Below are 144,179 nucleotides of genomic sequence, written 5' to 3'. Positions count from 1 at the left end.
CTAATACCTTGCATTGTTGTGAAACAATTGTTACAAATTTTATAAAAGCATAGTCAAAACATTACTACTAACTATAGGAAGGCATATGAGTTTTATTAAAAACTTCTTTTTTGAAATTTTTATATGCAAATATTCATTGCATTTAATTTGATTATTTTCTAACCATTTAGAATAACAAGGTCATGATGACATGGGTGAATTTGTTTTTTAAACTCTGATTTTGCTTCTGAAAAATCTTATTCATTTCTATACTATACCCAAGAGCAAGGAATACACATATTTACCACTGAGGATAAATTATGAAAACTATGGTATATAGAATATAGATATATAAAGCATCTATCTATCTATTTATCTATCTATCTATCTATCTATCTATCTATCTATCTATCTATCTATCTATCTATGTGCAGAGAGAGAGAGAGTAAATCCAATAAGGGAATAAAATAAAAATTACACTTTTCCAGGCAACCTTAAAAGAATTGTGTGAAAGTCTATAATAATAAAAAGAAGGCAAGTCTTGACGAAGATGATTTTGATAACTGTAGAGTTAAAATTATTTTTCCAAAGTTTGTTTGTAGCAAATACTGGAACATCTCAATGGTAGCAAAAGTCTCTCTGTCTTAATTACTCCTTTAACTCTACTCCAAATACTAAACAAAATACTCAGAAAAAAATATTTGAGAGCTAATTAAAATTTTAATATCTTGTTTTATTTTAGAACTTAATGAACTTAAAACTTCTGCCCTTATAAGTACTCTTAATTATTTATTGTCTTGGAAATATTTCATATTTGACCTCATTCTCTCTCTTATTCTCTCTCCCTTTCTTTCTCTCTCTCTCTCCCCTTCTTCCTCCTCCTTCTTTGTGGGTTTTTAATTTGGGGATGAATATGGGTCCCTTTAAGAATCTAATGGAGGTTTTTGACTGTCGACCTAGAAAAAAATTACTGCAAATGATTTAATGTCTTTAATCCCATTCATGGTGACATTAAGAACCCTTATTTTCCTCTCTCTCTCTTCTTTCTCATCCATATACCTAGAATCATATTAGAAGTCAAAATAGTATCAACTAGAGGGTGAAGGGGCAAGATGATCATGTTCAGTGGAACTGACCTGAAACTATGCTTTTAGTTTAAGGGGTTGTGTATTACAGTCCTGGACTGTGTCTTGCATGTATAATGTATTCACAATCACAGAATACTTATTATTTTGGAGCAAAGAATAAGGAAAGGGAAAGGGGATTTCCCTTTTCTTTTAAATTATTATTTATTATAGGAATATTCATGAAGCATTTTAGTAAAACAATGTTTTGTAAATCCATAGGCCAATAGAAATAAAATAAATGGATAAATGCTATGAGAAAGGACACTATCTTTATTCACCATTGTTTGCATCTCTTACACAATGCTTTGAACAGAATACGTACTGGGTATATATTTGTTGAATTAATGAATGGACTAACGAGAACATGATTGCAAAACCAGGCATGATATTGTAGATTGCCTCTGAAGTCTATTAGAGCAGTTCCCAGTACCGTCCAGTTGCATTCCTGCATACAACCCTCCACCCTTGCAAGAAAGCAGAACGGGTATTTGAAATACCCATAATAACTTTCACAAAACTCTATAACCAGAGCCAAAAATTTACTGTCTAAGAGAGGCCAATGTGCCTTAAGGCATATTTTTTCTTTTTAACACAATTATAGAATGCTTATAATCTTCAAGCCAAATCATATTTTTTAAAATTGCACATAGATAGATTGTAATTTGAAGACATAGCAATAACAAGAGAAACCATAACTAACAACATATTATGAAGGCCTGCAGCACTCAGACTAAGAAGCAGATCTAAAGTAACAGAATTCACACTGATTAGCACACCTATAAGGCAGCATGCAAATTATGTTTGTGATCATCGAGTTTTAAAATTTAAGGTATTTAATAAATTATTTAAATACATCATTTATCTTAAATAATTGAAATTATGTTAGAGTTTATAAAAATTTGGACTCACGTAAATCATTATTATATTGGCCACATAATATTAAGATAGAAAGAGATATGAAATAATTTTTCAAGATATTTTGAGTAGAACTTTCATATGTAAATATTAATTCATGCATACTTTAATTCAATATATTGTGCTTTTTTTTTTTAGACATTAGAGACTCGGGTGAATAAAACAGTATAGTAGAGAAAAATGATATCAGAATTACTATTATTTTATTTATTTCTCTCCCCTTCCCACCTCACCCCCAACATTTGTCTGCTCTCTGTGTCCATTCACTGTGTGTTCTTCTGTGACTGCTTCTATCCTTATCAGTGGCACCAGGAATCTGTGTTTCTTTTTTTTGTTGTGTCATTTTGCTGTGTCAGCTCTCCGTGTGTGTGGCACCCTTCCTGGGCAGGCTGCACTTTCTTTCGCGCTGGGTGGCTCTCCTTACAGGGCGCACTCCTTGCACATGGGGCTCCCCTACACGGGGTACACCCCTGCATGGCATGGCACTCCTTGTGCACATCAGCACCACGTATGGGCCAGCTCCACATGGGTCAGGGAGGCCTGGGGTTTGAACCACAGACCTCCCATATGGTAGGTAGACGCCCTATCCATTGGGTTAAGTCCACTTCCCCAGAATTATTTTTATGGTATGTAACCATTGGTATCTTTTTTTAAAAATTTATTTTATTCCCCCACCCCCACCCCATGTCTGCTCTCTGTCCATTTGCTGTGTGTTCTTTTGTGTCTGCTTGCATTCTTGTCATGCAGCACTGGGAACTTGTGCTTTGTTGTTGTTGTTGTTGCATCATCTTGCTGCATAAGCTCTCCATGTGTGTGGGCTACTCCTGGGCAGGCTGTGCTTTTTTCATGCAGGGCAGCTCTCCTTGTGGGTGCACTGCTTGCACGTGGGGCACCCCTATGCAGGGGACACCCCTGCATGGCACAGCACTCCTTGCACATGGGAGCACTGCGCATGGGCCAGCTCACCACACGGGTCAGGAAGTCCTGGGTATCGAACCCTGGACCCTCCATATGGTAGGCAGACACTCTATCAGTTGAGCCACATCTGCTTCCCACCACTGGTATCTTTAATCACTGTTTGAACAGTGATTTGAGAGAAGAAAACCTGCTATATGTTAGGAAATGTCATGGACAAGATGTATTTGAAGTGGTGCTGAATGGTGACAAGGAAATCGTCAAGAGGAGAAAATGGAGTAAGGTATTCCTGGCACAATGTTATGAATGTATACGATGTGTTCAGGGAATGGGAATAAGTTCAGTGTGTCTGGCACAAAACCATGGAGAAGGAAAGAAAAGGAATAAGAGAGAAGTGGGTAAAGAAATAAGTTGTGGCTTGGTTACAAAGGGTCTAACATTCTGTGCTAAAGATTTTAAAACTTTATAAGTAAAGGGAAAGCACAGGTCTTAGAAAAGTGTAATGATCTGATCTGATCTAGGTAAAGTATATTAAATGTTGGGAGCAGCATGTAGATGATTACCTGGAAAGGGGAGAGATTGGAGGAAAAGAAGCCAGATGGGACTGGAAAACAATGCTCAAAATGAAAGACTTTAAGGAACTGAACCAAAGCAGTGGAGGAAGACAGAAGAAAGATATTCCTGAAACATTCATTGGAATATAGAATACTGGGAAAGATTAGACTGAAAATGGTAGTCTAGTTATGTAAATGCCAGTTGACAGAATGCTTGAGAATAATCTGGGAAATGGATAGCACAGTAAACCAAGAGGTGGGTGAGAATTGTGGTTGATGGTACAGATGCAAGAATGTCCTTTGTTAGGTAGAACAAATGTATATCACTACCGCAGAGTGTTGGGAATGTGGAGAAACATGGGAAATATACAGCTGGTGTGACCTATGGACTGTGGTTAGTAGTAATAATATAATATCCTTGCATCTATGCAAAAGATGTACTGTGTTACTCCTGAGGCAGTATGGAAAATGTGAGCCAAATGTACGCTATGGACATGGCAATAATCAGATGATACTATTTTATCTATTGCAAATGACACACCATATTGTGGTGTGTTGATGGAGGGGTGTTGTTTGGGAATTCTGCACATATGCGTGATTGTTTTATAAGTTTACAACTTCTGTCACAAAAAATATGTTTAAAAGATAATAATAGGGTGGGTTGGAGGAAAAACACAACAAATGTAAGATAAGAACTGTGATTAGTAGTAAGATTTTGACAGTATTCTTTCATAGTTTGTAGCAGACGTCTCATGACAATGCAAGGTGTTGGTGGAGGGTTGATGTATGGGATGCCTGTATGATGTTATGCATGTTTGCTTTGTAAGTTCACAACTTTTACAATACATTTAATTGTTTATGTATGTTCATATATAAATGATATAAAGATAATAATAATCATATTGGTTAGGGGAAAATACTTTGTTTAGTAGTAATATTTTGACAATGCTCTTTAATTATTAGTTAAAAAGGTTTAAAAACAATGCAAGTTGGTGGTAGGGTGAGATGTTATATATGTTTGTTAGATGTTATATATGTTTGTTTTGTAAGTTCACAACTATTATACATTTATTGTTTATGTATGTTTATGTATGAGCGATGTATTTTAATAAATTTTTAAAAAAGAATTAATAGGGAAGGTAAATAGACCTATTTCAGACATATTGATGTGAAAAGATAATGGGAAATTGACTTGATATTTCCAATAGCCAATTCTCACTCTCTCCCTTTCTCCTTTTCTCCCTCCCTCCCTCTCTTCTCTCTTTCTGTTTCTTTAATATAAATGCAATAGGATAGATGAAATGCAATAAGATGTATGATCCTAATCAGGATCATACAGAGGGAGTGAATATGATTGGAGAAAGTGATCAAAGACATCCAGTAAATAATTTGCATTTAAGTGCTGGTTAAAAGAAGACTAGTCAGTATAGGTGACAGAAAGAATGATCATAAAAGCTGGGGGAAAACAAAAATCAGTGATGTCTTAGAAGTTAAGGAGGAGAGGTTGAAGGAGTCTTAGTCTTCCAACTTCACAAATGCTGCATACTGAAAAGCAAGAGGACAATGGTGGCTTTGGCAAGAACAGTAAATATGAAAGATTTTAATGATCTTTTCATGCATGTATTCAATAAATATTTTTCAAAGGTCTCCTATGTACTTGGACTTGGGACTCGAAATCTACAATATCACAATGTGCAACATTGTGCAACAGTGAAATAAGGACTTGAGGTGGAGAAAATTGTAAAACTACTCTATCAATAATTTTGCCAACAAAATAGGCCCTTACAGGTGGGCCATCTTGGCTACATTTGGACGTTGCAGACCAACTCCATAGCAAAGAATAACATTTCTACCAAATGATGCATTTTAGTATGTGGCACCTTTATCATCAAAAGCATTATCATTCATTGGTCCATCACTCCTTTTTTAATAGGACAGAGACATGGACCACATAGAGATTTCTGTTAAAGGGTTACTAAAATGTTTGGGTTACTTGAAATGACAATTCTATTGAAAACTCTGCCAATCACCAAACTTCCTGACACACACCCATTATCAGTATCCATACATCATTACTAAAATTGCTGGATAAATGGGAATTGTAAAAAATGAAAATTTTAATTTGTCAATTAAAAATAAAAACACCCCCCTGCATATATTGTCTAGTGATCCTTAAAATCAAATGATACATCCAACTGTAATCAGTATAAAAGACTGGCCACAGGTAAAATCGTTTATGTTTTCATTTATGGCTACATAACTTTAGGCAAATGACTTAACTCTTTTCATTTCCAAAATAGATAAACTGGGAATTATAATACATGTCTCATAGAGTTATGAACAAGGAGTAAGTGAATTAATATATGTGAAAGAGCTAAGAAAAAGTTTGGCACTTAAAATTTCGATAAATAGTAATGATTGCTAAAACAGAAATTATCTAGAAAAATATGTAACACATAGTAGCTGTTTAATAAGCCTAATTATAAAACTATTCATTGCCATGGACTTCATTTCTTAGTATCCCATTAGGCATTATAAACATCTTCACTAATTTAATTCTTTAAGAAATTCTGAATTTTGTTATTTTTGCACCCTTGTTCGGGACAAAGGAAAAAAGACTCACATAGTTAAGCAACTGGGCTAAAGTAGAAAATGACAAAACTAAAGTTTGCACACTGGCCTTGCTAAATTGGAAGTCTGAGTACCTAAGCATGACAGGGTCCAGGCTGTTTCTCTATCACCTTTCCTCACCCTTCCTCCTTCCTCCACCTTCTGATTTATTTTCTTTTCTTGTATTTTGCATTTCCTGTAAATTAGAACCGGGCATCCAAGAAGAATAACTGGGTTTTTTGAAACTTCTTAATGTGTGCTTGCTCCCCAAATCAGCTACTTGGGAAGCTTCAGCTTTTCATTTCACATAGGAATATCATGGCATAAAATCCTTTCAGGACTGGGAAGTTAACGTGGCTCAACTGATAGCGCATCTGCCTACCATATGGAGGGTCTAGGGTTCAATACCCAGGGCCTCATGACCCATGTGGTAAGCTGGCCCATGCACAGTACTGCCGTGCACAAGGAGTGCTGTACAACATAGGGGAGCCCCACACACAGGAGTGTGCCCTGCAAGGAAAGCCACCCAGCGTGAAAAAAGCGCAGCCCGCCAAGAAGTGGTGCTGCACACACAGAGAGCTGACACAGCAAGATGGCACAACAAAAAAGAGGCACAGTCTCCTGGTGCTGCCTGACAATGCAAGTGGATGCAGAAGAACACACAGCAAATGGACACAGAGAGCAGACAATGGGGTGGGGGGGGGGAATAAATTTTTAAAAAAGAACTTAAAAACAATCTTTTCAGGGCTATCAATGATGTTTACTAGATTTGAAAAATTTGATCAATTTAAAAGTTCAAAATATTTTCACTAAGACTAAAATTTTCTCTCTTTTTGACAAATTCACAGAGTTTTCTTTTTATTTAACTGAAAGTAATCATCTTAAAAAGTCGATACCATTATGGGAAGAAGTTAATTAAAGCAATAGTTAGCATTATAAGTTCCAGAGCTATACTTTTCTATTACCTTAATGTTAACTATTTAATAAAAAGTGTAAATTTCCCCCTTTACATGTGAAAAATCAGGACAATTCTGAGCTCAACATCAATTTCTAAAACATAGAAATTTTGGGTGGAATTGACAGTTTAACAACATTTAGTCTTCCAATCCATGAACATGCAATATTTTTACATTTATTTAGGTCTTGTTTGAGTTCTTTTATCAATGTTTTGTAGTTTTCCATGTATAATTCCTTTATACCCATGATTAAATTTATTCTTAGATAATTGATTCCTTTAGTTGCTATTGTAGACTGATGCTTTTTCTTGAATTTCTTCTCAGATTGTTCATTATTAGTGTATAGAACCACTACTGATTTTTGCATGTTAATCTTACACCCCATCACTTTGCTGAATTCACTTAATAGTCTAATAGCTTTATTGTGGATTTTTCAGAATTTTCATTATATAGGATCATATCATCTGCAAAAAGGGCAAGTTTTACTTCTTACTTTCTAATCTGGATGGATTTTATTTCTTTTTTTTTCTTTTTTTTCTAATTTCTCTGGCCAGATCATCTATACAATGTTGAATAACAGTGGTGACAGTCAGCATCTAAATCCTGTTCTCATCTTAGAGGGAAAGGATTCAGTCTTTCACCATTGAGTATGTTAGCGGCTGGATTTTCCAATAGGCACTTTATCATGTTGAGGAAGTTTCCTTCTTTTCCCAGTGTTTAAAGTGTTTTTATCAAGAAGTGTGCTCAATTTTGTCAAATGCCTTTTCTGCATAAATTAAGATGGTCATTTTTTGGCCTTCATCTTATTAATGTGATGCATTTCATTATTTGATTTTCTTGTGTTGAACCACCCTCACATACCAGGGATAAATCCCGTGGTATACAATACATTCAATATGCTGTTGGGTTCAGTTTGCTAGTATTTTGTTGAGAATTTTTGCATCTATATTCATAAAGGACTTTGGTCTGTAATTTTCGTTTCTTATGGTTTCTTTCTATGGCTTTGATATTAGAATAATGTGGCCTCATAGCATGAGTTAGAAAGTGTTCTCTTCAAATTTTGAAATAGTTTTAATAGGATTGGTATTCATTTTTCTTGGAATATTTCATAAAATTCAACAGTAAAGCCATCTTTTCTAGGCTTTTCTTTATTAGGAAAGTTTTGATTATTGATTCAATCTCTTTACTTATTATTAGTCTGTTAAACAACAGAAGAAATCTACTTCTTGAGTCAGTGTAGCTAGTTTGTGTGTTTCTAGGAATTTGTCCATTTCATCGATGTTACCTAACTAGTTAGTGTAAACCTGTTCATAGTGTCCTCATAATCCTTTTTACTGGTAGTAATGTCCCCTCTTTCATTTCTGATTTAGTTATTTGCCTCTTCTCTCTTTTCTTTGTCCATCTAGTGAAATGTTTGTCAATTTTATTTATCCTTTCAAAGAAAATACTTTTGGTTTCATTGATTCTTTACATTGTCTTTATCCTCTCTCTTATTTATTTCCTCTCTAATCTTTGTTATTTCCTTCTTTCTGCTTGCTTTGGGTTTAGTTTGCTCTTCTTTTTCTAGATCCTTCAATTTGGAGGTTCAGTCTCAGATTTGAAATCTTTCTTCTTTTTTAGTGTAAGCATTTAGAGCTTATATTTCCCTCTCAGCAATGCTTTTGCTGCATCCCATAAATTTTGGCATTTTCACTTCTGTTTGCCTCAATATATTTCCTGATTTCCCTTGTGATTTCTTCTTTGACACATTGGTTGTTAAGAATACATTGTGGGAAACGGACTTTGGCCCAGTGGTTAGGGCGTCCGTCTACCACATGGGAGGTCCGCGGTTCAAGCCCCGGGCCTCCTTGACCCGTGTGGAGCTGGCCATGCGCAGTGCTGATGCGCGCAAGGAGTGCCCTGCTACACAGGGGTGTCCCCCGCGTAGGGGAGCCCCACGCGCAAGGAGTGCACCCATAAGGAGAGCCGCCCAGCGCGAAGGAGGGAGCAGCCTGCCCAGGAATGGCGCCGCCCACACTTCCCGTGCCGCTGACGACAACAGAAGCGGACAAAGAAACAAGACGCAGCAAAAAGATACAGAAAACAGACAACCGGGGGAGGGGAGGGGAATTAAATAAATAAAAAATAAATAAATAAATCTTTAAAAAAAAAAAAAAAAAAAAAGAATACATTGTTTAATTTCCACATATTTGTGAATTTTACATTTCTCCCACTGGAATTGATTTCTAGCTTCATTATATTGTGGCCAGAGGAGATACATTGTATGATTTCAATGTTTTTTTTAATTCATCGAGACTTGTTCTGTGGCCTAAGATATGGTCTATCCTGGAGAAAGACCCATGTACACTAGAGAATAATGTATATTCTGCTGTTGTTGGGTGAATTGATTTATATATATCTGTTAGGTTTGTGGTATTGTTCAAATCTTCTATTTTCTCAATGATCTTCTGTCTAGATCATCCAATCATTATTGAAAGCAGAGTATTCAAGTCTCCTACTATTAGTGTAGAACTATTTCTCCCTTGAAATCTATCAATATTTGTTTCATATATTTTGGGGATTTGCTTTTTTAGGTGCATTTATATTCATAACTGCTATATCTTCTTGGTGAGTTGACCCTTTTATGGGATTATAATGACCTTCTTGTCCCTCGTAAGAGTTCTTGAGTTAAAATCTCTCTTACCTGATATTAGCATAGCTCTTCTATGATCATCACTTGCAAAGTACATTTTTTCTATCCTTTCACTTTGAACCTACTTATGTCTTTGAACATGACATACAGTTGGGTCATGCTTTTTTATCCATTTTGCCAATCTCTGCATTTTGACTAGATTGTTTAACCCATTTACATTTAAAGTAACTACTAATAATGTAGGACTTTCTCCTGCTATTTTTTGTTTTGTTTTTTTTAAGATGTATGCCTTTTGTGACCCTCAAATCTTCTGTTAATGCCTGTTTTTATATATATTTGCTTTATTGTAGGGTGCCATTTTTGTTCCTTCTCATTTCCCTCTGTATATTTTTTCAGATATTTTCTTTGTAGTTACTGTGGAGCTTAATATTAATATCTTAAATCTATATCAATATTGTTTGTTTTGATATCAAGGTAGTGACAAGAGCATATGCAAATACTGTTCCTATATGCCTCTACTCCCCCATCAGTATATACTGATGATGCCTTGATTTGGACATTAATATATCAATACCTATTCATCAATATATATTGATATATATTGATGATGCCTTATTTGGACATTTTCTCCACCTCAAAACCATAAGTGAATAAATTCCTATTGTTAAGCCAACACATTTCATGGTATTTGCTTTTCACAGTCTAGGAAACTAAAGCATATTTTGGCACCAGGAAAGTGGGGTACTGCTGTTGCAAATAAAAAAAATGTGGAAATGGCTTTGGAATTGTGTAATGAGTAGAGGCTGGAAGAATTGTGAGGTGCTTGATAGAAAAGGCCTAGATTGCTTTGAAGAGACTGTTAGTAAAAAAAAAAAAGAAAGAAAGAAAGAAAGATGCTAGAGGTACTTCCAATGAGGCTTTTGAAGAAAATGATGACTGCATTGTTGGAAACTGGAGGAAAGGCAATCCTTATTTTAAAGTGGCAGAAACTTAGTGAAACTGAGTTCTGATATTAGGAGGAAGGCAGAACTTGAAAGTGATAAGCTTTGATTTTTAGCTGAGGAGATTTCCAAGGTAAGCATGGAAAGTGCAGCCTGGTTTTACCTTGCAGCTTGCAATGAAATACTAGAGGAAAGGGGTACACTGAGAACAGTTCTTCTGGGCACAAAGAAATGAGAAATTGATGGGTTAGAAAATTCTCAGTTTCTGAAAAGCAAATCTCCAGAGAACAGTGCTCCATGTGAGGGATTAACTGAACATGGATTCAGTCAATCATTTCAATGCAAGTCAGAATTGAAGGTGCAATTATCCAGGAAGTATCTGTGGAAATCCTATTGTTTGATGGTTTGGACTCCTGTGTACTGTATGGAAAACAGACAAGATTTTTGCAAGATCTGTGTGAATGGAACCACTGCCAGCCTGAATCAAAAGGGACAGAAAAGAAACAGATTGAAGGAAAAATCACTTCAAGGGCAGACCATGGAAGTGGAGATCTGGACTGAAGATATCTCAGGCCAAGAGAACAGGCCCACCCATGTGTGTGAAAAGGGTGAGTCTGCCCTGGTGTTCAGAGAGGAGGGACCTTCCACCCCGTTTTTCAGGAAGAATTCTGCCACTGCAGTGTTCTCAGAGAGTAAAGCCTGGGGATTGCAGAGAGTCTAGCCACTGCCTCAGTGCTTGCCAGGGCAGAGCCTTCACTCCAGTGTTCAGGGAGCGCATGGGCACTGCACAAGCAAATGGAAGGGGTGGTGCTGCCATTCCTTCAGGCCCAGAGGACAAAACATTGTTCCATAGATGACTTTCACAAAATGAAATCTAATGGCATAATCACAGCAGGGTTTCAGAATTATTTGGGATGCATGATCCTGGTTTTCTTTCCAGTTTCTCCCTATGGGAATGGGAATGTTTATCCTACCCCTGTCCCTCCATTGTGTACCAGAAGCAGATAACTTTTTCTCTCGGTTGCACAGGTCCACAGACAGGGGGTAATTGTGCCCCAGGACATACCACACCTATAAAATATTTTGATGAGACTTTGTACTAAGCATCATTTCTGATATGCTTTAAGACTTTTAGGATATTGTGATGGAATTAATGTATTTTGTGTAGAAAGAACATGACTTTTTGGGGTCCAGAGGGTGGAGTGCAGTGGTTTGAAGCTGTATGTACCCCAGGAAAACATTCTTCAATCTAATCCCTTCCCGTGGGTGTAGTGTAAGTAGGACATTTGGTGAGGTTACTTCAGTTAAGGTGTGGCCCACCTCAATCAGGATGGGTCTTAATCCTATTAATGGAGTCTTTTATAAATGGAGTGAAATTCAAACAGAGATAGACAGTCACAGAAGCAAGAGGTTAAAATCAACAAAACGCTGAAGAGAAGGGAGAAACCAGCAGAGGCTACCATGGTCCTTGCCATGTGACAGAGGAGTCATGGATCATTGATAGCCAGTCTTTGGGAAGAAAGTATTTCCTTAATGATGCCTTGATTTGGACATTTTCTTGGCATCAATACTGTGAGCAAACATATTCCCGTTTTAACCCATCTCGCTTCATGGTATTAGCTCTGGGCAGTCTACGAAAGAAAAACAGCATCCCTTGTGAATCTTTACCACTTGATTTGTGTATTAATTGAGAGCCTGCAATCCTTTAGAAAGAACCACATAGACACAGCAAATTTTTACCTCCTTTCTTCATGTTGTCTCTGTTATCCCCATTTGAGGAAATGTATATTCAAAGACCACATAAAAAGCTCAAGGTCATGTAGCACAATTCAGGGCCAGGTCTCCCACTCAGTTCTGTATATCTTTTTCTATATTCTTGTCTGGTTGGCCATGGCTGCAGAGAAGCAGAGAATCATTGCGACCTGACCACCATTTGAGAAAGTTTAGTGGTGATATCGGTTGGATGAAAATGATTTTTAAAAAGGGGGATTCTTTCCATTTTAGTCACTGCTGACAAGACTCCTCAAATAGGAAATAATCAGAGTAAAAAGGATGAATCTACTTTCATCATGAGATAAAAAAACTGTCAGAAAAGGAACATGCCTATATTTTATAGATAGGACATTGTATAGTAGGAATTTTTGCCAATTACTTCTTTTAAAAGTCCAGATTCTTCTCCAAAATGCTGGCTATTCCAAGTGCAAGAAAAATTTACTTTGGAGGCTTTCTTATCAAATATTTTCTTCAATTTTTTTCTTGTTGATATGAAGAGTTTGATAACCTGAAAGGAATACTCATTTCTAGTCTTAAGTTTACAATGTGTACCATTGGTAAATGTATATCCTTGACTTAAATTTTCAAAGGCTATGTTTCATTATTCATCAGATGGGGATTACATCTGTCCTACAGACTTCAAACATATTTTTAAATAGATGTGAGACCAGGAGCAAATATTTATTGAGTGTCTACTATGTGCCAAGCTTTAAGGAGAGGAAGCAGTGTAATACAGGACAAAAAGTAGGTTAACAGGGATCATCACCAGGTGAGGTAGAATAAAGGCAAGTGAGCCACTGCACATGTTATAGCCCTTCCAGGAGTAAGATGTCAACAGCAAGAAGGTACAGGACAATGAGACTACTGCTAGGCAGAATCCGTGAACACCTTGGGGGGGAGGAGGGAGTGTCTGCAAAAATCAGTAGTAGCAGAATAAACCAAAGTGTTGGGCTATCCAGAGCAATGAGTTTTCCCCTCTTTTTGTCAGGGATGTAAAAATTCCTGCAAGCAGCTGCCAATGGAAACTTTTTGAAAGATGGAAGTCAGAACAAATCTATCTAATGCAGACCAGAATTGACTGCAATTTTACAGGGGATAAAGGGGGAAAACAATGTTTTCTATTAGCTTCTGTTTATCACACCTGAAGTCTAAATTTGGAGACTTGAACAAAGGCAGAGAAGATAACTTACACACTTTTTGGGTGGAAGGGGAGGAGACTTTGTGGGATAGGCCTCCTCATGAGAACCAGTGCCTCCTGAGAAAGGACAACAGCCCCACGATGCTGATGCCTAATCCAATGTGTAAGAAATGCAGTGGATATGTATTATTATTTTAATGCCAGGAAATAAAGGATTTGAAGTGAGCTTTAGAATAGTAGTGAAGCTGGAATTTAAAAAAAGATATCAATATAACAAGCTTACAACTTCTGGAGGAACTCCATTGCAATCCCACTCAGCAAATCAAAACTAAAGATTGCTAGTTACTTTCAGGTGTGATTTTTGCTTCACAGCACCATTAAGGTATAATTCTTAATTACAGAGTTATTAAATAACAGTAGTAAAATCTTAGCTGTTTTCATAGTTATTGCTAAGAATTATTAAGTTTGGATGAAAGTAGCAAATAAATGTGGGATTTTGTATGCATAATAAAGCATGAAATAGATCTATGGCCAAAAAAAAAAAGAAGAAAAGCTTAACCTTTTCATATGTGCTTTTTAAAAATAGAGGAAAGGGAAGAATTAGTTAGAAAATGAATGAGGAAACATAATTTATTATCAAAACCAGGGTACTTTTATCTAGGATAAACGCTCAGGCCCTCCCCTAATATCTATGAGGCCAGAGGCAAGGGTACAAATGGAAGTTTATATATTGAAATGTTTATTTAAAGTATAAAAGAAAAGCAAACAAACTGCAAAAAATATTATGTTCTATTTTTCTAACTTTACAAATAAATATTCATGACAATGAAGAAGATTAGTTTTAAATTTAGAATTCTCAGAATCTTTGGCGTTTTATGCAGAACCATGGTGGTACATTGTGAGCTGGCCTCTGGGCACCAGATGTCCAGTTTCTTCCATCCTCAGCTCCTCCTTGCTCTGGTGTGGTCTCACATGTGCATGTAAGTGCAAACTCCTGTCTGCACATCTGAGCTCAGTCTGCTTCCTGGAGTGAACAGCCATCCCAGCGATTCCTTGTGACTTGAGGTAGACACAGACCATCATCGAGAAAGAGAACCCAGCACAAAGACCCCATGCAATTCATGGATATAAGCATAACCCATGTGGGTAGTAGGCTCTGGGCTCCCAGGTGTCCAGGCATTGTTAGAAGGTAAGGCTCAGCAACAGGTGAATGTTTCCTTGGCCTTGATAACTCTTCAACCCATAGAGAGAGGTCCTGCTAGAGCAAGTCCAGAGTTGTGAGTCTTTAAAGGGCAGGCAGGGCACAGGACAGGGTTTTTTTTTTCCCTCCTAGATCTGTGGCCAGTACTGTCTGTGCTAAACAGGAAGGGATGGCAAGACGGTAGGCATAATCTTTGCTGTCTTGAAAAATCCCTGAATTTATGGAACACATGGCAGAGTAAGAAGTGCAGCCCAGGAAGCTGTTCTAGGTGGGCAGACCAAGATCAAACAGGTCTTTCTGTAAAAAAGAACTTGCGTATCAACCCAGATTTAAAGTTCATTCTTATACAAGCTTGTATAAGAGTTAGTAACAGTAAAAACTGGAGGCAGATATAGGAGGATGAGCTTCCTGGGCACAGAAACAAAAGAAAAAAAAAAACGGTTGGCCGCATTTGTTACATGAACATGAAGAAATAAACATTTAAAGCAACCAAAATGGACTTTTAAGAGGGAGAATTTGTGAAGAAATTGTATGTCCTATGAAGAAAGAGAAGATCAAGAAAAAGGCCATCAGCAACTACCCAGAAATACACTTAAGGCAGAAGATAAATTTTTACAGAAAAGTATATAACACATTTCAGAATAGGGAATTGGAGGAATGATGATTTACTGGAAGAATGAAATTTTTAGTTTTTGTTTTGTTTCATTTTGCTTTGTTATGAGGTAATGTATAATTATACAGAGAACTTCTAAATGAAATAATTGAAGAAAGGATTTTTTTAAAAAGAAGATTGGGAAATGAATATTGAATTGTGTTTCCAGAAAATTTCAGATAATGGTCTCAAAGATAACATATAACCTGAGATAAAATGCAGAGAAAGAAAAGTCAAAAGAAAGTTTAAAGGATATTGTGAAGGACAAGTTGAATAGCAAAATATTTAACAACTTAAAATAAAATTATATGATGAATATAGGTAAGATTTTAGAAAGCAAAAAACATGGATTTCAGCTAGGGTCTGAGAGACAAGGATGTAGGTAGAATTTTGAGATATCAGGATGTCCACCAAACAGGGGACTTTGCTGAAAATGTGGGCTAAAGTTTTATATTTTGGGATCTAAGGACTCCTAGGTCACTGGCAGATGTACTCTGGAGTCCAATAATCAATGAAATCACTGAAATTATATGCGAAGTTTTGTTTGCTTATAAATAGCTTGAAGAAACAAATGTCTTTCCACACACAAATTAGAGAGGAGGATGCTTCTTTTGTACAGATGTCCACACTTAACAGATGACAATTTCAAAAAATTTGCATTAGAGCCAAGAGAGCAACCATTAGTTTTGAGAATTGTTAATAAACCCAAGTCTTACTCCTGGTTCTCCAGATGTAGCACAATTTTAAAGACAGAGTGAGAAAGTAAAATGTTAACAGTTATCTGGGTGACATGTAATTCCACTTCCCCCTCCAGTTACCTCCATTTCTGCTCCCTTTTACAGCAAAATAATTCTAAAGAGTGGTATGTACATTTCCTCTACTGCTATTCTGCTTTGGCCATACCACTGAAATTGCTCTTGTCAAGAAGGCCACTGATGACCAACAGATTATCAAATAAATGATGACTTCTGTTATCATCAAAATCTGGCACAACATTTGGCACTGTTCATCTCTCCTTCCTTGAAACAGTAGCATCACCTAGTCTGTGGGATACCATTGTCACATGCAGCCCCAGGTTCTTCATCACTCCTTTTCAGCGGCTAACCTCTCCACACTTCTGATATCTACTTGTTCCCGTATTGCTACCTCCCAGTTCTTGAAACCTTTTCTTCCCTATTTGCATTTCCTCTCTAGGTGATCTCATTTAGTGTCATGGCTTGAATTGCCATAAATATGCCAACTTCTCGCATATTTGTATCTGTACCTACCTTTCCCTTAAACTTCAGACTCAGATATCTAACAGTTAATTATCAGTTCCACCAAGGTGTTAAATAGATTTTGAAAACTTGGCATGTCCCAGACTTAACTCCTGGTCCTCCCTTCTGAAACTGACACTTCCTCCGTCTTTTCCATTTCAGTGTACAAAGTCCTTTCTATTTGGGGCTTATACCAAAGAATCTGGAGTCATCATAAATTCCTCTTGTTCTCTCAAACACTACAAACAATATGTAAGAAAACCCTGTTGGTTCTACCTTCAAAGGATAGATAGAGTCAGATCAATTCTCATTGCCTCCAACACAGCAAAACTGGCCCAAACAATCTTTATCTTATACATGTTTATTATATCCTAGTTTCTTCTCTTTTTCTCCTACATTTAATTTTCCACACAGCAGCCAGAGAGACAATTCTCCTCACAAAATCCCTCCACTATTCTTTTCAAGTGATCTTACTGCTGCTACACTGATCTTGTTCCCAAGCACATTTCCACCTCAGAACATCTTTATTTCCTTACTTGAATTACATTATTTATATCCTTTGCCCATTTTTCTATTGGGTTGTTGACCTTTTCTCACTGCTTGGTAACTCATTACTATAAAGGTTAATCCTTTTGTCTGTGATATAAGTTGTTAATATTTCTTCTTTTTTTTTTTGTCTTTTTACTTTTTGTATAGGGCCTTTTGTCATAAATAAGGTTTTTTTTTTCAAATGTGTTCTTATTTATCAAGGTTATTCTACAGTTTCAGAATTTTAAGTCATAATTTGATAGGTTTTCCCAAATTCAAAATTATAGATAATTCATGCATATTTTCTTTCAATATAGTTTAGTTTCTTATTTTACATTTAAATCTTTAATACATTTGGATTTCTTCTAGTGCAAAGTAGGAGGTATGGATCGAACATTAATGCTGTTTTTTTAAAATGAAAACTCAAATTTCCAAAATATCTTTTATTTCATAGTCCATCTTTTGCCACCGATTTAAGGTAACATCTTTACCATAAAATTTAATTTTATGACAGTGTTTGGTCTATTTTGGCACTTTCTATTTTATTTCATTTGTCTGCCTTTCTATTCATGTACCATTACCACACAGTTTTAATCTGATAGGCCTCATCTCTATGCCTTCACCCCATCTTGCTTTGGTGTTTGTTATTTTTTCTACAACTTTTATGATTATTTATATTTATTTCCCATATAAAATTTAGAATCAGTTACTCCTTTTTCAAAATAATTACCTATTGGCATTTTTTTTAAGTATGTTTAAATTATAATTTATACTAGGGAAAATTGACATCTTTGTGATGTTGAACCTTCCTATTCAAGAACATACTGTATCTTTCCATGAATTGATGTCTTAGTTATGTCCCTTACTGTTTTAAAATGTATTTCATGTAGTTTTCATTCATTTCCTTTTTAATTTGTTGCTATATATTTTAGTTTCTTTTGGTGGCATTATAAACTTGGTCCTTTTTCTCATTGTATCTTCTAACTGGTTTTATACATATATGAAAAATATTGATTTATACATATTTATTTTGTGTATTACTGTATTTCTGAATTCTCTTTCTAAGATTAGGCATACTCAATTCTGTCAGCAAATATTGATAGTTTTCCTTTCTAAATGTTGTACCTCTATTTGTTTTATTTAGTTTTGTTTTGCATTGTCTAATTGCACTAGCTAAATCATCTAGTTGGACATTAACTAATAATAGTGATATGTGAGCATTTACCTCCTGGTCCTGACTCCAGGGACAATGCTTCCAATATTTCTCCACTGCAATGCTGACCTTGTACCTGAGGTATCTTCTATCATGCCGTTGAAGTGACTATATATTCCCAATTTAAATAAAAATAAAAATAATTTAAAAATAAAATAATTTTAAAAATTATTTTAATTAAGGTTCTTACTGGATTTAGTCAAAGGCTTCTATGACCTCTTGTTTTTTTTTCCCTTTACATCTATTAATGTGATGTATCAAGGTGATAGAGTTCTAAAATATTGATTCATTCTTGCATTATGAAAATAAACCTTACTTGGCTTATGAAATATTATAATTTACACTGGATTCTGTTTCCTAATATTTTATTTAGGTCTTTCTGATATTCATAAAAATATAAATCTGCTCTTTGTGTTTTGGTGTAATCAGGGTTTGATTCTGATGATATTCTCATTTCATAAAAGTAATTTGGAAGTTTCCCTTTGTTTCTCTTTGCTAGAATAGTTAAAATAGAACTGGAATTGCTCTCTCTTTAAAGATTTGGTAGAATTTTCTTGTAAATTATTTGAAGACATGTGGACTCTTAGCCCCCTTTCAATATAGAGGTGGAGTGGACATAACCATCCCAGGGTCCACAGGATGGAGAAATAGAGTATAGATTAGAGTGGACTTACTGATATTCTACTCATGAACTATTGTGATTAGTAATGGAAGAAATTGTAGCACTGATGTGGAGAAAGTGGCCACAGTAGCTCCTGAGGATAGGAAAAGGGAAGAAGAGATATGATGTGGGGGCATTTTCAGGACTTTAGTTGTCCTGGGTGGTGCTGCAGGGACAGATGCTGGACATTGTGTGCCCTGCCATGGCCCACTGCGTGGACTGGGGGAGAGTGTAGACTACAATGTAAACCACTATCCATGTGGTGCAGCAGTGCTCCAAAATGTATTCACCAAATGCAATGAAGGTCCCACAATGAAGAAAGAGGTTGTTGATGTGGGACGAGTGGCATAAGGGGTTTGGGGGATATATGGGGACTGCTTATATTTTTTGAATGTAACATTTTTAAAAATTGAGAGAGAAAAAAATAAAAATAAAAATAAATTATTTGAAGAGGCTGCTGCCTTTAGGGATACTAGGTTTTATAAAACTAACTTTCTTTATGAAAATCTGTCTTGGATTTTCTATTTCTAGATAGTAATAGTTTTGGTAAGTAATATTTCTTTTTAAAAATATATTTGGGCAGCAGACTTGGCCCAGTGGTTAGGGCGTCCGTCTACCATATGGGAGGTCCGTGGTTCAAACCCCAGGCCTCCTTGACCCGTGTGGAGCTGGCCCATGCGCAGTGCTGATGCGCACAGCCATGCCACACAGGGAAGAGCTGCCCAGTGTGAAAGAAAGTGCAGCCTGCCCAGAAATGGTGCCGCACACACGGAGAGCTGACAACAAGATGAAGTAATGAAAAGAAACACAAATTCCTGTGCCGCTGACAACAGAAGCGGACAAAGAAGACACAGCAAATAGACACAGAGAACAGACAACTGGGGTGGGGGGGAAGAGGGGAAAGGGAGAGAAAATAAATAAATAAATAAATCTTACTTTAAAAAGTGTATTTGTAGGGGAAGCGACTGTGGCTCAATCAGTTGGGCTTCTGTCTAACATATGGGAGGCCCTGGGTTCACGTCCCGGGGCCTCCTTGTGAAGGCAGGCTTGTCCACATGCTGCAGAGAGCCACCTGGCCTACAAGTGCCATAGAGCGCCAACCAGCCCACAAGCGCTGCGGAGTGCTGCCCAGCTTGCAAGCACCACAGAGAGCCAACTCAGCAAGGTGACCCAACAAAAAAAGGGAGACAAGCAAAAACACAAAAGAGTGTGCAGCATATGGACACAGAGAGCAGATAGCAAGCAAGCCACCGAGGCCTGGGGGAAGTAAAATAAATAAATACAGACACAGAAGAACACACAGCGAATGGACACAGAGAGCAGACAGCACGCAAAAAGTCACAAGGGGGGGATATAAAAAAAAGTATATTTCTAGGGAAGCAGATGTGGCTTAAGTTATAGAGTTTCTATCTACCATATGGGATGACTTGGGTTCAATGCTTGGGGCCTCCTAGTGAAAAGGAAGAGAAAGCATGTCTGTGCGGTGAGCCAGTGCCAGCTCAAGTACCCGCATAGTGAACCAGCACCTGCGCAAGTGCCTGAATGGTGAGCACGAGTGTCTGTGCAGTGATCCAGTGCCCACGCAAACGAGTCATGAAGTAAGATGATGATGCAACAAAAGAAAAACAGGGGAAGAGTCAAGGTGCAGCACAGCAAAAACCAGGAATGGAGGTGGCGCAATTGACAGGGAACCTCTCTCCATATCAGGAGTCTCCAGAATGGAATCCCGGTGAATTCTAGAGGAGAGAAAATGAGAAGCGAAAACAACACAGACAGAAAAAACTGCATGGCATGAGGAGGAGAAGGGGAAAAAAGAAAGAAAGAAAGAAATCTTTGGAAAAAAAGTATATATGTATTCTATCTGGTGTTTCAAATTCATTTTGAGTTGAGTAAATTAGTGCAATATGATCGATTTTAATATCATTTTACTTTGGGTGTGGATTTTTTTTACCCTCTATGTTTATAATTTCTGTATTTTCCTTTTTCTCTTTTTTTCTTGAGTACCTAGTAGTTACCTAGTAGTTTATCTGTTCTATTAATTTATTTAGAACTAGCTTTTGAATTTATTTATTAATCTAATGATTTCCTTTTTTCTAATTCATTAATTTTTTATCTAAAATTTCATCTTTATGATTTTATTCCATCTATACTTTTTCATTTGTTTATTTATTTATTATTTAATTATAATGTGGATAATGCATTAATTTCTTTTCTTTCTTTCTTTTGGCTTTTCTTGTTGTTGTTATCGTGAGAACTTAAGACCATGAGTTTTTCTCTGAGTACTACTTTTGCTATATTTCATAGTTTTTTTATGTGATATGTTTTTATTACCATTTTCTAGAAATACCACAGATTAAATTTGTATTTTTCTAATAACTTAAGAGCTATTTAAAAATACAGTTTTTTAAAATAAAAAAATTCTAATTTAAGTTTCTTTTTATTTTCTGATCTTATTAATTCTGGAGTATACTCCTGTACTTTTGCTAATTTTTGTAATTTATCCATTTTTGTTTATGCTCTTAAATATTTTCATTTTCATGATTGCTCAATGGGCTTTTGAAAAGAAAGTTATACTCTATAGCTTCAAATTTCATGAGACTTAATGTGTGTGTGTGTAAGATTTACTTTTCTAACTCTGTTACTTATATATTTTGTTTCTTTTCTTGTATTTTCCACTTTATCATTTTGAGAGATATAAATTAAAGTCTCCTATTTGTGTGTTTTTGCATATTTTTCCTTATAGCTCCTATAATTTATGCTATGTATTTATAACTGCACAGATATTCATTAGTGTTATGCATTCTTTGGGAATGGTACCCATTAGCATTATAAGGGTTGTTCTTTTTCTCAGTTAATGCTTTTTAAATCTTAATTCCCTCTTGTCTGAAATTAAGATCAAGATCAGTACTTTTTTGTGTGTTTGGACTTGCTTGGTATATTACCCCATAAATCCTTTTATTTTCAAAGCTTTTGAATCACTTTGTAAAGTTTGTCTTTTGTATACCTCAAAGAGATGGCTGCTGTTCTGTGATCCAATCTGAAAATCTTTTGTTGTGTGTTAGTAATTAATAATAAATATTTACTGAATAATTGAATGAATCTCTAGGTGGATCTGGGGTTTATTCAGGGGTATATGTCTGTTGCCCCACTACACATGGAACGCAAGACTAAAAATGAAAGAAAAACTGTCAATAAAATCCCTGGTGTTTGAGTTGAAATAAGTTGCTTGTATAGTAGGTGTATCCTGCTTTTTTTGTGTAGTATGGGTGTACGACCAAAAATATGGAGTTTGAGAAGCTCTTGGAAGTGGGTGGAGATTTTTTTCCTGTGTTAGAGCTGTAGTGTTCTGGCAACATACCTTGTAAGAGGAGCACATGCTCTATGTGTAGACAAAATGGCAGGCAACTTTCTGCCATCCTATTTGTTCTATTTGCATGATGTTAGCTATGATAAATGTTCCAAGATATTTAGTATGTTTATAGTAGTTTTCTAGTATAACATGAGGGATTTTGATCGAAGGGAGAGGTTATCTCTGGATCCAACCATGTGTTTTTTTATATAGCCTCCAGTTGGAACATAGAAATTTCATTTTGCATTTGGGAACAAAGTTTCCAGATCTAATTCAACTCTCTAATAACTACATCTGCTTTTGTGAGCTAAATTGTAAAATTATTTGTGTAGTTTGAATTGTAGCTCTCCTAAATTCAAAACAAAATTTTATTATGCAAAGGGTTTAGTTTAGAAATGTCAGTTTGAAAGTAGGCTGAAATGTATTAGATTGTAAAAAGAAAATCTCTGTGAAGGAACTATATATCATATAGTAACATGCCTAGTATAGTGCTTTTGAAATAGTAGATGCTCAATACATTTTAGTTGATTTAAATTTACTTAATCTCTTCATTTTATGACAATATCATGAGCTTTATGTTGTGAATTCAATGAAATTTGTCCATTGCTAATATATGTCACACAGTGAATTTTTACCAAATGACATCCTGTCAGAGTTGATATTTAGTGAGCATACAGTGGGTGGCATCAGTTGTATCTGGTTGTTACCTACATAATGCGACTAGTTAAATATTTTTACTTTCACAACTGAGTGACTTTCAAGAGTGATTTTTTCACTATTACCAAGTTGAAATCTTTTGCATTATTTTTGTTATCTTTTCATGTCAATATTAGTGTGAAATTTTAATGTTGTTTGTTGTTTGTCTCAGAAAGTTTATGCCTAATTATAATTACATTTAATTGCTAGTTTACCTTTATAGAAATGTATATTTGATTTCCAGTCTTGAAGACAGTACATACCAAATTTTTTTGATCACATTGATATAACATTATGTTAACCTTAAATATAAATCTCTATACTCTCAACTTTGTGGATCATTATAATGCTCATATCTTTTATGCTGTACTTGGACTTAGTTAATATTTAAGTTGGCATCTTTTCAGACTGATTTATTAAATATACAATATTATGATTATAAAGTTTCCTTTATGGAGCAAACTATATGATGGGGTATTTTAGAACTTTTTTTGGAAAATAATACCAGTCATGTATATGTCAGATTTTATTATCTGATGTACACATGAAAAAAGATCCCTATAGCTTATCACCTTGGGCAATTGTCTTAAGTCTTTGAGCCAGTTTCCTTACCTTGAAAAGAGAATAATATTAAAATAAGCTTAAACTAAGTCATCTACATAGTAATATTCAATATATTGTGGCTATAACATAAAATATCTCAAAATGACATTTAAAACTTATAATGGTAAAATAAATCTCATAGAAATGTTTTTCTTAGACTAACTGTGGTATTTTAGATTTATTTAAACACTAGGATATAAAGCATTTCTGTATTATACAGCTTCAATAACTATTAATACATGAAAATCAATTGGCAAATTAGGGAGAGTGGGAAAAATAAAATTGCAAATCAAAGAGATGTGTTGCATGTTGCAGATAAACACTATCATACTGCATATACCTGGAGTTAAAGATAATAGCTAAATAATGAAGAGTTACTTTTAATTATTAATTATTAAGAGTTGTTTAACAAATCCTGGCCCTTGCTATATACAACTGAGCTTCACATCCCACATTATTCCTTTTCCTCTCCACAAATACTTAAGTGAGGAAAAATTGTGGAAGAATTTAAAATGGTGCAAATACAACAGACTAGACTATCAATTCTAGTGCAACTTCTGAGTTATCTCTGTTTTTCATTTCTTTCTGAGCCATTTTTACAACTATGTAAGTTGTAAAATTAGATAATGCAAGTGATTTTTTTTCTATAGAAATGTCAATTCCTTATGTCCATTGGAATACAACTGATCATTACCCTTAGATTATTTGTTTTCATTTATTTGCGAATTCATCTCAGCATCCCTTATTGGCTCTAAATGCATGTGGTGTTTGGAGTTCCTCCATAACATTTTACTTGTTCCCTCATTAATTAATAAGTTAAACAAAATCTTTGACTTGTTCATTCCATATTTTCATGAGAACCATATTTATACCCTCTGTGTAGAAACTACCTTTTAAAAATTTGGAGGTTTTCCTATAAGTTGTTTAATGAATTCATTTTATAGAATCAGATAATCTACTTTGCCAGAGAAGGTTATCACATGGTTTGCCAGAGAAGGTTATGGCAACTGCGATTTCATGTCTGATCACTTAGTTATCACTGTTAATCGATTAATAGATTAGAGAGATGTATTCTCGGGTGCGAGAAAAAGAGATTCATGTTTGTTAGTCCTTTTTGTTTTTTATCTAGTTGTCTATTTTAAGCTCAGATTAATTAAGAATTTTTGACCATCTAGAGAGAGAACACCTCTTTGAGTGAGTTTTTTTGTTTCTCTGTTTCTTACATCTTATGACCTGTGGCAAAAAGTTGTAACTGAAGATATACGCTATTTATGTGTCTGTGTCTGTAACCCATAACAGCCTTTATCTCTCATTATGTGAGTGTATGTCACCTGTCTTTGGAGGTCAATAATAAATGAAATCCTAAAGTCTTTTAAATTAAAGAGCTCTATCCTGATTGTTTCAGAAAGACAAAAAGAGTTGTTTACATAAACTGAATATCTTAGAAAATAAGGAAATTTCCAAGAAAATAAGGAAATTTTATTTCTAATACTCATAATACATTAAAAGCACTATACTTAATATATACCAATGTTTTTGCATATGGACATATATCTGACCTATATGTCAGAAAAGCTTTAAGAACTCAAGGTCATATGATTAAAGTAGGTAAATTTTGGCATATTAAAATAGTTTTAGTTCAATAAACACAGCTGTGTCTTTTCTCTCACTTACTAGTATTATTGATAATGTAAACACAAATTGTATTTACTTGAGTTTGTTTTTCAAAACTTATCCACTGTAGCAAAATTACTCCTAAATAATGTTTAAGATTATGAAAAATGTATATTTATCCTTATTCATTTTTTTTATTTTAACAGTAGTTCTTTTGTAGTGTGTCAGCTTGAAGGTAATTTCCTAGAACTTAAATAATTTAAAATCTTGGACTAGTATTAGATTGAGTTAATTAATGGATAATCATTGGCTACATGGACTATTTCTAAGTAAGAAAATAAGTCTTTACTAATTGTTTTAGTTTGCTAAAGGCTTCTAATGCAATATATCAGAAATGTGTTAGCTTATTCAATGGGTTTTATTAGGTTAAAAAGCTTAAGAGTTCTGAGGCTAGGAAAAGTGTACAGATCAAGGCTTCAGGCAAAGATCTTTCCCCTGAGGTTCAGTTGCAGGGCACAACGGCAGCTCTGCTGGTCTCTGTCTTCTTCTCCAGACTCACTTTCTCCCTGAGCTCAGCTGGCGGAGGTCAGGCACATGGCTCCCAGAGCCTTCTCTCAGCTTCTGTGTTCTTCTCTATCTTTGCAGCTTTTGTCTATGTCTGCAGCTCTTTGTCCTCTGTGTACAAAGGACTCCAAAAGAGAATTAAGACTCACCTAGGGCTAACCCTTCTGGAATAATTAATTCAAATGGTCCTTGTTGTCACCACTTTTGTTCTCCGGTTTGGATGGACTTCAGAATGAAGAAAAGCGACCTTAATACAATCAAATTTTATTTAACCATAGCTCAATATTAAACTTGAACCCGGTCAGGGCGATTATAGAAACACCCCCTGGTGTTGCTGCATAAGCCTAGTCGAGGCACAAGCCTGGCTGAGGCACAGGCTTGGCCTAAGTCACTAGTGGAAGTCCCTTCAATGTTATTGCTCAACCTGGGCACAGGCACAAGCCTGGCCGAGGTAGTGGTAGAAGGGCACAGCTCAGCACTGCAGCTCAATTTGCTGCTCAGTGTTTATTGTTGCAGCTTGGCTTGTTATGCTCAGGTCAGTTTTGTGTCTTGCACTTTGGCATTTGTAGTCGTAGCTTGGACTGGCATGCTCAGCCCTTCTTGGCGGTTTGGCTCTGTTTGGCTTGCAACTTGGTGTTCCGCATGGCTCAGTGTTCACGGCTCAATGTTCCCCTGGCCAGGGCAAAGATGGAATGTGTGCTCTGGGCTTTGGAGCCACTCTTGATATAGTCCAGCTGTGTCACCACCCCTGGGGGTGGAGCCCCAGTTGCAATGTTCTGATTGAGCAAGCACTGATTCTGAGCAAGGGCATTGGTTAGGGTTTGAAAACCAGATTAGCATATTATATAAACAGGGTATCCTAACTGGAAGATTCTGATTGGCTGACTATGACAGGTACTGATTGGCTGTGAGAGGTCCTGATTGGCTATTAATTAAGGCAATGGATTCTATTGATTGAAAACTCTCTTACCCTATTGGTTAACTCAGGATCCCTCTTCCTATTGGTTAGTTCAGGATCCCTCTGCCTAGGAGTCCCAGGCTCAGTTACCTGCTGGCTCCTTCAGCCTCAACTAATCTAACCAAAGGTTCACAATAGGCTCAATTTAAGAATGTAATTTTCTGAGGTCCACAAAAGACTCAAACCAACACATTAAGTATAATTTTAACTTCATATTTCTTTCCTTTTTATATTATATGCCACTTAAACACTCTATCTTTGGGTAATGTTCATTTTTGCCATTTCATAAAAGTTAAAGAGAGACATGTATGGTTATAGAAACTTTTTAAACTTGTGTTCATGAGCTTTGCTTATTGTCTAAAATGTTTTGATATACAAACAACTCTCAATTACCCATCCACCAGATTTTTTAAAAAATTGAAGTTAGTTACTCTAGTTAAAAGTTATAATTAAGAAGAATGGTTGGGACTGTACTTAGGAATAATAGTGAGAGAGAAATACAATTGTGTGTGTGCTTTTGTTTTTCCAGGACAAAGTAGTTTTGTTCTAGGAGACCTGGTTCTAAGATTTTTGATTGGTTGGTTGGTTTGATCTCTGGACCCATTTCCAATTTTAGGATGTACTGAGGATGCAAAACAGCTTTTCTTTGTAGGTTATATTTATTGGTACTTACTGCATTTGAAATTGAAGGTGAGAATTTTTAAAAATATATATTTTTTTATCAATTTGAAGATTGTAATAAGGAACTAATTACATGTTAACCTAACTAGCATAGCATTAATATAATTTTTTTTCACCTCACAAACCCCCTGAGATCCATTTTAAAGTGTTAGTTTATTCAGACATAAAAAAACGTAATGAAGGACAAATTTGTAAAGTGAGTTTTATTTCCCTTGGCCTATAATACCTGAGCTTGAAAAGAAGCTATGAATATGTTAAAATTTTAGTAGGGTTTGTTCAGTCTTGATTGGGCCCAGGCTAGGTTCCTCAGTTTACTAATTGATATCTTTACTACAATATATTCATTATTTTCTGTGTCACTTGCCTCAATAGCAAAGATTTAATGTCTTGCCCAATCAATTTTCTGTGCTTTGTGTTGACTTTGCTTATGTCTTTCAACAAAAAAGTGAAACAAAACAAGAAACCAACAGAAAACTCTAAACAAAAAACTGAGAACATTCTGTACTTAAAGTTCTTTGCAATGTGTTGCCATATATTTTTATTTTTAAATGTATGTTGTCACTTTGATTAAATAGGTAAGCAAGTACTTTAATCCAGGTACTTTTTCTTGATTTTTGCCTTTCTAAAAATCAGATTCTAAATATAGGAAAATAATTTTCATGACATAGTTTATACCTAAAACTACCACTGAAATTTCCCATGAGGCCCTGAATAGCTCAAAGATTTACTCTTTTGCTTTTCTTAAACTGAGGGTTTATTTGCAATGATACTATGATAAGAGGTATATGCCAAACAGTTGTCAAATCAGAAGAGACTCCTATTCTTCCTCAGTTAAATTTCTATAGATAAAATATTAGAAAGTAAATTTCAGAAATTGTATATTTTATGGAAAGTCCCTGGAGTTTGCTAATGCCTTCACTTTCCATAATATGTTTTAATTTGGAATAAACACTGATCAAAAATCTGCCTAGTTTCTATACAAGTTTCGTGGTAGGGCTTTGACTAATGACATTAGACAACAACAGTAAAGTGCTGTCAGTCATTTCCGTAATTATTTAAAATGTTGACTGACCATAGCATTACTTCTTTAATTTGTGAATCTAGCATTTTCTAGCCTGATTCTCTACTGAGGATGCACATTAGACTTACCCATGAAGTTTTATAAAAATACAGGTCCTTATGCCATACTTACTGAGTCTTTGCTTGATATTCTTGATATAAAAAATGTCTCAGGATTTTTGTATGCATTTATTTGTATTTTAGATGTATTACATTTGTCTAATTTTTTTGGAATTGCTTTATTATTCTTTTTGGATGCCACAAAAGCAACCAAGTTTCCTTGTCAGTTGCATTATTCTTATTATAAACCCTCATCACAATTTCAGTTTTTGAAAATTAGCACTAATAAGTTAACCACAGCCATTTAAGTCTCTATCATATGCCATATTTTCTTTGTGTGTTTTGTTTTACTCTGGTACTTGCCTCAACATTCTTCTTAAGTTATAGACCAGAGTTTGTGTCTTCAATACGGAAGGACAATCTCACTAACTATTGGAAAAGAAATGTACTAGGTACTTCAAACTATTGGCATTTCAAATAATAGATGTTTGGATACATATTTAAATGTTCAGACTTTGCCAGTGGAATGAACCAGAGTTTTGAGAACATGTTTCTGTTTGCACAGGAGATAGTTTCATGAGATTGCTAATCTGAGATACAGCAGAACAAGAATTAATTTCATAGGACGGAAAGAACTGATGAGGGAAATTTTATTGTGCTGATTTTGTGGAATACTGTCAATTAACCAAAAAAAAATTCTATCTGCCAGAAATTAAGTAACCCTTTTCTGTTTCATTTTAGGATTTCCAACCCACAACAATTTTATAACCATTGCCTTTTAAACTAGAATAAAATTTTAAAATCTTTGAAACCTAAAATAGTATTAGGTTTTCAGTGATTCACAGGAATTTAGGAAAAAACTTGTCTTCTTACTTTTTCTGGTAATACAGAGGTTTGTGTGGATTAGGTAAGAATGTATCCTCCCTCCTACCAATATATAACTGGACAAATGGACTGTGCATGGAAGAATTTCCTGAGAGGTTTGAGATTGGTGGCCATCAAATGATTGTCATTGTGGGGGACAAAGTTTGGCTGTTCCTATTAGGCCAATGTCTACAAAGCCCTCCCAGGAAAACTGGCCTGGTGCATGGCTTACAGGTTCCACATTATAGATAAGGAAGATGAATTCCTGATGTCAGGGATCACATCAAATTTTGGAGACCTTGACAAAAAATGAATTCTGCCGAAATTATAGTTAGGTAGATAAATCCAGTAGACAGACTGTCTTTGGCATGTTCCTAGCCTCATGATAGCAAATAATAGAAGATAATAAAAGCCCAATCCCAGGATTCTTTATTACAATATCCAGGCAGAAGTGAGGTTTGTAGCCTTAGTGATCATTCAATACTCCAGATTTTCAAAACAAGCTTCAGGAGGTCTGTATCATAAATTAATGCTCTTCATGCACCGAAGTAAATATCTGGTCAAATGTAGCAAAACCAGACATACTTTTGATCAAGAATATTTGTTCTTTGAGATTATTATGATCATAAAGAGGGGAGACAGTAAGGAAAAATTCCAAAAGCCTTTGAAATGAAATAAAACACTATATATATTAGAGTATTATATATGTACACATATATTTTTAAATATGTAAAGTATATTACTGTCCTCTCTCTATATAAATTATTGTATATAAATATATGTTAGAGATGTTAGAGTGTCCTTTTTAGTGCTGCTTCTATTGAGCGACTTAACTATGTTAGTTGCAAAAACTGACAATAATGTACTTGATGAAAATTACTTATGTTTAGTAAAATGCATCTGATAATTGCCCTAAGGATAGAGCTTTTTGTATCTATTTGTAAATTCATTTCAGCATTTCTTATATTCTTATATATGAGTGATACTTTGATTTCTCTGTTTGCGCCCATTGTAACATCTTACTGGTTCCTTCATTAATTAATGAGTTAAAATTTTTGGCATGCTCATTTTATATTTTAATGAGATCCATAATATTGCCGTCTTTTTAAAAATTATCTTCAATACTTTTTCTTCTTTATCTTTCTGCCATTCTGTACAAAACTACACAGTGTGATCCATAATGAAAAAAGGAGAGGAATTCCTGTACATTTTCATATTCTGGTCATCCTTTCCTTTCTTTTGGTGAAAGGAGTTTGCATATATGGTGGTTTCTTTGAATTTTTCCATCTTGGAAAACAAATTGATAGCTTTTTCTTAATTAATTTATTGAATTGATTTACTGGGTTATTGAATACTCTTAAGAGGGTAAAAAAGATATATTCACAGATTTTAAGAAGTGTTCCACTCATTGCTATAAAACATTGTTTATAAATTAGATTATTCAACATTCTAATATACATGGCTGAAATTCAATTTTAACTTTAATATTTGCATACAGTCAAAAAAGAAAGATATAGTTTATGTAGGTATAACATGAGTTTTAATTGATCAGAATATATTGAGTATGTCTTACAGATTAAAGAAATAGTGGTTTCTATTAGCAGATTAAAACCAAAAGAAAATTAAAATAAATTCACATTTAAAATTTTTTTATAAGCGATAAATACAGCACTGCTGTTCCCATCAGTTCTATGTACATTGGATTACATTTGAACAGACACTAAATTCCATATGGATATCTTATGAATAAAAGCACTGGAAGACAACTTTAGAAAAAAAAGTTTTTAACTGACATATTTTTAGATATTAAATGTGGTTTTCACAAGTAATTGCATAAAAATAGAAGATCTATATATTAAAAGTAAGAAATTACCAAATTAGTTTTTAGGCAGATACCAAAGACATTTTGCTTTTTAAAAAGTACCAAATATTAGTTTTTCTTCATGAGTAAGATACAAAGATCTTAGTTAGCAATTCAGCTCTAGGGAAATCTAACATTTAAAAATATTACTTCTAAAAAAGTATGAGTACAGTACTAACACAGTAATCATGGACTGCCTACACCTGAAAACTCTAAAACAAATGAACTCTGACCATAAAGGAAATCTGATTTAAACTTTAAAAAATGCACATTAAAAAAAAACTTGAAAATTACAGTATCATTTTAATATAATGCTCTCTGATAATTCAAAATTTTCTACTGCATACATGGTTGTGACTTGGCAGTTTTGTTGGAATAATGCTGAAATATGTGAAAACTGTTAGCTGAAGATTTGAATATGCATTTTTGAATAATAAATAGCTAAAAGCAAGTTTATTTATAAGGATTTTTGTATAATTTAGACAATAGTAAGTCCAGAACAGCCCCGTTCCTTTTTATGACAACTACTAGGAAATCTATAAATTTGAAATTTAAATTTGAATAGGAAAATTGTATTATAAATTGGCCATGTCATTTAAAAATATGTTAATTCTGACTAATTTAGAAAATTTTCCTGGATAATTACAAATAACTTCTGAACACACAATCTATTAAAGGCTTTAGAAACAACCTATGATGACTAATTCATTAATTTAATCCATTTCAAACATATTGGCACCCTTCAAAAATACATATACAGACTTCTCTCAAAATTGACTTTTACTAATGATGAGCAATTTGGTTCTTTAAAGATTTGAGGGAAAATTAATCTTAAGGAAACTGAATTTCACTTTAGTTCATTAGCAAGGCCTTCTTCCAGCTTAATTTAATTATTCCATAAATGTTCTGACAACAGTTCTTTCTCAATAATACATTCAAGTCTTTCACTGATTTGTATTAGCATATAAATTAATTATACTAAAATATTCCCTTTTTTCCCCCCAGGAAATCCAAACATGTAAAATTATATATATTGTGTTTACTAGGTTTTTAAAAATAAATGAACATTTCCAAAACCATATTTCTTCATATATTAAAAGTAAAATAATATTTTTAATGGGGTAAAATATTATGAGTAGTAAATTGGCATTTATTACAGCAGGAGATATTTAACTTTTCTGGATTAGAATACAAGTTCATCGTCAAAAGAAGAAATATTCTAGCATATATATTATTAAAGTATGAGTTGCAAAAACTAATATATTCAGTAAAGTAATGGTCTTGAGGATTTTCAATAAATATTTTATATCTCATGTAGATGTTTCTGTTCTCTTATTTCTCAAACTTTTGATCCTGGTATCTGGTTGTCTTTAAAATATTTAACAAATATAGAATTCCAGACTCTATTTTCTTATAAAATCAGCCCAGACACTGTATCAGGCATTAACATGCATGCATTGTTGCATTATATATTTGTTTTTTAAAAATTAGGTTGAATGAATTGATACAAGACTATAAAACAGAATAATTACAAGCTCATTTTCACAAAATTTTACACGTTCCAAAGAAAATAAGAAATCCTTCATTAATTTCCTTCATATAAAATGACTGTTAATTTGTCCACACAGTAGCAATGGAAGGGAAAAAGTTTCTATTTACTGATACAAGGAAACTGACACCTTCCCACCTGTGTAGTAAGGCAGATGGTAAAGAAACCCCAAGGTGTTTTGTAGTATCAACCAAGATGTGACCCTAATGATGCAGAAGTATGATTGCATCTTATTACATCCTGCTCACCAAGCCTCAAAAAAAGATATAACACAAGGTTTAACTGTGACCTATCAGCAAATGAGAAGCCCATAGTACTTCTTCGCAGCTGATTTTCTTGGGGAGAAGAGCACAGGCTAGCATAAGAATAATTAATCCTTTATCTGGTCCATCTGAGAGGGTAATTTACAAAAATGGTTATTCCTCATTCTGAGCAAAAATGTCAACTGCACCAAGAAATACGGGGTAAAAATTTAAAAAATAAAATAAAAAGCCAACCTAATTTTCCTTCCATGTCTACAGGCCTTAGGTCTCTTTAGGCAATAAGAGTAGAATCATGTCCTATATGTATATAAAATTTTATGGCCTTATTTATTTGTTAATTCTTGTAGTGGTGTGCTGGACCCAGCCCATACCAGTTTGCAAGAGTTGATTGTGCTCATCTCTTCCCAATTCCCTGTTCAGTAAGATCAAGTTGGTAGCTTAAAATCAGCTATACCAGGAGTAACTACACAACAAAAATTGGAAAATGCTAGGAATTAGCTGCCACACACCCCCACCCCCATTCCCCAGAGCTCACTGTGAAATATTTATCAGCACACTACTGAAGTCATGTGAGGATTTCCTTTGTGGCATTCAAGAAATTCAGGAGTGGTACAAAACAGTTAAGCAGTGATCCCTGTATTATCATACATATAAATTTTCTGAATTTAACACAACATTTTCAATATCATGGATGCTTTTTCCATTTAAGTGTTCACTAGGGTAGTCATGACTGGAACCGTGATCACTGATTGTTGATACTGTGTAAGATGCGCTACGGAGAGCATCTGAAGGGGAAAAGCTATTTCCAAATTGAATTTTATATTGATTCCAGTTTCTTCTCAAAATTGCTTGAACCTATTAATCATAAAGAAGCAGAAAGAACAAGAGTAGTCCTTATTTGAAATGAAGACATTGTATTTAGTAGTATAATAACTATGAAAAGATTGATGTTATAAATTAAGAATAGCATTTCTTAATTTTATTATTTAATTTTAAAATTATATTATGTAAACCATCTTAATATTAGGAAATGCATTGCAGGAAACACTGTATTTTCAGATTACATTAACACTTCACTTTCCATGCCTTATCTTCAAAGCTTTAATGAGGCATATGTATTCACTGTTGTTAAATAGTCCATACCCCTCCTTACAAGATTGCATGTGCAACATCTACTTTTATAGCAATATATTTATTAATAGGATGAGAAGATAATTTGTGAGAGTATACAAGAAGATGGAAAAGGGATAAAACGAAAAAGAAATTAAGGAGACGGAATGTAAATCAGCAGGAGCAGCAGCAGCCCTTTATTGAGTGATTACATTGTGTCAGTTACTATGCTACATAATGAAAAAAGAGCAGGGTTGTCCTCATGAAGCTTACTGTCTATAAGGAGTAAAGGTATTGAATATACAATTACAAATCAGATGAGTATTGTGAAAAAATTTAAGAATATCATTTTCTACTTTATGTTATTTGATCCCCTTTTGCCCTGATACATTTGAGGTTAATGACTCTGCCCAATTTCACATCACAACCTCTCCCCATTTCTTTTTCCTAAATCACTGGGACTAGAGTTCAGGGCTAGGTAGGTCATATATAGCAACTTTGGTTTTAATTGAACATAGGACACTAAGGAGATTTTCTTTGTATTCAGTCAATGAAGAACAAATGAGAATCTTCAAATACATCTCCACTTGGACAATTCCATGTCTAATGACTGACAAGGGAAAGTCTGCTTCTATGTTAAGAATATATTAGCTATATCGCAGTCTGTGATCTATGCCTCTCTAAAGCATGTGTTGTTTGAATCATCTTTGCCAAGCTTTCTGTTGCTCTTTGATCCTTACACTGCTTCCAAAAAGGGAACCTTAGCTTTAAAAGCTATTTTCCAGTCACTCATGTACTATGAACACATTCATGAAACCACTGCTTAACTTTCTCCTAATTATGTAGAATTTCTAGACTTTCTGTTCTCCAAATTACAAACATTCTGTAGCACATAGGTGTTCTTGAAATGTCTTCAGCTGTGTAGGATACTTCAAAGTCCTGTTACTTTCCTATCCTCTGTCATTTAAAATGAACAGAAGTTTTACTGTCTCATTTCATGTTTTAACATGTAAAAAAAAAAAAGAGGAAGGAACAAATATGGCCAATGGAGTGCCATAGAACTTAAAATGAGGTATTAGAATTTCCAGTTAGCTTTTTTTTAATTGAATCAAAAACATATTATTAAAAATGTAATAGATTTGTTTCAAGTATGTTATTATGAAATTCAATGATTTGAGAATTTCCAACCTTACTACTTCATACAGGAGAATAATATCTAAAGGAAATAATTTATATTCATGTAAATTTCTATCAAAAATGAAAACATTTATCAAACAATAAATGTGTTTATCTTGCAAAAAATTATACTTTGTTTCCTCTGGTTTAGTAATGTATTTCTAAATGCCCCAAATAAAATAGCCAATTTTAAATAATATATATATATGTATAATATCTCCAAGAATATAAGAAAATGACAAACGGACTGTCTTTGGAGTTTGAGTTTTAAATAAATATTCAAATATTTAAAACAAGATGATTTTTCATCCATTATCTAGGTATTTCTTATAGGAATTGTTTTTTATCCCAATTTTTTATGTTTAGTTAATATCTCCTCACTTTGTTACTAAATGCTAGATTCATTGAATATATAAACTATGTAATTGCTAGATGAAAGATAGTTAAATGTAACTCCGTGCAAAAGGTTTTACAAAAATGTTGGGAACAAGTGGCAGGAAGAAAGTCTTTACTGTAAATGTAATACAGTTTTAAAAAGGAAAGTTTAAGTGCAATTCTAATTGCCACAATGGCTTTTTAAATGTTTTAGTATTTGTTCCTGAAATATCTACTTTGAGTAAAGTCGTCATTCTATTTTTTCTTTGCAAGTAAATCATCAGAAAAACCCATGGAAAGCCAATTTCCTGAAATGAGGGTACTTATTTACTAAAGTTAAAAATAAATCTAATTAAAGACCCACAGGCCTTGTAGATTTCTGTTAATCTTATTCTTGATGAGGATGTTATGTCTTTTTAATCTGCTTCCTCTAATATAAAATTGCACCTGTTCAACAAAACATTAAAATGTCCACTCTTAATAAACTTTTAATGAGAAAAAAATGTATGGGGAAGGGTAAAAAGGAAAACTACCACGGAAGAGAAGATAGGCTGACGTCATTAAAGTCAACTGTTTAAAATATAGCCTTACAGCTTTATATGCCCTTTTTCATATGCCCTTCTTTTGCCTTTTTATGTACTCTTTTATATGCTCTTTTTATAAAGCACCTGATAAGCAACCCATGCTGTAATCCTTGACCCAAAACAACTTTAAAAATTAAAATAGTATTATAGAGTTTAGAATAAACTTCTACCTAATTTTCATTATGTGGGTTCAGTTGTTCTCAAAAAAATATTTTTGTTGACTTAATAAAAACCTCTACTTTCAGATGTTGTTAAATTTACTCATGTGACTAGGGAGGGCCCTTCCTGATGACTAGAGTCCCCAGGCTATGTTAACTGCATTTTGTCTGAGTGGACTAGGGATGCGACTAAAGTAGCCTGAGTACGTCAAGTCACAGTTATTTGACTAGTTAGAAATGTAAATAGGAAGATCTGAGCTGAAAAAATAAAATAAATACAAGGTGAGAATAAAAAAATAGAGATATTAAGCAAAAGGCAAGCTATTTGGCCTAATATAGAAAGCAAGAAGGAAACTAAGTCTGAGCAAATGATTTTAAGAAGTGCATGACATAGTTGGAACAAAGCAAAATGAAATTTGCCAACTGTGAGTTCAAGTTATGAGAGTGGGAAAAACTAAGAGACAGAAGGGGAGGGATTATAATATTTCTTAAGATGACAAATGACTCATACACAAACAGGGATTGTATCTCTAGAGATTAAGAGAAGGGGACAGATATTAGAGATGTTGTGAAGAATGGAAGGATTTGGCAATAACCTGGCTCAAAGATTTCATATTATTATAATTTTCCAATGCCAAAATTTTCTCAATTTTAAGAAATGGCAAAAGATCAAGGTTCTGTGTCTCTTTTGCTTACACAGAGTATAACAAATTTGCAAGGCATTGGTTTAGATATTTCCTAAATACTCTGTCTAAAGAAAAGAGCCAATTTGAGATTTTGATTCCAATATGATTAATATTCCCATTTATACATGCAATTTTGAAAATGAGTGATTTGACAAATCTAGTAAGGAATCTATAATATACTGAGTAGCTACTGAGGGTTAAGCATGGTGTTAAAACCTTTAAATCCCTGGCTTGCATTAATCCTCTTGAGACTTATGTAAGGGAGGTGCTTTTATTTCCTTTAATAAAAGTAGATAGCAAGACTCTGGAAAGTTCAGAGGATTGCTCAAGATAACAGGGCCAGGAATAAAGTGGCAACTTTGGGGTTTAAATGCATCACCATGTCAGTGTCTTTATTCTACACTTCTTCCTATCATAAAGTAACTTATGAATGATTGCAATTTATACATTTAAAAATTATCCTTTATAATAATCAAGTCTGTGTCTGCATTTTACAGATCATGCGTGCCCTTTGGCATGTTTTCCATATCACTCATCTATATTTAATATGGACAGCATACCAGATTGTCTAATTCAATTTAAACAATAAATTTATAGAGGTACATGATAAATACTATTTGAATGTCATTATCAAAAGAAACAATTTATTATTCTTCTTAATCGCATTTTTTGTCTGTACATCTCATTAACTTCAGAAAAAGTCACTCCTTTCCTCTGTATAGCAGAACCATCATAGAAACCATAAATGGTATAAAATTTAGCCTATTAAATTAGACAATACTTTATACATTTCACCTAGAAAGCTGTGAAACTGGTATATTGCTTAGTTTTGGAAACTAAGTGATATACATGATTCATTGACTTCTATGCCCTTATCTTGACTTAATAACCCTGTTGAAATACAAGTTTTCCTAGCCAGCTGCAAAGCTGGTATGTTGCTCAGTTTTAGAAAGTCCAGGTAAGTGAATAGGCATCAATGAAAACTGGATTTACTCAGTTTCTAAACTAAGCAACATATCTGATTCAAAATATTCTATGTGAAACTTGTCTTTTAACAGTGAAAACAAAATAAGATATGTTTATAGAAGTCATTGAAATACATATTTTACTTAGTTTCCAAAGTAAGCAGCTTATTAGATTTCCAGTGCTCTAGTGAAACTTGAGTTATAACAGTGTTACTAAATCAAGGTAAGTGCATAGAAGTTACTGAAACAGCTATCTCACAGTTTCAAAAACTAAGCAACCTATCAAATTCACAAATTTCTAGGCTGCTACTTGTAGTAGTAACTTGCTTGTCAACATTCTTACTAACTTAGGTGTAGTGCATAGAAGACAGTAAAACATGATCTGAAACCATTCCCTAAATCCTAACCATAACCCTAATCCTGACCCTAACCCTAATAATGCAAGCCTTAACCCTTACCCATACCCATATCCTTACTCTTACCCTAACCTAACTCTAACCCTAACCCTAATCCTAATGCAAACACTAAATTTATCCTAACTTTAACCATAACCCTGGCCCTAAACCGAACCCTAACACTATCTGTAAGCCTGGTCCCAGTCCTAACCCTAACCTCAACCCTAAACCTAACCCAAACCTGACCCTAACCCTAACCTAGGTCATCATGAGTCAGTTCAGGAATTGAATGCTGAGAGCTGCCATCTGCCATGTTTATATGGGACTTGAACTATGCTCTCTAGTTGTTTGTCTTCTTTTAGGCATTCTTTGATCTTTCTCACCTGGATCATAAGTACTTTCAGGGCACATACTCTACACTCAAAAGTCTCTGCACATAGCAGAGTGGCCTATAAGTAATAGAAAATTTGCTGGCTATGATATTAAGAGAAATGTGTATTTCTCCCCTTTATTAAATATCTCCAAACAAAGAAAAATTGTATCTATTGTCATAAGATGGTCCAAATAATTATTTCAAAATCAGGCCATGCATTTTGTTAGTGATGCATTTTATAAACTCAATTTTTAAACTCAGAATTTTCCTGAAGAAGAAACGTAGATATGTATCAATCATCCTGGTTACACATTTCCTTTTCAAAACACTCTTTGTTGATTTATGCCTTTTGAAGTCTCAAAACAAATAAATTATTGGTGTATTTTGAAAGGAATTTCTCTATTTCTAGATAAAATTAGAATGTTTTCACCCCATTATAATACATAAATATGTAAAATAAATCCACAAATTTCAAAATCACATTAAAAATCAAATATTAAATTTTATTTTATGCTGGTGGAAGCTACAGTATTACTTAAGCAGGAGAAACAATACTGTATAATTTTTCATAACATTTACATTATTTCCAATGTTAATTTGTTTTTAGGAATGGTTTTCCTAAAGTTATGCAGTCTGGTTCCATATGTTTCCCATCTGAAGCTCAGTGAAAAACTTCACAGTTGCCAAGTGTTTGTGACTCACTGAGTTGTTATCTGGATTTCTAAACTTTGTTGAATTTTGCTAGACTCCTCCTACAGGTTAAAATGTGTCAATTAAATTAAAAATATATAAAGAACTAAATCAATATAGCTCACACCACTAAGCTATAACATTATACGTATAAGAAAGATGGCACTGGTTTCAAAATGTTTAAATCTTCCCTGTTAAGACATACTTTGATATAAATCTAGAAATAGCCACAAGCACACTTCCAGGTTATGAATTAAAGTATTCTATTCTCTTAAGTTGCCTAACACACTACATCTCATCCCTGTATATCTGAGAAATTAAATTTTAAAATCCTTTCATAAAAACTGCTTCCAAAGCCACCTCCTACATAGTGGAACAGGCAGTAAAAGGGTAAAGGGGGAAAATGAGCCAATTCTATTTTCTAATAGAATGTTTCTTCTGTGAGGTTAAGGATTGCCTAGCATGATATCTAGAATAAAGTTCACATATAATAGTGTTAGATGAAAAGGAGGTAAAAAGGCTAGATGAATAACAGTCAGTGATGATATGTTTTAAAGTGAGGCTAAATTTTCCCCATCTTGAAATCTAATCTGACCTTAGCTTTTGGGAAAGTGTTGCACCTGTGAAAATAAATTTTATGATTCTTTTCCTGATGGATACAGTTTTAAATCATTGCTACTGGAGACTTTACAATTCTGTCCTATAATCCCCCTTCCCCCCTTTTTTAAGGAAACATAATGTAAATATAAAATGATAAAAGAAATAGTCAATTACCATACCTCTCCATTAAAGAAGCAGAAAATTGTAGATACCAAAAGACCCTGTAAAATATAAATAGAATTATCTCATTCCAAATGGAAAAGATATCATATGTGTTTATCATTTGTATGTGTGTGTGTGTATATATATATGCATATATATACCAACTTGCTGCTTTGTAAAAATAAGTCAAAAATAAAGCCAAAGCTATATGTAATCAAATTTTCCTAGCTGCCTCCCAGATGTCAAGAAAGCCATACCTGATAGTGCATAAGGATATGCATGATGTAGTCGTATACCTCTTCAGCAATTCTTCCTTCGGGTCGCCATGGAATCAGCACAAATTCAATGCCGAGCAGCGGCACCAGGATTAGTGTAGCTCTCACAGCTTTCATGTAGAGATTGGATTCCGCTTGGTGGGTAACTTTTAACTTGGTGATGAGAACACGTACAATATTTAATAGGAAAAAGAGATTCACCTAAAAGGAAAATAAAAATTCATATGACAAATCATTTCATATGTAATATTAAGAAATACTATCAAAGGTCCTCAAATGTCATAGACCTTAGAATATTTTTAGTGTAGGAGAATAGGCTTCCTTAAAGGGTATATTTGTCTAAGACACTAATTTGTACTCCTGAAATCATGCTTTATTCATTTCTTCTCTCGTCACTATGTAATTTTAATGGAGTTACGTCTTAGAAAAAACAAATTATGGTGGGACACATTCAGTTCAAAATTATTCTTTTAAAATATTTTATTTGAGAGTCTTTGTCAGATAATTTTCTTATATAATTTTTTGGATATTGTCATTGTACCAAAACCAAAGCTTTTGAGCATTTTCAGTTCAAAGTAAATGAATAATTACAACAAATGCTAAAAAAAAAAAAAAAAAAAAGCATTCCCCCTGTATCAGTGTCTTCATTAGGTAGGTATTTTCCAAGTATATATTATAACACCATAACCATTTTGCTCAGTTTTTGGTTTCTTTTTGTAACAATAATCCTCATAACAATACTCCAAGATAGTACTATAATTCTTTTTATCCTTTATAGAGACTGAGTCACACAATTGAATCAGTTGTTATTCAACATAGATCATCCTATAGCTAAAATCTTTTGGGCATGCGTCTGTAAATTACTTTCTCTAGTTACAAATTTACTTAGTTATAATAACTTATCCAAAGAGAGAGTATTCCCTTTGAAAGGAAGACATAAAATTTCAATAATATAGTTTGGATAACTAAGTGACTCAGAAGACAGATTTCTGCTGACACGTTCATTTTCCTGTTTCTCCATATTCATTTTTCTCTTATTTCTCTTTCTTTCCACCAAGTTCTCTCCTCTCATATTCGCACACTGTTATCATCTCCTTTTTCTTATCTTCACCCAAGTCAGTATCTTTTATTTCTATCTTTTTTTCTTTATACCCATTCCTTATATCTTCTTTAGGATTATAAACATTAACTACAGGAGAGTTGTTAAGGGCTAATTCTCCTTTTTTGCTTTTAACTTGGAGCACCTGCTCTGTTTCATTATCTAAATTTTTCAAACTACATACTAATATATATTTTACATCAACATATTTAATTGGAAAAATCTCACTTAATACAGACAACAATAAACTAATAACAGGGATTTGCTAATTTAAGGCAAGCTTTAGGAAATATCTAGAGTATAAAAATATTTCATTGCTATTCTTAGTTCAATGGAACATATGCTTCTAAAACATACACCTCACTGTAATCCTAATGGAAACACAGCTATGAAAAGTAACATGTTTACAGACCCAGGAATGTCTTTGCTAAAGACAAAAGCACAACCAGCCATTTCAACGGATGTAATAAAAAAATGAAACATGTGAAATCAACATGTCAGTTGTTATTCCTCCTATTTAAATGTAATGTACTCCCTTCCTAAGTTTCCATTGCTCTTTTAATAGTTTTGACTAAATAGAAATTACTACCAACCCACAGGAGAAGAGATAACAGTGTTCTTTCATCTTCTTATAAATTTATAATGTAGGATATCATAGAGTCCTAATATATAAAAATCATAAATTAGGAAAATACCAGTAGAAATGTTATGGTTTAGATCCCCATTATATGAAAACTTCTCAAAGCAAAATTCTTCTCTAACATGGTAAGCCAATTTGAAATGTGAAACTATAAACCAGAATTGACAATGGGATTAATCCTTATGTTAGCTATTCTATAAATAGTTGTGCTAGAGTAAATTGGACACTCTTTTCCATGTGATTCTCCACATAACATTGTTTTGAGACTTAGGATATTGTCATCCTGCTTTATTTTCTGTAAATATTTCTTTTTTTTTAAACAAAAATGGGAAAGGCATTTTAAATTTCAAATGAGCTATGTATCTAACCTCATCCATTTTACAGCAAAACTAGTTGAATATTTACAGTTAAGGAGAAATGACAAATAGAAAATTAAATAATCCTTATTTTGATTTTCCTTATGCTATGAAATAGAAAATATCAGGTGTAAGCTATCCATTTAAAATGTAGCAACTAGGCACATACAGAATGACTTTTAAAATTGAAATATCATTGTATGTTACGAATTGTTTTAAAATAACTTTAAAATGAGCAATATTTTGGAAAGCTAGATCTGATGTCTAATATTAATCAATAACTAAAATAGGCCAGAATTTTAAAAAGTAATTATATTCACCAAAGGCCATCAACACAAAAGCAAATTTTAAATGAGTTCTTTTAAATATAAAGAGGAAATAAACAGTGTTTCCTCATCTACTTTACAAATAAAACCAGAAAAACCTACAACTGTAAGCATGAACACACAAACATTTAAAAGGATTGGGGCCCAGCTGTTTACAAAGTCCTTCCACAATTTGAAATTCTGATTGTGGATGCAAAAATATGAGTCAAATACATATTGATAGTCACCACAAGAAAATGCATTTCAGATGTTTTAAGGTTTATTTATATTTTATTTAATTTTTTCTGTCTGGAAATTATGCATTATTGGCACTTCTTTTTTTTTTTTTTAATGAATGAATTCTGTTTGAATTCATGTCTGAAGGATATATATGCAACATTGGTTCCACTGTGCTTTAAATGTAGAGCATTTTCCAGAATCATACAACCACGTAGCTGCAACATATATGAGGGAAATGTAGCCATTTTCCTCTAATCCATTCCAATAAACTGTCATTGCTGCATTGCTCCTACAACTCTATTGAGTTATAATTTTCAGAAAGGGTGATATATTGACTTTAGTCAATTACATGACCACTTGTTTTGTTTGATCTGTTCCTTTAGATTAGTTTGCGGGGCAAAGTAAAAACTAATGCTGGATCCGAAAAATGATCACTGGCAGGCAGTGATCTGAAAGAACAGATAATTTAAAATTGAGTAAATATAAGTATCAGTATAATTTTAAAAATAATCATGACTGATATTACTCTAACATATATTTCTGAATTTTAAATATTGCAATTTTTAGTTGTCAAAATAGTCATAGTAAAATTGCTGTGTTTTTAATCTTAAAGCATTTTGCAGGTATAAGATTTCTTTCCAAATGTTAAAGACAATTTAAAACTGCTCTAGTTTAAAAAAAATTTATAGAATACTTTTAAAAGAAAAAAAAGCACTGATAATCATTTTAATAAATGAAATAAAGACAATTGGAAAACTATATTTTTCAAATCAATTTTAAATGTATATTTAGTTAATTAGAAGCATTTTTACCCCTTAAAAAGTATGTTAATATCAATACTATAAATGTATTCAGGTTATGTTCTGACCCAAATTAAAGGTGAAAAAGAAGTCATTGTAAATGACATTATTTTAAATTAGTAGATGTTAATATACTATCAGAATAGTACATTTAACACTCATGAAATCGCTCTCTTACACTAATCACTTTCCATATAAAACCGGCACACCTTCATATTATTTTTTAAAATATCTGTATCAACCAATTATTTGAATTATTTAAACTTTGTTGGCCCTGCTCCAGGCACTGTTCTAGATATCGGGATATAGAGGTGAACACATCAGACAAGGCTTCTGCCCTCATGAAGCCAACAGGATATACAATATGGAAGCTGGTGGAAAATGATACAGAGAAAAATTAAGCAAAGGAAGAAAGTTGAGGAATTCCAGGAATGGAGATAAAAATAGAAATTTTGGTCAGAAAAGGTCTCTTTGTTATAATGAGCAGGGACACTTAAGAGGTAAGAAGTAGTGTTCCTGACCAAGGCAGAGGGGAGGAGTAAATGCAAAAATCTGAGGCAGGAGGGTGTTTGGATGAGATTTAATATTCCCAAGGGAATTAGTATTTTGTCTAGGAAAGGCACATTTTTGGAAAATATTGAACCTTCTCTTCCTTTTTCTCCTGCCACTGCTCCTCCCACTCTTCTTTCTAACCACCCAATAAGTTATTATCATTTTACGTGCAAAGAGACCCTAGCTTGGGGACACTAATTTAAAATAACATACCTAAGAAGTACAAAGCTCAGATTAAACCCAGATGTCAATTCTCCAAAGCCCTTACATGCATTATGATGTTTCTATACAGCCTCCGCCATCAAGAAAACAATATTCATATCAAATACCAGGGATGGATTTAGGAAGTTTATATATTTGGAACAAAAGTGAGTCCTTTTGTAGAATGAGAAAAGAAATCACAACAGATTAAAAATTTGAAAGGTTGATAAATAACAAACACACCATGAAATTCAGAAAAAATTAACAATCTTAACGAACTGCTTGGCACTAGTTTTTTGTTTTGTTTTGTATTATGCTGCATATTCTTTGACTGACTCTTCCTAGAACAAACATTCTGAAGTGTTTTTATGGAACAAATAGAAAATTTAGTTTTCCTACAGAAGAGGTGTTTAAAATTATTTTTGATGATTTAGAAAAGTTTATTTCCCTTCACAAGTTGTTATTGCAAATATTTAGGACTACTGTCTAATTCAGGAAAATCTTTATAAGTTTCTTTCTTATATGAGCTGTAATATTTCAAAGAATTTTTCACAGACTAGTTCTTGGCCCCAATGATTTCAAACCTGATTTTGCTTCAACACCCACAAAGATCAGGTGAGGCACAGGTACAAAAGGACACTTTCAACCACCCCTGGATCACAACAGGAAGCAGAGCGAATCAGCACAGTAGTGGTGGGAGGGTTACTGGGAGCCATTCCTGTTCTAGAATGGCTGGCAGTCTCCGACCTATGCACAGAGGTAATCTAAAAATCGCTCAGTTCACTAAACCAAGATTAAATGTATCCCCTCCCAACTTCCTCTTAGGAGGATCTGAAAAATGCTGTACTCGCCCAATTCATGGAGAAACTGACAAAGTGGAAGGGAAGTCCAAGTGGGAAGAAACTGCCGTTGAAATATCTTATTTATAAAAATTGTACAAAAACATATGACCACATAGACAATTGCTAGGGTCCCTTCCAAGACTGGAATTGCCTTGGGCCAGTAAGGGGCCTTGGAGCTCAAACTTCTGCCTTTACCAATGACAGAACAATTTTACCAGTAGAAAAATAGGCTCCTAATCTTTAACAGACCAAAGGTGGAAAAGCTTTTATGTACTTGCGGGTTTTCACTTCCTTTCTTACAGAGTAGCTAGATTGGTTATTTTGCTGTATGATATTTTACCCTAGCTGTACCATCTACTATTCTCTCCCAGAGCTTATGTGGATAGGCTCTTTTAGGGAATGTGATAGTTGCTGATGTATTTTTCACTTGCTTGGTGCTTTTACTGACTTCCTGAACCTCTCATTTAGGAACTTGTGTCTGCACAGTCAGACTTCTTGTAATAAAATCATGCCTTGTATTTGCTCTGGAAGCTCCCCTGTGATCCAAACAATGCATTTCAATTTCTTTTGAGATCTCCGCAGTTGGGAATCATGGTATCACACAGTAAATAGCAAGTAAAGGAACTTTTAAAAACATTTTTTGAGAGTTGTTTATATTCTAGGCACTGGTAATCACTTAACAATAAATATCTCCTTTAATCTTTACAAAAATCCCTGAGGTATTTATTCTCTTATTATCTCCTAATTACACATGAGAAAACAAAGTTACAGAAAGGTTAAAAGGAAAACAAAACAAAGTTGACCCTGAAATATACAAGGACCTTGAGAGAGCCAGGATTCACAGCTGGTTCTTGGAATACAAAGAATACCAAGTCCAGCAGTCTTAAAGTCCAGCTTAAACACATTGGGTCACAGAGGCTTCCTAGCACGTGGAGGGAGCCAAGAAAGGAAGAGCTTCTGCCTTAGAACTTGTTACTGGTATCTACAATTAGGTATGGTAAACATTTCCATAAAGGGCACAATAAATTCCATGTGTTCATCTTTGAGCTAGCTGTCTTGTGTGGCCAGGCACAAACCAGGCATTTGACACTTGCTAAACACTTACATGCCAATCTAAGCACTCTTCATGGATTAACTAATTTAATCCATACAGAAAACTGTACAAGTTGCTTTTATTGCATTCTCCGTTTTACAAACGAGGGAATTGAGTGGTTAAGTAAATTGCCTAAATTCATGCAGCAAGAAACAGGTGAAGGTAGCATTCAAACCCAGACAGTCTACCTCCAGAGTTTACACTCTAAATAAGTTTATCAATTTTGAGAACAGTTTGAACATTGTTCTAATATAAATACATACTAAATTGCAGCTAGCCAGATAGTAAAAGAATCTTTATATAAAATCAGAGTCTTAAATCTGGAAGCTTTGAATTTTAGCTGAGAAACATACTACCCTTTATCTTTTTTATGTAATTTCATACCACTTGTAATTAAAGTATCACTCTTAGAGAAAGTGTGTGAGTTTGGATTAATTTATGAACCCATTCAAACAATGAAATAAAAGCATGAAATGTGACTTGTTTCCCTGCAACTATACTTAAAATTGTTCAATTGGTACACGTATATTAAATGATGATTAACATAATGATAAAATAACAGTTGAAACAATACTCTCTTTTTCTAAATTCAAGCCAGTTCTTTGTTGTAACACTACTCTGATAACTAAGTTAAGTGTATTGATTTTTCTATTGCCACCCCCACTCCTAGATGCATCCTCTGCCATATCTTCTCCTCTGTGCCCCAGAAGGTTGATCTTACTGACTGCATCATCCCCAAGCCGTTTTGGCTCTCTGGCATTTGCTGCATTTGGCCCATGGGAGGAACCAATGGATCAGAGCCTGGGAGGAGGGAGAAGCTCGAGTATTTACTTCCCCCTTCACTTTTCCTGTTAGGCTGTGGTTTTGGCAGCATGGTGGGTTTCCTCTACCCAAGGGCACACACAGCTCCTCTTGGTCAACCCTTCCCAGCGCTTCCTCAGTTTCAACAGCAGGTTTTGCCGGGTTTCAGGTCCTGCTTTGCTAACACTTTCCACCCTTGCTGATCACTGCAGGGCTCTCTGTCCCTCATCCTCCCTGCCCACCCTCCAGCATAACGCTTTATTAAACCCTCTTCAAGTAAACACCAGGAGCACTCAATCAGTATCCTACTGTGATGCCCCCTGGGTCCTTTAGGACAGATGATTCAGGAAGTATCATTGAGATACAGCACGATTGAAAAACTGAGAATTGCTATTACATACCAATAAAGCAGCACAAATTGGGCCGTGGATAATGTAGAGGAGATGAGTATCAGAACTGATCCAGCAGCTAGGTGAAAAACAGGGAAATTATGTTGAAGATTTTCATTTTACATTGTTCTAATAGAAATCATAAAGAGAAATGAACCTACTTGTCATTGTAATATAAGCTTCTGGCAACAGCATGTATAAAAGCAGGAATCAGTGGGAATCCTGTAAATATCAATGAAAAAGAGAACAACAACTAAATTTCCCTATAGATGGCAGTCAAAAATATCTCATGAAACATGAAAATCAGAGATACTCTAGGAGCAAAATAACTGGTCAACATACATGTATTATGTAAATACACTAGTTAAGTAGTAAATATGAATTTTTTGTGTTTGTACGTGTACATTTTCTTCTAATCTAAGTCATTTTGAATTAGGGGGTCTGAGTCCTGAGCCTAAATCCATAAATGTGCTGTAAGCCTATAAATATGAAGCCCTGAGGCTTAGGGGGAGTTCGACCTCTGTCCATGTTCTGTGAGTTCATTATACCAATATTAGTCTACATTTGATAGGTGAACATGTGGGAAAGAGTAGAGACTGACAGAATTTCCACTGTGAGGGACCAGGTTAATAGCATGTCATTATCTGAAGAAGAAACGAATGAGAAAGAGATGACTTTTGCACCAGAAATTTGCAGGTTTTGCACATCCTAAATGTAATCTTTTAAAAAGGAAATGAAAAAGTGCTCTTTAAAGGTAACCATAGTTTGCTAAGGACCATGCATGTGTACGTGAGTATACCTCTCTATATCTATCTATAGTTATGTTTTTTATTGTTTCTGTATATTTTACATTATTCCAGTTTTTTTCTTTTTCTTTTGTAATAATGCAAGAAGTGTATCTTTACTTTTGAAGAATACAGTGTTTGGTAGGCTTTTTTTTTAAGTGGACACTTTAACATATCTAAATGTGTGAAAAATGGAAAGCATAATTAATTTCACAAGTAATTTTTAAATACAAATTAAAATTCTCATCTGATTGAAATAGATTTTTAAAAAGTAATAGTATTACTGGTAGTGAGAAAAGCAGGTATTCTCATATAGTTCTTTTGGAAATGTAACATGGAGAGCTATTTGGCAATACATATTAACATCCACAAAAATGTTCATATTTTTAACCAATAATACCACTTCTAGAATTCTATACCCTAAGTAAATGATAGATGTAGTAAAAGATTTATGCACAAAAATATTTATCTTCCAGTTATAATCGCAAAGAGGAAAAAGATATTTTGTAGAGATTAAACTTATATTTTAAACATTATTTCATAATATAAGTAAATGTTTATGATAGAATATTAATATTAAAAATACATGGTACAAAATATATAAGGTAATGACCCCTTCTCCCCAAAAAGTCATGTTCATTATCTTAGTCTCATTTCTGTGGGTGTGAAACCATTGTAATAGGACATTTTGAGGATGTTATTTTTAGTTAAGGGGTAGCCAAGTGAATCGAGATTTGTCTTCACCCTATCCTGGAGACCACAGGAAGAGCCAAAAGCCAGAAGTCAGCAGGAAACCAGAGGAGAAAGGAGAGAACATCCCATGAGACAGGAAAGCCACAGTACCCCGAGGATTGCTAGCCAGACAGAACACTAGCTACCCTAGAGGAAACAAGCCTTCCAGCCTCCAGAACAGACAAATACCCATTTTTAAGTCAACCCATTGTGTGGTATTTGTAATAGCAGCCAGAAAACAAAGACACCATATCAAGCAGGAAAAAGTAAAGCTTTTGCATGCCTTTATTCAATTACTGATCCCTCTACTTTTACCAGAAAATGACAATATTTTTTTGAAAACAAACATTTTTAGAGCTAATTAAGCCCAGGACCCTCATTTTATACACAAAGAAAAAGGAGATTTGGAACAGTGCAAAAGCTGGACCCTTAATTCATAATTCTAATTCTGGTGTTTTAGTCAGAAGTTCAGCCAAGATACAATAATTCATTGGAATGGTAAATAAAAAAACATGCATTATTAATTTTCCATGTGATACCTGAAAACAATAAATGAGTCAGCAGTACTTTGTTCTAAATAAATTTACACAAACAAGCAAAAGTTATTTCCCAATTCTTTAAAAAATAAGTAACCATTACTGTATTTTTATTACAAAAGAATCTACATCCTCCAAAAGCATTCTCACTCAGATGAAGCAGCAGATTTGTGTAATAACACTTACCCCAGCCAAGAAAATAATACCACATCAGATGCTGTTTTTCTGCAAAAACAGCCACGACAATGAGTGTGTGTAGGTAAATGCCTTCACAGAGCATCCAAAAGTAATTACAGCCCATTAGATAAAGATGAATGAACTGAAATACTTTACAGCTAACCTGTATGGACGAAAGAAAGCAATTTAGTTTTAATCATTTATGCATTCATATATAAAATAAAAATTTAGCTTAGATCAGTTATATAGGATCATGAAATTTTCTCTCCTCTACACAGTTTTATACACTAACGATTCAGATTTTAAAATGCCAGTCTTCATATTCATCTAATAGTGCCTCTAAGTTTGTAGCCACAGACTCCAAGATTTATGTTAACTCTAAGGTAATGTGCAAATTCCAAATCTACTAAATTTAGTGGATGTGTCTTTTCCTGATATGCTTTAGTTTTTATATAAAAACTAAAGTTTCACACATGGATGGTTCTATATCTATTTACATCTGTTTTAATTATTCCATCATGAATCCCTTGATTATTTCATTCTGTTGGAAAAATACTAATAATTTTAAATCAATTCATTGGGTGCACAAATGTTTGGAAAGTCTTGGAGAGTGAATGTTACCAGTACAAATACTTATTAAATAATAGTCTAATGAGCCTAAGCTTTATCTTATTTAAATATGGGGCTTACGGGTTTCATATAGGTGAAAATATTAAAAAATGTAGATTCCCTTACTCTTTTTTCTCAGGTATACACTTTCTCTTTTCCACTCTTAACGAAACAGGAAGAAGGGGGTTCAAATACAAAGTAAATACAACACAACGGAGTAAGATATTTAAATCGCTCCCTTAACAAGAATAATGAATTTAAATCTCTCCCATAAATAAATGGCCAGTTACCACCCTCATGTGCAATCTCTACTCTGGGACTCAATAAATATTAAGTGGCAATTCTTTTGTTTTTCAAAAACATATTTTCACAGAAAAGAAAATTGGAAATGAAATACTGGAAAATAAATATTGGGTTTTCAGAGAATAATAATAACATTTGCATGGGATTATGCTTAGTTTACAAAATATTTTTACATATATTGCTTAATCTTTTTTCTTTTTTATAATCTTTTTTTAAAAGATACATAGATCACACAAAATGTTACATTAAAAAATATAAAAGCATCCCATATACCCCATTCCCCACACCCCCCACTCCTCCCACACCAGCAACTTCTTTCGTTAGTGTAGTACATTCATTGTATTTGATGAATACATTTTGGAGCACTGCTACACAGCATGGATTATAGTTTATGTTGGAGTTTACACTCTCTCCCAGTCCATTCAGTGGGTTATGGCAGGATATATAATGTGCTGCATCTGTTCCTGAAATATCATTCAGGACAACTCCAAGTCCCGAAAATATCCCCATATCACACCTCCTTTTCCTTTTCCCTGCCTTCAGCAGCTCCCGTGGCCACTGTCTCCGTATCAATGATATAATTTCTTCCATTGCTAGAGTCACAATAATTCTATAGTAGAATACCAGTAAATCCACTCTAATCCATATTATTGCTTAATATTTAAAACAATTCTGTGAGGTATGCATTATCACTGTTCAAAATATTTTGTAGATTAAAAAACTGAGCACTGGTTAAGGCAGTGACTTGTTAATTATCATACAATATCATTCAACGCTATACTGCAATCACAAGTCCTGTAATTCCAATTCTATTTTCACTATTATTCATAATGCCTCCTGGTGGAAGGATATTTGTAAAACCTATTCCTTCATTAAATACATATGCAAAATGTATAGTATTAGATCTTGAATAAGGAACCTTAATGTCAAATACAACATTGCATTTACAAAACAACATTCTATTTACCACTCAAAGGTAAAAAGTGAGTTATTCAACTATGTCACATAGAAATGACAGACTTCAACTTCAATTTTCTTATATATATTTTTTAATATTTTCTGTCATTTGTATGTATTTAGACTTCTGTCTAATTCTTGATTTCATGTTTACAATAAACCCATAAACTATTATGATAAAAAGATCTTAAATCATGCTTTATAAAATTTCAGTAGGGTATTGGTAAGATAAAGAGACAATAAGTATTTCCAAGATGATATTTTAAAAATTATGTTGTAACTTGTAATTTGTGTGATAAACAAAATATCCTTTTATATAAATACAAAGATTAGACACTGTCGCTCTGCAACTTCATTAAAAAACAGAATCTCTTTGCACTACAGAAATTCATTCCAAAACAGTAGGACATTGGCCAGTTTTTTTATATTGCTAATTATACCCCAGTGTATTTCTGAACCCACTGACTTTAGTGGAACATATACAAGATTAAGCAATCCGGATGCACATGGGCAAACAATGCAGGGGATTTTAGAATTTTGGCAATAACCCTAAATACACACATAAAACACATAGGAGAATGTTAATTTTTGATCCATTGAGTGAAAATTCCTTCCCTTCCTTGATTTCAGTACCTGCATAAAATAATCACTGAAAAAACACTTTAAATACACACACACACACGCACACACACACGAATCCACATCCATTTATATATATATATATACACTACAAATTAAATGAAAGTAGATAATTTTAAGAATTAGCATGCATGTTTATGTAGGTGGATATATTTAATTTAAATATAGTTTACAAATGTCTGTAGCATGTATAAAATATATACATTTTTATAAGTAAAATTTAACTTAGGTTTTTAAAAATCTGGTCAATATAACAGTTTCTGTGCTTATTTTTGTGTCTCTTTTGATGCTCATCTTTAAAATTGTGCTTCCGAAGGGATTGTAAAGAAAGTTTGTAAATGCTTCTTTAAATAATGAGGACTTGCTAGATCCTTTTAAAATTTTATGTTAATGAAGTTTAACATCATGTAAGGAATGGAAAATTCATTTCTTTTTACTGCTTCTGCTAGGTCAGCTTGATACCAAATATATTCTTTTAATTAAAATATTCCATTTTCCTGAACTATTTTTTTCTAAATACAAAATAGTTAGTGGCTTTGATTGATTTTATTAATTGAGTTAGATAAAGCTCTTATGTCCTACTATTAGCAGGCTTGTATGGCCATAAAATGAGATGGAGATATGTGTAAAATATATAAATAACTAGAGCAAAAGAAATGCATTCTTTCTTTTGGTGTTAAATCTTTATATCTTGGGGAATAATGGTCAATATTTACTTGGCTAGATTGGGATATAGCTCCATATATTCTATATATTTCATGGCTTAATATATATATATGTACTTAATTACAAATATAAAACAAATATTAGGATTCTAACGTTTGCCTCCACCCCACTCTAGCCACCACGGTCCCCTTGAAGAAACTATTAGCACAATCTTGTTTTACTTACAGGATTTGTAGCCACATAAGGCTGATTGTTGGCCACTGCAGTGAGGTGGACGATTGTGACAATAGAGTTACAAACAAAAGAGAAGAAAAGATTTTTGTGCAAGGTAATCCTTTGGCAACTTAGGCTCCTAAAAGGCAAGATGAACGAAAGTATATTCACATCATAAACTATTTCCATATTGTAAATTAATAATCATTTCAAATAATATACATTTTTAATTCATAGCAGCACCTCCAGTTTAGAAAAACTTTTTTCCTCTTTATGATTCACTTATGATAAAATCTTAATTAGGGAAAACCTATAATTCTTTTAAGCATAGATTCAAATAAATTGGATCAATGTAGATAGACATACATACATAGGGAGGGCAAGTTTCTACATAAATTGTCGTTAATTTCTCAAAAATAAGCATTTTAAATTATTTATAAGATTCAATGAAGGGAAGCGAACTTGGCCTAATGGATAGGGCATCTGCCTACCATATGGGAGGTCTGCGGTTCAAATCCTGGGCCTCCTTGACCCGTGTGGAGCTGGCCCATGAGCAGAGCTGATGCGCACAAGGAGTGCCATGCTATACAGGGGTGTCCCTGCGTAGGGGAGCCCCACGCTCAAGGAGTGTGCCCCGTAAGGAGAGCCGCCCAGTGCAAAAGAAAGCTCAGCCTGCCCAGGAATGGCACCGCACACATGGAGAGCTGATGCAGCAAGATGACACAACACAAAGAAATATTGATTCCTGTGCCGCTGACAACAACAGAAGCGGACAAAGAAGAACATGCAGCAAATGGACACAGAGAACAGACAACTGGGGCGGGGGAGGGTGGGGAAGAGAAGAGAAATAAACTAAAAAAACAAATCTTAAAAAAAGATTCAATGAAGTTCAATAATTGATGAAAAAATCATGTAGCTAATTGAATGGAAATTTTAGAGCTTGTTTTCAGATTCTAACAAAGACAGGCTCTTTTCATTATATTACATAGGTTGCTCCATTTATGAAGCCTGTGTTGTGTGTGTGTGTGTGTGATGGTGGTGGTTATGCAGAACAACCATGAAAAAGGTAACATTCTATTTAGAATAAATGAAGCAATACCATATAGACATAGCAATCAATGACATTTGTTCAACTGTCATGAATTTTTCTAATTGGCCCAGCCAATTAGATATGTAAAAAAAATAATAATCTTTTAGTAGTTCCTCTTGTACAAAACAAAAGGAAAGAATTGGTTTAATGGAGTTCATATAGTAGGAGGGTTCAGGAAAAGCATAATTATAAGCAAAGCTGTTCTTCATTTCAAATCCACTCTGAAGATTGCTGGCATTTGACTTGCTTAACCACCCTCAAGGACCAATTCAAGTGCTTCCTCCTCTATGAAACCTTTTTTTCAAAGGCTTCTTATGGACAATGTTTTGAAATAATAGAATGGAATCCAGTTGAAACTGAATACTTAATATCAAAACCAAACAAATGCTTAAGAGGACACAAGGGATCATTTCATTATAGACGTAAAAGTTTATTTTGAATATTTTACAAAATTATCTAACATGGTCAACCTAGATAATCCACCTTATAAAACACAAAGACTTCTGCTTTGAAAACTCTAATGAGATTTTCACAAATTTTATTGCTACATTCCCTTATCCTAAATGTATTATATACACAAGGTATTATAGTTGGGCAGGGAGGCCAAAATTTTGTTTTTTAAAATACAGAGTTTAGGCTGTAATGTAACTGCAATTTCTTCCAGCTATAGGTCTGTGGTCTATACCTAGGTCAGAACTTGGAAGTTAAATTAAAATCATTATTTATGGATCACCAATACATGCCATCAAGGAAGACATCTGAGAAAGCCTTCATGGGTGAGTGACTCTTGCCTCAAGCGTTCAGTGTGGGGAAGGTAGTCATACACTGAAAAATATGAGATATCATGCTGGATTCCATCAAAATGGAAACAGCTGGGAACTGCTGGTAGTTTTATAGTAGAGAGTTACTTACTTTGACTTCACTTTGCAGTACATGGGGAATAGGGAGAGGAAGGCAGGGTTTAAGATACAGAATATGGATGATATTTGGTAGAAATGAATTTTTGAAAGGATTTGGAAGATAGAGTGGCATTATTCGTATTATTACTTAAGGGAATTTAATGTGAGGGTAAAAAGGTCTGTTTTCAATGAAGTGCCACAGCAGCAACATGATTGCTTTGTGATCATTGAGAGTAAAGAGAAGTGATGAATATGAGAAAAGGTCTAATAAAGAATACTCTTTCCAGATCACTTATATGTAGTGTATTACTGATAATTTATCACTCTTCTTCTATGAAGAAAGTTATAAACATATAAAAGTTGTCCATGTGGTCTTATTTTAAAATGCCTGCCTTAAGCTTACCCTGTGTCTATGGAGTTCCAAGTATTGTTTAGGGAGGAAATGCTTACCCATGCAAACATGTATTTTTAGTAATAGAATCTGTGTACCTCAGTTACTGTCATGGGAAAAAGTGTTTTCTTTACCTAGGCTATTCAGTCCATTCCTGCTGAACACATTTATATTCAGACCCACTGGTTAAGATATATATAAACAATAAAATTTCATAGTTTTCAAATTATGACCAAAAATCTGAGAAGGTCTACTTATACAGCAAATCTGAAATATGTGTAAGGGGTAAATTGGAATGTAGGAAAATAAATGTTAAATGAGCCTTTCACAAGTAGCAATACTTGATAGAAGTAAGCCTGAAAGATAGGAGCATGGAATGTAATATGAATAGCATTTATAGCATAATTATTGCTGTCTTTAATATTCATATGTGGTAAGTTTTGAAGGAAGTAAAATAAAATGCTAACTTTAGTTGAAAAACAATTTTAATTTTACTTTTGTACATTTAAGTGTCTTGCTCTTCTCTATGATAATATTTCAAGTCCTCTCAAAATTCCCTTTTTTCTCTTGACCTTGCTCCCACCTCAATCTGTCTTGATAATTAGGAACTTTAAAAATAAGATACTGGTATCTGTTTTATTCTAAAAGCATGGTTAGTGTGAGAGAAGTTAAGAAAAAAAAGTTTCTTATCTTCTTACTATGTGATAAAAGGTTATATTGTACTTCCCTTCTTTAGACTCAAACAATGTCATATTATGGGCAAAGTTTTGAAATAATAGAACGGAACTCACTTGGAACTGAATACTTAATTTCAAAATCAAACAGATGCTTAAGCAGACACAAATCCTTTTATTACAGACATAAAAGCTTATTTTGGGTGTTTTACAAATTATCCGATTAATACTGTCAACCTGGATAATCTATGCCATATAACTCAAGCTAAAGATTTCTGCTTTGGAAACTCTGATACCCAGTTTAGCTGTACAAACTGTTGTATTAACTGGCCCACTGCCAAATCATTCACTTTGTGTTGTGTAAATATATCCTACTGTCTAAACTATTAGCCTATCACTTTAGTTTCTTCCATTTCTGCTTCAAGGCACTGTGGAACTTAAATCCAGACAGATGCTATCTGACATATGGCTTTTATCAAAGTCTAGTGGTATAAATAGCTTCTATTTTTCTATGTTGATTGTTTCCTTCTAAACATACTCGTTAACACATGTAAGTGGATTGATATATATTATCTCAACTTGCAAGTGAAAATCAAAAATGTATAATTGGTAAACACACTGGTTTATTTTACTGAAATTCTAAAATATTTGGATATTTTTTCAAGTGTTAATCTGCAACCTATTTTACCTACTCTAAATTCTTAAATGTTCCAATTTTACTAAAAATATTTAAAATAATTATTTTATAAGATTAGAATATGTTTTACAAAAGAACTCTGTTTTCTTTAGTTTTATAATATCCCTTTCTATCCTAGTATAACCACAGAATAGAAAATGTTGTTTATGGGTCTTGGTTATTTCCATTTCATTTTCTCTACATATGATTTTTTAGAACACAAGCAGTATCCAAGTTTGACAGAATTATAGAGGCAGTTGTAATGGTGTCAACAAAACCATTACACTTCACGTATAATGTAGCCATGTCATGTCAACTCTCTTTTGGAACAGTAAGGGTGAGATCACATCAAGTCAGTTCAGAGTGGGTTTGGAGCCTGACCTGAGTGTGAATCCAGAGTCTGCCAGGTACTGACAGGATGACTTTAGACAATTTATTTAAGATGCCTAAGCTTCAGTTTCCTCATTTGTAGTATAGGAATAATAAAAGTACTTCATAAGATTGAAGGTTAAATGAGATAAATCATGTAAAATGCTTAGCATAATACCTAACCCATGGTGAGTATTCAATGTAAGCTATTATTTTTAACATAATTATCATATGGCTGATTTTAAGCAAGTTCTCTAATGATTTCTTTTTTTTTTTTTTTAAAGATTTATTTATTTATTTAATTCCCCCCCTCCCCCGGTTGTCTGTTCTTGGTGTCTATTTGCTGCGTCTTGTTTCTTTGTCCGCTTCTGTTGTCATCAGCGGCACGGGAAGTGTGGGCGGCGCCATTCCTGGGCAGGCTGCTCTTTCTTTTCACACTGGGTGGCTCTCCTCACGGGCGCACTCCTTGCGCGTGGGGCTCTCACACAGGGGACACCCCTGCGTGGCATGGCACTCCTTGCGCGCATCAGCGCTGCGCATGTCCAGCTCCACCCGGGTCAAGGAGGCCCGGGGTTTGAACCGCGGACCTCCCATATGGTAGATGGACGCCCTAACCACTGGGCCAAAGTCCGTTTCCCTCTAATGATTTCTGCCACAAATAATAAAATAGCATGAAGGTTCACCTCATTAATATAAAACTGCTCAAGAAAAAAAATAAAATGTTTTAAATAACTTAATGAGACAGTAAAGAAATTGATATTCTTTCATTACAAAAACCCAAGAATTTAGCATTAGAAAGAGAATATTTGTAGGTTAAAGGGCAATAGGTAGAGAAACTTAAAGGTTGTTCCCATGGAATTTCATCCTTCCCATAATTGTTTCTAAATTACCACTTATACCATCATGCTGACCTGAAGCATTATGCTGCTCTACCTTCAAAGTTCTTTCACCAGGATAGACTAAAGCTTACCTTTGTTTTTTATTTAGTGAGCTAGAAATTTCTAAACTACTTTCCTCAATATTAATCATGAGCAATACTACTCATGGAAGGAGGAAATACAAATATAAGAAGAGCTCAGTCTATAAGTTACTGCTTTCTTATTCTAGCTTAACTAATAAACTGCTCAAATGCTCAGACTTTTTCCTAAGAAACACTAACCATGTATCCAAAGGGAAAGCCAAAAAGAACTAGCAGCAAACAACAAATATATTTTAAAAATTAGCAGTGTGACTATCTTTTTTTCCTCACTAAATGTAATCTTGAGTTGATGGTATCACCTGGCTATGTAAGAGAATGGATGTAATTTCTATCAATAGCCCTCTTTTGGAGGTGCTGATGATCCATACGGCCACATCAGAAAGACCTCAAGAATGTTGTCAGTCAAGTTGTTCAATGGAAGTCCTTGAAGAGGAGAAATGCTTGTTCTTACTCTGTTATGCCTCTCCTGCTCTGCTCCTACCCTCTAGAGCTGCTAATTTTCCTGGAATTCACAGCAGGTCTTAAGGAACAGCCATGCTCATTTTGTTTGGCTAAGTCATTTCCTCCCATTTGTAAACTATCCTGGTTTCTGAATGGGCAAGAAACCAAGAGAAGAAAGTCAAGTTTTTTGAATGTCTGCAATCTTACACTCAAAAAGCCTAAAACAAGAGCAAAAACAAACAAAAAACCTTTTGAAGGTTAAATTAATAATTATAGCAGCTACCATTTATGGAGTATTTAAAATATGACAGGCACAGAGATAAACACTTTACATTCATTTTCTCATTCAACAATGCCTTTGAAGGATCATCCTCCTTTAACAAAACTGAGGTAAGTTGTTCAAGGTCAAAATCTTAGTAAGTGCTCTCTTTAATGTGAATTATCGAAATTCTTAAGGAAGTAAAAACTTGAAGGCTTTTGTCTATTTTAATATTCATTTAGTCTCATATCTATTTATTGATGCTTAGTAATGCATTGGGCATTGTTTCTACATATTAGAGAAATAGCTGTGAAAAAGACAAAGCAATGACCTCTATGGAGGACAAATAGACACACATAATAAATAGTGTGATTTCAGATAGTGTTATGCATTTCCAGAAATTAAAGAAGAATTAGGGCATAGAGAAAGACTATAGCCAGACTAAGGTGAATACTCAAGATAGAGATGAAACAAGAGAAGATACGGGAGAAAAGTATTTCAAGCAGAGAAATGAAATCAACAAGCACAAAATTTTTGAGGAGCAGGAAGAACAGAAAACATGAACAGAGGATTTGGCAAAAGTCCATTTTTCTTCTCATTCTATAGATGAGGAAAATAAAATTCAAAGAGCACAATTTATTGAATGACTTTTGATTCTGAAGCTCACATTCTTTTGTATTACATCTTAATGTTCCATCAGCAAATACTTTCAGCCTAATACACAACTATTCCTGGTTTGTTTTTCCTAAATACTAAAATCATGCTACAGTTGAAAGGTTTACTTTGATTTTTCTCCTCATAGGCATATCTGTGGGGACAAAAACCACAACTGCAAGAGTGGAAAACTGGATTGCAAAATATATTATGTCTCTGAGGAGAAAAAGTTATATTCTTTTTATTCTCTATTTTAAATTAATAAAATTTTAATCCATTCAGATAATTGTATAGTTTTTGCATCAAGAAATAAATGAGTTTGCTGAAATGATTTATTTTCATTCTGTTCCCATGAAAATTTAGGTATGCTTAAATTGTATTTATGTTTCAATTTGCTCAAACAAAACAGATGAAATGCACCTAAAAAAGTTGCATACTTATTAAAAAAATCAATAGAAATGGAACAATTTAACATGCAGTTATTGCTTTAAATAATACATTTATTGTTTCAAAGAAGTCCAAATTCTCTAATTCAGTTATTTAGTTTTCATTTCCAAACCTGGGAGTCTCCTCCTTCATAAACCATTAACAGAATTACATGATAGAGAAATTGGGTTTTGTTAGAGGAAATCCATTATTGTTTATACTTGTCTGTCTTTATTCATATTTGATACTCTAATGCAGAAAATGCAAAGCGTTTGTTATACAATTACATTGGATATATTCTAAAAAGCCTTCCAACTAAGATATGTGGTATTAAGTAGGAATGGTTTCAGTGTAAGGAGATAGCTTTTTAGGACCTTGATTAAAATTCATTAATTTGGAAATAGACTAAGTGAGCATGATCTAATAAAACATAAGAAAAAATATAGTTGAGAAAACAGCATCTAATGTTAAGATGGAAGAAACTTGAGAAGTGTGCAATAGACTGGGGTATATCTCAAATCACAGTACATAACAAGCTTACAACAAATGAAATGTGCTACAAGAGCTACAAGTATGATCCTGGGTAGGGAATGAAAGGTATGTTATTCGGGGGCCATTAGATGACAATTTCTGAACTTAGCCCTTGTCAAACCACTGACAGTGTAGATTTGCCAGGTTATAAGCAAACTGTTTAAGTGAAAGTTCTGATTTGCCAAACAGGTATATCAGGGAATGATTTGTAGAGCAAGATGGTTCTACATGTTTCATTCTAGCATTCCTTTAACTCATTAGCAATCCTACTATGCTTAAAATTTATTTAAAGATTGTACTCAGCACAATTTTCAGGAGAAAAATAATCACTTATTGAAAAATAGTATACTTGTTTTAATCCCAGAGCAACATGAAGAAACAAAAGGAGACAATTTAAAATAGTGATTAAATATATTCAGGTATGATCTAAGCAAAAAGGTTAGAATTTGGATCATCTTTCTTGAAAAGTAGAAATAGAATTGAAGGGTTATTTCGACTGGATAGATTTTTTTTTTCTGAATTTTATTTGACTCCTTATTGCAACTCCTAGAAACAATTTTTTTTTGTCTATGTAGTTGTAAAAATGCAATTTGACTTTAAAATTGATTGGATCAGCATCTAAAATTTCAGCAAAGTAGAGATATCCTATAAAAATCCTACATCATTCTTTTTTCCATACTAATCAGATGTTATATACTCTTTTTTATGTGCAAGAAGATGAGGCCTTTGTTCTATTTTGAAAATAAATGTAGAGTTTTGCTATGCTCTCAGATTTTAACAGTAATTAAGATATAATTTATAACTAATTCCAGTAAAGTTTATTTTTTTATCTAAACAGTTCTGCTTTGTTTTTCCAGAGATCATTATGAGTAAGACTCATTGCCTCTAAGGGCTTGGCAAACCCCAAAGTTATGTGTCTCTCTGTCCCCCTCCTTTCTCTTCCCTTTCTTTTTATCTCCCGCTCTGACTCTTTCCTTTAATTGGTGCTAATATAAAACTGAAGTATATCTGGTGAATAGCGTTTCATGTACTCTGTTTTTAATTTAAGGCAGGGATGAGTAGTAGACTTTTCTCTCTCTAAATAAAAAATAACAAACAGTCCCCTAAATCAACTTTTTGTATATTTCTTGGTTTATGCTAGGGTGGCTTGGTGATCCTCAATTCCCACCCCACCCCACCAAAAAAGTTTTCTCCACAGAGACTAAGCAAAAATGACTGCAGTATGAGGCTTAAGAAGCAGAAAGACTATGTTGATGGATTTTTTTATATACGATTTCATGTGAAACATCGGCTTCTCTAGGAATGGTTTCCAGGTTAGTTGGAAGAAACCTAATAATTTTGATTGCCTCTGACTCTATAGAAACATGCTTCATTAACAATTCAGTTTCAGTATTTTCTGACATGGCTCTGGTCATTCTTTGATAGAGCAGCATTTTCCCACCTTGACACTGTATCACACAAACTACTGATTAGAATTGTAAAGAGTCAGTGAGAAGTAGCCCGATGCCTTTGCTTTGTTGATGGAGACAAGGAAGCCCAAATAAACTCAAGGGACTTGTCAAAGGTCACAGACAAGACATGGGAAATTAGTCTGAGAAGTAGGTTTCCAAAACAGTTCATGTCTTCATTCCTCAAAAAATCGAGTGCCTACTATGTCCCATACTAAGTCCCATGATAGGTGACGAAACAAAGCAAAGATAATTCTTGCTCTCATTGAGCCTGCTTTGTGGTGGTCTTTCCATCACTCCTGCTGACTTCCTATTTTAGAGGATAGTAGTAGACTTCCGTTTCACGGACAGAGTAGAAGGGTCTTAAAGTCAAAGACTACACAGGATTCATGTTCAGAGTGAGCTTCTTGGATCCTTGTAGGCATTAAAAGTTTTAGTATGTTTGATTGATTTACTTAACCAAAAGTTTTCCTGATTATGTTACTAATTTGGTTTATAAAATTTTTCATTTGATGTTTGTTTTTCTACATGAATATTATAAAATTTCCTTGTATTTGTGGTGCATCTAGGACTAGTAATTGTGTTCTTTGTTTTTACAGAGCCTACCAGTATAATATGCCTACCAAGTCTGAATATTTATATTAAGAGTTTTAAATGGACTAATTTAAAAGAATAATAAGGCCACGAATATTTACATTTTCTGCTTAGTACTGTATATATGTTATCTCAGCCCTTACATGCAATAAAGCAATGATGCAGATACTAATATTATCTGCATTGTAAAAAATGGGAAATTGAGGGTTGGAGAAATGAAAGAACTTGCTCCATGTTACACAGATGGTAAGTGACAAAGATGGATTCTGAGATCAGATGTGCCTGTTTAGAACACACATTGTTAACCATTCTCCTCTAATGATACTGTCTAGACATATAAAAAGTATTTAGTCACTTTTGAAAAATAAAACAGAAAACAGAAAACTGCAAGTGCTGAAGAGGACGTGGAAGAATAAGAACATTTATTTGCTCCTGGTGGGAATGTAGAATGGTACAGCCACTGTGGAATACAGTCTGGCAGTTCCTCAGGAAGCTAAGTATAGAACTGCCACATGATCAGGCAATCCCATTGCTAGGTATGTACTAAGAAAAACTAAAAGCAGGGATGCAAACAGACTGACACACTGACTTTCAAAGCGGCATTGTTCACTATTGCCAAAAGATGGAAACAACCCAGGTATCATCAAAAGATGAATGGCTAAACAAAATGTGGCATATACATATGATGGAATATTATTCAGCTGTAAGAAGAGATGAAGTTCCTGATGCACTCCACAGTAAGGATGAACCTTGAGGACAATATGTTGAGGGAAATAACCCAGATATTAAGTGTACCCCTGTCACACTAAGTCATCATTGATAGATTCTTATTTTGTAAGCACATCATGGAAGAATGAACAGTTAATTTTACTTTTAGTGTAGACAATGTAATTAATTAAAAACTTTAATTTCTATATATTAGCAAGACTTTCATTTATTTTAACAATGTTTTGCCAAGGAACCAGATTAATGTGTGTTTTTCATAATGCATGCTACACATTTTTTCAAAGCATGAAAACTTCAGCAAATAAGAGATACAGTTATGCATAAAATATTCTTTAGTTAAAAACAAATTTTTCTATTTCTCTGAAAAACAAGCCTATTTCCATGTAAAACATGAGTACAGTATTTGGAAAAAATACCAAATTTCTGGCCTCTTTGAAATGAGAAATGTATCAACAGAATGTATCTCAAAGCTAATGTACTAAAAGTACATTATGTACAAACCTTCCTGACAGGATGAGTTCTAATCGGCCTGTAAACTTTCAATGACAGGAAGTTCAATGAGTCAATTTGTTCATTCATTTTTATTTAGCTGTTAGAGCTTCATTTATTTATTTATTTTTAATTGAGTCAAATATTTTTCCTCTCTATGTCATTACACAAACTCTATTTCCAATTATAATCACTTGGATTTGCAAAGTCATCTATTTTGCCCCCTGTTTTCTCTTTTTCTGGCCTAACATTCTTGGTACCTTGACAACCTGATCCGTTGACATTATTTTCAATTTCTTTATGATTTCTGATAAGATAATTCTTCTAACATATTATTTTCCTCTTTCAAAATCAGACTATGGTGAGTGGAGTGAGGGAGAGGTCTTACACGTGATTTGGAATTGGATGCTGTACATTTATTGGAGTAATGTGGTTTTCAGTATTGCCCTCCTTTGGCAGCCACACCATTACCTCATTAGTTCACAGTGAAATTTTGTCCCATTAAATTTAAGGCTCTTTCATGTGAAGATTTGCTAATTTTCCTTTTGACTTTATGGAATTGGTGCAGGGCTTTGCTTACACATTTGCTTAATTCAAACTTGTTTGAGACCAAGTACTTGGAATTCTAGGACAGCGTCATTATTTTTCTGACTACTGTTTTTGGCACACAATAAAGCTGCTATATTTATTAACTTTGTGTCCTTCAGAAATTTTATGTGCTTGAATATTTTCACGTATTACATGCTTGAATATTTTCACGTATTACATGCACAATAAAAAGAGTCTCTTAATCTGAAGAGTCTCAGCTATGTTTGTTTTAAATTTGCAGAGATGGTGGTCCCTCAAATGGTCATTAAAAATTTGCCCCACATCCACTGCAATTAATAGCAGTTTCAGAGCTACTAAAACAAGGAATTCAGGAAGATTTCACTGAGGAAATGGTGTTAACAATTAGCTCTGAAAGATGAGTTTATTTAATTAGGCCAGGAAGGGAGAGAAGGGGTGGGAGAACAGTATTCAGTTATAGGACATGCTAATGATTTTGATTTTGTATGAGTTACAATGGGAAGTCTAATTTTCAAAGCAAAAGATTACAAAATCAGATGTATATTAGACCTATACCTTTGAAAATATCAATTTTACTGCTAAGCGGAGAATTGAATGAATAGATGGTAAAAGTGGATTTACAGAGGGAGGAGTCCAGATAGGTCAAGGCTGGTGGGGGTAGTAGAGGTGAAGAGACATGAACAAATTAGGGGGATTTAGGAGGTAAAATCTACAGGATACGGGAATAGAAAGATATAGAGGAGAGCGACAGCAAGGAATCACAGAGTATTCCTAAATTTCTGGCTAATGCAGCTGGATTCTGGGGGTGTCATTCATTCGATCCGTCACTCTGGAAGAACACCAGCTTGTGGCTGGGAGAGGGTACACATTTCGAATTTGAGTTTGAACATGTTAATTTTGAGATACTTTTGAGATAACATCTTCAAGGAGCCATAAAAACATCTATACCCTTTGACCAAGTAATCCCAAGATTCTGGGAATATAGCCTAAAAAAATAGTGCAAAATATGGGAAAAGTTATGGCTAAAAATGTCCATTGTAGTGTTTTTTATTAATAGAAATAATTGGAAGCAATGTTAATGTTCAGGAATGAAAGAATAATTTAATAAACTTTTTTAGTAAATCTACTAAGTGGATTATTATTTACCCACTTAAAATTGTTATTTTAATAACTCTAATGAAAGAAAATATTAATTATATAATGTTATGAAAAAGGTAAAATCATTGACAAATTAAAACTATAAAAACAAATGGATATAAAATAAAATTGGAAAAATACAAGAAATGGCTTGATAGGATATTTAAATTATAAGTATATTTATTTCTTTTATTACTTATGAGTTAGTAACATGCTTATAATTTTTCAATTTAAAAATAATATAGAGGATTTCTTATTTCCCAGGACTATACCTTTTTTTTAAAATGAAGGATGACTGAAGATCTAGATAAGTACAAAACTTTTTTCTCTGAGAAGATTTGGTAAGATAGTCTTAAGAAAAAGCCGTGATTTATTCTTTATGCTTTTAGGGTAGAGGCTAAACAATTTTATTTATACTCAGTAATAGCTGTCAAAAAATCATAGTTTATGTTATGATATTAGTTATATTTAAATTAATTATTTATGTGTGTTTGTGGTATAATAGGTAATTTTCATGAACTAAACATTTGAATTCTAGAATACTACCTAGAATCTGCATCATATTTATGTACCACTTCCAAGTCAAGACAGTCATCTTTTCAAAGTTAGACACCTTATATTTTTAAACTGTAAAGATTTTGTTTTCAGGAATAAAGAAAACACGAACTATATCTGTCTTAAACTGCTTGGTCATTTTATTATACTATGTTGGAATTTAAAATTTCAACATCACTTTGTGCCTTTAAATCTAAATTTAAATTTAATACAGTTTTACCAGTCAGTTTATTAGCATCAGCAATACTATTTTCCACTTTGTCAATTATCTTAAAGAATGTTTCACTGTGGACCTGAAGATTTTATTTAAAATTTTTCACTTTGGCAAATGGTTTATTTTCCATTATTTAGAACAAATATTTTTAATGCATTGGAAAGGCATAATGAAGTAGTTTCTATTTTTTTAATTCATTTTTAAAAATCCTTTATAAACTAACAGTAAAGATAATGTAAATACCATCTGTTGTAGCGTAACTAATTATAGAGACAGTTTGTCTACTTGTCTTAAGCAAGAGGTTTTTGGTAATTTGTAAAGTAGAGCAAATTTGATTCATTAAGAAATGTTTTCTGTGTTTTAGGATAAAATTATTTTCAATTTCTTTTGATTTTGACACAATTTATTAAAAAATATGTCCCATTTTAAAATGTACACACATGTTTATATTTATTTAGAGCACGGTTTTTTAAGTCACTTTCTAATAGTCCCTAGACAATGTCATAAACCAAAAATTCCATTATAAAGTAACCATGCAGATTTCCCAAAATAATTAATGCTGAGGATTCAGAAGGTGCAAGTTAGCCAAAGGTGGCAATTCTGATGCATTGCCCAGATCCATGATTTCAAACCCAACCAGTTGATAGTTGGTTTGTTCATCAATGTACTCTGGATTTTTGATGGACTCTGATATATAAGCTAATGGTTTAGATATGAATGTGCTTAGTATCCAGATATCTGATACTTTCTGGATTTGTATTATTCTGATGGCTACTACAGTGCATAGTTCTATAGTTGCTAACACTCCAGGGTGCTTGGTGACAATGATGATGGTGATCCTGCTGCTGCTGCTGATGGTGATGATGATACAATGAAATATAGCTATTTACTATTGTCCAACTGCACTCAGTAATTACTGGTGGTAAGCAAAATTTTGAAAACCATGTTACAGAAAAATGTTAGGTTAAAAAATACATACATATTTTGAAGTTTACTTTCCCATAAACATAAAAAAATCACGTAATTGGTAAAATCAAGAAATTAGAGTTGGCTCCCAAAGAGGAAAATAAAAGGAATAAATTTCAAGTAAAATTAGAAAGTATAATTTAAACTTGAAAAGGCCCCTCAAACCAGAAAAAAATCGTACCAGATTATACTTTCAATAATGTACTTGGGGGAAGAGGACATGGCTCAACTGATAAGAGCGTCCATCTACCATATGGAGGGTCCAGGGTTCCATCCCCAGGGCCTCCTGACCCAAGTGGTAAGCTGGTCCATGCGCAGTGCTGCTGTGCGCAAGGAGTGCCCTACCATGCAGGGGGTGCCCTGGCATAGGGGTGCCACACGCACAAGGAGTGTACCCCACAAGGAGAGCTGTCCTGTGTGAAAAAAGTGCAGCCTGCCCAGGAGTGATGCAGCAAGATGATGCAACAACAACAAAAAAAGACACTCAGTTTCCCAGTGCTGCCAGATAATGCAAGCAGACGCAGAACACACAGCTAATGGACAGAGAGCAGACGGGGGTGGCGGGGGGGGGGGGGTGCGAAATAAATAAATAAAAATAATGTATTCGGAATACCATTGCTGTCATTCTCACAAAATTCTTGTTCCTAAAGCACTATGTACACTGAGATAAAATTGGACAAAATTTTGAAAATTCAGTAAGAAGACCTAGAGTAGCTGACAGTTCCCAAAGCAAATATATATAGGTTTAGATATTGGTGCTGCCTCCCCTCTTATTACATGACTTCATTCTTATGTATATTCTAATCTTTTAAAATTAAGCTTAAAGTTATTTCATCAATCTCCTCTCTAAATAATTTACAAAACCAAGATAAGATCAACTTATTTTAAATATTCAATTTCTTTTACCCATTTAAATCATTTTTATTTTGTGTATTTTATCAGTACATGACATAAACATGCACATTATATTGCATTCACCAGAGGCCATTGAAAAATTTTAAAAATATTTTAAATGTACTTACTTGAAATAAAAGAATATGCCAAGTGAGATAAGTAGTGATGCAATAGATAATCCATGCCCAATTATAGTCAGGTAAAACAAATTCAGTGCAGTCTACAATTAATATGAATAAAAAACATAATTAAGGTGCATATCATTACCATAAGTATCTATAATCCTGTATTTGTAGACACTCAAATCCAATTGAATATATTAGAGTTTTAAAAACATGATAATCTGATAGCTTTACAGTGGTTGGCTTACCAACCAATAAGCACTTGAAAAATCTAGAATGAAGACTATCTATGCAAATTTATAGTCTAGCTCATCAAAATGTATAAGATTAAATGCCTTTTATATTTAAGAAATTACAAGTCAAATATCAAACACATGATAAAATCATTTTATTATAATGTACAATATATGGAAGAAGTATTTCATATTTAGGAAGATATGGGTACTTTTTATTCAATCACATTGTGAACCTGAAATCACATGCTAATTTCATGATTGTTTTTATTCAGATCTAAATGCTAGACAAGGCTTTGTTTCCCAACTGGGTTTCCCTTTTTCCTTTGACAAGTTTGAGACACAGAGACAAATCTCAATATGGTTACTTAAAGGAGCTATGTTCTGCGTAAATGTGTTCTAACTCACTCCAACTTTTTTCCCATTTTACTTTTATTTGAGTGTATCCTATTTATTTGTAGGTTATCATTTATTGCATATTATTATAACTCTCTTCAAATCCTTCCCTGAAGGAAAAGGGATATATTAATAGTAATTATAATGACAACTGACATTGGTTGCTACACACCAGCTAGTTTTTTAAGTATTTTCCTTGTATTAAGTTGCAACCAATGAGAACGATGAGAGTGGAAAAATTGTTAACATTCATTTTATACAGGAGGGGACTGAGACAGAGAAGGCTAAATAGCCTTACCCAAGGTCACAAGCTGAGAAAGGAGTAGAAAAAAGTCAGGTTCAGGACTGACAGCTTTATTCACTGTGACAAACTGCCTGTCTATATACACACTGAAATCAACAGACATTTTCTATCAAACCTTGATTGTCATTTCAAACTCTGCTCAACTTTAACTTTAACATAGGGTGTTAAAGGTGGGAAGTATGTTAGAGAATTACCATCTAACTGCCAGTCAGAAGGGGATCCTTTGACCTAGGGTCAATTAGGACTGTTTAACCCCTGCTGTGCTTAATGTGTTTACTTGAACACATTTCCTGGAGGCACTTTTAGAAATTTAACCCAAAATGAAAGTGTCCTCTTTCTTGAACTTTTAGAATATGTTTTCTTTGTAAAATTAGATATCCCAATACTGAGACATAGATTTGTGAATATACTATTTAACAGAATTGCATTTCAATGTAACAACAAAATCAGTAATTCTTTCCCCAAATATTTTTTCATTATTCCTCTCAAATTAAATGATGAAATGGCTTTACAGTAGAATGGAATACCGGCTAAATTTTCTCCAATATTGTATGGTGCAAATAACTTTTTAAATAGTGCAAATTAAACTTGAGTTAATAATTATTGTATACCTGCACTTTTGCATGTGTGTTAACATTACACTGCGTGTAATTAGTCCATGTTCTGTTGCTTGCTGGATGTCTAAACCAGTTTCCATCTTGGTCACAGATCTTTGTAACTTTTTCTTTATTTCAAAATTAAAGAGAAAAACAAATAATTTAATTAGTTGAAGAGTTTATTAAATAAATGTCAAGGAGATTTGTTTGTGAATTTCTGCTTTTAAATTAAAGAGAAAGAAAATAATAATTAGTTGAAGAGTTTATTAAATAAATGTCAAGGAGATTTGTTTGTGAATTTCTGCTTTTACCTGAAGGATCAAAGTCCTGAAAGTAATCAGGGCAGAGCTGCATTGATTCAGTTCCTGCCACAACATCATTCCAGCACAGCCATCCATCCCAGGTTCTGTTGCAGTAAACACCTAAAGAAGGAAGGGAAAATTATGGATAACTAAGCAACTCCCTTTAGTTTTACATGAAGACAATGTCTTAATGGTTGATTTCATACTCAATGTAATAAATGTATTACATGTGAAAAATCAAGTCATCATATAGAATCTATAGCAAACACTTGGATTTTTCACCAAATATTAAAATTATTAATTTCTAAATTAAATTTATAAATAACTGAAAAAATAATAGAAAAGCTAAAAAAGAATTACACACAAACCTTGCAGTTCTTACTGATGCAAATATGTTGCTAGTAAACACTGAGAGATTATAACTTAATTGTAACCCTGAGTTGATTGAAAAGGCATCAAAGAATTTAAATGCAATAAATAGCACTGATTTTTTCTCACTCGTAAGACAAGTATTTGATGATAGATTAGCTATTAAATATGTATTTACATGAGGAGAATAAAACCCACCCCAATCAAGATGGTGGCATTGGAAGATTCAGGCTCTTTCTCCCCACAGAAGCCCTGAACAACTGGCAAAAATGATAGAACCATCTTTCTCAAACCTCCAGAAAACAGTTAAAAGGACTGCAGTTACAGGGTGAGAGCTGAATCAAAAAAAGACAACTTAAAAGCAGTAGGATCTCCTAGCACCATGGTTGGCCCCACCCCCAGCCTTTAGCTGGCTCCTTGAAGTTAAATTGTATCAAAACAAATAAGACTGTTACAGATTTAGGACACTGAATTTGAGACCCCAGGTAACTACAAAGAAAATATTTGAGAATATGCAAACCCATAGAGACAGAAGGTTAGGGGTAGGAGACAGAGTGAATGGGGATTCATTGAATAATGGGAGTAGGGTTTCTGTTTGGGAGTTGGGAAAGTTTTAGTAAAGGGAGGTGGTGAGGGTACTGAAACATAGTGAGTGTGATTAATCTCACTGAATTGTATGCTTAAAGTGGTTGAGATGGGAAACTTGATGTTTCCACATTAAAAAGAAAGAGGAGAAAGGAAAGAGGAAAAAGGAAAAGAGGAAGGGAGGGAGGGAGGAAGGAAGGAAGGAAGGGAGAGAATGACAATTATATGCAATATATGATCCTGGATGGGATCTAGTAAGGCTCCAGAAGGACATTATTGGGACATATGAAAAAACTGGAATTGAGACTATAATTGAAATGTAGAATTGATCACTGCACTTAAGGTGGTTACAGAAGTGAATGTTCTTGTACTTAGGAAATGTACATTGTGGTATTAAGCATTCAAGGAGAATGATGTACGCAACCTACACACAAGTGTTCAGAAAACAGATTGATAAATATATCGAAAAAAGTATGTATTGAGTGTTGATCAGAAGTGTTTGCTGGTAACTTAAATTAATACTTTGGGAAAGTGAATTTGGCTCAACTGACAGAGCATCTGCCTACAATATGGGAGGTCCAGGGTTCAAACACAGGGCCTCCTGGCCCGTGTGGTAAGCTGGCCCATGCACAGTGATGATGTGCGCAAGGAATGCCGTGCCACGCAGGGTGTCCCCTGAGTAGGGGAGCCCCATCCGCAAGGAGTGCACCTGAAGGAGAACTGCCCAGAGCAAATAAAGTGCAGCCTGCCCAGGAGTGGCACCGCACACATGGAGAGCTGAAGCAGCAAGATGACACAACAAAAAGAGACATAGATTCCCAGTGCCTCTCATAAGAATGCAAAGTGGACACAGAAGAACACACAGGAAATGGACACAGAGAGCAGACAATGGCTGGGGGGAATGGGGAAAGGGTAGATAAATTTAAAAAAATAATAAGTCTTTTAAAAAAATAAAAAATAAACTAATACTTTGACACACATTTCCCTAAATTAATTTTGCAAACTTAAAAACATACCTCTTACTCTGTGAAATCTATCTGAAAAATAAACTATAACCTGCCAACCAAAAAAGCTTTATTGTGAAGGAACATTTTGTGGAAATGTACAAATTTATTCTTCAAATTGTACAACTTACTAATCGTCATTATTCTTACTAAAAGTGCAATAGAGTTTATAACACCCAAAGCAGAATCCCTATACATTAAATAAGTTAAGTGGCTGTTTAATGAGTGTTTGAGTAAGCTCCCTAGCTCCTGTAATTTATCACATATTAAATATATATCTCATGTATGACCACCACCTGAGGAATCTTCATACAATAAAAGAATTGCTGTTGTATATATTTTATTTTTATGAGAAATTTTTAAAGGTGCAAGATAGATGGTGCATAAAATATTCTTTTAAATAAATTATTAAAACCGCATACCAAAAAACTATCAACTAGCCCATATTTAATTACGGATGTTAGGAACACATAATAATGCAATGGGATAGTTTTCCTTTAGAAATAAATCAAATACATTTAAAAATCAAGTAGGAACTTTTACCTTCTGTTTGTTGAATGGGGTCTTGCATAATTTTTTGATAACATTCATATTGAGCTGTCATGATTTTATTTCTAGTAACACCCAACTGAATCAAATTACTCTGGCTTTCTTCTTCTGATTCTGCTATGGCAAGACTCTAAAAGATTATTAAAAAAAAAAAAGAACACACATTAGAATTGTGAGAATATCGTTGCATGAGGCAGTCTGTCACAGTGGCAATTAGCAAGTGCAATGGTATGCTGGAATGGTAAAAGGACTGGGAGAGGGGAATCCCTGATTTGTAGCATTTGTCCATTTCCATGGTACAAATATTCTTGCCATGTTCCATTGCAAGCTACCAACAAGCTGTCACCAGTGGCAGAGTTGGGAAGCTCAAATGGGTATTAAGTCTGTGGGAACCAGTGCCAACCCAAATCCTAAACAAGTGTTGTGGGGTGCCAACAGAGCTATATGCAAAACCCACCTCTATTTCTTTCCCTGCTCTTTGAATGTAGACAAGATAGTTAATCTCCTAAAGCCTTGCTTTCTTACTGAAATGTGGGATAAAATAGTATCAAGATAACAGAGAGAAGTATCTAGCACATTGAAAATGCTTGAAAGTGTTATTTTTATCATTATATTTTAATAATCAAAATAATAGCAAGTAAAATTAGGTTGCTGTTAAATAGAATTTTTATTGCAAGTTCTTTGATAAGGGTTTTGGACAAGTTATATATTTATGTTCTTCCAATTTCAGTAGCACTATTTTAAGCTTCACTTCTGCTTTAATTTCTGTAAGATGTTTTTTCCTGTTGCGTGTAAACTGTTTTCATATTTCTCCATCACTTTTGTATTATTTCCATTAACTATCTCCCAAAAGCAGTTTTCTCTGTACTATGATTTTCCCCTTTGTCTTGATTTTTTGTTCTCTATTAGGTGGTTTGAATGTGACAAAGTCTAAATAATACTATCTCTTCACTGTACAGCACCACGCAACTTTGACTGTCATCCCACCACCATTTAACCTTCGCTCTTTCACTCTTTGATTGGTTTTAATTTCCTAGGAAAAGATTTATACACTGGTTGTACTGTACAAGTAATTGATGGATTTTTATAACATCAAGAATATTAGTATTTAAAATAACATAGGTCTTGTTCTTAGCAGGAAGTTTATAGAATTGCATAATTTAATATCCTTTTCATTCTTATTTGAAATAAATACTCAAGATAGACCCACCTTGTGAATCAATGCTAGAGAAGCAGTCACAATTCTTTAAATTACAATAATCAGAATGATAATCTGTACAGAATTATCTTCAGGAAACCAATGTTGGCATGCACAGCTCTTTGGCGTGTTCGGTAGAGGGTGTGAGCTGAAGAAACAGGAGACCTGTTTCTTGAATTCTAGTCTATTTACCCAAGATAACATTTAAGAAGTGCAGAATTTGGACTGCTCCTAGACTTTAGAATGTTTTCAAATACAAATGTTGACAGGAATGAGGTCTTGCTTTTATTACTCACTTAGGTTTTCTGTATTTTTCTTGAGTGTCTTTGTTTGAATCATTGTGAAGTTTGCTTAGAAACACCATAGGGTAAAACTATTTTCTGGCACAGTATTAAATGAAATTGTGTCTTAGTTTCTCATACATATAATGGGGTATGAGAACAGTAACTGTTTCGATTTGAAGCAGATAAAAATAGGAATAAGATAGAATCTTTCTGTAAATGAAAATAAATTTATAAAGCCTATAATTCCTCCAGTATAGCAACTGCTTTTTAGTCATCTTTAGTCTATGCTCAGTGTCTGGCCTTACATCCCAGCATATACATGCAAGAGATGTGTATGAATGCACTCATTTACAAGCCAGCCCCAAACTTAGCATCAATGCCTGCCTGAAAATGGACACAAAGTACATATTTAAATGACGAGATGAGGAATTTAGTTTAAAACACACTGCATGGTACTGAACTGCCTTTCAATCAATATAGTCTATCAGTTGGCAGAATGGGAGAAAAATCAGTAGGATGGAATTTGCTGGTTTTAACACACCTAAATCAGAATCATGGTATCTGGTTGAAGGTATTTCATCTATTAAGTATTTTTACATAGAGTCATCATTTATTTTCCAAACTCCAGTAATCACTTTGCTCGGGTTAAAAGTGATCCAGTTGTGCACATCTGTATCCACTCTGATTCCCTCTGCCCCAATCTTACAGTACCTGTTATATAACTTAACTCATACAAAGAAAGAAAGAAATGATTGCTGCATCAATGGAATTTAAAATTTTAACATAGCTTATACATCAAATAACTGATTGTAATTTTGTTGTTATTAACCTTTATCTAAAATAGGTGTATTGAAAGATAGAATAAGTACAGATAGGGAGATGCAATAGAGAAATTTATGCTTACCATAAAATAAGGCAGGAGAAACAGAAAATACAGGATATGACTTTTCTCCATCATGAAAGCCAAAATGAAATATGTTATATAATGTAAACCAAACTGCAAAAGAAAACGAAAGACACAATTCATCAATATTTATGAAATACATATATGTGGTTCTCAACAGAAAATTTCTTTTAAAACCACAATAATTTCATTTTAAGAATATGATTATTAATTTTATGTCTGGAAAATGTTAAGAGCATCAAGATTTAAAGTATGAAAGAATTTAATTTACTAATTTTAATTTAGTTTTGGTTAATTTTGCAAACAGGAAATCTTTTTACATAGATATTTTAAGTAATCAGAAAGCATTTTTCTTTCTTTGCCTTTACCATAACTGGGAAAAATGATTAAAATATTAAAATAAAGATTTTATATAAACATAAAAACAAATTTTGAGCATGTATTTTATTATAAAGATTACCTTTATTAATTCTAAGTATTAATATGCTTTTTACTCTTCTAAGTCTTTGGTAATTGAAGGGAGGAAATTGTTCTTGGGCAGATTTCTTGGCAATCGACATCCATGCATCATTAAAATGACTTATAATTTAATAGAAATTATCCCTTCACTGCTGGACACCATTGGTTTTCTTAAATCATGAAACAAAAGATTGCATAAGTCATCTACATTATTCAAATAATTTTACAGGCAATAGGCAATATCAAATAAAAGTATTTCTCTTTAAATATTTCAAATGGTAGATACAATTCTGAGCTAATGGAAAAATGGCCTCTAACTGATGATGCCCAGCAGGCTCTTAATTCTGAGGCAAACATTGCTGGGGTTTAGTTTCTGATGCTTGCTCCTTATAAGGTCCATGTACAACCTACTCTGACATGGTATTTTTTATGAGATATGAATTGTCATGGAATAGCCATAAAATATATTATTCATTTACCTGTATGTCTCAAGGCAGACAAAAAAATCCAATCAATTTATAATTGCATTTGAACTGTGAACTTAGATTTAATTCTGTTTAGAAACTTGTCATTTGTGTTATAGGGGTAATATCAGAGTAAAATTCAAGTCTTTCCCACATGTTCTGTTTATTGTTTTTATTATCACATGTAATTAGAGCACATAGAATCTATGCCACTGCTCACCCTCACCAGTGACTTACCTAGAAGCAGTTTTTCTTTTCAAGTGTAGCAATCTTCTGAAAAAGCTTTCTCTTCTAGCAGCTAAAGGTACTTTTTCTTATTAGATGACGTTAAGAAAAATATAAACAGAAAACCAGGAAGCTCAGTATTTGAAATACAACAAAAATAGTGTTGCAATAGATGAAAAACAATGAATCAAAGTTTCTACAATTCAGTAATTAATGAGTTGATATTTTATTTCATTTTACATTTTGCATGAGAAAATCTAATTTTCCAATACTTACATGCACAGTTGTCTCCAGACTCAAATCACATTTTGTCTTGGATCATATTCGACATTGTCTTAAAGAATTTCTTAAATCCAGGGGTCATGACCTGAAATATTGATGTTGCAATAATTTAATATTAATTTAATAAGCCAAAAATTTCTATTATAAACTGAAAACTTCAAGGTTAATCCTCCTACAAAATGATATTTTTATTAAGCTACTCCAATTTTTAAAACTGTTTTTCTTGTAGTGTATTTGAATTACTATATATTAGCAAATTCATTGCACTTAACATTTCAGTATGAATTATAGATCTATAATGAAGACAAACTCGTCTGGAAATGCATATATTTTCCATGATTAATTGATTTTTAAAAAACAATTTTGTTGTTCTCACTCAAAATTGTTGAATTTTAGATTTATTTGAAGTTTTCCTTTTTTCATAGGTTTCCCTTAAATGTTTTTCTCAAGTATTTTAGGGAGATGTAATTTGGGTAAATATAATATCTACCTTTATTATATCAATATCTATATAATTGAGACTCATTCTAGATGAAATACTGCCTTTAAAAAATATATTTGATTTTCTCAATGGACCTTTAATTATCATCTCCTATGAATAGAAAGGGGGGATTCAGGCCTTTTTCCCCCACATGTGTGTTTCTAAGGAAAAGTTCAGACTAGTTATAACTTCTAAAACTTTCCTTATCAGATCAATAACTTATTCTGATTTTGTATTAGAGAAATGAGACATTAAAACAATTTAAAATTCATCATTAGATTTCATTCTTAGAAACCTGTTTTGTACCTCTAACTATGAAATATCACATAATTTACAGAAGGTCATAATGACTAAATTATTTCAAGTGTGTTACGGAGCTCTGACATACTTGCTAACTCATGACATATAGTTAGCAAAATTCTCTTTCAAATGTAAAATAACTGAGGACACCAATTTCTCTGACTTTATTTGTGAGACTGGGATAAAAATGTATTCTATAGAGTCTGTTTATAAAAAGCACATTCATTTATGCAGAGATACATTTTATTTTATGTTAAATGAAATGACTTTATTATAAGAATCACATTCATTATAATGATTTATTTTATAAAACTGTATCATTTATTACTTATATCATTTAAACCATCCCTCAAGATGGAAAAGTTATTCTTGTTATTAACTACCTTAAATAAAGTTGATTTTGCACATCACTTATTATCTGGTGTTTAATATAGTTCTTGGCACAAAGTGAATGCTCAAAAATGTTTGCTGAAGAAAGGAGAAATTAAATACTGAATAAATGGTTAACACAGAATTAAAGTTCCTTTAATTCTAATTCATTATTTTGTTTCTATTTGTTACAAACATATTTTCTCATAAATTTTCTTTAACTACTTTAATGATCACTAGTTAGTCTTTCATTATGAATACAACCAGATAGTTAGTTACATATCAGTGTGAAAGGCTTGACAAATATATAGGAACCAGTGCAGCAGGAACCACATTGCTAATGTTATCACAATCACATCTTTCTATTTGAAATTGATTATATAACATATTTTAGAAAAATTACACAAATATGCCCAAACCAATTAAGTTTATCCATGCCTTTGCAGGTATATTTATTGTAGTATTTGATAACAATCTAACTGCAAATTTTATGAAAGTAAATTTCAAAGACCAAGAACATAATAAATTGGCTTTTATATTAAACTATATATTAATCTTCTTTTGAGTAGTTATCTTTAATCTATTATTAGAATGCATTACTATACTTATTTATGCATATGTATTTCATTTGCTGAGATTGTTTTTCAAAGGCAGATGCCATATATGATTGATCATTGGAATCTTTGTGAGTGGCAGTTAATAAACATTTGGTGGATAAATGAATGAATAAACAAAATATTGACTCAACAAACTATCTTAGGACCCTAAAATCAAAATCATGAGCACTAATCATAACTATTAACTAATTGTTCTTTTCTCTATTAGAAAGTGTTTGAATTGGTACTGACAATGAAAATTGAAAAAAAAATCAGCATGGTCACATTCTTACAAAAATAAGTTCTGAAAACTATTTCAGTTATTCAAGCTTTATAATGGTTTGGATGTTACATAAACAGTAGTGTACTCTATTAAACTGGAAAGCATAAAATTTAAGCCAAATTTTAAATTTTAAATGTTTGTAGTTAATATTTTTCTGTATTAAATATTCCAAATAAGAATGTTAAGGAGCATTATCCTATTTGGAAATCAGATAGGTTTTACAAAACAATATTTTAATGGTTTATTCATATGTCAGGAAAAAGTAACATTTAGTATGTATATGGGTTTAAAAATTAAGGGAGAAAGTGCTTAAAAAGACTTGTTTGGAATTTTCCCTAACCCAACATATTTGAAAAATATTTTGCCCAACACTAGTAATTATTTTTGTTGCTTATCTCATAGGCTTGAAAATCAAAGTTCCAAAAAGTATCTTAGTAAAATCTCTCTTAGTGGTCACTAAATCAGCCTGGCAATAATATTAGAAGACTTTATTCTACTCACAAAATATTTATCAATGCCAATAATTCCACTTTTATAGCTTTGTTTCTCCACTTCATTCTCTAGTGAACTGGACAATGTGCTATTAGAAACAAGCTTGTATTTTAGATTGTATACTTAAGTGGCATTCTTGATCAAGGAGCAGGTCTATGGGTCCTGGGTTTACCAAGGATGAAGCAGCAGTTTTGGGTGACAATCTTTCAAACAATATGGAGGATATCTCTGCCTTCCATAAGATCTAGACAATGTTCATATTATGTGATGCTCCAATTCACTTGGCATATCTACTCTACAAAGTAACTATCAAAACTTCTCTGCCAATAGACACATGTGGTGAACAGTAGCTAGAGAGGAATTATGCTTTTCACCAAGTGTTCTCTAGATCATTAGTGGAGGTATCACCACTGGTCATTTGGATTATGTCATTGCAGATACATGTGAAGGTCAACTTAGACTGAGCCTGATATGGGTAGTGGAACAGCAAGCTCATTCTCAGGAGAAGTATGTTTAAAAGTAGTCCTTAGTTTTGTTCATTGGTTCTTCACGCAAATCCTGTCATTGATCCATTATGTACTTGATTCTCTCTTCTATATTTAGTTTACTACAAATATATCTTTGCTAAATTATACTTGATATTAATTGACTAAGGCATTTAATCAATTTATTGTAAATCTAATTCAGATCTAGTTAAATTATTTACTGACAACTGAGCTGCATGTTCCCTCATGAAATAAAATAGTTCCTGTTCAATTTTGGGGAGAGAGCAAGCAAATAATGAAAAAAATCAAGTCAAGTGACTAAGTCTGCCAATGGATTTTTCCAAGTTTGCTTCGGTTTGTTTAGTGGGAAAGGGAGTTCTTCAAAACTGAGAAAGCTTTAATTTGTATTCTTAAGTGAATTTGTAATCATAATTGTACTAGTATTAGTTATTGGCATTTTTCCTTTCTTTTAGTCTCGTGGGTCCTATAAGTACTATTTTATTTTCCTTTCCTAAAATTGAACAAGGAGGATTTGGTTCTACTACTAGATACAAGATAATTTTCTTTACTGTACAAATAGAATGAAAAATAGATTGTTTCTGAATATTCCCCATGCTTGTTGACCAAAGAATCTTCAACATTAAAATAAAAATGATTTATTTCATCACTTAAAGGACTTTCAGAAATGAAGGTGAATGTCTTACAAACTCAAATACCTTTTGAAAATAGCAGAGTAGTCACTCAGGGCTTTATTTAACTTTCTTTCTAGTTTTCTTTCCTAAAATCACTGTGGAGCCACCCAGCATGAGACTGTTTTCAGGGATCTACATTTCCATGTCCATACATTTAAGAAGGCAATGTTCTTGACTCACTGCTCTATAAAAGCACATTTTATTCTACAAAAAATTTATAAATCAGTATGACTTAGCCAATACTAACTTTTAAATCAGAAAACAATATATATATAATTAATACTGTAAATGCATGCCAGTGTCTTGCAAACCTGCTTCTCATTTTTCCCAAAATTTTATTATCCTTATACAGTCCATGAACTTATTTTTTGTAATTATTATTTCCAGCTTATTTCCCTCATCATGATTATAAAGTATATGCTCTCTCCAAGATTAAGAAAAAAAATAGCTTTCATCTTTCACTCCTCCCTTTTCAAAATAACTTAGATTTTTACAGGCCCTAAGCCATATTCTTTTCTCCATTTATTTATCCAGTCACTATAAAGTTGGCTAATAGAACTATTTCCCACACATATCTAATTTGCCACTACGTATTCTGAGCAAAGCTAGGCTGTTTCCTATCTTGTAGTCACTTTCCATTACTTATGTCATATTAATTAATAAGTAATAAGTTACATTTCTCCTGAGTAAGAACAAGGAACAAGCACTTTCCTCTAATCCCAATATTTCACAGCTCTATGGCAAATTGAAACTTTTATCCAACATTCTATACGATGTAGAACAAATTTATAATTGAGAAAAACATTAATATGCAGGAGCTTGGATACCTGTTATTCTTCACACTGTTTATTTTGGGCAAAATCTAAGACTTTGTGTCAAAATTATTCTTGCAAGTTACTGTCTTTACTTCCAATAGAGTCTTTGAGAAAGAAATGCCAGTATAAGGTTTAAATTCCCACTCTTATTCTGGCCTGGAATGTCCCTTATTATATACTAAGAAATAAGAAAACCAAAATACATTATTATATGCAAGAAGCTTCTCTTTACTAAAGATCTGTTCCTGATGTAAGAAACTCAAAATATATGTCTTTTTCCATATAACTGCTTGGGTTCACATTATTTTTAGCTACTGTGTAAACAGGTATTTAATCACTGAAGTAACATTAGCTGGTGTTCCTAAAAGTTCAAAATCACCAGAATTTGCTGAAAATTTCAGAATTTCCAAGCCCCAGACCTTCTGAATCAGAGTCTTTGGGAGTAGAACTTGGGAATCTGCATTTTTAGAAAGCACCTTGTCTGTTAAACATTGGGAAGCACTATGTATAAATACATCATCCTCACTGAGCCATGCCAAAACATGGACACACTTACATTCCTCTGTCTCTAGATACTGACCCAGACTATTGTAAAGTGAATTATCAAATATAAAACTAGCAAGATATTCTGCATATTCCCAGGCACATTTATAATGTCTCTGAAGTCACAGAGAAAGTTATTCAGATCCTATTTTAAAATGTATCATGTCATATTATAATTATTTCTTTTCTTTAAATGTTTGTTAGTGGCACTAGATTGTGAGTACAGTAAGAATAAGGTGTGCATCGTATTCATCTGTGTAACTCCAAACCCTAACAGAATGACTGACCTAAAGGAGAATCACAGAGAGTGTTTCTTGAATGCATTACCTACAAAACGAATTTAATTGAGTTGAAGAAAGTTGTGCTTTTAGGTATTCTTAAACCTCCCAGATAAATTCTAATTTCCTGATGCTCTGGAAAAAAAAAAACACTAAACTTTTGCCTATACTACTCTCTAAGAAATTTTGATTCAATTATCTTTTTCTCTTTTTTTTTCAGTTTCCCAAGTGATTCTAATTTGCAGTTAGGTTTGTAGGTTCCCAATTATTTCCATGCCCCATTCTGCAGAAACTATGATTGCATGTGTGATTAAGATTACAGACCATGGGAAGCGGACTAGGCCCAGTGGTTAGGGCATCTGTCTACCACATGGCAGGTCTGCTGTTCAAACCCCAGGCCTCCTTGACCCGTGTGGAGCTGGCCCATGCGCAGTGCTAATGCGTGCAAGGAGTGCCCCCCCCCCCCCCCCCCCCCCCCCCCGCGTAGGGGAGCCGCAGGCGCAAGGAGTGCGCCCCATGAGGAGCCGCCCAGCGTGAAAGAAAGTGCAGCCTGCCCAAGAATGGCGCCACCCACACAGAGAGCTGACACAAGATGATGCAACAAAAAGAAACACAGATTCCCTTGCTGCTGACAACAACAGAAGCAGACAAAAAAGAAGACACAGCAAATAGACACAGAGAGCAGACAACCCGGGTGGAGGGGCGGGGCAGAGGGGCGGGGCGGGAGGGAAGGGGAGAGAAATAAGTAAATAAATAAATCTTAAAAAAAAAAAGATTACAGACTATAAAATAAGGAGATTATTCTGGATTAACCAGATAAACTTAAAAGTAGGAGAAGAAAACAGAAGCATCAAATAGCTGTAACAGAAGAGGAGGCAGAAGCAATATGTATGGCATGGCCTCATGAGGAGGAGCTTTTATGCCTTTGCTGGCTCTGAGTTGCAGGAAGCCATGTGCAAAGTCCAGAGGATGGCTTCTAGGAGCTAAAAGATTTCTCCAGCTGAAAGCCAGGTAGGAAGTGGTGTCCTCAGTTCTACAACCACAAGGAACTAAATTCTGCTTCCTAACTGGTCAGTCATTCCTTCTTACCTTAGAATCTGTAATACTCATTTATGAGATTGTAAAGAAGAATTAGTTCATCAACATTTGAGTCACAAAGTTGGTAATCCTGGGCCTCACTCCTAACTCTGCTATTCATTGAGTTTGGGCAAGTTGCATACCTTCCTAGGTTTCTCATTGCAAAATGAGGAGTAGGATAAGGTAAGCCTGGGGTATGAGTTCAAACTTTATAGTAAAAGAAAATAAATGACTGGTGCGTAAGAAGAGGGTTTTTTGTTTTGTTTTGTTTGTTTTTTAAGTAATTTAAAAGCAAAATAACCTTGAAAACAAGTCTCTCCTGACACTGTTTTTTCTGGCTCTGGAAGATTTTTCTCTGGGTCTCCCACTACTGATACCCCAAAGGAGTTTGTGTTTAAGAGAATGAAAACATAGACCATCTGGTTAGATGACTTTTGTTTTGCTAAATGAAAATTCAGGGGAAAGTATCTAAACCAAAAATTGAGTAATCTATCTTGATTCCACCTCCTTTTGAGAGTTATTCTTACTTTTGAAATGTCATTTGAGGAAAGCCTAGTTTCTCTTCTCCATTCCAGAAAGTCCACATTGGAAAAGCAAACATACTTCTCCATAAGCCCCCTTGCCAGACTTCTCAGAATGGAATCTGATAAATTCATCTAGCCCAAGTTGAACTTATTGCCTTCATTGTTGAAATAGTCCTTACACTCATGGGAATGGAAACCAGCACTTTCTGAATTTTGAATACATTGAGTTTGTATCTTTTTAAAATTTAATAGAAAATGATTCAGTTAATTGTTTTAAGAAGTACAGAGTGATGGAAATTGCAGAGCATGCTAGGAAATGGCTCAACAAGGCATAAACTCAACAGGTTAACAAAAATTATTACATTTAATTCAACAAAATCCTATGGAGGACTAGGTATATAAAAGAACATCAAATAACCAGTTTTAAAACATCAATAAAGAACCCCTATACAAACCCAGAAAGTGTTTTATTTTCAAAGAGACACAGATTTAATTAAAAAAACTATTAAATTCCACATGCTTTCAAATGTTAGTATTGTCCCATGGACTAATGATTACAGTTTGCTTTTTTCCAGAACTTGAAATTAAGGAAGTAACATCCAACTGCTATTTTATAACTAGCATAATAGAGGGACAACATGTGACAAGTAGTCAGTACACTGGTTACAAATACAAGTTATACTCCTATTCTTAAAACTCACCTGGATTACACACAATCAAGTTAAACAATTTCTATAAACCTTGTTTTCTCATCTTCAAAATAGTTCCTTAATTAGAAGGCTATTGTGAAATAAAATTCAACAAATGCTGCTTGAAAAACTGAATATCTATATCTGAAAAAAAGAGGACACTAATCTCACATCTTATACAAAAATTCAAAATGGGTCAAGGGCCTAAATATAAAAACTAGAGCCGTAAAATTCCAGAAGAAAATGTAGAGAATTATCTTCAAGATCTTGCAGTTTGTGGTGGTTTCTTGGATCTTACACCCAAAGCATGAGCAACAAAAGAAAAAAATAGATAAATGGGATTGCCTCAAAATCAAACACTTTTGTATTTCAAATGATTTTGTTAAGAAAGGGAAAAGACAGCCAACACAATGGGGGAAAAATATTGGAAAACCATATATCTGATTAGGAATTGATCTCCATGTTATATAAAGAGATCACACAACAACAAATCAACAAGCAATCCAATTGCTTTTATGGCAATCCAATTGCCATAAAAAAATGGGCAAAATAATTGAATAGATATTTTTCCAAGTGAAAATACAAATCCCAAAAGACACATAAAAAGATATTTAAAATCACTAGCTGTTAGGGAAATGCAGATCAAAACTGCAATGAGATATCATCTTATACCACAGAGAATGGTCAATATCAAAAAAAGAGAGGAAGTGGAGAAATAGGAATACTCCTTCACTATTAGAGTATAAAATGGTACAGCCCCTGTGGAATACAATTTGTCAGTTCTTCAGGAAACTAAATATAGAACCACCAAATGATCTGGCAATCCTGCTATTCAGAAGAACCAAGAGTAAAGATGTGAACAGCTATTTGCACACCAATGTTCATAGCAGCATTATTCACAATTGCTAAAAGATGGAAACAACCTAAATGCCCGTCAACCAATGAATGGTTAAACAAGATGTGGTATATTCATACAATGGAATGCTATTCAACTACAGGAAGGAATCAGTTGGGGAAGAACAAGACAATATGGAGGAACCTGGAGGATATTATGTTGAGTCAAATAAGCCAAACAGAAAAGGATAAATATTGTTTAGTCTTACTGTGATGAACTAAATACAATAAGTAGTCTTATGGAGTTGGACTATGAAGTGTAGGTTGATGGGAGATGGAATGTGGGATGGGAAAGGGGAGATGATGCTGGATGTATGCAGAATGTTTAATAAAGTACAAGGTAAATGTGTGGTAATGATTGGACTTCAAGGTAACACATTATAATGACTGTAACAAATGCTATGGATTTATGGATGTAATTGTGGCTGAAACTAATACTCTAGGGAGATTAATGTTAGTTGGAGGACAGCTAGAGGATAATATAGGGAATGTATAAAAATGATTTTGGCAGTAGATAAGGATTGTGGTTAATAATATAAATACAGGGGGAAGTGGATGTGGCTCAAGTGATAGGGCTTCTTCTGCCTACTATATAGGAGGACCCAGGTTCAACCCCTGGGGCCTCCTGGTGAAAAAGAAGAAGAGAAAACTAGTGCCTGTGTGGTGAGCTAGTGCCTGTGTGGTGAGCCAAGTGCCCACACGGTAGCTGAGTGCCCATGAGAGTGCCTGTGTGGTGAGTGGAGTGTCCATGTGATGAGCGGAGTGCCCATGTAGCGAGCCAGTGCCCACGTGGTGAGCCAAAGGCTCATGCAGTGAGCCAGTGCCCACGCAAGTAAGTCACATAGCAAGTTGATGACGCAAAAAAAGGGAGACAAAGGGGATAGTCAAAGTGAAGCACAGCAGAAACCAGGAACTGAGGTGGCACACCTGGTAGGGAACCTCTCTCCACATCAGAGATCCCCAGGATCAAATCCCAGTGAATCATAGAGGAGAAAAAAATGAGGAGAGAAAACAAAAAGAGAAATAGATACAGAAGATCACACAGTGAAAGGACACAGACAGCAAAAACAGTAGGGTGGAGGGAAGATGAGGAGAAGGGGAAAATAAATAAATCTTTTTAAAAATAATATAAGTACAGAAATATTCTTATATTACTAAGTGTTAAGAATGTGGTGAAACATAGATAAAAACATAACTAATATAATTTATAGTCTATAGCTAACAACATTGTAATGTTTGTGTAGCTAAAGCAAAGTTGGTACTATATTAATGCTAAAGGCCAAAAAAAGAATATGGGGTTTGGTTTTGTGAGATATGAGTATGATTAAGCTTTTCTTTTTCTCTTTATTTTTTTTTTATTAATAAGGAGACCTTTACTATGTCATTTTACTAATCTGTGTTCATCTGTGTATCATTCTGAACACTAGAGGAACAATTAAGTTAGTAGTTGGAATTAGAAGAGATAAAAGTGCCTGGACAGAACTTTTTAGGAGTAATGCTTCCATAATTGGCTGAGTTGCCGTTTTCTGTTATTTTATTTTTTTGAATTTAAAATAAAGTTATTTTAAAAATGAGTTAATATATATAAACTCTAGAAGTCAATAAATGTTAACTATTACTAGTATATCACATTAAACTTTCAGAAATATAAGTAAGCTTATATTTGTTTTGATTTATTTGCCAAATTTTCAATAGCACCACAAAGAAAACTAACCCTACACTTCAAGGTGATGGTCATCTGCTTTTTGATTTTATTATCATATGCAGAAATAATATGGTTCTTTTTTATTTTGTCATTTAAGTCAGTAACAAAAATATCAAATAAAGCCAATGGTACCAGGTATATTTCCATATATAGTCAATATAACTGCACATTTCCTAAAACTGAGCCTATATGAACTAACTCCTTAGCAAAATTTTTGCACATAATGTGCAGTTGATTATAACAGCCTTTATTAACACTCTACTGGAAAAATTTTTATTTGACTTTATGCTCACTTCCTTATCTAATGAACATTCCGGGTTGAATAGTTGAATAACTATTATGAGAGATTATTTTGTAATTAAATTTGGGAGTCTTTTACTCTCTGAAGTAGTTATTCATGGAGATAATTTTCCCACTGTGGGCATAATTAGCCACTTTCCAGTGATTTTGGCCACTCTCTTTTTATTATTTGAAGGAAGCAAGTAGCCAAATCTCAGCCCAATTAATAAAAGGTGGGAGGGAGCCTGAAAAAAAATGCTTTGAACTTATGGAACACTCTTCCTCCAGGAGATCTAATATGGAAAGAGTTAATTGCTCAAAGAGCAAAATGCCTCTTTCCAGATCTCTGGACAAAGATTTATACCTATTTCCTTTCCACAAAGCCAGTAAACTTCTGTGTGAAAACATGCTTCTTTCTACTACCAACAAAATTTTCAAAAAATATAATTCTACTGGAATTTTCATTTAAATTCCAGTAGACCATCATCAAAGTTATGATATTCTTATTATACAGAACTTTCCAATTGTAGCAATTTGATATGGTTATGAATTCCAAAAACAGATATTGGATTATGTTTATAATCTGGTCTGTACCTGGGCATGACTGAGTTATGATAGGGCTTTGATTGGGCCCTGTCATTAGGGCATTTAGTCCCCCGTTGGTGGGTGGGGACTCACAGATAAAAGGCATGGCAAAGGACAGGGTTGAGGGTTTTTGATGTCAGAGTTTTGAGGTTGGAGTTTGATGCTGCAGCCTTAGGCTGGAGTCCTAGGAAGTAAACTCACAGAGGAAAGAGAAGCCAGCCCCAGGAAGAGATGAACCCTGAGCCCAGGGAGAAGCAAGCCCTGGGAAGAGAAGAACCCTGAACTCCCACGGAAGGGAGGAACCCAGGAAGCCTGAACCCTCAAAGTCATCAGCAGCCATCTTGCTCCAACATGTGAAAATAGACTTTGATGAGGCAAGTGCTTTATGGCTTGGTATCTGTAAGCTCCTACCCCAACTAAATACCCTTTATAAAAACCAACCAGTTTCTGATATTTTGCATCAGCACCCCTTTGGCTGACTAATACACCAAACCAATATTTCTAAAAATAAAATTAATCACCATCTACTAATCTTTCTCAGCATTTGAATATCCTAGGACTCTGTTGAATCTGTATGTCCAGCATCTTTCTTCTTCCTGGTAAAATAAACTCCCCTTTCCCCTAGAGACCTCATTCCCTCTGATTCAAGTGAGGCTGCCCTCCTGTTCAACAACATAGGAATTGACTGAAATCTGGTCAAACTAACACAATGCCCTTATTTGGATTTGCTTAATCAAGGGCACATATTCCAAACTACACCATCAGAATTCTCCCTAGGACATTTCTGTCAGTACGATTAAGGAAGATTTTCTCTTTTTGCTGTGGTTGCAAAGCAAATAGGGCATGATAATCTGATTATTGGGTTTCCCTCTTTCATCTTTTCTACCACATGAAGAAAACCTATTTTAAAAAATGGAGCAAAGCAGAGGCAATCAGCTGTGAGTTGAGCAGAAGCAATGATTATTAAAACCCTTTAAATCTCGCCATACTTTAAGTCAGCTACAATTCTGGAATTCCTCACCAATGCAATCATTAAGTTACATTTTTTGCTCATATTGGCTTGATTTGGAGTTTTTCTCTCTTGTAACCTAAACATTTCTTAGTAACATTTTGAAGAACACAGCTGTAATGGAATGATCACTAGGTATGGAGTAAGAAGACTCAGTTGTGCCTTCTGACTAAGGTTCAATGGGCTCTGTATTCTTTGGTTAGTCACTTTGGTAGGCCTCAGTTTCCTGGACTGTGAAATGAAATGAGTTCAAGCTCCTTTCCATCTCAGATCTAAAAAATCCATTGGTTATTTTCTTTTTCATGGAAGCAGGACAGACTTATTCAGTCCCAAACCAGATTCCAAGCACAGACAGTAAGAGCCCAGAAATTAACTCCCCACCCCCAAAACCTATCTATAAAGTGATTCTTTCCTTAATCTAACATAGACGTAGCAACATATGCTCTTGGATAATCCACAACAAATGTTTGCCTGTTGCAAGATATTTATAGCCAGGTCAAAAAATAAATGCAGCACTTGGAAGAAATCATAGGAGTAAATCTTTGTGACTTTAAATTAAGCATGTTTTTTTGCCAGATATGACACTAAAAGCATAGTAACAAAATATATGAAAAGTTGGATTTTATAAAATTTTGAACTTTTGGGCTATGAACTACACCATCAAAAGAAAGAAGGAATGGAAACAGCTCTGGCTCAATCAATTGAGCTCCCATTTACCATATGGGAGGCCCTGGGTTCACGACCCAGGGCTTCCTTGTGAAGGCAAGTTGGCCCACGCCCATGGAGAGCTGATGGCCCGTGCCCATGAAGAACTGGCACAGCAAGATGATGCAACGAAAGGGAGACAACCAGACACAGAAGAACGTGCAGTGAATGGACATAGAGAGCAGACAGCAAGCAAGCCGAAAGGGTGGGGGGGGGGGAGATAAATAAATAAAAATAAATCTTTAAAAAAAAAAAAGAATGAAGGAAAAAACCTAGATAGGGTGAAAATATTCACCAATCAAATATTTCATAAAGAACTTATATGTAGAATATACAAGTCTCTCACAGCTCAATAGTAAAAAGAAAAATAACTGAATTTTAAAATGTATAAATGTTTGAATAAACATTTCTTTCAAGAAGAATGTAAATGGCTGATAAGCACGTGAAAATATGCTTAATATCATTAGTCATCAGAAAAATGGAATTCAAAACCACAATGAAATAGCACTTCATACCCAGGAGGATAGCTATAACAACAAAAACAACAAAAAGACAGACAATAACAAGTATATGAGAGGATGTGGAGAAATTGTACTGTATGATTGCTGGTGGGAATGCACGATGGTGCTGCCACTATGGAAAACAGTTTAGCAGTTCCTTAAGATTGTAGACATAGTGTCACCAAATGACCCAGCAATTCTAGTCCTAGACATATACCCAAGAGATATGAGAACATATGTTCACACTAAAACTTGTACATGAATGATTAGAGCAGCATTATTCTTAAAAAATAAAAAGTAGAAAAATCCCAAATGCCCATAAATTGATGAATGGATAAACAAATAGTGGTCCATCCATACCATGGAATATTATTCAGCCATAAAAAGGAATGAAGAACTCATATATGCGCAACATGAATAAACCTTGGAAACACTATGCTACATGAAAGAAGTCAGTCACAAAAGACTACATATTGAATGATTTCACAAAAGACTACATATTGAATTATTTCATTTTTGTGGAATGTCCAGAATAGGTAAATCTACAGAGACAAAGTAAATTAGTGATTGCATAGGGCTGGGGAAAGGTAGAGATGGACAGTAACTGCTAATTGTTATAGGGATTCATTTTAGGATGATGAAATGTTCTGAAACTAGATTGGGGTGATGGTTGCACAACTCTATGAATGTACTGAAACCACTGAGTTGTACACTTTAAACGACTGAACTGTATGGCCTGTGATTTATATCTTAATAAAGCTTTTTAAATAATGGAGAAAAAAAAAGGTATGTGCATCTAAGGAAAGAGTTATGCTAAACTGAATATTTAGCTTCCTCTCTCTTCTCTCTCTGTCTCTCTCACACACATTAATTGAGAAACAATAAAGTTCACATTGTAAAACAAAACACATTGACCAGAAAATCTGCCTAACTTGAAAAGCATCCCATGGATATAAACTCTGAAATTGTTCCTTCAATTTGATGCATGTTCAACCAAAAAATAATATTAACTATATTTTCCATGTTTGGAATTGTTTTGTTTTATAAGAAAGAATATGTTTTCTATGAAATTTGCTTTCAAAACCTTCTTTTCAAGGGATGGGTAAAATACTTTCTTTTGAAAAATAAATTTTAATTTATAAAAAAATGACAATTAAAAAATTAAAAAATGGGGTGGGGGAGGGGGAGAGGAACAAGTTAAAAATAAAAAGAATTATAATTATACAGAGTTAGAGCAAATGGTCTAGTTATGTAATTACAGATTTTCCTTTAGGTTTAAATAGATCTAAGTCTTTTTTTTTCCTTTTTTTCTTTTTACATTTCTATAGACTTTGATTTCATTTTCTTGTAAGGCAGAAAACTGGCAATATAGATACAAAAGTGTAGATTTTTTTATTCCATTTTTAATTTGTAATATATTTTAATTGTGTTATTACAAATGCTAGCAATGACAAAGAAACACCATACAGAAACATCAGGAAGAAAGAAAAGAGAAATTATTGAAACTTTGCTCACGCTTGGAAATTGTCTTTGTTTGCTAGGGTTGCCATAACAAAGTACAGCAAACTAGGTGGTCTAAAACAACAGAATTGTATTGTGTCTATTCTAGAAGGAGTCTGGAAATCAAAGTGTTGGCAGGACCATGCCTTCTCTGAAGTCTGTAGGGAAGAATCTGTTCCATGTCTGTCTTTTGGTTTCTGTCAGGGCTTCCGGTAATGCATGGTGTTCTCTGCCTCAGACGCCACAAAGCGTTCTCTCCTTCATCTGTCTCTCTTCTCTCCTTCTTATAAGGACACTAGTCATATTGGATTTTTGCTCACCCTAATCATCTTCACTAATAATATCTTCAAAGACCAATTTTCAAATAAGGTCACATCACAGGACGGGGGTTAGAACTTGAACATATCCTTTTAGGGGACACAATTTCAATCCATAAAGTTTATCTAGCTAAAAATTTTTACAGCCCAACTAGTTCCCTTCTGTGGAATTATTACTAGGTAAAAGAAAAGTAAAGGAAGCGGACTTGGCCCAGTGGTTAGGGCATCCGTCTACCACATGGGAGGTCCGCGGTTCAAACCCGGGGCTTCCTTGACCCGTGTGGAGCTGGCCCATACGCAGTGCTGATGCACGCAAGGAGTGTCCTGCCACGCAGGGGTGTCCCCCGTGTAGCGGAGCCCCACACACAAGGAGTGCTCCCCGTAAGGAGAGCCGCCCAGCGCGAAAGAAAGTGCAGCCTGCCCAGGAATGGTGCCGCACACACGGAGAGCTGACACACAAGATGACGCAACAAAAAGAAACACAGATTCCAGTGCTGCTGACAACAACAGAAGCGGACAAAGAAGAACACACAGCAAATAGACACAGAGAACAGACAACCAGGGTCGGGGGGAAGGGGAGAGAAATAAATAAATAAATCTTAAAAAAAAAAAAACCAGAAAAGTAAAGGAAGACTGAAAGGAAGAAGGGAGTAAGGAAGAAGTGAAGGAAGTGAGTGTGGGAAGAAGAGAAGCAGGAAGGAAGAAAGGAAGGAAAGAAAAAATGGTGGGTCTCAAGTAATGTGCACTTTATATAAAATTAACTTTATTTTCCATTATTTTTATAAAGAAACAAAATTAATAGAGATTTGTTGCTCTATCTTTATTTCATACAACCATTGAACATAATGCAATCTTGATATTTTAAATTTATTTGATCATTTATTGTCACTCAAATATATTTTATTAGGATCCAATATGTTCCAAAAGCTAGATTAAATACTGGGGATCCCAATATGCGATAATCTGCTCTCAGAGATATTCAAAATCTTGTCAGGAAAGACAGGCAGGCACAAAGACAGATAATAAAGTGTTAAAAATAGTCAATAAATACTTTTAGTGTCTGTTTGATCCAAGAAAATGATGCATTTCACACGGGGATGTTGTGTATGAGTGTGTGAGTGAGAGAGAGAGAGAAAGAGAGACAGAGAGAAGAATATGTCTACAAAGAGAACCTGACACTTAAGCAGAGTTTCCAAAAATCGGTAATTTGGAAATGCCAGAAGATGAAGGGATACAGTGTATGTGAGAGGAGAGCTAAGGCTTTCCAGGAAGACAGGGAAAAAAATTAGAGATGGTCTTTTATATCATATCGAGTAGTTTGGATTTAATGCTCTAGGACACAGATTTTCATCTTGAATGACCTCTCTGATTGACTGGTGGTAACAGCCAGGACTGCTTTCCCAAGCAGTGTGAAAGCTGAGTCTAAGCTTTGCTAAGAAAGAGTAACCTGAGTTTACATCTGTGGATGTTCCTCAAGTCAGGCAGGTCTCCTGGTCAACGTCTTTTGTTTCACAACTTGAACATTATTGTCTCCCAACAAACGTGTGTGAGAGAGACAGTGGCACTGTCTTGCCAAGGGATAAACATGTATTCCAAGTACTTGCTAGCTCTGATGCAATATATGGATAATAATTGTAGAGAAATTATCCATTAGAACAATATGACAAGATTATCATTTTAGAGAGTAGAAGGATGGCAATAGAGGCAAGGGCATTTACGGATAGATAGTTTGGAAGGCTGCTGCAGTGAGGCAAGCAAGTAATCATAAGGGCTAGAAGAAGAATAGTAAAAATCGGGGTGGAGAGGCATGTTTAAAAGGCAGAAATATTAAGAAGTTTTCTTCTGTAAGAATGTGAGAAGGTAATGAGTGTAAGAAACTTAGACTCCCCAAATTCTAACCTGAGTGCCTGGATAGATTCCAATCACTAGTATAGAAAGTATAGAAAATACAAGAGAAGAAAAGTGGTAGTGGGAAAATATCTCTGAACAGTTTAGATGTAGTAAAGAAGAAAATGTCTGGTAGTGTTTGTCTATATAGTTCTGGAGATTAGCATAGGAGGGCCTGATATAGAAATTTCTGACCTATCAGCATTCAGTAGAATAGTAGTTAAAGAAGGGTGATATTTTGTCCAGAAAAAATGTGTATAATGGGAGCAGAGTAGAAAGTGTATTCTAAGAGACGTGTACATGAGTTAAATTAGAGCACATTTCAAAACATTAATGTAGGAATTCAAAGTAAGTAAAAACTTGTGTTGGCAGGGGACAGAAGATAGGGCTTTCCAGGGACAAGGACCTTGAAATATAAAGGCCTGGTTACAGAAATGAGCAAAGCTTGTGTGAGTAAAGGTAATGGTAAGGACCTGTGAGAAATGTGAGATTCTTTTGGTGAATAATGAGTTGAAACCTGGATATATGACTTTATGAACATGATCTGACGGTGCACTCTGTGTACTGTGCTATTAATTTTGCATTTGAAAAAAACACAGCTTATTTTTAATTATTTACCCCTGTGACTAAGTCTGGGTTGTAATTTAAAAATAGATTTCCAGTGCAAAAGAAGTTGCACAGGAAGAAGCTCCTTGCTGAATTAAGCTGTGCTTAAGTGAGAATTGCCATTTAAGAACAACACGTTCCCTGTGAAAAAAAGATGGCAAATCCATTTCAGTGGGTCTGCCTTTATGGAGTGATATTATCAACTCAATTGTATGTTTTTTCCTGTTTCACAAACATGTTCCCAAAAGGCTTTTAAAATAGCTTTCTTTCCTGCTAAATTGTTGTGCCAAGCACTTTTTCTGATTCTCATCCTCAACTGGACCAGGATGTGTTAAAGAAGAAATGCCCTGTCAGGCTTGACGTGGTTTAATAGGCATTAACAAAATCAATAAAACATTTTTGCAACCTACTGGCCCCCTGATTGAATCTTAAGGCATCAAAATGCAAAAGACCTTGAAGAAACAAACAAACAAAAGCAGTAACTTTCCAAAAAGTCACCATTTTAAATAAAGACATCGAGTAGAAAATCTGTCCTCTAAGTTATCCTAATAAAGAGGGAAAAAAAAATACTACAGAAAATAGAACTGCTTTTTGTAAAAGTTAAAATACGCTAAAAGAAAATAATTTAAATAATCGCATAGAATGATTCCCTGGGTACCTAATATGTCAGTCTTTTTTGGTGGAAAAGAAAATAACTATAATATCCCGAAGCATGTCTTGGTCGTTTCAAAACTAATCCCATGCATTGCTGGAACATGTTTCTCAAACTGTAATTTAGATCGTAGTACTGTGCATGTCTGTCTTTCCTGTGAGGAGTGTTTCCTCGCCAAAAATCTTTTAAGCAGCAATAACAATGGCAATCTCAAGAGGGGGGAAAAAAAAGGAAGGAGAAGAAGATGAAAGTAAGTAAAAGCTAAACATAGCCTGATGGATGCTTTGGTGGCGTCTATGGCTGAAAAAATCACATGTGGCTTTCTGGGGCAGGAGTCAGTAGTTATCTGAACAGTACACTGCCTTTGGCAGCAGATAACAATTTGAAAAAAACAAAAACAAAACAAAACAGTAGAAGACTTGAAGTGGATAAAGAAAAAAAGACAGGAAAATTGGAGAAAGGAAGAAGCAGGGCGGAGAACAAATTTTTTGAATGGGACAGCCCTGGGTTTGGATATTAGCTTGCAACCCTGCAAACTTAACCTCAATTTCTTTAGCTGTAAGATGGGGATAAAATGTCTATTCTAGGTATATTGTGAGGGTTAAGCAATGCCTATAAATCCAATAGTCTATTGAAGAAATAAATGAATGAATTCACTATACCCTTGTCACGAAGTCCTCTGTTTTGTACAGATAAAAATAAAACCTCTCTGCAGCTTTCTTTTTGCTCTTGCAATAATCAAGAAAGGCTTTGCATTTTTCTTGCAATTTATGTACAAAACTTCTTATAACTCAGAAAGCCTACCAGCAAAATTTTAGTAAAAGAAAAATAAGTAATTTAATCACATGTAGTGGAGTGAAATGGTTATACTCTGGTAATAAATAAAGAGCATCAAAACCTAGTAAAACAAGGTTTATGTGATTTTTTTCTTTAACTTTTTTATTCTATTTGGTCTTCCTTCATAATCTCTACAGTTTATAATTAACACAACTTTTCATGGAAGTATAGAATTTGCTTTTTCCTAAAAAGTAAGCAACAATTGCACATTTAAGGGAGTACAAATAAATTAATTCAGAGCACATAAAATGTTCACTCTTGGTTAAAGGTCTAAAGCCCTTTCCTTCTCCTCTCTCCCTTCTGTCTACCGCGATTCCCCCAACATTCATTTTCTCCGCAGACTGCAAACAGTCCCCAGTGAGCCCTTTGTGAAAGAATGTTTTACATGTGAATGCCTTTACTTGACTCTGTTTACCAAATAATGATGTCTCTCCCTGGGAAATTGTTTACAACCTCAAGTCTTTTTTCTTCCCTTGGATCTGCTTTTCAAACACTTTGTTTTAATTCAGGGAATAACCTTAGTAGAGAGTCAGGATTTCTCTCTGGAACTATAAAGGAGATATTATGATGAACCAAAGACTTCATAATATAAAACTTTTCTGATAATTCTTTATAAAGTAGTAGGCCCAAATAATTTTAAGAAAGAAGATTTAATAATAAATATTTGATTTGTATACACCAGTGAAGACAGAAATGATCCAAAGCATATCTGAAAAATCAAAGTATTGAATGGCATTACACACTTTAGAAAAGTTTAACTTCATTCACTCATTCATCAAATGTTTATTGAGCCCCTAGTGTGGGCCTGGTATTTGGACAGTTTCTGAAAAAAGACTGGTGAATAAAAGATTAGGTGCAGGTCCTTATAAAATTATAATACTAGAGACAGATGGTCAAGTTATCATACATATATGATTAAATAATTGTGATATAATAAACATTACAAATGGAGACAAGTCTTACCAAGAAAAGGGATCCTTTCTTTTGAGAGCATTTTAATAGAGAAACCTATTCTCTGGAGGATTAGGGATCATTCCCAGGAAGATATGGTATTTTACTTGATACCTGAAATCTGAGTTATCATCAAACTATTCATGCCTACCTATTTGCTAATTCAAGCCTATTGAGAACTGAAACAAAAAGACCATTTGACCATTCCTCTCTGTATAAAAGGAACTTGAAAATCTTGTTCCTGGCTGGCGTTCAAAACAGAAAGCTCCCGGCTGTCAATAAACCATTTTTCCTTCTCATAATCATTCCTGAGTCCTGGCCTTTCTATATACAAATAATTGAACCTCTCTCAAATTCTACAACATCATTAATTAGACAAAGATAGTTAGAAGTGGACTTGAGGTCTGGGAAAAGCAAGTGCAAATGCCTCCTGTCAGAAAAGCATGGAACACAGAGGACAAGGCAGAGGGCAGCAGGCCATGGGGCAGGGGCCAGACCAGACAGGGTGTTTTGAAGCTTGTTCAAGACATTGGCCTTTATCTTCCAGCACTGACACACCTGTGTTTCCAGTAATTGGCTGATTTGGTTTTGTGCTGGGGAGCAAAAGTCGGACAGGACTGGGATAAGATGTGCGAGAAGAAGACAATGAGAATAAAGAATTCTTGAGAAAGCTGGTTGTACAGAGAGATTTGTTTTTAGATGAGATTGACTTGAGCATGTCTAAATATTAATGGAAGAATTATTTAAAAGGAGGAAACAGGATGCAAAGTAACATTGGTAAGATGTCTTAGAAAGGAGATGGGATACCTGGACTACTTTAAAAGTTAAGAAAGAGAGAAATAAAAGGTACTGATTCTAATAAGCTTATGGGTGTGGAAATATGAAGGTGAGAAAGTCATATTCTGAAAACTTCTGTTTCCTTTGTGAACACTGGCTATTGCAAGAGAAAGGGGAAGTAAAGGGGAGGGTCAGGATTTGTGGGGTGTGCAGAAGGTTTGAAAAGCCTATTTCAGTGAATGGAAGAAAGTATTTATTAAATAAACAAAGTAAGATCAAGAGAAAATCTGGTTGAAGTAGGGTCAAGGTTTTGCTGTTTGGGATAGAGAACCAATTCCAGAGCCCACAGGGGAAGGTTTTTAGGGTTGAAGGGTTTTTAGCTGAAGTTTGGATCAGGGGGTTATAAGGTACTATATGCTTGGGAAAGAGGTCCCTGTGGGCCCTGATACAGGGCCTTTGCACTTTGGGATGAGAATATGATAGGTTTATTCTCAATGTTTTTTTTGTAGGAGGCATCCACAGTGTGTTTAATGGCATTATTATTACTTTTTTTCTTTCTGATTCAACATCCTTCTAATTTTTAATAGGAAAAAACAAGTTTTGGTTTATTTTTTGGTATGAAATAAAAGAAAGGATGGCATGAAATAATAATGGACTTCTATTACAGATGAAAACTTTATGTATGACATAATTTCTTTTGCAGGGGGAAATTTTAAGTGCATGTTTTACTTCTTGAATTTAGATATACCTAGAAGTACTGAAAGTACTTTAATGTGTTGAAGCACATTAAGAGGGCATTCAAGTAATCTTAAAACCATTTATGGCAAGTTCTACACAGAAATTACAACATTATGCATCTAGAAGTAACTAAATAAAACACTTTAAATGCTACTGAATGGACTCTTGCTCATGTGTGAATATACAAACCATGTCAATAACAATGTCTACAACACCCAAAGTGCTTTCAGGTGAAACTGCCTTCCTAATTACCACTGTTAAGTGTCCAGACAACCATAAACAAGAGCAGCCAATCCACAAGGTGTAAAATAACCCATGCTATGATCTAGTATAAAAAAACTAGTTGAGGCACGTGGAGTCTTTCTTTCAAATTTTTAATTAAAAACGAGACTAACACATTTAATTGTGGGAGATGCAATGCAAACAGTACCTAGAGAAAAGCCAAGATGTGGAATCAGCACCATAAAATAAGAGGACAGTTATTGCAATAAACTGAGGTATTGCAATAAACTGAAGGAACAGGGAAGCAGGTATATGGATAAGCAGAAAGAGTATGGTAGAAAACAGACCGAGTGAGGAGAAAGTATCAGCACCTTTCCATAGAGAAACATTGAGAAAAAGATGCAGACAAGGGATAGATAGCTGAGACAGTAATGGCAGGGACTGAACTAGAGTTAAGATAGAGGGATTCAAACTCAGTGTATAAATGCATTACCTTCCCCCCAGCATGGGACATGACTCCTGGGGATGAGCCTCCTTGGTACTAAGGGATTACTACCAAGCACCAACTGATGATGTAACTAGAAAAAGACCTTGAATAAAAGGGTCAACTCATCCAGCAGAATATCTCAGCCTACATGTAATATCAGGTTTTACAAACTGCTTTTTGACCTTGACTAAAAGGGGGAAATGGAAAGGACAAATGAGTTTATATGGCTATGAGTGTCCAAAAAAGAGTCGGGAGGTATTAGAGGGGTCACACTTATGCACACCTCACCAGGGTCCCAGAGACAGCAAAAGTAGATACAACTCCAGGTACTGGTTCTCCTGAGGGCTACAGAGACCCACAGGTTCTATGGTCATGTCAGATGGCTCTAGAATTCAGTGCCATGTCATTCGGCTTCCTTTGAGTTTGTGTTCCTGAATGTGATGGAGTTGGACGCAGATATGACCTTTCTACACATGCCTCTTCTGTCACTTTTACTGGACCTGTGGTTGGTGCTGGGGTTGTTGTATACTCAGGAGACCTGAATCTCTGGACTGTTCATGTGACAGCCAGGCCCTGAGCCTCAGCAGACTTGCAACTCCTACCCTCTGGTTTATTGGACTTACCCCGGCCAGCTAACAGGGAGGTGAAGAAGGTCAACCACCACACCAGGGAACCAAGAATGCCTACAACTGCAAGCAGGAGAATTGCATCCATCATCCATGGGGAATCTGAGCCACCTCTTGATATAGAGATGGACTGGACATAACCATCCCAGAGTCCACAGGATGGAGGAAAAGAATGGACTTACTGATATTCTATTATGGAACTACTGTAATTAGTAATGGAAGAAACTGTAGCACTGATGTGGAGAAAGTGGCCACGGTAGCTACTGAGGGTAGGGAGAGGGAAGAAGAGATATGATGTGGGGACATTTTCAGGACTTGGAATTGTCCTTGGTAGTACTACAGGTTCAGATGCTGGACATTGTATGTCCTGCCATGGCCCATTGGGTGGACTCGGGGAGAGTGTAAACTACAACGTAAACCATTATCCGTGTGGTGCAGCAGTGATCCAAAGTGTATTCACAAAATGCAATGAATGTGTCATGATGATGAAAGAGGTTGTTGATGTGGGAGGAGTGGGGTGGGGGTATATGGAAACCTCTTGTGTTTTTTGAATGTAACATTAAAAAAAAAGAAAACAAACAAACAAAAAGATATAGGGATTCGCATGCTGAAAGACTTAGAGTTGCCCTTGTTCCTTCCAGTTCTGGAATTGAGTCCCAGGCTGCGTGAGATATAAGCGCTGTCTTTTCCTGGTTTCCAGAAATATTCCTGCATTTCCTATTCCCATTAGTTGAGATAGCTTGGTGGGTGTCAGCTGTAGAATTTTAACCATTTATAAGTGTTATATAATATTTTTAACCAGTTTATTTAATTTTATCCACTCCCACCACATCCCACTCCCATTGAAGAAAGCAAGGTAATGTTATAAGACTATAATAATAGACAAAAGCAGGTTTGGGGCAGAGTAAGTCTCCAGCAAATAATGGAAATTATTCTTCTCTCCAGCAATTCTGATAGGAAAACTCTACAAAGTATTTGCTATGGTCTTGACATTGAAGTAAGACTATTTAAGTTGCAGGAGAAAAAAAGACTACAAGGAAGTTTTCTCCTCTCTTCTTCGATTTTTTATCTTATGGCAATATTTTTATTTTGATGCAAGCACACATTTAAAATTATATAATATCGAGGTTTTATAAAAGTTACACTAAAGGTATTAATATATATAATCATCTTAGTACCATGGAAACAAGGCTGTTACAAGAGTTACTTGTTAGTTTAACAGTTTATAAAATCAAAAGTGATCCACATCACAGGATTTTTCATAATTCCAGAGTGTCAAGAGTTTACCTTTTTATCAACATTATTTATGTGTTCTGTGATTAATACTTTGCTTATCCCCATGTGATCAACCATAATTCTGGGCAGTCCCAAAACAGTGATGACGCAGCTTAGTTTACCTGAGGTTAAAGGACTTAGAAAAGAGTTTGAATTTTCAGGTTCTTGGGGTTCCCTTACAGGATCCTTCATTCTGACCTTTTTTATCTGCACACCTACCACCAAAAAATTTGGATACACCCATGCTAATCCTGAAATTCTAGTCAGGGTTAGCATGTGTTTTTTTTTTAATAATTGTTTAAAAATCTGATTATCATTCTTTGCATCATTTCCAAAAGTTATTCTTCATACCAGTATTTAGAGTAGGAGACAATAAACAGCTGAATTTAAAGAATGTTCATTTGGGCATATAATTTCATAAAGATAGAGAATTATAAAAGGAAGAGTTGGGAACCATGTAAAATTGAACCTTTTATTTCTGGATCTCCAAAGCAATATTAAATCTTTATTTTCCACGTAGTCCTTTAACATCTACATAATGACATTGGATCATGTTAATTTTGACTCTTCTTTTCCTCCATTAGCCTACAAACCTCTCCAAGAGACTGAATAAACCTAATCGTGTCTCATACGTCTGTTTCCATGGCTTAATTAAATCTTCTCAAGGAAATAGTCCATTTAAATAGTCATATTCATCCTTAGCTTCTCTTTCAGAATTAAGACATGATAGCAGGCTTTTGAAAAATTGGCTGCATTATTGATTAATTGAAGTAGGATCAAAATTTTCAAGTATTGTACCAACCTACAGAATACTGAAGTATGGTTGTTTGGCCCTTCAGTGTTTCATAACTTTCAGGTACACAGATGCGTTATTTTCTTTTATCTTTATTTGATTTTCTCACATGATAGGAAATTACGTTTTTATTTTAGGGTTATTGACAACATCAATAAGATAATTTCAGATAATTTCAGATAATGATGAGTTCTATGAAGACATTAAAACAGAGTGGGATAATAGAGCATTATTGCAAAAACTACTTTAATTTAAGGAGCAAAGTAAGCCTCTCAGAGAAGGGGAGATTTGATGTGAGACCTGAAATATAAGGTATCAGCCATTTGAAGATCTGAGTGTCAAGTGTTCCTGACAGTGGAGACAGTAATTACAAAGGCCCTATGGCTGGGATGATATAGAAAGAATAGAGGACTGGTAGAAAGGTAGGCTACCATAAAATTGGTGATGTGAGTGTACTAGATCTATGTGGAGAGGTAGTCAGGGGCCAGCTTACACGGGGACATGTAGAACATAGTAGGGAATTAAGATTTTATTCTCAGTGTAATGTGAAACCATAGAAAGGTTTTAAAAAGGGGAGTAGCATAATCTATTTTACATTTTTCTAAATGTTGTGTTTTAGGCAATTACATTTTAGAAGAATATGTGGAGGGTAGACCGTAGGGAAATAAAAGCAGAGGGAGAAAGTTCATTTAAGTAGCTATTACAATAACCTAGGCAAGAGATGATTGGAGAAATTATAATGGTGGATATGGAAAAATGGACTGACTTAGGATATTTGGATGCAGAAATGATGGTTGTGGGATATAAGGAAAAGAGAAGGATCCAGTCTGAGTCCTAGAAATTGAGGAAGTCGATGGGTAGTTATTGGTGACCTTTACTAAAATTGAAATATTTGGGAGGCTATAGACTTTAGGAGAAGATATAAATAATTCAGTCTGGCCATGGCAGTTTAGATATTTATTATAGATGCAAGTAAAAATATAAAATAGGCATATGTAAATATTTTATATCTATCTATCTATCTATCTATCTATCTATCTATCTATCTATCTATCTATCTATATTGTATATACACACACGCAGGTCAGAAGCTCAAAGAAGAACACCAGGCTATTATTTGAACCATACAACTGAATTAAATCCTCAAAGGAGGGTAAAGATCAAATGGGTGAGAAAAGGAGAATATTCTGTATGGTTACTTGGGTTTTAGCTTGAGGAGATGGGTGTTTGGTGGTACCATTTACTGAGAAGGGAAAGAGTGGGAGAGGAATAGGTAAGGGGAAAGAAGTTAAGAATGTCCAATAGAAGTTTTGAAATTAACTGGGCTGGAGATTTAAATTTGGGCGAAATTGGCATAATAGATGTTATGGATGACTATATTTTACTTGGGGAATCAACTCACTTATTACTAGGGATAATTGTATTTGTCAAATAATTCTTACCTGTTTCAACTACTTCTTTTAAATAATGTTTTAGAAATTGTTGGGTTGGGTCAGCTCTCAGAGCTTGACCTATAGTGATAGCTTGTGAAAAAAATTATAAGAATTTTATAAATAATATTTTAAAAATTATCTCATTTCAAACACTTTTTATTAATGAATAGGCCATTTCATTTATTCCAATATTAAAACAAAGAAATATATTTCAATTTGCAAATGAGCAGTTTATATTAACTAAAGAAAATATTTACAGTATGTGAAGTTAAATTAAATGCATTAAAAAAACTTCCCAGAGAAGCAGACTTGGCCCAATGGATAGGGCATCTGCCTACCACATGGGAGGTCCACGGTTCAAACCCCAGGCCTCCTTGACCCATGTGGAGCTGGCCCATGCTCAGTGCTGATGTGTGTAAGGAATGCCGTGCCACACAAGGGTGTCCTCCGTGTAGCCCCAGGCGCAAGGAGTGCGCCTTGTAAGGAGGGCTGCCCAGAGTGAAAGAAAGTGCAGCCTGCCCAAGAATGGCGCCACACACATGGAAAGCTGACACAACAAGATGATGCAACAAAAAGAAACACAGATTCCTGGTGCCATTGATAAGGATAGAAGCGGTCACAGGAGAACGCACAGTGAATGGACATAGAGAGCAGACAACTGGAGGGGGGGAGGGGAGAGGCAAAAGAAATAAATAAAAAATCAATCTTTAAAAAAAAAAACTTCCCAGGGGAACAGGTGTAGCTCAGTGATTGAGCTCCTGCTTCCCATGTACAAGATCCCAGGTTCAATTCCCAGTATCTCCTAAAAAGCAAAACTAATAATAAAATAATAATAATAATAAGGCCTTTCAGATTATTTTAGCTAGAAGTATAAATCTACAGCTAAGGATCCAGGATAGCTGTCTGAAGGTAGAAAAATAGTATAATATATGAGGTGCAGAGGTGCCCAAAGATGTACTTACCAAATCCAATGGATGTGTCATGATGATGGGAACGAGTGTTGTTGGGGGGGAGGAGAGGGGGGGTGGGGGGGTGGGGTTGAATGGGACCTCACATATATATTTTTAATGTAATATTATTACAAAGTCAATAAAAAATAAAAAAATTAAAAAAAAAAAAAAAAAAAGAAAAGGAAAGTACACAGCAGTATGCAAATATGCAAGAGTGAGAAATGCTATTTCAGCACAAATATCTGATAATCACTGGACCCAATAGGGCTTGTTTGGCCTCAAGAAAAGTAATGTAAACGGACTATGGAAAATCCTGACCATGGTGGGGTTTATTTTCAGTGATATTCATGTATCAATTAAATAACTGCAGCATAATGCTCTGCAGCTTAGTACAGATGTTTTTATGCTTACAGAAACAAAAATAATTACTACATGTTTTTAAGAAAAAAAAAAAAATAGTATAATATTCTGTCATTATATATAGCAGTTTTATTCTGTGATTACTAACTATTAGTTCCAGAGCCACATACCAGTCTTCTTGGAAGTGGTAGCTAACTCTTATCCTGACCTAACATCTCTTTGGCCTACTGAAGCAGGCTAGTGAGACAGGGAATCAATAGATGGATCTGAAACCTGGCAGAGAGTCCACGTGGATATCAATAACCCCCAAGATGGCTGCTGGAAGACCTTCATCCCCAAGATTCTGCTATCCAGAAAAAAGACTTCTTCTTGAAGCTAGGAAAAGCCCTGGATGTTCCCTAGGGACTTTAGCATTGGGCCGTCACAGAGAATTGATGGGTGAGGACTGAACGAACCCTCTTGCTCTCAGCTCTTGTCTCTGGACCCATCCTACCCTCGGTGTACTGCTGTCACCATTTTTCTTCTGCCATGTGGCCATGCAAGTAAACCTGGGCATTTATAACCTATAATGGGGAATTGTATCCTGTAAATCAGCGTCCTTTATCACTTCTCAACCTCTTCCTTTCTACCTGGGACCTCTAATCACCCATTTCTCTTCCCTCCCTACCTGAATAAATTACTGGCCTAATTCACCTGACATGCTCTTGAAATTCATTTCTGCAGCATAGCCAAGAACCTAAACATAACCCAGTAACACTACTATCACTAAACCCTTAGTTGCTACTATCACACTGAGCTATGAATTCCTAGTGGAAATCACCCAAAATCTATCAAATGAAACAGATGCTAACATTTCTGAGACAGCCTTCAGAATAATATCAAAAATCATTTCAGGTGTAAAGTTAATGAAATATATTGATATTTCAGGTGTTTAAAAGACCATATCTTGGGAAGTGGACTTGGCCCAGTGGTTAGGGTGTCCATCTACCACATGGGAGGCCTGCGGTTCAAACCCCGGGCCTCCTTGACCCATGTGGAGCTGGCCCATGTGCAGTGCTGATGCACGCAAGGAGTGCCCTGCCACCGCAGGGGTGTCCCCCGTGTAGGGGAGCCCCCACGTGCAAGGAGTGCGCCCCATAAGGAGAGCGGCCCAGCGCGAAAGAAAGTGCAGCCTGCCCAAGAATGGCGCTGCACACAAGGAGAACTGACACAAGTTGACGCAACAAAAAGAAACACAGATTCCCATGCCGCTGACAACAGAAGCGGACAAAGAAGAGGCAGCAAATAGACACAGAGAATAGACAACCGGGGCGGGGGGGAAGGAAGAGAAATAAATAAATAAATAAATCCTTTAAAAAAAAAACCATATCTCTCCAAACTAATGAATTTAAGAGAGACTTTTCTAACTTTTATATCAAGAATCATTTTGAGTGAAAAAATATTCACTGAATTAGTTCTGGAGAGGACAAAATTCTTTCATGAGTTTATGACATAATTCTCATAATACATATCTGGAAAAAAATCTCTAATTTATTGAACATAGGTTTGTCCAAGTGTAAAGATTATAAGATAATATTATAATCTAACTGGTTAAAAGTACAACCCAAATAGATTAGCAATTATAATCATATTTCTTCTTCTGAAAAATCTCTTTAAAAAAAAGTGAACTGATAAGGAGAGACAGCTGTCCCTGAAGTGAAAAGCATTCCAAAGCACAGTACCTTTGTAAAATTTCATGTATTTGCCAAAAAAAAGACTACTAAAATACAATGAAACCAGTTGTAAATTCTTGTCAAGTATTGCCAAGAGAAAATAAGCAATTAAGGTCCTCATACAACTTAATTGGGGGTCTAAACTCATGAATTTCTGTGCAGAAGATTGAAATCATGTAGCCCCAATGTAAATTTGTTCTTAATCTTAATCTTCATTCTTGTTGGTGTGAATTCATTGCAAAAGTATTTCTTGGAGATGTTATTTTAGTTAAATTGTGTCACAACTGCATGAGGTTTGGTCTTAATTGGAAATAGTGAAAGTCTTATAAAGAGAAAGAAACTGGATGAGGAGGTGAGAGGAAGTCTCCGGAAGGAGCCAGAAACTGGAATTCATAGGAATCCAGAAGAGAAAGGTGAGGATATTGCCATATGAGGAGGTTAGAATTACAAGCCAAGGAATGCCAAGTTTGGCATGATACTGGTAGCAGTATGCTATAGTCTTCAGGGAGAAAGCAAGCTGTGAAATTGGAATGATAAATGATTTTACTAGCCATCTTGATTTGCTTGAGCTTCCCCATTTTATCCAGTGAATTACAAAGAAGTGGAGGTTAACTGAAACAGGATTACATACCAATGATCCTTTGCAGTGCTGATAAAGAACCCTTCCCAAGCAGAGGAGGAAGAACTAACAAAGAGATCAGGCTGACACCAGCAAAGTCTGGTGAACTTCATCAGATGGCCACAATCTTACACCAACATCCTGGTTGCTAATTAATGAACTGGGCCTCAAGGTCATCCTGCCTGGACAGTCCACAGCCCCCTAGTCCATGTAGTTCACGTGTCCTCATTTGGCAATATCCTCACCTTTCTCTTCTGGATTCCTATGAATTCGTTTCTGGCTCCTTCCGGAGACAAAGCACACAGAGCTCAAGTCCTAACCATAATTCATGTCCCCATTATCCCTACCCATTCCCCCAACTTTCCCTTTGTCTCAAGCACCCCCCAGCTTCTCCATTAATGCATCTTGGTGCAATAAATTTGCTCTGCACCCCCTTTTTAAGTCTGCTTATTTTATTTTTAGCACAAAAAAGCCTTGCTGATAACATGATTATGGACTTCTTCCTGCTTCAAAATTGTGAGCCAATAAATTCCATTGTTTAAGCCAACACATTATGTGGCATTTGTCATAGCAGCCTGGCAAACTAAGACTACATCTCAGGAGGAAAGAAAAAAAAATTGAAACATACATGTAAGGTTATAAGAGTGTAGGTGTGGGGAAAGACGAGTGCTCAGAACAGAAGATGAGTAAAAGAAAGGATCTTATATCTACTACCCTGGACTCTTTACAGATAAAGTCATAAAAATACATTTCTAGGATTTTATTTGTAAATAAAATTAAAATATCTGACAGTTAAATGTTTTGCATGCGTTTTGAGAGAGGATTTAGTTAAGGGTTTCAAAGACATTTGTGAATTTCCTTTGAAAAATCCTATAAGTATTTGACAATGCTGATTTGTTAAATCACAGCTGACTTACAAGAACTTACATGTTGCCTTTCTTAGGTAGAAACATTTATGTCATGAATATACTAATTCCTAGGCTTACTTAGATCAGCAGCAAGACCTCCCACATGGAAGTAGCTATATTCATTTTTTGCAATCTGAAAATAACTTTACTGGGAAATATCACACAACTTCTCATTTCCAGGTGACTCATATGAAAATATAAAGTATCTTATATCAGCTAGGTAATCCTATAATTTACTGGTTATTTCAGAAAATCATACACTTTAAGACCTACTATTGTTTCCATACTGGTTAACTAACACATTATAACTGCATAAACTGTTGCATAATTATTCTTGTTACTGAAATCTTATTAGACCTCAGTAGCCTCAGAATGCCAAGTAATATTACCAAAGGCCCACAAATTTCTGATTTTATCTGCACCTTAGAACAAAGGACATCCAGCATTCTGCAAAGTCCCAAGTATTTCTGCAATCCCTAAGGGAGGGTTTCATAAGCCAGTCTCTTTTGTAGGACCACTAATCCCACTCCTTCCCTAGTTTTCTGACCCTGCTGATTTTGTCGATGTCTTCTGCCCTTAGAGTCACTGGAAGTGACCTCACTGTTGCTACCACCTACTACTTTATCCTGAAAATGATAATACAAAGACCCTAAGTCCTGACATAAACTCATCAACTTCTGGAGTGCCAGAGCCCTGTTGTATTCTGTGCAGAAATGGTCAAAAAAGCCTTCACCTTTCCTTTCTACTACGTTGTCACCTGGGCCTATCCTGGGGGGAGGATATTAAAATGAATAATCGTCACTGATCTTGTATATTCAATTTGTTTTCTTTGCTTATGTTAAGAACATTATATGCTCCAGGAAAAAAAAAACAACCCAATCATATTAAATCATAATAAGCAACTTCTGCCTTAAAATTGCTCTTTTTTTTTTTTTTTTAATTTTTTTATTTTTTATTGACTTTGTAATAATATTACATTAAAAATATATATGTGAGGTCCCATTCAACCCCACCCCCCCACCCCCCCTCTCCCCCCCCCCAACAACACTCGTTCCCATCATCATGACACATCCATTGGATTTGGTAAGTACATCTTTGGGCACCTCTGCACCTCATATACATTGGTTCACATCATGGCCCATACTCTCCTCTATTCCATCAAGTAGGCCCTGTGAGGATTTACAATGTCCGGTGATTACCTCTGAAGCACCATCCAGGGCAGCTCCATGTCCCAAAGACGCCTCCACCTCTCATCTCTTCCTGCCTTTCCCCATACCCTTTGTCCATTATGTCCACTTTTCCCAATCCAATGCCACCTCTTCTATGTGGACACTGGATTGGTTGTGTCCATTGCACCTTTATGTCAAGAGGAGGCTCAGATTCCACCTGGATGCTGGATGCAATCCTCCCATTTTCAGTTGTAATCACTCTAGGCTCCATGGTGTGGTGGTTGTCCTTCTTCACCTCCATCTTAGCTGAGTGTGGTAAGTCCAATAAATCAGATTGTAGGTGCTGGAGTCTGTTGAGGCTCAGGATCTGGCTATCACATTGTCAGTCCAGAGATTCAAATCCCCTAAATATATCTTAAACCCCAACATTAACTGCACCTCCAGCACATTAGCATGAAAGTCTTATGAAGGGAGATCCCATCTGAGTCCAGATTCATCACACATAAACACCATTTCCAAAGAGGGGCCATCTGCCCTGGTAGTTAACCCCATCGGCCATGACCATAACTCCCATGGGTCTCTTTAGCCCTCAAAGGAACCAATATCTGGGGGTTGTATCTGCTTTATCTGTCTCTCTGACTCTGCTCAGTTGTGCATGAGGGCAAACCTTCTGCCAGCCTCCAGACTCTTTTTTAGAAACTCGTAGCCATATAAACTCATTTCTCCTTTCCATTTCCCCCTTACTTTAGAAAATTGCTCATTTTATGGGCACTCCCATAAGACTTGAAATCGTTCAAGTCATTTTCTCTCTGTCATGTTGCTATGTAGGCCTTAAGTTAGCATGACTCCTGTCCACAGTTTTACTCATTCTCATGAAAATACCTCTTTCATCTTCTACTCCCTTAAAGCTCTAACATAGTTCAAGTGTCCAGTAGAGGATAGATGATGTGTCAGCCTCTGACTCTTTTATGTCTTTATCATTGCTCGGCATGTCCCACAAATCAAACCAAATTTCTCTTTTGTTCTTCAGCAAAGGTCATTTATTATCTCAAACAAATAAATATTCTTGGGAGGATAGGAGAAGTGAAGGAGAGGAGGGATATTGGACCAAACATCCTGGTTCAACCTAATTAATGAAAGGAAATATTGAGGTGGCATTCAGAAATCTATTAACGAAAAAGCAAAAGTAGATAATTGGAAATAAAAGATTATAAGCCAAGGTTTAACTTGGTGTTATTTATAACACTTGATATCAGAATTATAGAATAATTTGAATAATCAAATAATAATAGCTACCATTTATTCAGTGTTTACTGCATGCTAAGCACTGCCCTAGGCACTCTAAGCATGTTGTCACATTCAATCCTTTCAGTGATTTTAAGAATAAGGATTTATTATACCTACACCATACTACTTTTATTTTTCCAGTTAAGGAAGCTAAAACTCAGAGATGCCTCATGAACACAATGACTGAAATTTCATCCAGAATTTCTATGATTCCTAAACCTGTGTTCTTAATCAGAACTACCTCTGGATACTGATGTGTCTCACTTCCTCAAACAGTTTCTGGCTGGATAGATATCTATCAAGAGTATTTTGAAATGCACACGAACCACATGCCCTTCCCCCCCATAGAACAGAACCATTATTGGACGTCTAATGTTGTGGAGCTTTTGCTTATGATGTACCCACTGCCATGCTATCCTGGGGGGAGGATAGTAAAATGAATCATCGTCACTGATTTTTTAATTCAATTTTTCTTTGCTTATGTTAAGGACATTAAAATATGCTTCAGGAAAGCAACAGAATGTATTAAATAATAATAAACCACTTTTGCTTTAAAATTGCTCATTTTATGTGCACTCACATAAGACCTGAAATCATTCTGAATCAGAAAGTATCTCTTTTTCACAAATAGGAAATCTGCATGCAATATGCTTTTCTGGAAGATTACATAGTAAGCTACCTGTTGGATGAACCAAGTATGTTTGACTCATTGATAGATTAGGAGATTAAGACATGGAAGCCACTTTCAACTCAGTATTTTACTCTTGCAATTAATTATACATGCAATAAGTTACTGTATTGTGGTTTTGAAATGATTCAAAACAGAACCTGTGGAGCAAAGGCTTAACTTAATGCCATTTATAGCAATCAAAGTTAGAAGATAGTAGTAATAATGGCTTTCATTTGCTAACACCTTTTGTGCATTTTACGTTTGTTTGTTTAATTATCATGTATTTTTAATATACACAAGATCAATTTGGCACAAAACCTTTACTTTACAGATGAAGATACCTAGGACAGGGAGGTAAAATGTCTTGACCATATTTATGCAGCTGGTCAGGGTACAAAGAGATTAGAAACATGTTCTCTACCTCAGAGCCCTTTGGATTACCCTAGGCTGCTTCTGATAACATATCCTAGAAATGCAAAAATGCTGTGAAGTATTTTTCCAACATTCTCAGGAAAAAGTATAAATAATTATATCCACAAGTTGACATGTACTTTATTACTGAGATTTTTAATTGAAAATCAGTATGTTTATTAAAACACTTGTGTATATATTTAAGCAGATTAAAAATAAATGACTTAGAAGAGGTAAGTTTAATAGAGGTTCTATTTTATCTTTTTTTTCTTTTTGCCTATTTTACCAAGGTTTAAAGCAAACTTCATGCCCTCTGCTAACAAGCTAGCTTCATCTTGTGTAATAAGATAAATTTTTTCCTCAATAATTTTCCAACATAAAAATGTATTGTCTAATCTTTCTCTTAAGGAAGGACCGCCTGCCAAATAGATCCAACTTGATATATAAGAAAGAGAAACACCATAAAGGAGGAACAGAGAGACATGGTATATTATTCAGAGTAGCCACACAGTTGCTAAGTACACATATGTGCCCTCTGCTAACTTAGTAGCAGCCTCATCATGTCAGAATACAGAAAGCAATTTCAGAAGGTTATTTGATGGGGCCCAAACTTTTTAAAATAACAAGTATCAATCATGCTACTTATTTGAACAGGGTTGTACCACAATCAGAATATATAAAATAAACCAGCATATTATATGTTCCCAATTAGAAAATACCTTGATGGCAAATTCAGTGGACAATGAATCAGACATGAATCCAAACAGGGTGTTTTCTGAAGTCCAGATTTAACAGTACATCACAATTTACTTAGGGACATTGTGAAAGAAATTTATCAAATCTGTTTAACAATAGTGAGAATACTACGATAAATATTAGAGAAAACTTTGAGTTCTAAGTTCAAAATATAAGATAATTTTAAGAAAAATGTGAGAAAAAATTAAATTTGTGTGTAGAATGGATTACTGATTATTGATAACTTCTAAGAAACATGACTAAGTGGTTTGTGGCCATTTCATGGATTAGTCAATAAAAGTGGATTGAAGAGAAATGTGTACTGATCCTGGCTGTGAATTAGACTCTTACTTGGCTTCTTTTCATCAGTCTTTTAATTAATCTGTTTATCAGTTTTTCACCTCAAACATGTGGGCTGTGTTTTTTGTGGGGTTTTTTGGTTTGTTTGTTTTGTGGCCAAAAAACCAAAAGGCTCTCTCTAGGCTCAAGAAGTCATAACGCTAATATATTTGAAGATTTGTGTATAGTGCTTTTAAAAAGTTTGGTGCCAGAAATGGCACCAACAATTTCAAGCAATGAATTGCAATAGAGAGAATAGAAATTACAACTCACATTACCATATTTAGATAGGACTTGCAAAAAAAATAAATGGCTCCTCCCCATTAAAAAAGTAGTATCTATTGACACTGTTAAAATTAATCCAAGATGGATCTGACTTTCAAAAACATCAGCATAGATAATATAATAGAAGAATTGTTCTGCCTACAAAGAAACAGACCTTTCCAAATCAGTCACTACAAATGTGCACCAGAAAATATAGTCTTCCTTGTTTAATTTAATATGCCTATGGGATGAAATACTTCTTTCTCATTCTTATTGAATGGATTTTTACTCAGGGAATCTGAATGTCAGCCACATTTCAAAGATACATGTTTATATATATGTACGTATGTATTTCCCATGAAATATTCTATCAGATCTCACAAAGATTCTGAGATATTATAAAAGCATTCAGTATTATTTTTCCTTTGTAAAGAAAATACAAAATATATCTTAATAAGGTATTGTTGGGGCATGTTTTTCAGATCTAGTTATAAAGATAAATTCTAAGGTTTTCTATGATTTAGAAAATTTATTCTTATGGTAGAAAAATTCATTCGTAAGTATTTTGTGACTTTATATGATTGCATGTGTGTGTGTGTTTCTAGTGATACTGAGGCCTATGTACCACAGCATTATTTTCTGTGTCATTTATTGATATAGCCAAAGATTTAAAAAATTGACAGGAAATGGAGAATAATAAACTCTTTCACGAAATAAGTAACTAAGATTTACATGATCTGTAAAATGTAATCCCAGTGATTTAGTTAGCTCTTGTTACCAATTATACAGTAAATGTGAAAAACAAGTTTATCCTATGTGTGAGAAATAAAAATAATAAATTCTACATATCCAGCTTTTTCATTTATAGATAGGGTCCTTCTGTTTAAAGCCTAATTAACAATAGTCAAGTCTGATTTCAAAACACAGATATGCCCATTAAGTAATTATTTGGAATGGGAATTGACAGTTATTGGTTATTCAATTTTCTTAGTCAATGGAAAGATCCCATTCCAAAAAGCAGATCTCTGGCATCATGTAGATAAAATATTTTGAAGAAGTTTTCAATTCTCATGTAAATATTTTGGTGTCATGTAAAAGAGGTTAAAAAATATGAATGGTTCTAAAAGCCTGCTTGAGTTAACTAATTGTTGGTACGTCTATTTGCCAGGCTTATTGAATTGTAGCTTTACTTTCCTATAAATCAGTGTTTGTTTTTCACGGGCAGCAATGCTTTAGATTTAGCATATTAAAAGTTGCAAGTATTTACGTTGGGTTTTCCCTTGTATTATACCTACAGCAGTCTGACAAAACAAAGAGTTTTTAGCTACAGCAGGAACTTCCTGCAAAAATACAGTAAATGACTGTGTTTTCTTCATAAGCCCTTTGATTCTTCAGGCATTTCTCCATTACTTGAGGTAGAAATTTGCTAATTTTCCCAGGAATCAAGAAACACAGAAGTGTTTTTATTTGGTTTTAGTAACAAGTACATATAAAAGAAAAGTGTTTATAGATAAATTAGCAGGATTCTATATCTTAATGTAAAAGCCACAAGGGGGAATGACTCGCTCATCTGGACATTTATAAGTATCTCATGAAAGATGGAGTATTATAAACAGAAGATAGCTAATACTGGCATGGTATAAAGATGGGCAGTATAGGAAGAACTGCCTGGAAGTTAAGAACAGGTAGATTTGGAACACTGATCACTATAAATGAATTGTGATTTAACCTGACTTAAAAATGGAACTTTGTCATATTCATTCTGGGGTCTCCAAATTTTAGGAATTGGAATGATTTTGTCAAAATTGATATATTCTATGAAAGTGAACTAATTAACTTGAAAAGTTAGAAATCTTAAGGGAGGCCTGAAAGGCACAATTGAAAATGGAAAACAAATGGAACAATTATAAATCATATAAGTTCAGAAAACATATTTTTGCCTGTATCTTTTTAATATATATATTTTTAAATGGTGAAAATGCCCCATTGATTATTAGAATTCTACTAGGGTATAATGGACTCTGGCTGAGATATGGCCAGAGGAGTCTAATTCTTAGGGGTAGGTCATATTTGGAAGATGAGGTTAGTTTTTTTGGTTGCAAATGCACTGTAAAATGAAAGGAATGATGTTATAACATCATAATTTCATGATAAGAAAAGTTATATGCATATTTATTGATAAATTTATTGTATGTGTATTTCTCATTGGGAGGGGACTGCAAAGATGAATGAAGCACTCCTCTCTAGAGAACTTTTCTTCAAACTTTTCTGTTGACACCCACTCGAAAGAAATCTTGAAAATCATCAACCATTTAAGTTGACAGCTAAATTGTAAAAGCATGTAATTATTGGCACATTTTAAATGTAGACATTTTAAACTATAACTGTTATATCATTCTTTCCAATGTTCCCAATAAAATATAAATACAAGAACAATTTAATACCTACCACATTCATTTAAAAATAAATGAATGTGCTTTCTTAACAGTTGGAAATTTTACTTCATATTTCTTTGTTTCCCTGAAATCGTATTCCATTACAATACCTGCTCTCTCCTCCCCACAGAATTGTACTCTATTGAAATATATTTTTATATTTCAAATTCTTTTAAATGATCACCTGAAAGAGTGAGGACAATGCATGGCAAAGGTAGTAAAGGCCGAGTGGAGCCATAGAGAAGGAAAGAGATGACAATAGATCACTGAGTAACCAGATAACATTTTAAAAACTGTACTATGTTTTCTCTTTCCTTTGGAGTAGTATGCATTGCTACCTTGTAAACCACTGCTAATATTTTCTCATGAAAATTTTCAGTGAAGTCTTCTCAGCCTAAAAACTTCTATGCAACAAAATATGTGCACAAATTGAATTTTTTTAGATTTCCTTTCCAAATGCCTGAAATGAACGTTTACAAAATCCTTCCAGATTGTATTATCACTACAATTTTTATTAGAAATAATGGTAATAATGATGGTGTTGATAATAATGGTATCTAACCCTTTTGAAAGGCTTATGAAATTCTAAACACTGACCTAAGCACTACATACTTATACCTCAACCTAGTTCTGTAATAGTCACATATAGAGTGATCACAAAGCCTAGAAGCACAAATGATCCATAAAAATAACTTCATGTTATTACATTATATTACAGGAAAATAATATTAAGTTTTCAGATTTTATGGTCACCTCATAAAAAAAAAACAGTGCTGTAATTATCCTAGGTTTACATATAAGGAAACTGAGGTACAAGTTTATTTATTAATTTTACTAAGCAGTGAAAAAGTGGTTGACTTAGAATTTGAACCCAAGCAGTTTGACTTTAGTCTATGCTTCAGATCAAAACATAGTAAATAAATTACACACTTTGGCACATAATTCTTAAACATAAAAAGTAAATTATATTGGAAATGAATCCTTGAATGAGATGAAGGAAGCAGGAAGATGATATGCTCTATTTAAAGGAGGCTTGGCAAACATCAAGGTATCCATTTCCCTCTTAAATTTGTAACTTGGGAGATTTTACACTTTGCAGAAATGCACTGTAGTAAGATTCAGAATGAGTGAAAGAATGTGTGTATGTGCATGTGTGTTTAAGGAAGGAAAAGGACAACTGTGAGGTGGAAGAGTAGAACGGGTGGGCGGTTTCTAAAGCAGATCGGTTATAGGATGGAGTTAGAATAGAGCTTGAGCATGTGGAAATTAATTTCTATAAAACAAACAGTTCTTGTCTACTCTTTAGGAGTATGTACACCCCAGTTCGTAGATCTAGAGCAAAGTTTAAGACATATTAAAAGATAAAATTCAACTCTACCAAAAATAAAAGTGTTTTGCATTTGAGAACCATGATGCTGGGCAGTGTAGACAGAAAGATGAATAAGATGTAAATCTTATTTTAATATAAAGCAAATATGAAAAGAGACAAATGAGAAGTAAATATTTTATGAAAGCTAACTTTTTCTACACTGCATATAACATACTTCTTATAAAATCTCAATGATAATTTATTTCTAACTAGTTACATGTTCAATAACTTATCTTCACATTGGCATCAGAATTCCTCTTAAGGAAGGAATAGGGCTATTTTGGTAAAATACATTAAAAACCTACTTAGGGTAGAGCAGACTCTTGTTCATGAATATTAGCAGGTGCCCAAATATAAGAAGAAATTTCCCCTCCATGAGTCAAGTTTAGAAAATGTGTTGTTTTAACTTCTAAAAGAGAAGTAGGAAAATAAGTGACAAAGAGAACGAAGGGATTGAAATCAGAGTGGAGCCAGAAAAAGGAGAAAGGCTGGAAATAGAGATGGGGAGGATCAAGTGACATTTTAAGGATGGTAATGTCTTTTCTTTGACTTGATGTTGTTTGCATTGCCATTTGTACCTCTCCTAAATCTTCCTTTCTGTAAATCTTCAAGGGAGTCTACTCTGCTCTAAAGTAATCTGTGTGGGAGGGATTTTTTATGGAGGTCAAAGAAAGGGCTATTTCAGGGATCAGTACAAAATAGAACAACTTTATCCACTAGAAGAGATTATGATTAAGGGTCAGCCAGTAAGGAGGTTTTTGTGAAGCATATTCATAAGGGATACTACAATCTTAGAGGAAGTGAAATAAGATCTCTTAATGGTAAGAAGGTATAGTATTAGACTTCATTAACATTGCTTATGAGACCTCCAAGGCACAGATCAAGTAACAATACTTAATAGATATTGAGGGGGTTGTTATTTTAGGTTCATGCTTTATTTTGCTGTATGGGATAAGTAAATCTGGAGCCAAAAATACGATATGGGAGAAGATGCCAAAATGTTTTTCCTTCTATGCCCATCCCTTGAATCATTTAGACTTTCTTCTATAGAGATGTTCAACACTGTTAAGAATATTGGCTTTGAGAGGTATAAATTTTTAGCCTATCTGGATAAAGTCAGGGGTGGGGTAAGAGGACAAATGATCAGGTTCTGTCTCTGCAAAGAAGATAAAAGGAGACGATAAAAATTGAGTACAATGAGAAGTCACAGAAATCTTGTTAGAGCCATGAACTTCTACAGGCCAGGGAAGGGACAGTGGCAAGGTCCCTTTCCTCCTTGATTCCACAAGATAGGGCAGTGCACCGAATTTCTGAGTAGAATTCTGAAATATTAGAGATTGTCTAAATCTGTGTTTATCCCTTGGTTGCTTATACATGACACTAATGAAATAAGATGGTTTAGGTAACTGAAATGAAAATGCAGAACTTCTTTAAGTCACTATCCAAGAAGTCAATCCTTCTTTTTGACAAGTACAATAGAAAGAATTACATTTCAACAAAACTACATTAAAAAGCTGTGCTACACTCTTTAGGCCACTCAAAAGTCAATAAACAGGGAAGCAGATTTGCCTCAACTGATAGAGCGTCCACCTACCATATGGGAGGTCCAGGGTTCAAACCTAGGGCCTCCTGACCCGTGTGGTGAGCTGGCCCACACGCAGTGCTGATGTGCACAAGGAGTGCCCTGCCATGCAGGGGTGTTCCCTGTGTAGGGGAGCCCCGTGCGCAAGGAGTGCATCCTGTAAGGAGAGCTGCCACGTGCAAAAAAAGTGCAGCCTGTGCAGGAGTAGCACTGCACACACGGAGAGCTGATGCAGCAAGATGACACAACAAAAAGAGACTCAGATTCCTAGTGCCACTGACAAGAATACAAGTGGACACAGAAGAACACACAGTGAATGGACACAGAGCGCAGACAACTGGGGTGGGGGGATGGGGAGAGAAATAAATAAAAAATCTTTTTAAAAAAAGGTCAATAAACAATTTATTATTCATTAACTCTGCTTTCATGAATATCCTCAAAATGCAATAATACCTATTTAGTAAATGATCTTAGGCAACTGTGCAAGATTCTAAGATATTATCCAAGAAATTTGCTCTTCCTCCCTACAAGTAAGAAAAAAAAAAGAATTACATTTCTATGTGATTAAAAGAGAGATACCACAAATTTTATTGTCAATAGAATATATCTCTGTGCAAACAGAAGTCTGGGGCCTATAGATATTATTATATCTCTAAATAATAATTTGAGAAAAAAGGTCAGCTTCAGATTTTTGGTCATAGTTATTGTTTGCTATTGTGACCAAAGAATCAATTCCTGCCCCTATGTGGATGAAGTTGGCTGTGTTGAATTGCATTGCATTAGAACCAAGTCTCTAAACACTCTACATCTCTAATCCTGGTATTTGCTTCAAATTTCTGGAAAAAGTGGAAATGGTTCACTTTATGTGAGCCAAGAGAAGGAACACTTTTATGTGTTCCCATAGTACTGATCAAACATATGTTCTTCATTTAAAATGTTTGTGAATTTGTCTGTCATTTCAGTGAGATATCAAAGTATATCACCTGCACCAGGATTGTACTTGCCACTACTAGGTGTATACAAGTGATTTTTTTGTAAGAATGAGTATTGACCATTGCTACAAGAAAAATAAATTCAAAATGTATTCATTAATATGAATTAACCCTACTATAGCCATGTATGAAAGGAAGAAAATGATTTTTTGTTAGAAATTGTAAAGCTTTTTTTCCCCAATTATCTTCTTGTTATGGATGATTGTAAAGTGGCAAAATTACATGAACTTCAAATAGTGTAAACTTTAAGGCCACCTTTATATATTTAATAAATCTATCAATGGCCATATGAGATAAAATACTATTAGTTTTTGAAGTATTTCTTTATTTTTTATTTAAGATATGTTACATTTATAGACCTTCTACCTTTCCAGAAGACATTGATAAAATGATGATTCGCTAATTTGAGGGTACAAGTTAAACCATAACATTAAGGGGAATGTTTACTTCCCCTTATTATGACTGAAGTTGCAATGATGTTAACTATTGCAGTGCTAATGTAAATGACAAGTGTACAAAGAAACATTCTTCATCTGTTATGCTGAACTCATTTTGTAGAATCCAGAATTTTTATCTGAAGTATATTTATTGGAAACACTGTTCATTACACAGTAACAAGGGAATAGGTATTTTTGGACACTCTACTTGGAAAGTATATCCTTGGATTCTTTAAAAAATTATAGTCTTCTATTATGTCTTTTTTTCTATGTTATTTTTTATTAAAGTTAATAGATCACAAGGAACGTTATATTAAAAAACATTAAAAAAACCATAAGAGATTCCCATATAACCCACTCCCCACCCCCCACACATCATCATTTTTGTAAATTGTATCTTTTTGAAGATATATCATCACAAAAAAAAATGTTACATTAAAAAATATAAGAGGCTCCCGTATATCCCCCACTCCCCCACTCCACTCCTCCCACACCAACAACCTCCCCCATCATTGTGGCACACTCATCGCACTTGGTGAACACATTTTGGGGCACTGGTGCACTACATAGATAATAGTTTACCCTGCAGTTCACACTTTCCGACAGTACATTCAATGGGTTATGGCAGGAAATATAAAGTCTAGTATCTGACCCTGAAATATCATTTAGAACAACTCAATATCCCCAAAATGCCCCCACATCACATCTCTACTTCCCTCTCCCTGCCCTCAGCAACTACTGTGGTCACTTTCTCCACTTCGATGCTAAAATTTTTTCTGTTACTGCTTTTTGACCTTGAATGAAAGGGGGAAATGGCAAAGACAAATGAGTTTATATGGCTAAGAGTCTTCCAAAAAGAGTTGAGAGGTCATTAGAGGGGTCATGCTTATGCACACCTCAGCAGGACCCCAGAAAATGCCAAAGTAGTTACAACCCCAGGTGCTGGTTCTCCTGAAGGCGACGGAGACCCACAGAGTGTATTGTCATGGCAGATGCATTTGGAGTTCTATGACTTTTTTTCAAGTAGTAGTTTTCCTGTTTTAAACTGTGAGCAATAAAACATTGTGCTAAAAATTTTCAAAGGATGGTTAGAAAACTGACCAAGAATTTGATATATTAAGCACATTTCAAAACACTAAAGGCAGAATTTTTCTGGAGTATATTAAAACAATTTAAATACGTATTTATTGAGTTTCTACAATGCATGGGCCATCTGAGGAAGAGTACCAAGAGAATTGAAGTAGTTCTTATTTATAGATCCTTCATTACTGTAACTGGGGGATAAAAAACATGTCCTGGCAGGGCCCTTTGCACACGAGAATCGCTGAAGCCTCAACTTCATTAGCTTACAGGAAAATCTATAGTTTTATTCAGGTTTACCTTAACTTACTTTCCATTGTTCTAGCAAAAGTGATTTGCTCCTGATTCCCTGAACTACTCATATTGTTCACTGGGAAAACCTTCTTCCTGCCCTGTTGCAAAAGTCTTACCCAACTTTAAGAAACAGGCAACTTTCCTCTGCTTGTGTGGAGCTTTTTAGAAGAATAATATGTAACTCTTTTGGCAAACATAAAGTAAATTTTTAACAGAGACATTTTGTATTCATATATGGAAAACTAAAAATGCTAGCTGTCCCCAAAATAATCTATAAATTTAATGAAACCAAGGTAACAGCCAAGTAATTCCAAAGTTCATTTGAATGAATAAACAATAACAGCAATGCACAAATGGATCCTAGAAGGCAAAATAATTCAGTTAATGACAAACTTTGAATTTCAAGTCAGTAATAGAAAGGATGGAATCTCCGTTCATTTTGGGGTACTGCTTCTACCTGAAATTCAATTTCAGTTAAGATTCAAATGTGAAAATGAACCTACTAAATTATTAGAAATGTATAACTAAATATTTTTACTATCTAAGAGTCAGAAAGACCTTTCAGCAAAGTTATAAAACTTTAGTAATAACTAGAAACAGACCCCTCCATTGCCAAAATTGTCTAGCCAGAGACATTGCTCTTATTTTCTTCTTGTTCACACCTATTACACATTTGTCAAGTTCCAGAGTCTGGTGAATATATTATGTAAAACAATGCAAAAATATTCAAAGTTAGAGGAAATGAAATGTTACAAATCATATCATTTGTACAGATGATATTTGATATCTTCCTCTTATCTTTAGTTCAGGATGGTTACAGCCAGAGATTCCAGGATCTCACAGCTGGAAAGGATCTGAGAAGTCATAGTATAAACTTTTTATTTAACAGATATGGACTTTCCTTATATTCCTCAGCAGTGGTGGATAAAGTAGGACTAGGAATTCTTTCTCTTAAATCTGAGTTCCATGCTCTATTCATAAGGTTAAAATTAAACCCTATATGATTCAAACTAATATTATAGCAAACTGCAATCTGGTCCTCGGTTTTGTTTTTTAATCTCCCCAAAAATGTTTTTCCTACCCCTTTCAGCTAGAATTTAAGTTCATTTCACCTTAAATGGTCCTGTTAGAAATGAAATAAAAGTTATTAGCTTCTCACAAAAATGTATACGAATTCCGTATAGATACCGTGAGCTCAAGTTTATGAAGCAAAAGCAGTTTAAATATGGACCTTTCATTTTCACTTCACTTCCAATTTATCTCCTTCAAACTATCAAATATATGTTTTAATTTATAAGTTGGAAAGACTGTTAGAAAGAATCTTGTCAAAATCTCTTAATGGTGTAATGACCAATATACCCCGTTAGTGGATGGTAGACACCACTTCTTTCTAGTGAGTGAATATTCTTTCATGTCATTCTCTTACCTATATATCTTCACTAAACAAAATCAGATAAAAATTGATCTGCCATTACTTCAAATAAGAACAGTCAAGAAGAAAAACCCAGCCGTCAGATATAAGTAGACATTTTGAGCTGGCAAACTGTTCTAAGGAATAGTGACTCATATGAAATGTAATGTCAAAGGAAGCTGACACATAAAAAGGATAGAACACCAATGATCAGTTTCCAAAGACATGCTGTGGGACAAAGAACAATTATAGAGAGTCTATTTTTGGGTTGAGTGGTATGCTTGGGAATGTAAAAATCATTGCTTAAGTATAAAAGAAGGAATTATGATGCCCAGCTTTGAATTTAAGATAAAATAATTTATCTTATTTTACCTGCATGGCCATAGTATGCTGTTAACATTTGTTAGCATGATATATGATTGAATTTTTAAATACTTTTCAGTCTAAAAATAAGTTAGGGCAGGATAGCTACTTTTATTTTATAGGGAAAAGAGAAGTGAGGTATAATTATAATTGCACAGTTAACATTTTATTTGGCCTAGTTCTATATGCTAAATATAAATAAGAAGATATCCATATGCAAAGTAGTTTGTATGTGTATGTGTGGTTACAATATGCTTGATTAAAGAAATAGAACAGTCTTTCTAAGAGGTAACTTCGTGACTGGTAAGACAAGAATCTGAATATAATGCCTTCAATTTGAGCACACAAAATTAAACACTGGATCTGGTAGTCTCATTGATCCAGTTCTTTTTCATCAGAAAACATGTTTTCTCATTTCTTATGCAAATCTTCCAACATTTCTTTCTAGTAACAGACAATGTCACATGAGTATCACAACTGGAGATTCCTGGGATTTAGGAAACATTTTGGCCCTATTGGAGCTATTAATGACAATATCAAAAGGAAGGCAGTATTTTACAGAGAGATTACAAAATCTCTTAAATTCCTTAAGTGTCATCTTTTTGTATGGATTACTTCTATCTGTCACATTCCTTATGATTTTTCTCTTGAGAAATTCCTACTTTTCTAGATTCATACTCTTCCAAAGTGAATATACTCTATGGTTTTCCCACAGCTCAAAACAATCACTGACCATTTATCTGGATTGTGGTGAATTGACCATTACACTGTTCTCCAGTAACACTTTCAAACTATGGTTTTACACGTTGTCCAAATGACTCCAAAGGATAATAAGCAATTATTTCTTAGATAGAAAAAGTATCTGAAAGATTATTTGAACACTGATTATCCTTTAGATACCAATGTCCCTTAAATTTCTAGTTAATGCCCAGAATTGAAATTGAAACAGCTTTGCCACAGAGTTCTAAAAATAAGAGCAGGAGCTGATAAAATTTTTAAAACAGCTCTCCCTCATTTTCCTGTTCTCGTTATTTATGAATAATGTATCATATATTCCAATGATGGGTGAGTTTCAAACCTATTTATAGGCAAATATGAGTGACTACATGAATCAGAAAACAGAGACCTCTACAGAGTTCTATAGGTCCTCTACAGAGGAAAGCAATTTAGTTTAAATGACAAATCTTGGCCTGTTTTATGATAACATGAAAATAATTCCTCATTTTATATACACACACACAGACACACACACATATTCATATACATGTATATAAAGTTTGGTCACAGATTTTTTTATATGATTATATATCATGTCCATGATTCAACTTTCCAAATCTATAAGGCATTCAAATTATTGTAACATTCCCAGTGCTCTGCCCAAGGGAACAAAAACATTGGAGCTAAATCCATACCCCAAGACCCAAAAATTATTTCAGGAATTTGAAAGATACCTACAGTTCCATTTTTATCAATGTTTTGTTGTATTGCCTGTCAAAAATTTATTTTATTCAGAAGCTAACTGTATATCATTCTGTGAAATCTCTTTCTTACTTTATTAACCTATTCATATTGTCCTTGGTTTTATTGGTAAACCAGCATATTATTTCATTGCGTCAAAAATGTTCTTTTGTAATGTATGCAATACCTGAAAGTAGGGACATCCAAAGTTTTGACAGGTGGCAGCACAAGTGGTTGGTGTGTCATCGTAGGACCCTGGATGATAAAAGAAGATTCCTGTGAATTTGGCAATATTGTTAGTGGGTAGTGGGATTTTAAATGACTTAATAATTTAAGGTTCCATGCCAGTGTGTTTCTTTGCTGAATTCATAAACATATGTGTTTTAAAAGAACTTTATTCTTGGCAAATGCATGTCTTAAAAATAGAAGATACAAGGGGGCACATGGTGGAGGCAGATGGTCCCTCTTGTTCAAGAGTTGAAATCTGTGTATGCCTGGCTCTGGTCTAAATACTGGGGATAAGGCAGTCCCTGTCCTTGTGCAGCTTATATTATAGTGGGAGAAACAAACAATAAACAAATAGACTTTATATAAAGTTAGGTGGTAATGACTGCTATGAAGTAAAATAAAGGAGACTAAGGGAGTAGATGCAGTGTCCTAGACAGAATGGTCAGGAAGTGCCTCTAACAGGAAGTGGCATTGAAGTAGTAACCTGTAGTAAGGGGGAAAGCCCTGAAAAGTTCAGGAGACAGGTTGTTCCCAGAAAAAGGATCACCTGGTCAATGGTTCTAAGTTGGGAACAACTTGGCCTTTTCAAAGAACCAAAAGAGGGTCAATAATGATGAAAGCAGAATGAATGAGTAATGGGAAGAGTGAGTAGTCAGGGACCTGGTCAAAAAGGGAGCCAGAGTCCAGATTGTGACAGTAACATTTAACTTAAAATATAGGGAGTTATTGAAACTGAAATTCCAAAACCACTAACTTTTGTGGATCATGGATTTGGTACTGCCATAAACAATATTCTCTGAGGATACTGCCAAGGATTTCTGTGAAGTCAGTTGGAATCTCTATGTGAAAACTTAAAAGTATTAAGAAAGGTTATTATTAAAAGATTTCTGCAATCAAAATTTTTGTAAACAAAAATCATTTTGAGTTCCTTTGGAAAAAATAAAATGAAATGGACCCAAGAAATTTTTGTGCCTTCATATTTTAATGATTTATTACATATCATTATAAATTATCTAATATGTCTTATAATTAGGATCATAATCTGGGCATGTGAAAGATGTGTATTTGTACATCAAGCAAAACCATATATATTTAGAATCTGGATTTTCTGCAATCTATTTTGAAAAAAAATAATTTATTTTCAGTCTCAGTCTTTATTGGCAGATATATGAAATTCAGAAGGTTCAAAGTTGAAGTTTATTTTGAGTATTTTCCCAATCTACTAGAAAAATGCTACTCAAAATAGTGTTACTTTGTTTTCTGCATGGGTCTAGACATTTCGTTTTTCATCATAGATGAAAATGTTATGAAAGAATCTTTCCACCCTTTTGGTGATTTGAAATAAGTGGACAACAATAATATAAATTGTTACTTCTGACTACCAGAAAATTCTTTGAATGAGTTCATTTTGGTTAGTAAATGAGTTGCAAATATTAATAAAATAGCACAATATACACTCTTGTTATGTAATTACTATCACTTTCCTCTGAAAACATATCAATATCTGCAGTACACAAACTGTGTATTAAAAATAGATTAATTCCCAAGAAAAAAGGGTACAACGAAAACAATGTGATGCTCCAATGAAAATGATAATGATACCTAAACAAAACTCAAAGGAAAGAAATAATTTTCATTAAGTAGCATGATTGCTTGACGGGATTGGAAAGTAAAATCAAAATCCTGATAACTTAGAGAAGAAATGCAGCAAATAAGGGTAATAGATGAATTCTCTTGATGTAATTCTGCCATAGTGATGCATAACAATCAAAGTAAAAGAAAAAATTACAAACCTAAGTATAATTATTTTGAGGAAATCAGAACCTTGAAAATATATATAACCTAAAATCAGCTAACAGCTATGAAGACAATCAAGTGGCTTCCAAAATGAGGACTTATATAAAGGACACAAACCTCAATGTCTTCTCTGACATTTTCACATGTAAGAAATAATTTTTACATAGTAGAAGAAAGACTTTACTTTCAGGCTCCATAATCATTTTCTACATTGAACATAGAAAAATGAAAAAGCACGCGCGCACACGCGCACACACACACACACACACACCTGAATGGAATTACCTGCTTTTTCCTCTTCCTTTATTTTCAAAGAACATTTTGATAGATATTTGATGGACTTTTAAAGGAAATGGAAACTTAGAGTTATGATTCCAGGCTTTATCAATCTGTGTTCTTGTTCATGATAAGAAATACTATCTATACATTCTCAGTCTTAAGAGCAATAAACCATATTCCTCCATTTCCTTAGATCACCTTACCAAAAAGAGTTAGTTAGTCCTTTTCTTAAATAATTATAAGCACACATAGGCCTGACCATAACTCTACTACATCAAGTCACTTCTACCCAATTTAAAACAAATGTTTCAGAGGAAAAATTAAATTCATTTTACATACAAAATTTGCTGTGATTCATCATCATGGAAATGCAAATTAAAACCACAATGAGATACTATGTTACACCCACCAAACTGGCAAAAATTTTAAAATCTGAAAACAATACAAAGTTTTGGAAGAGATATGGTGCAATAGAATCACTCATGCACTGTTGGTGGGAGTATAAATTGGTGCAAGCACTATCCTGTAATCCTAACTGCATTCCCTAAAGAAGTTCACACACATGTATACCAGGAAATATGTAAAAAAAAAGTTCATGGCCTCATTGTTTGTAATAGCAAAAAGCTGGAAGCAATGTAAATATATCCCAGCAGTAGAATGGATAAATATATTGTGATACAATCATACAACGGAACACTGCAAAATGAAAACAAAGAATCACAGCTACAGGCATTAACAATTATCTATCTCAAAAACATAATATTGAATGAAAGCAGAAGGTCACCAAAGAAAATGCTCAGAATGTTTCTACTTTCATAAAAGTAAAAATTTAAAGAGCAAAACTAAATAATACATTGCCTAGGCAACACACACATATATGGTAAAGCCATAAAGAAAAGCAAGGGAATGATTATTACAAATGTCATGTAACAGTTTACTTCTGGGATTGTATGAATGACTCAAACAGGGAGGAGTATGATGGGCTTCAAAGCTGGATTCTAAGCAGATGGATATTTATTTCATTATGACTCTTTTAAGAGTGCATTCATATTATGTATAATCTTCTACATGTGTTTTAGTTAGCTAAAGGCTGCCAAGGCAATATATCAGAAACAGGCTGACTTCTACAATGGGGATTATTAATTTAGAAGCTTAGAGTGCTGAGGTAGTGAAAATGTCCAAATAGGGCAACAGGCGAAGCTCTCTCCCCAAAGACATAGCTGCTGGTGATCCTAGTACAAGATCACCACAGGGCAGGGCACAATGGCGGTATCTGCTGTCTCTCCTCCTCCAGGTCTCATTGTTTTCAGCTCTGGCTTTCACCAGTTTTCTCTCTGCTCCTGTGGCTTTCTCTCCTTTGAGTTCTGTTGATTTCAGCTTCTTGTTCTTGTGGCTCTATCAGCTTCTGGGGTTCCTCTCTGTCTCTGCAACCCCCTCTCTTTGTATTCATCCCATTTATAAAGGACTCCAGTAAGAGGATTAAGGCCCACCCTGGGTCATGCTTTATTGAAGTGATTCATCAAAGGCCCTTAACTGAAGTGATTTAATCAAAAGTTCCCACCTACAATAGTAGTGGAATAATTTAAGAACATAATTTTCTGGGATCCACAAAAGTCCCAAACTATCACACTATGTATGAGATCTTAAAAATTATGAAACACTTTTGTAGAACAGTATGCTTACTATAGCATCAAGAATTTGTTGTGGACCTAGGGATCAAAATGTACAAAAATGCAATGTTTGTGGCTTATATCAGGGGGTTTGGGTGGGAGATGGAGCTGCATCACAAAGTACTATTCAAATGGAATTTGTCAGCATCTTGTTATGATTAGACACTTTTTCACATTTCAGTTAAGTCATAGCTATGTGCACAATTTATACACTTAGAATTTTACAGGTATGATTTAGATGTGTGAATTCTATTTGATTTCAGGTTACTTACCTGGTTAAATGGAGACAATTTTGGAACACAAATGACTAACCTGTGAATTTGTGTAAATGTGTTTGTATGTATTTGTTCCTGAGTTCAACGAAAGTAGAAAGGATTCTATAAAATTGTATTTTGGATTATTACCAAGTTCCTTCATTTTTAAGATAGGATGCTTCATTCAAGGTAAATGTGCACTCAAATTATACAACCATTAATTCTTAAATCTGGAATTATTAGACAAAGTAACATATATGTCTTATTTTTTATGAACATTTCAGCTTGATTTTATATTTATAGCTCCATTATTTAGAAAGATGCTCTATTCACTGGATTTAAAAATGTGCCTTGTTAAGTCTTTTATTTTTTTATTGTAAATTTGATCCTAACAGTGTGATCATGTCTAATTTTCATAATATCCAGAGGACACTGTTTTTAGGACATACAGGGATCTTTTAAGCATCATTTCTGTCTGTATGTGAACTTACTGCAGAAATGATTTGGTTTGCAGTGAGCCGAGGGTTTGAATTTTACCAAACAGTTCTGACCATGCTCTAAAGGTGGTTTGATTAATGTAGCCCAGTTTCCGGGCTACCTTTTAAGAAACTGCCCTAAGAACACAGAGATTTACCAGGAAGACACACTCTGAATCCTCCACTTAAAAATAGAATCTTCATAGTGATCAACTGGGTCTAAGCCTTAACCATGAAAGCAGTGATTTCCACCCAGAAGATGGTGTTTGCATTTCATAACTTCTTCATAAACAATTTTGATCTCTTATCAGAAGGAGTAAACTCAGATTTAACACTCAACCCTATTCTCCAAACAAAATAACAGATAAAATTTTCCCACACTAAATCTTAAACCAAGCAGCTGGAAAGCATTTGCACACCAACTTTATTGTCCATTGGTCCTAAAGCCAAAGCATCTCTACATTTTAAATGATGCAATTCAATGCTGGCATTTTAGGTCCTAAACTTCTCTGCAAACAAAATAAGTCTTATTGAATCTTTTTATTTCCTTTCATAGCCTCTTTTTTTATTCCATATTTTTCTTATTTTTATTCTGTTCACTTCCCTTTTCTTTTTCTCATTTCTTTTATTTTCCAATTTCATCCCTCACTCTAGTTTTTATCAGTTTTCTCACTTAGTAAACCATAATTACTAAGTTAATTATATTCTTATTTTCATATATGCCTATGCACTTGGGGGGAAGCATTTTTCTGAATCTTTTCTCTTTCCCCTGGTTGACTCTTCATTCTCTAATCTTGTATATATTATTTCTAGTTTCATCAACATCTGGGTGAATCTCCAGACCCTTCACCTTGCCATCTGCTAAAAACACTGTAACCAGACCTATAAAAAAATGATGGTTTGGATTTACTCCTGGGAAGCAAATTTAGAGTGTGTAAAATTTTTAAATAAAATGTTTTAAATGTGCATTAAAAATGTGATACATGTAAAGATTGAGAACATATGCACTCCTTTAGAAATGTCTGAAGTGAGGCCCTGATGAGCACTAGGAATTAGTTAAAGTAGGACTTATCAGAGAATGGTCAATAAACTTTGTCTATGGGCCACATCATGAGTTGCAAAATTTACTTAGGGTTACATGTTGTGCTGTAGCCTACCTAGTTTTCTCTCTAGTGTTATTACTATCGATGTCATGCAATAGAGATACCTGACACACTCAGTAAGTTTAATAGCTGAGATGACTAAAACAGCTTTGACTTTTATGCTAAACTTTAAAATCCAATATGCAATGGACCCCACATTCTAATAATCAGCAAAACTATTTAAAATTTATAGTATTTTTACACATAAATAAGTATCAATTATTCAGACTTCAAAATTGCCTTTACTTATCTTATGAGGTGGTTGAAAGCTGTATATATCCCAGAAAAATATGTTCTTAAATCTAATCCATTCCTGTGGGTGTAAACCCATTGTATGTAGAATCTTTTGATGATGCTACTTCCGTTAACGTGTGACCCACCTCATTTAGGATGGAAGTCCGTTTTAAAGGAATGAATACAGAGAGGGAGAGAAAGCCACAGAAGCAAGAAGCTGAAAGCAACAAAACCTGGAAGAGAAGGGAGAGACCAGCAGATGCCGCCATATGCCTTGCCATGTGACAAAGGAGCCAAAGATCCCTGGCAGAGGGTCTTCAAAAAAGAAAGCATCGCCCTGATGATGCCAGGCTTTGGACATTTTCTCAGCTTCAATCTATAAGCTAATAAATTCCTATTACTTAAACCCAAACCATTTCATGGTATTTGCTTTAAGCAGCCTAAAAACTAAAGCACCCCACATTTAGCATTCTATTGGAAAAAGCCTTCAGGAATACCAGGTGCCTTTGCTGAATCTAGATGAGAGTAAACAAATATTTTGGCATTACCTTTTTCTGACAGGAATACAGATAGTATACACTTGTCTTTGTTGGGATGGATACAAGTAAAATTAGCCTGAAGAAGCGTGAAGTGTCCCTACTCACTGTGAGAAATTAGTCATCTTTGCATTCAAATTAAGTACAAATTACTTGAATTGGACATTCAAAGGCAGCCTGTATTTACAGAGTCTACCTTTACATGCTTTTCCCATCGTTTCACCACGTCCATCAAGATTAGAAACATCACTTTTTAAAATTTTTTGTCTCAGGTTTATTATTTTTAAAAATATTTTAAGGTACTTGGGACAAAGTCTTACTATATATAAACATACCAGAAATAATTTGAATGTAGACTAATCCCTAAAATATTATATAGCTTTGCTTTGGGCTTTATTATTGTTTATGTTTAGGACTTCACTTACTTAATTACACTATCCATTAATCACTACAAGAAATAAAGTCAGAAAGCTCAAAAAGAGGTAAAGAACAGGAAAGGATGCTAATAAGAAGAAATCATTTGACAATTTTATTTTTATGTTTTGAGCAATACTTCATTTAAGAAAAGGAGTTGCTTAATCCAAACTAGTTCGTTGCTTATAGTTTAAAACCAGTCAGTTGGGTTTTATGTAATATGTTGAAGTAGCTGCAAAATTACAACTTTGATACATTTTATACATATATTTTCTCTGATTATTATGAATGTCTTCTAGGAACACATTTTATACATATATTTTCTCTGATTATTATGAACATCTGGGAATCAGTATGCTTCTCACTGGAAAATTATTTTTATTTTCCTGAATGAGGTAGATATCTGGGCTCAGAAGAAAACAAAAGTTCAATTGTGATATTTCCTGTTGGAATGAATGATAGGAGTTGCTTTAAAAATAATAAAGTCGCTATATGAGTCCCAACAAATGGAAAATTTAAATTAGAAAAGAAAATGTTACGTTGTTATACTGTGTGAATCGTCAGTTCAAAAGATATATTTTTTGAATATTCATCATGAAGCTCTCAAACAAATCAAGATTTTATTTAATCATAACTACATTTATATATACATTTCAAATGATATATCAATGCATTTGCTATATATATATATAAATATATATATATTTCAATTTGTAAAACCCCTTTTTGGCTTCAATTTTAGAAAAATACCAGAACTAAACAATGATTACTGGCCATTGACAATTGACCTTTTTAGATTGGTCTTTAAATATTTATAAATCAATACACTTAGAAGCTTGCTAAGTTATAGGTTAATAAATGTGTAACTCGTTACTTACAAAACAGAGGTATAATTTTTTTTGGCAAATAAACAGAATTTGTGTTTTACTGTACAAACTTTTTTAAAAGATTGATTTCATTTCTATGTCACTGTTTTGTTTTCTTTTTAAATTCTTACAGACTCCTTGGTGCTTTTCTCCAGAAAGGCAATAAGTAATGGATTAGGCTTATGTTGGGAGGCAACAGTTGGCACATTTGCCAGTTTCAACAAGAAATTCCTGCCAATTTCAGCCATTGTTTGGCCATTTGGGGAAAGACTTCAACATTTTTTAAAGTACTGAGCAATCTTCTCATTTACCTAGTATGATAGGTTACTCCTTGGAATTCAGTGAAACCTGAACACTACGTGCATGCAGAAAGCATCTTTATTAATTTATTTTTCTTTACAAAGACAGTGAAGTGATTAATATCAGGTTGACCTAAGAATGAGGAAATGGTAATTAGTTTCTGAATATTTTCTCTTTGGCAATGTATACTGATTCTAATACGTTAGAATTTCAGCTCTTGCATCAATTGTATGCTGCATACAAAACAATTAAAATAAATATACAGTTATCTATGAACTGGAGATTGTTCAGTTGAACAATCATTCATTGTTCGACTGTTCACTAAAGAACAGTAATTCATTCATTTAATCATTTATTCATCAATTATTAATCACCTAGTATGTGCCAGGCACTTACCTGGGTGCTTAGGGTAGGATAGTGAAAAAAAAAGTAAAGGAAAAACAAAACAGAAATCCTTCCACAGGTGGATATTATATGTTAGTGGGACAGAAATGATAATACAGCAATATGTAAATTACAGAAGATTCTTTGCTTAGGTGACTAGTGTCATAGGAAAAATTTTAGTGAGTTTAGTGTTTTCATTAAAAGAAACCTACAAATAATTTTTTATCTTCTTTTAGATAATGCTTTTATCTTCTTTTGTCTCTAAAAGTATTTCCTTGAACTATAAATGGATTGGTTAAAAGTTGGCTTAATAGAGAATTGATATTGGAAAATTGAGTTTGGCAAAATAATGTGGATAGACAGGATGGTGGCTTAGAGCTACATACCTCAGAAAAAAAGTCTTCTTACTTAATCCATTTCTGTGGGTGTGAGCACTTCTAAGTAGGATCTTTTGATGAGGTTACATCAGTTAAGGTGTTATCCACTTGACTCAGGATAGGTCTTAATCCTATTACTGAATGCCTCATAGGGAAAGTGACAGAAAGGAAGAAAGCCATAGGGAGCAACCAGAAACTGGAAGTCCATGGAAGGGAAGAGGCTGCCAGGACAGAAGCCATGAGAGACCACCATGTGCATTGCCATGTTACAGAAAAACCAAGAACCAAGGATTACTGGCAGCCCAGGCCAGAATGCTACAGACTTCATGGATGGTACCTTGATTTTGGACTTTTAGTCTCAAAATGATGGACCAATGAATTCCCATTGGTTAAGCCAACCCACTGCTGGTATTTGCTTTGGCAGCCAGGAAACTAAAACAGACACTAATGATAAAAACCTGTCATTCAGTATTGAGAAGAGCTACAATGAGCTAAAACATCTGGATTGTTTTAGATTGGGCTCTTGGTAATTGTCAAAATGCAGAACAAGTGAGTTTTTCATTTTCTTTAAGTTTGTTGCCAGTTGATATCAGAAATACTAGCAAGAAGTAAACTTCCCTGGGTGTAAAAAACTCAACAAAAAGAAGAGGCAATAGTAAAATCTAGAATACACTCCCACAAATAAGAAAGATTAGCATATTTTTCATATTCAGATACTGATGCATATGTAATGAACAACAGAGAAGAGACATGATAAATTTAGAAATTTTCTCAATTCATTCAAATAGGTCATCCCTCATTGGTTTTTATTATACTTATACCAATAAAGCACTATAATGCACATTCTTCATTGCTTATCACAAGTTTAATTTTATTCCAAATAGTTATCAAATTTGAATTGGTATACTATGAAAGAGCTTCATATAGAAAACTTAAGTATTGCAATTATAGATCATTTCTCTTCCATGCTTATAACATTATATAATTATTTCTGGAAGGAAAGGGAAGACCATGATGTAGACACCTTGAGGTCTAGACTGTTTTGAGTGTTTACGAAAAAAGTTTTGCCTAAGTACAAATATCTACCTTTTAATTTTTTTAAGTACATGCCATTTCAAGACCTATGCCATAGAAAGACATAATGAAACCCTCTGAAGATATATGAGCTTTAGTCTCCTAATTCTTAATTCGGAATCCATCACTAGATTTATTTAATGTATTTAGGCTGCTAACCTGGGAAGCTTCTTGCCATATTAAAGGATTTGAACATGTAGTCTTTTATGTTTAGAGTGTTGATATCTGTAACATCCACAGGTTTAAAATTAACACATTCAATGCAATACTGTATATGAATTTCTTCTAAGGTTGCTTGAGTTATACCAACACTCAAAGGAAAACTTAATTTACGTATATTTATTTTGAAGGAAGTTGTATGGAATCTGGTTCATTAAATATGGACATATATTAGTTTTATGAATTAAAAAGCCTTAGTAAATCTCTTATAATAAATTTAGAACTGGTAATATAGAACATAATATGGAAATTCTTTTGGAAAGTAAATAACAAAGGAAGTTATCTATCATAAGGTGTTCAATTAATTAAAAATTAAGCAATACTTAGGAAAATCACTTTATGAATTTCACCATCAGTTTGTTCTAGTATTTAATCATACCTCATATCTCATTTGAAAGGTCTTGATGTTCAAATTAAGGAAACCAAACATTCTTCAAAACTTCATTCTTAAGAATATCACTTTCTTTAACTGCATTTTTTTGGTCCTAAACATTAACAGTTTCTGATTTCTAAGACCAATGGGTAAAGCTAAGGATAAAAAACATAAACCTGACATGTTTAAAGATATTATAGTTAGTTAACTAGGAGCTTAAGTAAACTGTGTTCCACACATTCAAAATGTAGCAATGTCTATTAACCTCTGAAAAACCTTATTATATACATATATATATGACACAATCTTTGTCTAAGATTAGTCCTTTCCAGGCAATTCCTTCAAACAACAACCCATATCTAAATTTTTTAAAACACAAATTCCTAAGTTATTTTTTGCCTTAGTGAATAAGTATATTGGCAAGTTTAAAAAATATATATATTTAAAACAAGAGAAAATTTTCATTGAAAGTAAATTTTTAAGAAGATGTATGTAGATTGATCAGTAACATCAAATATGTTATTTTATTAGGTTTTCATTACCTAAACTTGAATAAAGACATGACTATAGGTTCATACAAAAATTCACGCAATCTTATCATTTTTTAATTTTTAAAAAAGTTCCATGTTAATGCAAACAAGATTCCTTTGGGAATTTGACCCCACCCAACAATCTTAAGAAATTATAGAGCTATAGCCTTAATACCTTAGAAGTTATTTAATTTTGTTTGGTTTGTGTTGGATTGAATTGGGTTTCTTTTTTTTTTGTCCTTTTAATTGCTAGTAAGGTAGAAAATATATCATACATTAATTAAAACTGTGAAGGAATAAAAAGATAAACCTTGTTTTACATTTTTAAAATAAATAGTGTATTTTAACCATTTTTGCCTACACTCAACTAATGTGGAACAACTGGATATCTACATGCAAAATAAGGAGGTTGGATCCCTACCTTACCCCATACACTATTAACTCAAAGTGGATCATAAACCTAAATGAAGGTATTAAAATTTTAAAATTCTTAGAAGAAAACATGATGCTGTTTCTTTTAAGTAAAGCAAATTTGTTTAAGAGAAAAATGGATGAAACGCATTCTAGGAAAATATTTGCAACTTATCTGATAATCATACTGGTACCTAATAAGCATACATTCTAACTCATTTCAAAGCAAGTGATTCTATTTTGCTTTTTTTAATAGTTAGAAGTAATTCTTTTATTGTGCTGTTAAAATATTAATCAAATATGTTTTTTCTAAAATAATTTATTAAATTAAAAAAATAAATGAATTTGATTTTAAGATTACCCAAATATGGCAAAATGCAGAGACTAGCTGACCTAATGTGGTTTAATGAAAATACCCTAATCATAATTAGACATGAATAAATAATCTGGATTTATTGAGGACATTTCTATTTAATCTAATACCAATAGAATGTGTAATATATATTTCCTATTGTTTAAATGGGTTTATTTTTCCTTTTGGAGCCTTCTCTTAAATAGTTTTTTTAAAATTTAATTACCGCATATCTGATCCATATGTTCTTTTTTCCTCTATCACACTGACTTAATATTTATATTCTGAATTTTATTATTAAATGTATTCTATCTATTATTCCTATATTTTTATACTAATTAAGACCACATATCTTCAAAGTAATATACCAACATATAGGTAGGTAAAATAAAATTAAGGTGTGAAAACTATCCAGATACTTAAAGTTGAATAATTGCTATTGATGAGAGAACTTGGGCAAGGATGGTTGTCTATATTAATAAATGGGTGAGTGTTTGAGATATGCAAAGCTAATCTTGTATTTTTTGTAAGTTTCAAATTTTTCCATCTAATTGCCTCAGACCATTTTCAGACATTAAAAGAGAAGGGGTTCTGTAAATAAGTTAATAGTGAAACATAAAAAGTACTTTGGGAGAAAGAAAAATCTTTTGCGAGAAAATATGAATGTTTATAGTTCACCCAGTCACAGACTGAGAGAAATGTTTTAGATGGTTTTGCACTGGTTATTCATTTGAAGTGTAATCTCTGAAATTCTGACTGAATCAAGAACTAAGAGGTGCTATAATCTTGACCATTTAAGACTCTTTCATTAACACCATTGCAATGACACAGCTTATGTTTACAGGTTAAAATTTCTCAGACTCCTAAACAAAGATATGATAAGGAGTAAAGCTGAAGACTTCAGATCATTCTTTTTGAAAAGTACTTTTTGTTTGAAAAAGTGACACCATAATCCTTACGTCTCTAAACGTAGAATTATTTTTCATGCTATATTCAAGGTCACATATGGAGTATGAAATGTTTGTTAATACGTATTTCGACCCCTTAAAATTTGTTTTGTTAATGTTCCTATAGCGATCTAAGGTGATCCTTAAAAAGTAAGTTACTATAATATTTTAATGATTTCGATAAAAATTGATAGCAAAATATTGTAATAATGCTTCCATATATAATCTTAATCAGGAATATGATATGTGAAATCATAAATCTAAATATATGAAAATGTTATTGATGCTCATTTTTAAGTACTTATCAAAGATTTTTTACACTTTACCATAAAGCATATATGATTTTTTGTCTTAATATTCTTTTGAAATTTTACTGAAATTGATTGCTGCTACTCATGAAAATAATGGCCTAATATATTAGGCAAATACAATGATTCTCCTGAATATACTAGGATGTACTAGAATCAACTGGGGTTTTAATTACGTTTAAACCTCATCATATCTAAGAAGCATCAGTGAGTAAAGCACACACACCTTGACCATTCATTTAAAATAATTTTTCAAAATTACACTCCCAGCTTTTATTTCTCTTTATTTGTCTGTTCTTCCTATTTTTTTCAGAGGATAAATAGTTTACATATTCTAAAAGTCTATGAATTTTAACATACAAAATTATATTTTGGCATTGCTAAGATATGTTAGACAAAAAGAGAGAGGCTGTAGCAATAGCTGAAAGTATATATATAAAGATAATTGAATATTTTAGGTAAAACATATTTCAGCTCATATTATGCATGTGATATCTCAATTCTGTGTTTCATTTTACATATTTAGAACTGGCTGCAGATTCAGTGCCTTGATTTTATGATGCTACAGGGAAATAAAGGCTAAAAATGTAAGTTCATTTTTTATAACTAAATGCATAACTATTCTAACATTCTCTTATCATTAAAGGAAACAAATTTTAGAATATAATCATATAAATTCTTCTTTCAAATTTCCATGATTTACTCAAAAACTGTCTTTGCCTAATGACCCTCATTGCCTAGTATTTTTCAACATATTTTTGGAAAATCAAGATAGTACAGTTATGAATATTTAATTAGATTATGTAAGAAAACTGTGGAGTTTTTTGACTACCAACTAAATAAAAATTAGAAAATTTCTAGGAGTTCCTCATTGTAAAATATATTAACTTGATATATCATTCTAAGAAAAGAATCTAATTAATAATAAAATTATTTTAAATTTGTTCCTAACCCCTGACATTGGTTTAGGCATTTAAACATGTTCTTTCCATTTCCCTTCCAATTATCTAATGACTATTTACAAAGTCACATTCTAAAAGCCCTTTTCCCTTTTCCACACACATTGAGGAAACACAATATAATTAAAGATTGAAAAGGGATAGGAAATCAGCCACAATGTTTTAAAAGTATCTCAGATGTAAGACTATTTTAAGCTTCCATTATACTGTATCCCCAGTAGAAAATTACTAAGGAGTTACTCAGAATGTTTTCTAGCCAACTGTTGCTGCGCCAGATTATGGGTAAATAAGTATATGGTACTCCCATTGAAGGACGTCTTGCATAGTATAATTTCACTTAGATATGACAATATATTATTTGGAAATTGTGTCAGTCAATATAATTTGAATTCAAACCTGACAAATTTGCAAGAAACTTGTGATATCTCTCTATCAACAACTTATTAAGTAGATACTACTTTCTAAGTTGTTCAGGACAGACTGTACTGTTGGAAGGAGCATTAGCAGATGCTTTATCTCAACATTTTGGTGAGCTTTATTGTGGGAATACTTTAATTTTTTTATACATACTTTAATTTCTTTGTTGAATGATCTGATACACACATTTATTTCTTTAGTCCCAGGTATCTTGATACCATACTCTCTCCTCCAAGAACTTACATAGGAAGACCAATAAATCGAAGAAACACAAACTATTAGCTAAAGAGTTTGAAATTAAGATTAATTTAACAAACTACATTTTTTCAACCCTAGCTCTAGTTTTTCTTTGACGCCTACCCCATGACCCAAAACAGTGGAAACAGTTCAGGGTTAGCAAAAGAGAGTCTCATTCACATCTGGCAACAACGAACAATGAAAATTCCATTAGTTCAATAGTTAGAGATACATGTGTACATAGAGGTGAAAGCCAAATAGAAGGCAAATATAATGAATCCTCTAGTGATTACTTTCAACTGTCCATTGTATTCAGCCACAGAGTGAGAGAGACTCCCAGACCCCAGAATAGTTATTCTTTCACTCTTTTATTAGAATATCAATTCTATGTAAAGTTTAAAGACCCTTCCTAAAAAAAATAATAAAACTGCTTCAATGTTTTCTAGCTGTTAGAATACTAGTTAAGATGGTAGTAATAAGGCTAATTTTAAAAGGCATTGTTCCCTGATAAATATATTTGTTCAGAAGTACGCCTTTTGATCCACTTAGATTTTAAGTATTGCTGAACTTGTTTTCTAGAATACCACTGTAAATAATAGTATCTGGTAGTAATAAATTTTGTATGCATTTTAGGCAAATATGCTGTAGTTTTCCTAACATGCGAAATAAATGAGAATATGTTTCAACATCACTAACTAAATTCTGTAGAAGAAACATTGTTAAACTACATGAGAATACTAATCAGAATAAGTATATCTATTTTGAATAATGTACTTACCCACACCGCTCTTAAGGAAATTCTTGATGAAATATTCTTATGATGATATCTGATTTTCTGAGATTCCACAGAAGAGATTTTCCCCCAGGCAAGGTGGGGAAGAGTGAAAGCCTTGCAATCTGATCCTGCAGACAGAATGAGATCCAGTTAGCAGAACTTGATGATCCTAAACCAGGAGATGACACTCTGCTGGGGAGAGAGGTTGTTCTGAGTGGATTGGAAATGTTGCAGATTAAGTGATCAGCAGCAGAAGGGAAACATCAGAGCTTCCTGTTACATCACTCTGACCCCGCCTGCAGTTAGTGTTAGGTTACTTTCTTTCTCAAATAGCACACCCCAGGAAAGCAGCACTCCTTTCTTATTCTAACACAAGAGCAAGAAGCAGCCTGAATAGACACAGATCATATGCTGTATGAATACATTGTTACTAGCAACGCTGGCTGGCATTCACTTTGAGTCAGTTCTGTTAGAACTTGCAAACAAGAGTGGCCTTGATTTGAAGGAATCTGAATACAATATTCTGCTGAAATAATCAAAGGAGTTAGGTGTTTTGAATTATAGTTGATAAAACATCCAGGGGAAAAAAATTAGCAAACATTCTTTGCTTCCTAAATGAGCAAGGAAAAAGAATAATTGCATTTATTATAATTAATTCCCTAATCTGACTCATTATGTTGGAACGCTGATAATTAGATGTTGTTCCCCTATTGATTTTCCACTATTATTATATATAGATCAAGAAACTTTATTGTGTGGGTTTTTTTTTTACTTTGTTCATGAAGTAAGTATATGTGTGTTTATAATTATAACACAGTCAAAACTGTGTGTATGTGCACATGCATACACATACATAATAGCATTATTTTTTCATAATATATATTTACATATATATACTGGAGAAAATAACCTTTGAGAACATATGCATAATTTAAAAATAATTGCACATATTTTAAATACTTGACTCACTTATGTTACCACCTATAAAATGAAATAATTTACACTATAACATTTATACATCAAAGTAGGTTTGAAGAAAATACAGATATTTAATAACCATAATATTATAAAATTGTAAACTATATAAGAAACTTTGGTCTAATTTTTAAAAACTGTTTTACATCAAAAATAAATTTTATTCTGAATGTGTTTAATAAATCACTGAAAATCTCCAGAAAAAGAAAGTTGAAAATTTGAAATACATTTTTTTCTTTTTGATCAGAATATGGTATAAGTGTGAAATACGACAATACTAATAATTCCTGAACCCTAAAAAGCACTGAACACTTTATTTTCTGGACTTCAATTTTCTAATCTGTAAAATGAAGATATGAATCAAGCAATTAAATCCCTTCTGTCTCTAGATTCTGATTCAACAAATTTTGTAACATTAAGAAATAGACAAGATATTGTAGTGATCATTCAGTTCTTAGTAAATTTGAGATCACAGGCTCTGAGAAATAGGAAAGTTATGGCATTCATCAACAATAGACAAAGGAGGACAAGGCAACATAAAGTGATATGTTTTTGAAGGAGGCTATTCCTGTTGATATTTTTTATTACCTGGATCCATGGAAGAAAATGATTGTTTTGATTTTAATGTATACTGATCTCTATTGATTATAGTTGAGAAGAGATTTTTAAGAAGCTGAGTTACCCCAAATTGTTTATTGAGAAATAGAAAATATTAACCAGACAAGTTAATCACAAGTTTATAAAATACTATATTTCTAGATAATGGCCTGGTTTTGCTTTCCTTTGGAGATCTGCTGATGTGAACCTCATTTTGAACTGCTTCCTTCAATCCATGAGAAGAAAAGTCAAAGTTGCACACTTTAATTTGCTCCACACCCAATGCCCCTTTAATCAGAGTGTGGTTATTCTCAGCTGAAGCTTTAGTGAACTTTGCTGTAGAGGTAACACATTCAGGGAACAACTAAGAAAGAAGTAAAAAGCACTGGGATTGTAAATTCTGGTCCTGGATCTGAAACTTGCTGGTATGACTTTTGACACAAACACTTTCTAGTTCTTGGTATCCCCATCTTAAAATCACAACAAACTCTAATACTAGATTTTAATATTTGAATGATGAGGGACCTTGTATTCTTCTCAGTTTCCCATGCTTGACTCTTAGAAAGAAACCAATATGTATTCTTTGAATTAAATTGCAAAAAGCTAAAACTTTTCCATATAAGCCTATAAAACACTACAATTTTTGTTTTCCCAAAGATTTATCAATTTCATTGGCCCAATACCAGTATATGTTGGTACATGGAAAAATCCATGTTTAGAATTTATGTCATCAAACACTTAATCCAATGATTTTCCTTCTCTACTATGCAACAGGTGCTATACTAAAACGAGAAGGCTAGTATTGGTTGTAGTGTTCACACTTAAATTATTGGGCAGGTGATGGTCCATGAAGACTCTTGGATAATTTTTAATAGTGTCATATATATCTTATTTAGAATTAATATGCAAACTACATTCCATTAATCAGATACTTAAGAGATTGCATTTCATCACCCCCAAGCCCCCCAAATAAATGGTATAATGATTTCTAGGAAGTCACTTACAGTATGCCAAGTTATAAAGGATGGAGCATGTAAAAAGCCAAATAATGCAAACTACTCAAAGACACACTGAAACATGACAAAATATGTTTGGAAAACTGTAGCAGAATAAAATGAAAATATTTCAATAATCAGTGGAGTGATTCTAAGTCAATACAGCATTAATACTTTAATTCAACCTGATGTATGATGTCTTTATGCAGGTATTTATATTATAATCTTTTTTTCAGAACAGATTGAAGCCACTTTAAATCATTTAATAAGTGGTGATAACACTTTATTTTGAACTAGGTATTATGCTAGTTGTGCTAGTAGTAGAGGAAGAACAGGATATGTTCTGCTTTCTAGTCGTTTCCAGCACAGACTGCCTAGCATATGAGGAATCAACTGCCAGATTTTCTGCAGTTGGCATCTGATGCTGCCAACAGTGTCTAGATGTAAGCCAGGCAGAGAACTGTCAGTAAGGTTTATTGCAGTGAAGGATGATATATAAATGAAAAATGATATATGTAACAATGAATAGTCACACTTGTTCATTTTAGAACCCTCATTTAGCAATGGATTTATTTACCTGGACCTAGATTTGTGGCCCTTTGTAAGGCTCACAAGCACCCTAGTGCTCCAATAATGAGTTTTGTTTATTAGGGACTGCACTTTGACTCATGCTCAGGAGGCTAACTCAAAGGCTCTTGATTACTGTTTAGTTTGACCTAGTTAGTGAAATTAGACCCAAAATACGGTTTGACAAATTTAGTTCTCAACAGACTGAACAGACCACTTATTTTGAATTCATTTGGATACTGCCTTGGAGTACTGCCTTGGAGTGGAACTGTGCCACAAAAGCAAAGCAAATCAAAACAAAACACTTTTACATGATACATAATGGACAGAATGTCTTTGTTGAGCATGCAAGAATATGGGAGTCAAAGAAAGCACTTTGAAACAATATATTAACCTTCTTAGGTATTATACTCTAAGTTAATTATTTCTTTCTGTTGGTAATTGTCTGACAGTCGTTATTTATACCTCAGATAATTTACACACTCAAAAACTGTGTATACTCTGCTTTATTAAAGTACCTAACAATAATCTGAGAAAAAGCAAATAATTAGTAAAACCTTTAGATTAAGATAAAAATTCTCCCAGTAAGGCAGTCATTGACATGACCATTTATTATTTTACCTACCAATTGCTGCTAGCACTTTACAAGCAATTTCCCAAAGCAAAGCAAAATAAATTCCATTAAGTAAAAGGCCCTGGATCCATGACAGAGTCATTGAGAGCGAATGTTATTTTCCAATTAATTATTCCATCTGTTATTAAACAAATTTTTTGCTCTAATTATGTACATATTTTAAGTTAGCATCTTTAGAGAAACAATGTCATTTAAAAATATTTACTATAGTAAGAATTTTATTTTATTTATTTTTTTAAAGATTTATTTATTTATTTAATTCCCCCCCCCCCCCGCCCCCGTTTGTCTGTTCTCTGTGTCTATTTGCTGCGTCTTGTTTCTTTGTCTGCTTCTGAAGTCGTCATCGGCACGGGTAGTGTGGGCGGTGCCATTCCTGGGCAGGCTGCACTTTCTTTGGTGCTGGGCGGCTCTCCTTACGGGTGCACTACTTGAGCATGTGGCTCCCCTACGCGGGGGACACCCCTGCATGGCGAGGCACTCCTTGCGCGCATCAGCACTGTGCGTGGACCAGCTCCACACGGGTCAAGGAGGCCCGGGGTTTAATCCGCGGACCTCCCATGTGGTAGATGGACGACGCCCTAACCCCTGGGCCTAGTCTGTCTCCCTATAGTAAGAATTTTAAAAGAGCAGAAGACTTGAAATTTGAAATGACTAGTCATTAAATGAGATCCATATATAGGTTAATAAACTGTTT

The 144,179-nt window shown here is 34.1% G+C and overlaps 1 protein-coding gene across 9 annotated transcripts; it reads right to left on the bottom strand.

Annotated features, from left to right (window-relative positions):
- Nucleotides 1-30,962: 30,962 nt before the first annotated feature.
- On the bottom strand, nt 30,963-140,254 carry CALCRL (calcitonin receptor like receptor). 9 transcript variants are annotated; one of them, XM_004477043.4, is made up of 17 exons: nt 139,721-140,080; nt 124,346-124,413; nt 76,906-76,996; nt 76,642-76,717; nt 75,942-76,110; nt 75,482-75,574; nt 73,090-73,225; nt 70,598-70,708; nt 70,302-70,414; nt 68,764-68,855; nt 53,669-53,795; nt 50,279-50,432; nt 48,201-48,261; nt 48,052-48,118; nt 40,704-40,922; nt 40,464-40,505; nt 30,963-34,027 (listed from the first exon to the last, which is right to left on the bottom strand). In XM_004477043.4, the coding sequence occupies exons 6-17, from the start codon at nt 75,533-75,535 to the stop codon at nt 33,815-33,817; spliced, it is 1,389 nt and encodes a 462-aa protein (XP_004477100.1). In that variant the 5' UTR covers nt 75,536-75,574; nt 75,942-76,110; nt 76,642-76,717; nt 76,906-76,996; nt 124,346-124,413; nt 139,721-140,080; the 3' UTR covers nt 30,963-33,814. The 9 variants fall into 9 exon arrangements, with proteins under 9 accessions (XP_004477100.1, XP_012374473.1, XP_012374474.1 ...); XM_004477044.5 differs by lacking the exon at nt 30,963-34,027 and adding an exon at nt 39,477-39,746 and having other exon boundaries at nt 139,721-139,933; XM_012519019.4 differs by lacking the exon at nt 75,942-76,110 and having other exon boundaries at nt 139,721-140,254.
- Between the last annotated feature and the right edge of the window lie 3,925 nt (nt 140,255-144,179).

The sequence above is a fragment of the Dasypus novemcinctus genome, chromosome 7 (assembly GCF_030445035.2).
Source record: "Dasypus novemcinctus isolate mDasNov1 chromosome 7, mDasNov1.1.hap2, whole genome shotgun sequence".
In the NCBI taxonomy this organism is placed as follows: domain Eukaryota; kingdom Metazoa; phylum Chordata; class Mammalia; order Cingulata; family Dasypodidae; genus Dasypus; species Dasypus novemcinctus.
This window is presented reverse-complemented; position numbering and strand designations above follow the sequence as displayed.

What these genes read in the sequence shown, in the direction of transcription:
- CALCRL (XM_012519019.4), bottom strand. Translation starts at nt 75,535, where the DNA reads ATGATGGAGAAAAGTCATATCCTGTATTTTCTGTTTCTCCTGCCTTAT. An exon ending in CCCCATTCAACAAACAGAAG is followed by an intron (nt 70,709 to 73,089) that starts GTAAAAGTTCCT and finishes TTCCTTCTTTAG; the next exon opens with GTGTTTACTGCAACAGAACC. An exon ending in GGCATATTCTTTTATTTCAA is followed by an intron (nt 53,796 to 68,763) that starts GTAAGTACATTT and finishes CTTGCCTTTTAG; the next exon opens with GAGCCTAAGTTGCCAAAGGA.